Genomic DNA, 117,014 nt, shown 5'->3' on the forward strand with positions numbered 1-117,014 from the left:
TAGTTGATAATCACTCCTTCCGCTCTGTCATGTAATTTGGACATTTAAATCATGAGAAATGCTTTTTACAAGTATGTGATGGAAATACAGTCTCAGGCTCAGAAACAGAAACATCCTTCAATGCTTTAGTTGATAGATTAGACTAATACCCATCATTCAGAACAGTAATTTTAAATATTGAATGATGCTATACCGCTGATTGTATCAGCTAAGGAAACTTTTCAGAAACCTAAGGTAGTCAAGTATTTCAACCGCAGCATATAAACACTACTTACAATCACACACTGTTCCTTGTTACAGTTCATTGCAGCTTGTAAGAAGCCTCCCGTGTATTGCATCATTACAGAATACATGTCTCAGGGAACTCTTAGGATGTATCTCAACAAGAAAGAGCCATATTCACTTTCAACAGAAACTATTCTTAGATTAGCTCTTGACATATCACGAGGAATGGAGTACCTTCACTCACAAGGAGTGATCCATAGGGACCTTAAATCCAGCAATTTGCTCTTAAACGATGAGATGCGTGTCAAGGTAGCAGATTTTGGAACATCATGTCTGGAAACACAGTGTCGCGAAGCCAAAGGGAACATGGGAACTTATCGGTGGATGGCTCCGGAGATGATCAAGGAGAAACCTTACACACGAAAGGTGGATGTGTATAGTTTTGGAATTGTGCTATGGGAACTCACAACGGCTTTGCTTCCCTTTCAAGGGATGACTCCTGTCCAAGCTGCATTTGCTGTGGCTGAGAAGGTTAGATTTATCACAGATATAATGTTCTCCTTCATACTAATAACATTTTGCCATGTGATCATGCCTATCTTAGTCTTATGGTTATGCATGGCCTGCTGTCATTCCGTATAAATGAATAGTTTCCTTTCTGTGAGACTTAGATTACAGATTGAAGCAATTGATAATAATGGATCTATTTAGCCAGGCAATAGATAAGTGGTCCTAGACGGATCAAAATTAGAGAATGAAGCAATTGGCAACAATGAATCTATTTAGCCAGCCAATAGATAAGTGGTCCTAGACGGATCAGATCCTTAATTAAAAGTAGACTCGATCCCATCTTGCTTCAATCGAGCTAATTTAGCTATTATTGTTATCTTAACCCCTTGTTGTCTTGTTTGTACCTCCTCTCGTTACTGAGCATAAGGATCCCTTGGTATCCTCCCATCTTTTCTCCAGTTTTTGTTCTTAAATGTGCTAGCAAAATCAAGATATTTATATATTAAGACCAGGGCCTCGGTCTCCATTTTCGAATCACTTCTCAAAAGTTCAATCTACAACAATTTGGCCAGTCTAACAATCCATAGTGGTTTGGCAGCATAGCTAAGTGATTAGTGGTTTGCGTCCTTAAAACGATCTTGCTAGTGATTCATATCACATGAGACACTAATAAGTTAAGTATATAATCAGTGACTTTACGGTGCTATGTTATGGTAGGGAGCATCTGTATAAACCGTGACTCTATGTTCCTCCGTAAAGACAAAAGTCAACTTCCAATCAAATGATCTGGTAGGGATGTAAATCAAACGAGAGATTACATAAAATTGCATTGCCTGGATAATTTTTATATTTTCATAAAGTTGAGGTTACGGCTCCATGTCTAGCGCATCTAATTTCCAGGATACTGCATAAGAACTGATTTCTTGACAAAACAAGCTATATTGCACGTATCCCCGTTTATGCATTTACATTGCTTCGACTACTTATGAGTTTCAGTCCGAGATGAAAAAAAGCCTAATGGTGTTTTCTGTTCCTTGTTACAGAATGAAAGACCACCAATGCCAGCCAGTTGCCAGCCAGTATTGGCACACCTTATAAAGCGCTGCTGGGTGGCAAATCCCAATAAGCGGCCAGATTTCAGTGAGATTGTTTCAGCTCTCGAAAAGTATGATGAGTGTCTGAAGGACGGCCTTCCACTTACTCTTCATTCAGGGCTTGTGAGCAAAAATGCAATTCTTGATCGCTTGAAAGGATGTGTATCAATGAATTCATCCATACCTGTGCATGCCTAGCTAACTCCTTCCCATGTGCTGCCATTTTTATTCAGTCATTTAAATCACTTTTTCATAGATTTGTATATATTTAAATTCATAAATTATCTGATGTAACTGTATTGGCGAAACTTAAAGACTCCCGGATGGCTGCAGGTGGCATTTTAGATATCATTTTTACCAGGTTATTCTGCAGCAATTTGTTTAGGAGTTTTTAAGGGACAGGAATTAAAGGGAAAAAATGTAGAGATCCTCGTAATTTGGGTCCAGTGGAGTATTGGAAATGCTTCTGTAATTTTTTTTTTCTTTTTCTTCCTGATATGAGTAGGTGGCAACGATTCATATCAATTCTTGCTCTACTCTACTCGGTCTCCATTCTCGTCAACGTTGCAGTTAACTAACCTTTGAACTTATGGTTATGGAAAGAACCCTACTGATTGAAACCTGAGAACTTTCGTTACCATACATTTGGAATTTGGATGATCATTTCTTTTTCTTGAATTACAGTAGATGGTTTGTCATCCATGTAAAGTACCACATGTTAAGCAGGCGTTCCACAAAACATTCGATGGGACTTTGGGCCTAACTTACCTTGGGCATTAACTTTTCCATGATGTGCACTTGGGGAATCTGGGCTAAGCTGCTGGCAAGGTTATACCACCAACTATTCCATGGAATGTACATATTTGCTTGTAAGACTTATTCTACACATATGCGCGTGCCATCAAAATCTAGTTGCCCTGTTTTTGTTTTGCATTAGAAACCGAAAAAAATAAGTTAATGGTTGGTTGGTGGTTGAACATTGAAAACGAAGAAGACACAATGAGCCCTTTTCGCCAATGAATAGCTAGGGATAGATTCATATCCTTGGCGATGATAGTTAAGCAAGTCGTTAGTCTTAGAGGATTCTATATTTTTTTGTTTTTTTGGTTATTACGATAGCTTCCTATATTATGGGGAGGCCCGGGAGGGAAAGGGTTTGAAGAGGTTCTGAGGTAACTCGGAGGGGACTGAATGACCACCGGATCAGACGGATGCACTATGCATCCGCCTGAATTTTTTAAACAAGGTCACATTTAATTGTGATAAATTGGTGGAACCTTGCCTCCCTCCCATCCCACCAAGCCCTAATGCATTGGTGGTGACTACCAACTCAAAGGCCGGTGGTTTTGGAGGATTCTATACGTTAATCACTTGAATGAAAGAACCAGGTCAAAATATGCTCCCAATTAACATATTGTCACATATATGTTGAGTCACCATCGACATCCACAATTCATGAGAAGGCAACAGAAAGGCCCAAAACGTTAGTTGAACGGAGTCTTGAATAAGCTGCACTTGAATGTTGACTCGTTCCTACCATTCCTTCATGGTCACCGGTTCAGTATAAGTCCACCCCTCATCTTATCATATAGTAAATATTTAACCAAGTCAAACTCAACACTTCAAACTTTGAAATGCTTAATCAATGTGTTTGAAATTAAATGTGGGAGGAGGACAGATTTCTAATACTTCTATGCTAATTTGTTCAAATATTAAGCTGCCATATGTACTAATTATGTACCTCCCCCACTCCCTAGCATACATGTTTGGTCTATATGGCCTGATAGCAAGAGCACTTGACTTTAATTCGTGACATCTCCATCTATGCAGCAATTGATGAGTTACAAAGTTGACTGAGCTAGCGCCAATGTGTAACTTAAAAACCATTTTGTTGAATTCACTTCTAACCCTGTGTTATGTTATGCCTCCTGTAATCATTCTTAGATGCCTCTATCTTTGTTTAGTCTGGTTGGTTCTTCGCGCTCCATCATTTAAATGGAAGGAAAGCCCTCGATTAATCAAGAGACAATCAGCCTGCAGGAGTGTAGGCGGAACCTAGTAACCTTTAATTCGATATTCCACCTAGCATAGAAGGATGATGATGTTGCTCTAGTGGTGAATCTTCACAACCAAACCCTAAATTGGGTGTCTTTAAGTCTTCTCACTTGAAAGAATGTTTGCTCTAAGCATAATTTTGCTCATCTTTAACTGTAGTCCTCGACGACATTGGTCCGGCACTTTAGATGTGATGGTTCTTGGAACATGCTTAAAAAGGAATAATAAAAAACAAAAAAAACAGTGAGCTAACAGTCATTCAAGTGTCTGGTAGGCTAAAATTGAGATGAACCGGCGGCAGTTCGCAAATTTTAGCAGTCCAGCTGAGTAAAATTTCCCGAGGTTGTAACTGAATCAAATCGCTAGCTAGTGCTCGCGAGTCGACTAGATCAAAACTAAACTTGAACTTGGTCAACATTAAACTCAAACCGATAGAGTCGAGTTCTCGAACTAGAATCGAGTCGACTTGAACACACACACACATACACATATAATTTTAATAGTAAAATTACATATATGTTTCTAATATTTTTATTATTTATTAAGAAAAATGAATGATTTATTCATGTTTTTAAAACATAAAATAATTATCTTTTAACTTTATAAGGCTTGAATTTAAACTTTCTCGAATTCGAGAATAAATTTGAATTCAAATTTTACATTAAAAAATTTATTTGTTGAGTTCGGACTCGATAAAATTGAGCCAAACTAATTGAATCCTTTACAACCCTATGCACTACAGACAAGAATTCAATAAATTAAGGAAAGAATACGACGCCTTTTTGACCTTTTTTGGCGAATAATAAAAAGCAGGTTTTGGATTCGACTAATAGGTTTACGAGCCTATAATTTTAACCTAGCACTTTGCTTTAATCGGAGCCTTACTTTTGCCGACCTCGTCAGTCGTGACAACACAGGCTATATAATCTAGCACCATATAATCCTGTCTAAGGCAAAAAAAAAAAAAAAAAAAAATCCAGGAAATTATCTGTTCTTTTCTTTTTCTATCTTTTCTTCTCTATTCTATGAAAAATTGGTCCTAGGAGGACTATCAAACGCTAGAAACCCGAGGTTAGTGACGGAGGAGGCATGATAAGGCATGCCGCCTGTTTTGCCTGATTACAGCAAAAGTTGTGGATCCTCCACTCCCCAAACCAAAGGTAAAGTTGAGGACACGTTTATAAAAACGGATCGATTCCTCATAAAATTTAATTATTGATGTGAAGGGATAAGTCATAAAAATCACCATAAACAACATATCATTCTAACCAAATTCCAAACTTTTTATTGCATCAAAAAATGTAAAAAAAAAAAAAAAAAGAAGTTAAACTAAGGCTTTGTGTTTTAGTATTATTAATTAAGTAGCGGTGTACGTGTCATGTCATCATTGGTCAGTTTATATAATAGTCATTATGTTAAGAGTCGTGAGTTTAACTTCGGATGTATAAATCATAGGGTAATAGTCAAAAACCTCTGGTTTTCGTTTGTGTCAGCTGTGACGCCACAGTTTCTTCTATCAATGGAAGAAAAATTCCCCTTTGCCTCTATATTGATTTTTCTTTAGTTTTTTTTTTTTTTTTTTTTTTATGTTTGTGATTAATTTAGGTCCATTAGAGCACCACAGTGATGACGCGAACCAAATCCCAAACTTCCTATTATTCACAAAAAAAAAAAAAAAAATAAATAAATAAAGTCGAGGCCTGAGGAAAACCTAACTGAACCAAGGAAACTAGAAGAAAAGAATATACCACTTCTAGACCAAAAGAGATGCGCTCTCCCACGCTCCCTTTAAAATTTAAGGCAAATGCAGAGATTTAAACCCTCCTACGCACCTCCTAACTTAAAACCACGCCTATACTTTATGTTTCACTTCAACTCACCCAAGGGCTGGTTTTGGTTGTTACTGCAGCCATTTGATTAGTTTTTGCCTCTTGCAAGATGCCAGGTTCGACTGGTACTGAGGTTGCCTCTTTAGATTCTGACATTGTGCGATTGCTCGAGGGGATTAGTCGAGTCCCAAAAAGGCCCGGATGCCCCCTAGAGACCAAAAAAAAAAAAAAGATGCAAGGTTCGTGTTTTGCGATCCCACCCTTTGTTATATCATACAGTTTAATAAATAAAAATTATATAATAAAAATGATACTCTCTCCGTCCCACTTTGATAGTCTTATTTTCCTTTTTCGTCTGTCCCAAATTGTAATCCACTTTCCTATTAAGAAATGTAATAATATTTTAAATTGTCTAAAATATCCTTATTAAATATCTTGTTATTAATACATTGTTATTAAATACTAGCCCATTACGTTGAATACATTAAGCTTTTCCAATACTAACCCATTAGCTGTAACTGATATTAATTGACACTCTTCGTTATTAGCATAAGAACATTTTAGAAAATTATTAATCTAAATTTATGTTTCCAACCAAATTAATTACATTTTCTTAATCTGTATGAAAAAAAAATCAAGACTAACAAAATGGGACGGAGGGAGTAGTAAAAATACAAATAATAAAAAAAAATGTAAATAACATTATATATATATATATATATATATATATATATATATATATAACATAAGCTGATTAATGTTGGAGTCAAATTAGATGAAAAATTCGACGGCTTAACGTGAAATTCTAAAAATTTGAGAATCGAAAAGGCCTTGACCACTCGCAAATGCCACCAATGCATTGGGACGATTATTATTGAAGGAAACGGGAAACCAACAAATGAGACTTCAACCATCCCGGCTATATTTGTCCCGTTTGAGAAGACAATTTCCCAGAAGAATCGATAAAAGAAAAGGGATGCACATCTGGCACCAATATTCCAATTCAGAGATTCAGAGGAGACGCCATTTCTGAAAGAAACATGATAATAGTCCCCCATGATAAGAGAAAAGAGGGGGGGGGGGGGATCTTGACTAAATACCACGCGCGGGCCGTGCATGCAGGCTCTTCAAAAGACAGTAGTCTAGTAGTACTTCTTTTATCAAAAAATTATTTTCAACAGAGGAGGAGGAACAGGAGTTAGTTGCTTCCACCGGTGGCTATTCCCAGAATATAATAGGATTAATAACTAATAAAACCCTAATCTAATACTACTACTGCTTATTAACAGGATTTGATGCATACGAGATAAAAAATTAATTAAAAAAATATGTTTATTGAAAACATAAAAATGTTTCTTTCGAGGATAACAATCCAAAAAATGATAATAAAAAAATTTACTCGATTTTTACAAGGTAAAAATTGCTCGCTCCTTATCCTGCTACATTACACGTTCTCTCATCCTGGAACATGAACACCAAGCAAAAGAGAATGAATAATAAGCATGGCCTAAAAAAGGTGCAGAAAGTAAAACGCAGCTGTCGCTCCCAAGAAAATTGCATTGATGACCTTAACCGGCCAAGCAAGAAAGGAAGATAACCAAAAACATAAACCCTCTTCTTCTGCATATATATTTTACATGTGATTAAAAGGCGATGAAATTTACAAGCAAGTTGAGACAAACTAAACCTGAATATATATATATTTGTGTATATATATATATATATGTAAAGAAACAGCCCATCGGAAAAACAGACAGTTGGAAGTTTTGTAAACAGATGATTGATTGGAGGGGTAGTTGAAGTTGAACCAACCTTTTACATCCTCTCGTAGTTTTCGTCCCATCGTCGGAAACTAAATCTAAGTCCAACCACCCCAAATCTTTTCGCCGAGAAAACTCACAAATCTCCTCACAGAGCTCCTCTCCGTCTCCACCCCCTCCCTCTCCTCTCCACCATCATCAGCCTCCCCGCTACCCTTGGTATCAACAATCTCATCCTCCCGGGAATTATCCGATGACTCGGTAAGCTCCTTGCCACTCGGAGGGGTCGGCTCGGACCGTTTCAACTCAGCCGACCCTTTCCCACCCTTCCTTCTATCCTTCCTACTCTTCTCTTTCTTGCTTTGGGTGGATAACCCGTCTTCATAAGCGTCGATGATTTCATGTATAAGCTGGCGATTCGGCGACGAATCCCACCTCGCCCAGTAGCTCATGTAGCATCCAAAACAATAACAATCGAACGAAGGCGGATGGTCAGCACCGCAGCTGTTGTTACTGTAGTTATTAGAGCTGTTGGCCGTAGCACTGGAGGTATTTCTCCTCCGGTTATTGCCGGAAAAGTTGGAGGAGGAAGAGCAAGATATGAGATAGGCCAAGACCTCTCTATCTTGAGGGGATAAAGCCACCGTGAGAGTCAAGATGGTCGGGGGTAGAAACGATAAATGGTCTGGTTTCAGAGGCGGTGATGGATGAACTGATCCTCTTCTATACAGCTTCTTCATACTACTTGATTATGAGGGTGACCTAGGAAATGAAGATGGATGGTGGGATTGTTCTTTCTTTCTTTAGAACTAAATACTACTAGTATCAAATACTAAGAGGCGATGGGGAGGAGGGCTTTTAAATGGCTAAATATCAATATGTGGTGTTTCTTATGGGGGTGGGTTTGGGACGGGAGGAGTCTTGACTCTTGAAAATGCTGAATTTGAAGAGTTTGACCAAGTCTCATTTATTTTCTGGAGAGTGGGGGAGGGGAAAAGAAAGAAGCATGGAAGTTGGTGACGTATGTATTTTTGGGCCTTGGTAGTACCACTGCATTGGGTTGGGGCCTGCGGGGCGGTGAGCTTTTGATAGGGATGATCCTGGTTCCTGGATGGGACCGTAAGAGTGAGCCTGCTAGCGCATTTTGATTGGTTGATGAGATGGTAAGGTGGAGTTATTTGCAACCGTGGGTGATCGATCGACTGGGGGACCCACCATGGAATCAAGAGGTGATCTGGATCAAAATCCTGCTTTTCAGAATTGTGTCATTCATTTGCCCCTTTTATATAAATGTTAGGTCACAAGGTTGAGAGAACGTTCAGAGGCCTACAGTACTACAGCTTTGGGCCGTTGATACTCATTGGCCTTATGAGGACCCCTCCTAACGTTTGGGTGGCAGAAGGACTACGACGACTGGCCTCTTCATCCCCCTCGATTAATTCTTTTTTCTTTTTTCTAAACAACATTTATTAAGTTTGTTTGGATTGTAAGTTATTTGAAATATTTTTACTATAATACTTTTTGTAATGTGATGTATGTGAGATGAAAAGATAATTGAGAAGATAAAAAGGTATATTGAAAATTGTAACGATGATGTAAGTAAATATATTTGAAAAAATAATCAGCTGTCCAAACAAATTTTTTTGTTGACACTAGCAGCGTCTTCCTCCGTGAACCCAGAGCGAATATGACTGAAAATTTCGAATTTAAGACTTTTTACTTGCATAAATTTTTTTTTTTTTTTAAAAAAATTCAACTCTTTAATCTTTCGCATTTGATTTTGCTTTGATCATAAGAAGTCATGTCAGATGTTACGCCATCCATGACAATACAATAAAATAGATATCTTATTATTATTCCTATCATGCACTTGATCAAAAGACTCATCTCACTTTCAGTAAAAAATAAATAAAACTATCATGCGAAGTGCGATGATGTAGGCAGGTCACTCAAAAATATTTTTCCTTGGCATCAGAACCATTTAGCATGTAACTGAGCGAATCTCTGTCGTACGAATAATAAATACAAAAACTTGTGATTGATGATATGATCAATGAGTAAAAATCCCTAATGGATGGGCCCGACATGGTTCTCTGTCCCCGGAATCTGAGGCCACCAAACCAAATTTGTAAACAGCCTCTTGCGTCCATGCCACAAAAGCTCAGATACCAAATCTGAAACTACCCGTAGACAAATAAATACGGAGCGCGAGTACCCTTTTCACAGGGTGGCCTGAAGTACCTACCTGATCATCAACAACTGTTGTTTCGTTTCCCCTTTGGTTGATTCTCTCATGTGCTTATAATAAGGATGAGAGAATCTTCAGCCAACCTTGCCACTCTTTGAATATACCTGTTGAACGCACAATGAGAAATGAATAAAGCTCAACTCAACTGGATTTACCTTTTCGCTTATAGCAGCATAGAACAATTGCATTGGTAGATTACAGATGGCCAAAACTAGTACTACCCTTTTCATTTTTTGGAGCAAAACTAGAACACGGACGGGGGAGATGTTTTATAGTAGTCTGTTTATTTATACATAATCTGAGTAACAGGAGAAGCCATGCAGAGCAGGCGGCTCCTTTTTAGGTCAATGGCTTCTTGAAAATGTTTTTTCCTTCTCACTTATGTTTTATTACCTGATGCCTCGTAGCCATTAGGCATAATTACAATCACCTAACTCAGACACAGTACTCATGCGACTTTTGAAAAGTTGTATGATGATTGAGATACCAGAATTGTTGTTATAATATTAAAGCACCATTGCAGCAGCACTTGAGGGCCTATGATGATAATCACATGGTAAACTCAAAATTGTCAAACCTTCAGGAAGAGCTCTGTAGACGGCTTTTAATCCACAATTCCAGGCTACGCAGCTCCTCACCGCTTATTGAGTGACCAAGACCAGGATAAGCCTGAAAAATGTAATGCCATTTGTCTTTTCCGTTTCAGGACAAACGCATAGAGAAATCATGTGGATGTTTCGAGAAAGGGTGGCAAGCAAGCACCTTGAACTCACAGCTTACTCCAGCTTGCTCAACGAATGGAGGACCTGCTTGCCCTGCTTCAAAGAGTACTGTTCTGTCATCCATACCATGGGACCATAAAATTGGTGTCTGCATGTAATTCCCCATTTCAGATCCATAATTCAAGCAAGTAAAATTGACAATGAATAGATGATGTAGTAATAAATGCCAGTCAGCCAAAACTGGGCTCCTACCAATGGATCAAAGATTAAATTGCTTGCAAAACCAACTGCAAAAAGGTTTGAAACAATTATTGCAAATGGAGCTACCAAATGTGTTTTTCTTACAAGATTTCCTCCCACCTGCTTTCTTTTCACTGTCTTTTTCCTTCTTCAATCCAATGCCCATGACTGGTAATGCTATATACTTAATCACTGAATAAACAGACACTATTCCCACAACTACAAACTACCATCCAGGTGGTCTTCAACAATTCGGTCAAAGTTGGCTTCAACAATTCCAGTCTTTTACTGAACAAACTAAATCATTAAATACACTATTTTGACTCCAAACAAAAAGCAAGACAAGTAATCCAGGAAAAGGAGAAAGAACATGTAGTGCCAACTACCATTTCTACCCCCAAAAAAAAAAAAATCTCAGCTTTTTTTTTAAGGCACCTATCTCACTTAACAGCCAAACATGCATCTCCCACCAAAACTTAAAAGACCGAAAAAAGGGCACACAATTATTGAATACATCATAAATGAAAAGGTCAGCAAGAAAGCCATCTTTGATTCAATGGAGTTGGACATGCCTCTGATAAGAGAATTTTTATATCATCATGATATCAGATCATCAGCCTAAACCCCAGCTAAAGATAAGCACATTGTTCATTTGGAAAGGCAAGCCTTAAAGACTATATCTCAGGTGTGCTTCTAGTTAGATACGCTCTAGCTTGCCAAAAAACAAAGCTGAAACAATGAAAACAATCTGCAACACCATAGACGACCCACATTAAGTTTATGGGAGTACCTTCTTTGCAGGGGGCTTAATTTGATCAAGTATCGAAGAATTAAAAGGAACCCATCCACTGAATACAGCACCTCCTCCCAAAGTTTTTGGATATAGCAAAATACTAGCCAACGTCAAGGCACCTACAAAACTCACAAAGTTTCTCATCTAATTGGCAGGATAACATAAAGAATGCTTGGATCAGTGCATGCAATCTGAGAGAGAGAAAGGCATCACAGACACTCAGAGAAAGAGAGAGACCTCCTTGACTAAATCCACATATAAATACATTATCTGGATTTATTCCAGATGCAATCTCTTTGTCTATCATTGCATGAACATGCTGCACGGCTTTGAGAACACCACTTTCATCTTTAGGAGAATTCTGAAAAAAAAAAAGTGTACCTTAAAATTCGAAATGCATGTGATTGAGCTTGCCAGAAAGAAAGGCTGCAAGTATTGTATTAAATTTATCTTGACATCCGGTACTCAATGAAATTCATTATTCAAGAAGCAGACATGAGGAAGATATAGAAAGAGATATTGTTCCAACTGGAAAAGCAGTAAAGTTTGAAGTGCACATATCAACCTAACTAGCAAAGCGGATAAACAATATACATAAAATAATTTATTTTGAGGAAAATTCAAGTCCTTAGAAAACTTATATACTACTCTGTAGCTATTTTCAACAAAGTTCAGATCAGCTGCAAATGAGCCAAAGTAAGTTTGCATGGTGGTCAACACAACCAAAGCCTTCTCAACTTGTCTTTCGTCAAGCTTGAGCAGTTTGAATAGTTAGCCCAAGAACACTAGCATCAAGTAATGGTGAACCAAATTGAATTTACATCTGCTATAATATTCTATACTACTTATTACTAAAATGTGAATATGAACCACAATACTACCTCTGTCTATGTAATTCGGAAAGACTGGCAAGAGTACCTGGGATTGCAGCCACTATATGCATCCTAGGATTGGGTCAAGGTAACCATATGCATCTATTGTATTACATAAATAGCCCACTGAAAAGTTACAAGGAAAACAAAAACACGCATATGTTTGAATTGCTAGAGTCCTGGTGTATGAATTGCTAGAGTCCTAGTTACACCTAGCAATTCTCCATTTTTACAAGGTGTAATGCACCACTGATCTCCTTTTTGATCCCCTGGCCAGATCACTCTCTCTCAACATAGAAAGATCATTAGATTGTAGAGCCTGAGTTCCTTTTCTCTTTAGTATGATCACTGAAAACAGCAATGGTGTTGTTGCAAATCAACCAGAACCTTAACTGGGTGAACCTATGTTGATGGACACCTTCATTTACAGAACACTAGTATGTTTTCAATAAGGCTTGCCTCAAGATGAGTTCAAGCACAGATGAAAGAGCTGGACGAGCTCAAGCCTATTTCAAGAAATGGCAATACTGAGTCAAGTCAAGTTCTAATAACTCAAGCTCAACTTGGCCCAATTGCAACCCCCCTAATTCAGATCACTTCAATATCAAATTGCACACAAAATTTAACTTTCATGACATAGACTGTAAGCTGCAAGGTGAAGAAAAATTGAGACAAGGGAACTCACCGCTGTCACAGGTATCTCATGAATGTCAAACCATGAAGGCATCACAGCACCATCTATGCCAAAAGAAAATTCAGCAGATAGACACAGTAAATAGGCATTAATAAAAGATAAAATGCAGGGAAAATACATAATGAAACAAAAGAGGACCAGCACGAGTGGTAACAGAACATTTCCCCACTCAACTCAATTTGTTAACTATCACCAAAGACCTGAATACAAAGTACAACTTAAGCACATGGAAAGTAGTACCAAAGGGAACATTGGACATCAAAAAAAAAAATCCCCAAAATGTCTCCACAGATGAAACACAATTGTTGATCTTACTGTTGATTGCTTTTCCAGTATCTATCTAAATGTCAAGGACACAAGGAGCTGGTGGTTACTTCAGCATCTCATTTAGTGGAACAACAAGTACTAAAAATTGGTACGACTCCTAGAAGCCTTCCTGGACTTGTTGGTTGTCAAGAATTCAGTGAAACGGTAAAAAGAAATCATATTTTAGGAATAGTAGAATTGTGTGAATACCCAATTTCGATCAGATATCAACAAAATATGAGCATGGATAGTAAACCGCTAGAAGTGAAATGTTTACAACTCTTGGTAAGCTTATCCCTAATCCAAAGATACCAGCCAATAAATCTAAATATTTTTCAGTTACTGCTAACAGTGTTTAATTAGTCATTTGCAAAAGATTAATCGGCAAAAGCAATTTGAGCACTCAAAGCTTTCAAAAGTCTATTAATCCTTTATACCTTTGAAGAAATTAAACTTGTCCATTTACTAGAGAATTAGTCTCAAAATTGTAGCCTACAACAATGCATTCGGACAAGACAAGCAACACGATTATTTGCTGCACCAAAAGCCAAAAGGAAAAAAAAAAAAAAAATCTTTTCTCTTGATTTACGAACGAAACCACATTTATGCTTCGTAAGAACAATGAAGAATCAAAATTAACAAACATAGAACAAATAAAACAAAACGCATCACCATCTAAAATAACATGATGATCAAGCAATGCTGCTCAAAAACATAACAGAAATGATACTTAAATTGAAGTGGAAAATTAAAAATAAATAAAAAAGAAACTTACAATTACAAGTGACAGGATTTGATGGGGCAGAAGGGAAAGCCCAAGTGGTATTTTTGAAGTGAGGAGAAGTGAAGAAGGTTTTGATGGGTTCATTTGCCGGGCCCGAATCGCCCAACCCATGAAGCCAAAGAATGAAGCTCCGAGCCATAGGGGCGGAGACGGGGGCGGGTTTGATCAGATACGGGTATGGTCGAGAAGATAGCACAAAGAAAATGGTGATGCTGATGGTGACTGTGAACAAAACTATTGGCTTTGCTACTAAACTGGCGGTTGAGGAGGAGCTCATTCTAGGACTAGGCCTCCCGTGCCGTTCGCTGGATGGGTTTTGGGTGCGGAGAAATATGTTGATGACGCTTTCGGAACAAGGTGCGGTGTTTGGATTACGCTTTTAACGTTCTTGAAAGCCTTAAGCGCGGAAGCGACTCACGCTCTTTGGGTCAAGGGACAAGAATGGGTGGCATCAGTTTGGAGGGGTGTAAGACTTATTACACGCTTTTATCAGCTGAAAGCGCCCTGACTTGCACCTACTCCGGAAACGCTTTTAATCATCTTAAATTGGCAACTTTATGAGGAAAGAATCACGCCTTCCTTCCCAGTATTTTGCATTCAAGCGTTTCATCTCAAGTCAAGTCAAGTCCTCTTGCTTGCTAGTATTTTCCTTCTCTTTATCATCGACAGAGACTACAATTGTTTGATTAGGCCAATAAACATTTTAATTTTCGGGTACATAATCATTGAGATCAGTTGGGCAAGAAGAGCTTGTGGCAAAGCATCTCATGTCGCATGCCAAATTGTTTTGAAGCTCCTCAAATTTGGAGATCACTGTCCCAACGTATTTGTCCCCAGTCATGAGACTCATGACTGAGTTGAATTCATATATGACAGTATTAAGGAAAAAAAAAAAAGGAAAGAAAAAAAAGAAGATAGCAAGAAATTATGTGTGAAGAATAAAATAATTTGATGTAGCTTTGGAGAGAACAAAAAACAGCAAGTATTACTTGGAAAGAAAATCAAGGTCTGCCAATGCGTGAAACTCCAGGAATAAAAGAATGAAATAGTTTTAGAATGCGCAAGTGTTTCCAAGAAAATCAGTCGTCTTCAATTATTTCCATATACACTACGCTTAACTTGTAAACAAAACGGTAGAGGAATCTTCAAGGACTCCCAAAAATCTGGATTCCCTTTTTCCACTATAAATCAACTCTTCTTCATCCCAAGTTCCCAACTGCATTGCTTGTACCCATTGTTTTTTGTACCCTTTTTTTTTCCAAGGGTTAATATTACCACGTTTTGAGAATGGGCAGGTCGAGAGTTTTATGTTTTTGGATATTGCTGTGGTTGACATCTTCCTGCTTGCACAAGGTGGTGATGCTGCTGCGCCTACAACCTTAGCCAAAGCCACAGGAACAGGAAAAGATGGAAGAATTCTTGATGCTGCCGCTCCTCCTCCTTACAACAGAGGCTGTAATGCGATAACACGATGCAGGTGCTGCAGTGCTGCAATATCACGTACAAAGCACGTCATCAGGAAATTTCTTGTCTGAAGAATTGTTTAGCATATGAATTAGTACTAGATCTACAGCATTCTAGGTTGTCACCTAGAATGGTGAAAGAGTGAGTTGGTTCAGTTGCTCATTGTTCACGGACTTTACGTATCATAATCAATAAAAGAATGCCAAGTGATAACTTATAATTGTTCACCTCTTGTTTATCGATTCTTTCTTTCACTTTTTGTGCAATCGAGTTTATATCTCTTGCTTTAAGAACAGTTTCTGTCAGCCCTGTAATGCAGGGCTTGGCAGTATTTTTGCAATTTGAATTTTAATATGTTGTGTATACTTGTACAATTGTATGAAAGCAAAAGGCTTCAGAAGATATTAAGATCTCACCCCCAAAAAAGAAAAAGTGAAAAGAGAAATGTAGATAAGGAGATTATGAAAATCAACCATGTTGGCAGCAAACCATAAAAGATCAAACGAAGGCAAAAGCAAATGCTAATAAGTAGAGAAGACAGCAGTTTAGAGACTCCTTCTTTTTTCTACACGAATTCCTGAATGTGTAACTAAATTAGCACCAACCGAAAGATATCTTTACCCACATCAATTCTCATCCTAAGGACCGCGAGCCATAAGGTTGTATAAGCTGAATAGTGCAGATTGTACTCATCAGACTTCAGAGCACTTTTCAGTGCAGCTGCGCCAATAGTGCCACCATACCATCTAAAAGATGGCAGTAATTCATCTATCCTCTGCTTGTGGTAAAACAATCTCTAGAATTAATTTCTTGAATTGTGCAAAAGATTAAGACACTAGGGATTTATGGAATAAACAAGAAGAGCACACAGTGCCATGTGTAGCATGTAATAATCTAAGGCTAACCGCTTTTGCACAACAGATTCTGAAATTTCTTCATACCAACATCTGTGCACGCTCATGGTTAATCAAATGCCCTTGCCAGACCAACTAAATCCTATATCCCTGATCTCAGATATTAGGCATCCTCCAAAGCAGCCTATTTGTGAATGTTAGATCAGAGTTTCAAGCTGTGGTATGATACCCTTCAATTGTATGCTTCATCTCATCTAACTGTGCAATGACATGATCCAGTTTCTTGCAACAGATCTCATTAGATATTCTTGGAACGTAGTCACACTTCTCAAAAGGACGATACTCGCAGGCACTTTTGATTTCTTCTCGCAGTGTCACTTGGATGTCCTGTTTAGAAAGATGAGATGCAAAAATGCCATCTTCTTAGCTGACGATTGCAATTACTATGATAACGAAACAAGCCTACAAAATGCTTTTGAGCAGGAACAAGTAGGTAAAATGCCCAACTATCCAAGATAAAAATGAATCTACACATCTTAATAATAATATGCAGAAATAAAATCTTCTCTGTTACAGAACTTGTAAGAAGAACTTTACTCTTTCTTCAATATGTCCGAGTTATTATTTGTCAAACCCTACATCCTCTTGTTTGCGATTTTGTCTTTCCAAATGACAACATAAAATACAGAAGATATTAAGAAACAAAACAAAATCGCATGTTTCTTCTAGTTGCAGGCACATGCAGGGATTGTTAACAATCTCAGTGTCAAAAGAGAAAATATGCCAGAAAGTAAAATCCCAGAAAAAACAACAACAGCAGCTAATAATATGCCAAAAAGAACAATCTTCCTAGACAAGCAAAACCATGAGCAATTGACTCATTGCAGTGAATCAGATACCTTATAAAAGATCATCTCGAGCACTTTGACTTGCTCATTAACAAAGACAAAAAATTCCATTGTTCAACCCCATGGTTCCATCACTAAAGGAAAAGAAAACTCTAGATCACAAAAACGTCAAGATATATATCACCTCCAGAGTTTTATCCTTGAACCCATGATATAATTTACACGTAGTAGACTTGTCCCCATATGAACTATGAACTCATGGTTAAATAAATTTCAATTCTATGTTCATGTCTAATTCAAAGATTTCTTCTTTTATTTTCCAGCTTTTTTGACAGGAAAAGAAACTGATTCAATTTGGATCAAGTACGTCAACGGCTGCATAGACTGCATTCTGCGGCCTTAAATTGAGGCTATCACCAATACCAGTTCTAAGATGGGGTAGGTGTTTAAGAATTAAGACAAGCTAAGACCTTTAAAACAAAAGCCATAGCGTAACCCTATTCACTTTCTGACGTTACCAGCTCCAGGAAAACAACCATACAGCTGGTAATAACTAATTGCAATTACCACATTCCCTTGCCATTGTAACTTCTCAAAGCGGCATTTGACCATCTCTACAAAGACTTGGGGATAATACTTCACAATACTGACACAATAATAATACTGTAATCAGATTCACAAAGCAAGAAATTTTTATTCATTAAAAGGTACTTGTAAATTGTCAGACTACTCCATGGTTTTGTTTTTATGACAAACAGGACAAACTATAGAGATGAAAATATTTATGCACCCACAGACAACAAAAATTAGACGAAAAGTTTTCAGTTCACTCTTGATTGGAAATTTGGGGAAGTTCTGGTGGAAAAATTTGTTTTCAACCCATCCCCTTCTCACATATCATGTACACATACAATTCTAATTTGTAACAGCAATATGCCATATCGTATTAAAATTGATCAGGAAGAAGGACTGTGACCTTGATCAATTGCATAAATTCACTGCAGTGATTGTTCACCAGCTCCTTTCTTGGACCACTAGGGCTTGCCCATTCGTCCATTACACTGCTAGCTAACTCCAATACCCTAACTATTCTCTGTGAAGCCAAAATAGCCATAAAAACGTTAAAAGATCTGGTTTCCAAGGAAAAAATCGTCTAATTTATTGATTACCTTTTCAACATTTTGAAGCCTTTGCAATGAAGTGTTTTGGTTTTGAGGATCCATGGTGTACGTCGTCTGCATCAAGTCCACTCCACTAGTCGAAGTAGATGTGAATGTATTTAGAATTCAAGAAAAACATCATCGTTTTACAAAATGTAAAGCCCAAGCGCTCAGATTTCTTAAAGCTCATCAGATTATAATCGAGCAAGCCTTATACATGGATGACAATACAAGGACAAGGACATACGGTAAGTGATAATATCATTGGTTAAAAATAAAATGTAAATGGATCGATCTTATCTATATCTAACCAGGGCTAATAAATTTGGGTAGGATATGGATTTAATTTCTCAAACTCAAGCCCGACTCACACCCAAACCCTATATAAAAGTGTTATGAATCTAGGTGACGTCTGATTTTTTAATGATTCATATTCAATTTCAAATCCATACCAAATCCTATCTAAACTCATGTGTATATAATTAAATTATATATATTAATAAATTTATAAAATATTCTAATATTCTATAGTTATTAGATCGAATATAGAAAGACTTCATGATTGTTCTCTTTTTTTTAATCTAGTTGTCATTATAATTAGTACAAGCTTTTTAAGAAAAAAAGGAGAAAAAGTAAAGGCAAATAAATAAAGGATTTAACGTAGATATAGGTGAAGTTTTAAAAATAAATAGAAGCAATCAGTAGTAGTTATTTTTTTGAGTTCATAATATTGCATTCAACTTCTTTAATATTAATTTTATTGTTTGAAAATAAAAATTGGATGGCGTTCATAATTTTTTTTTTCAGATTTTTAATATATATTTTATTTTAGTGCTTTTACAAAAATACAATGAATGCCCTTGATACCCAGATCTAGAATGGTTTGGATATGGGTTTATTTTTTGAGATCCATAAGGATTTGGCTCTAGATCTAACTAAATTTAATGGGTCTGGATTAAAGGGATTCAATCCAGACCTTACTCCATTAACATGCGTGACCATTGGAATAATAATGTCATGCATTCTAATAGATTCCTACCAAAGATAATACGTGGGCATATATACGTGATTACATCTAGTTCTCCCTTGAAAAGCCAAATAAAATTACTTAACAATTCACTTTGTGATGGTGTCCCATAGAGTACCATCGGTTAACTCCTACTCCATCTATTCTTTTAATTGGGATTTACTTCGTGTTTTTGGATTAATATATAGATTTTTATTTTGACAAATTGCAACACCTATATTATTATGTTACTTAAACAAACATTAGGGGAGACCCACTTGGGACCTTAGGTAATACAAGAGGCTACAAAGGAGAAGGCAAATCTGAACTAAAGAAAGGAAAACTTACTTAAAATTAGAGGAATGCATTGACATATTTTTTTAAATTTTTTTTACGCATACAAGATGCGAGGTTACACCTAGAATTTGACCTTGTTTTTAATAAGTTAATCGGATTAATAGAATTTCACCTATTCACTAAAGTTTAAATTTATAGTAGAGTAACTTCTAAGTTGAAGCACTCCTTAAGTTCGTATGTTGAACCATAATTCATTCTTTAAATCATGGCGTTGATATATGCCAAAAAAACTAGACAACGGAGATGGAATTAGGCACTTGGTTCAACCAAAAAAAAAAAAAAAAAAAGCGAGAGACATGGACATAAAAGAGAAAAGCATATGAATTTTCAAGAGGTTCTACAATACTTTTTGGTACCATACCATACTCAAAAGTATCAATCTTTAAGGTTTTCGTTAATGATCTAATGAGAATTTATTGAATTGTTATAATTATGATGCCAAACGAATGGTGGAATTTTTGTGAATTTTCATTTTTATCGTCGCAGTGATGATACAGACAGCCGCAGTCACGTATCACTGTAACCAAATACAAAAGTCCACCTCCCGCTTGCTAAACTATAACTAATACATAAGTCCACCAAGACAACAGAGCCCATTTTCTCTGACCGGAGCGGTGGTAGTTCATCGTTATCGCGAACCCAAGATTCCATGGCGACCTCCAAGCTCCAGGCTTTGTGGAATCACCCCGCTGGCCCTAAAACAAGTCTGTTCTTTCATCTCTTCTCTCTTTATGCCATTTACCTATGTTGGCTTTCATGCGTTGGATTTGGATCTTCTTGATATTCTCTGCAGTCAATTTCCCAATTCTTTTGAATCTTCTTTGCATCTCGTTTTGATGCTTTTGTAGTTCCCTAACATCAATACTTGGCAGATGGGATGGATTATTTTGTGTAAATTAGTTTTGGGTTTTCTCCAGGTGGGAGAAAGATTCAATTTTTTAGGATGTTTTGGATTGGGGTTCGGGTTCTTAATAGCTATCTTATGTGGATTATTAGGTCGTTTCAGTGCTGTATGTTCGAATGGAGGCAATAAATCGACAAGCCGCCCCAATTCTAGTATCAGAGGAAGTTTGAGTTTTCTGACTAATAATGTAGCGAGTAGGTTCTCAAATTCAGGCGAGATAAGGTAGTCGATTTAATTTGAGATCTATCCAAAAGTTTTTAATTGCAAAGGCATGATCGTAAAGGCAAATGGTAGCAACTGCAATGAGTCGTCTGTCAGCAAAATCCAGCTAGAGGTAGTAGAACTTTACCTTGCAGTGGGGTTCTATTGTATTATTGTTATGTGGATGCTCTATCAAGCTGGAAAAATAGGAGTTTCACAGGAATAGCATATAGGCTAGAATGATAGAAGGTGGTTGGATGAATCTGTGATACTTCAAGATTGGAAACTCAGCACCTTAGAATGCAAATTGAGAAAAGAGGGGCATGTACCTGATCCTAGTCAGTACGATACTATGAGTAAAAACTCGTCTTAGATGTATGCTGAGTTGTATCAGTACTATCTTCTTTTTCTGTTTGTCTAGGGGGCTTTGATTTTCTTTTCTTTTTTCTATTACCTTTTTTCAAAACACTCCTTTGGAAATTTGGCGAGGAGGTTGTATTGTCACCACGTTTTTTGTTATAAATTCTGTGAACTATGTACAGAAACAAAGGAATGTGTCTCTTTTGCAACAGGTAGAGTTTCATTTAACATCAAAAAATAGAGAAGATGATGATTTGTGCTTGTTCATTTTGTGTGTTTTAGTTCATTTCTGGGCTCCAACTTTCAAGTGGGGAATTAGTATTGCCAACATTGCTGACTTCTCTAAACCACCTGAAAAGCTCTCATACCCTCAGCAGATTGGTACGTTCTATCTTCTTGTATCTCCATGTACTCTGTGTGCCTTGTGGATCTCCATTTATGAAATCCCCCCCCCCCCCAACAAAAACCCAAAAAATCCCTTGTAAATCCCATCGGCCCATTGAATAGCTTTTTAATTGTCATCTTTGTTTGCCTCAATTTAATGTGGCTAAATTCTGTGATGGAATTTTTCATTTCCTAGTATCCTTTCAGTTTTCTGTTTTTCTTTCATGTGGCATTTGTTATAAGTTTCTTGGCCAGCATCACAATTGTTGTCATACGTACAGCGGTAACAGCTACTGGACTTATCTGGTCGCGCTATAGTACTGTCATTACCCCGGTAAATTCTACTTCCAATACATGTCTAGATTTTCAATTTTTTAAGTACGGTTGTTTGTCTACAGTTTGATTGCTTCTAGATTTTCAATTTTTTAACTGAGAAATTTAATTTTGGAGCTGTGTCCAATTTGACTTATTTCAATTTGCCTCAGCCCTTACCTGCTTTATGGTTGAAATAAATTGTGTTCAATTTATCAGTCTTCCTAATGGAGGAATTTCTCATTCATGACATGTGCAGCTGTTGCAGTTTATATAAATAACTTCTTTCCTTTATCAAATCAATAAAAGGAAGTGTGTGGATTTTCCTCAACTTCAGGTGTCAAAGATTGAAACACGAGACTTGGATGAAATCCACTTTCAAATAATCAACCAACTTTGTTTCCTTGGTCCCTTCCAATGGTGAAAACCTTAAAATAGCATCCTCTTTCTGCTAGGTCCTGATTGCTATTGACCATCATCTTTTGCATTCTTAAAGTAGCATCCTCAAATAACTTTAAAGCTTACTAATTTTCACAATCTTGCACTATTTTCTTCTTTTTAACATCTTGCCTGATAGTGTGCCAGTTTAGTTCCTGTTTCTGTGTTAATTGGCTCAATACAACAATTTGCTTTTTCTTTTTTTTTTTAAATGAATATACTTGCAAATTATCTTGATGAGTTTCAGTCTGTCCCTTTTTGCATTACCCTCTGGTGGTAATATTTTCGTTTGTCAGTTACAGCAACCAAGCCAAAAACAACTTTTGGGATCAAAGCCAACTAGATTGGAACTCTTGTACATGGGATATTATTACACCTATAGAGTGTTCTGCTTTACCTTTTAGTTAGTATATCCTTATAAACAATGAGCAATGTTCTTGATTTCCTTGGAGAGCAGAGAGTTTATAAGTCTATTTAAGCATGTCCATTGAATTACTTGTAGTTAGCAATGTTTTCCTGCCATCTGTATCACGTACATCATTTAATGTCACGAGTAGTTGGTTATCGTAGTAATATTTGCGGTGTTCTTGTCTGTATGCTTGATTGTGGTTTGCAGAAGAACTGGAATCTATTCAGTGTAAATGTTGCAATGGCTTGCACTGGCCTATACCAGCTTTCACGGAAGATTAGGTCAGTTTTGTGTATTTCAACTAGCTATTTACTTGATCTGATACAAACGATACCATCGCTGCATTGGAGATACCTGAATTTTACATGCCACATAGGAAGTACTAAACCCCTCTCTAACCACCCCTCGTGGGAAGAGTAGGAAAAAGAAACAATCAAACAATGTAAAAGTAAACTGAACTGAGGAGGGAGTAAAAAGGAAAATGATGTCCCTTGTGTTATAAGTGATAGTTTGACATCTTTATTTCTGTGGATTGATGTGGCATTAGGGCACATCCTATGTTCGTTAAACTAATCATCTGTTTATGATCAGGCATGATTATTCTAACACGGAGCAAGCTGTTGTTGCTGAAGAATGATGACGAAAGTTCACATCTTTAATCCTTGGAATGATGGATCCAATTGGTTTCTACTTTGGAAGCTCCTGAATAGATTTTTCTGTGCCCCTTGAATTGGGTTCTGTAATTTGCTATTCTCATTAGATGTGAACGTGATGTTAATTATAGCCTCTGCTTTGGATTCATCTGTAGTCATCATCTTGTGATTTTAATCTTTTTTCCTTTTAACTTTTGACCATCAATAATATGAATGTTTTGATTTGAATGTCATGCCATGATGACAAGGGCGCTTCAGCCTCTGAGATTTTTAACCTTTTATTCCCCAAGGCAGTAGCTACCTACTAGAGCAGACCAAATATGGTGTACAAATGAACTTAAAAAAGAGTAATAGCATTTTCCAATTGCTATGAACTCGACAAATATAATTCAAAACTCCCTGACTACATTTGGTAAAGTCCAAAATGTCCAACTGCAGCTGTAGAATGCATTAGATTGGTGAAAAAATTGATTGTCTGTTGGTACACATAATCGATACAAATTGCCATGTTCTCAAATGAGGAAGCATCAATGTAAGTCTAATATTACAGGCATACATTTTTGTCGTAGTCTTGCTCTAACCGACACGATCAGTTAACAGAGAGCATCTTCAAGAGGTAAAAATGGGACTGCACTGCTAGGAATTTTTAATATCCTCTTCTGCTTCCCCTGTAGCTTAGCATCCATCTATTCCTTCCCTGACGCATTCTCATTCTTGCCAACTATCCATCTTTATTCTGCTCTACTTTGGCATCAGAATCATTTTCTCCATCATGAGCCTTCAAGCCCAAGCTTAAGTCCAATGTGCTTTCATTTAGATCTTGCCGTCCTACGGGATCATTGTCTGAAGCCTAAAATAGGAGTAGATTTAAAGAAGACCTAACAAGTTAGTAAACTGATGTCTTCCTCCAAATTCAAGAAGAAATGAAAAAAAGAAATCAATTACCAAGCAAGTTTGAAGCTGCAGGAAACAAAATTGAGTTCAACTCAAATTACCTGACATTCTTCTGCGGGAACATCATTGATATCAGGTTTCTCGTCAAAACCATCATTCTTAGAGGTTGGCTCCATACCATCTGTGTCTGTCTCCATAGGTTTAACTTCATCTTCAACCTGTTCTGACACCTCATTCTTTTGCTCTTCTAGGACAGCCACCTATTTCACCCATCCGAACACAAAGATAAGCTGACAATCAACTAAAAGTACTGCATAGATATTCACCAGACTAACTCGAGGAGTTACATAGATTTGTCCACATTTTATAATCAAGAATTGACCATATTGATGGTGAAAGCTATATCAACTTCCTTACTTCAAGAAGATGTCAAAATTTCAGTCACACGCCTAGCACATCTAAACTTGACTGGACCAGGCTCAAAAAAGAGAAAAAAAATTGAGAAGAGAAAAGCTATCAAACTGGCAAAAACAACTAACAATAAATTATTGCCACAGTGCTAAAACATAAATAATATTATTAAAAGGAGAGTCAGAAAGAAAAGGTGATCTGCAAATGTTAGACCGAGATGCCTTTCCATGTCAAATTTCTAATGTCTCAGCTGGATCGCAAGCATCTATAAAGATCTAATTGATATAGTAAATTTAACAATCTCAAAGACAACTGGTACATTCCAGTGGTAGCTTATCATGATACCAATGGAATCAGTAATTTGTATGTAAAGCACCAAAAAAAAAAAAAAACTTGATCAAGCATGAAGACTAGAAGCAATTAATGAAATTACCATGACAAAGCACTTTTTCCGTGCAGATATGAGATATGACTGTAATTTATCCATAACAATAATACTATTAAATCACATAGGCCTCAGTTTTCAAAATCTTCCACACACCATTGATGCCTTTAACAGATATAGACAATAGATTGCCAACTAGCTGAAGTCAACCAGCAACAGTAATCATCATAGTAGCATGCAGCATTATTCTTTAAACCAACAGATTTTTGCTACCAATAACTCCTATACCATTACGGAGCAAGTTCAAGGCCCTATCAATCTTCTAGGTACTTAAATTACGATTCCTCCTACTATTTTTTAAATTCATACTATGTTGACAGCTTACTTGTAAGTTAATCAGTGATCCTAATAAACAACCAGAGAGTTGCAAAGAACCCAAATTTAGCATCTATCTCAACAATAGTAACCAGAAACAAATATTACAAGGGATTAATTTGCACAGATTTTAGGAAAGTTTCCTTACCTGAAAAACAATTATAGAAACTATTTTGAACTTCTAGGGAGAGAGTCCAGAGATACCATCGCAAATTAAATATAGGCATCTCAAAAACATCTCTTAAGTGAACTTGAAAACACAGTCCCTGCAGGAAGCATGATTGCAAATATAATGGGAGCACAGAGGTTAAGGCATAATTCAGGGTAAAGCCTAGCTTAGGGCGCAACATTGTAGAGCACCTAACTCGTTTAACTACAGCTCATAACCAATTTCTTAGCATATTCTCATCCCTGCATATGTAACAACATGTCCATTGACAAAATCTCTCTCTGTTCTTTTCCACTTTTCCCCCATGACTACCATTGGTAAACACAGGCGCAGGCATTTAATGTCCTGCCATCCTTTTTCAATTGACTATAAAAGTGCTAAAACAGAGGCGCAAAGGGTGATGAAAAATTCAAGAGTGTTTTATGCAACTCCTGATACAGTAAGCAATTAGTCATTTAAGAGTAAAGTCAATCCATGAGCTTCTATGGATGGAAAGAAGTTCGATAAGCAGCCTTGTTCTCTACAAGCAGAAATGTTACTCCTGTTCCAACATTAATCAGTTGCCTCCTAGGTCAAAACAGTACAACCATAGCATCCCAAGGTCATTCCTGACAATTCACAACATTTACAGGAAAGAGAAAATTTGATAAACCCAGGTTTCATCAAATTAAAGAACAATACGCAAAACAGTGAGGCAAATGACAAGTTTCAGAACTGAATCAAATACGATAAATAAATATGACTATAGTTTTTGCTGATGCCGAATTCTAGATGAAGCTAATTAGTTAACTTGACCATAAGTTTCTTTGTACCTCAAATACATACAGTTAGATAACAAGTAAAACCACAGCTTCATTCTCATCTTAAGGAGCTCCAAAATGAAGAAAAAGATGCGGTAGAATTTCAGTACAATTAGATAGACAAAGCAGTTTTCTTTCAGCTTTTTCAAATACTTCTACTATAGAGCAGTTTTTTAAATATCCTTTTCAGGCTCTAAGTTTGAAGACCATCAGTTGAAACATTAGGCATAATGTCTCCAAATTATATTATATCTACAGGCAGACCTTTGGAGCTCCTTATTTCTTAGTGAAAACAATCTGCATTGGAAGCTTTCAGAGCTTGATAGTCTAGTCTAATTAAAAAACGATGAAGAAGTCGTTTCCAAACACGTACCGAATATTTAAGCGAAGAAGAAAGAAAATCGAACAAAGTGGAATACTTTCTCAAATTTCAAATTATGTGATAACTAACGCCCCAAAACTATCCAATACGTGTCCGCATTCCACAGCACGTTCAATTTCCCACTCAAGATCAGATCCTTACAAACAGCAAACCACAAAATTTCAATTCTTTAAAGATTCCCACCTCCCCAACCTGAATCTGAAAGCCTAAACCCTCTTTGTAGACTGAAAAAATCCAACAATCAGTACAATCAAATGAAATTAAATTCCTTCCAAAATCAGAACATCACTTCTCAATGCCGAGCAAACATACTCTATGGTCAAATTGAAAATTGAAAAACTGCAAAGTAGATTGACAGAGAAGTACCGGGATATACTTGAATTGACGCTTGGGGGGCTCGTCAACAGCTACGGCGTCGTCTTTATGCGAGCTCTTTGACTCCTCATTATTGTCACCGTTAGTCTTCCCATTCCCGTAACCATTGTTGCCGTTGAGGCTGGGAGTTATGGGCGTCCACTTGTACAGCAACAGGTGAGAGCCGTTATTTCCATTACCGGCACCGTTGGGCGCCGCCGTTTGGTGATGGTGGTGGTTGCTAGTATTGTTATTGTTTGGCGGCGTTAGGGGGATCCATTTTTTCTTCCACTTACGGACCGGACCGGTGAACACAGTAGCCGGGCCGTACCGCGTAGAGGACCGGCCGAGTCTTGCCCCTACTCCCTCCATTCACGGTGGCGGCGGCGACTGGTCGGCGATCCCTTTATTCCGCTTTGTCTAATTTGATTTACTTCGTAAACCAATAAAAATAGGAAATTGCAATTTTGTCACGGTATTTTTTATTTTCGCTCTGCAAATATATACTAGTATATATATGGAATGGAGTTAATCTTTAATCCACCTCCTTTCCTATGGCTATGGTAAGCAACTTTCCAAAAGTAACCCTGTTCCCAATCCCGCTCAAATAAAATAAAATAAAAACAAACCACTACTAACTAATTTTGCTACTGTATCAAAGCCATCCAAGGCCAGTTTCTTCCGAATAACAATTACTTGTAACTTATAAAAGTTCAATTATTGCAGTACAGTAATAAATATTCCTGGGATTTCGGAAGAATGTCTCAGGCATTATTATTTTGTTTCGGCTGTGATTTTTTTTCCGTCTTTTTTCGTAAATATATTTTTTGATCATCTTTTTTTTTATCTCATATATATCAAATTAAATCAAATCGTGATAATATATTTTTGAATTGGTATTTTGTACAGAGGATTCTGCTCCACAGTCCATGCCCATTGCCCTATCTCAGTAAGGCATGCTGAGAAGAGAAGGACGTTGGGTGAGACCAAAAAAATATATATACAAAAGGTCACTCTGCTTAGAAAAGATGAACGGCCAAGATTTAACCCCCATCGGCTTATAAGCTGAAGAAGCACACCCGAAACTTCTAGGGTTGGTGCGTAGTACTAAAGAGTTTACAGCACCATCACCGCCCCTCCCACTTTGCCCGCACTCCATCCGCCTTCACATAATCTCGTCCGTCCGTCCATTTATCCGCTAATTTTTTCACTTCTGCTAATCAATCCGGCTAAATTGCTGGAAGGGCTACATGTACAGCAGGCAAGGGTGAAAGTAGGATGAAGTGCCGTTTTGTACTCTCTGTTTATCCTTTTCTCTCTAGACTAGAAAACCTGCTGTAGTTGACTGCTGAGCTTTCGTCAGGAGGTTGGGGCAAGAGAAGGGGGTGAAGACGAAAATGGCAATTATTTGGATTTTGCCGTTTCAAACACCCTTCTCTGACATCAATGCTTGAATTTGCACCTTCCAGGCTTGCTGCTGTGATTCCTTCAGCAGCACGCGTCAATGGGTGCCTACAATAAATATATTTTCTTTCGGATTGATTTAAGTTGTACTCTGGCCCTGAAAGTTACTGCTCATAATTTTCAGTGCGATCTGAAATGGCGATTATTTGGATGCAATTGTGAGGGAAAGGATGGCAAGATTTAACTGTTGGGATGAAGTGAAAAACAACAGAAATAAATGATTAACTCTTATCTGCTCGCCCATAAATATGACAAATGGGATTTTGATGGCAAAAATCAAAGAAATCAAACTACTTAGGCACAAAGGAATCGAAGAAATCCCAAATTAAGCTGTTCTTTTTTTGTTTTTATTTCAACCTAAACTATATTAACATTAACAATAGTCATGAGTAAAAGTGTCTTATTTGACACAAAGAATGCCGCTCGGCTTTTGGAGTATGATCTGGGCTTAGGTTTGTTTAGTCAGCAAAAGTCAATTGACTTCTTGACCAAAAAGACGAAGCTCATTTCTCATTTCACTTGGGGGTTAGTACACTCTTAGCAGCAGGGTGGGTGAGTGAGTTCTAGTCCCACATCGAGAGGGGGGTTGGGGTTTGATGGGTAGATAAGTCTCTTGGATCTGCTCCAAGAGTTGCCGGCTTTTGGAGTATGATATGGGGTTTAGGTTTGTTTAGTCAGCAAAAGTCAATTGACTTCTTGACCAAAAAAAAAAAAAAAAACTTATTTGTTACTTGACAGAGGGTGCTGATGGGCAAATTGAACGTTTTCAATAGTTTGACAGAATGGGCTGATTGAATCTGTCCAATAGTTTAGTGGGCTGGTTGACGGAAAACAAAAAAAAAAAAAAAGTTTAATGGTTTCTGTGAGAATCTGGAAATTCATAACTATACAGAAAAGAAAACTACTTTTTTGGGCTTTTATTTTAAATTGAAGAAAAGCGGATTCTCTTTTAGTTATATGCCTCCAAAATCAATAATATTGGCCTTTTTATTTTTATTTTTCTCTTACATTGGTCTTTTTTTGAGAAGATGGAAAGCTAAAATTTTTTTTTTTTTTTTTTTTGTCGACGGAGTGGATGTTCGGATCAAGTCCGTAAAGACGGTCCGACTAATCCCACTTCGGCCCGATCTAGCGCCCCAACTAGACCTAGCACGTTAAATGCACGGAAAAGCCGATGTTGCTGTGAAGGTTCGACCCCAAGACCTGACGGTCCCCAGGAAGAGGCGCCAACCACCAGCCCACGGAGAAGATGGAAAGCTTAAATAAGTGTACCATTTCCAGTCCTCGACTGACTAGAAAATGGAAAGCTGAGACAAATGATACCATCCTTTGACTACAAAATCAGAAGTTGCCATCAGCGGTACCAATTTGTTTGTTCTTGACCGCTATTGAGTATAGAACCCCTAATCTTTGACCAATGGATTACAGCATAATGGCATTCATCAGTCGCTCTTGTACGACTACGCAAACTTTCTTGGTCCAACACAAGCGTTTGAAAACTACTACTGATTTTGGCTCAGCGGCCATCAAAACTTAATCCTTCTTAGATTAGTCCTTTTTGGGCTGTAATTTAGAAATTTAAACCTCATTTGCAGTGCAGTGAAAAAAATTCAAAAGCGATATCAATACAGCCTTTTAATTTAATTAAATTTAAATATCTCCTAATTCCTTGCTCAATTTCTTTTATGAATAAATTAAATTATACAAATTTTACCATCGTACAAAACAAGCGTTTGGATGACCCGGAGACGTACAAAAGTGGCTGCAGTTTTCCATAGCTGCAAGCCACATGGAAAAAGCACATAGCAGAGTGCAGACATGTACTGCAAGGGGGGAAAAACTTAACAAACAAGTCTATATATAGGCTTTCATTGCTCAGCAGCCAAATGAGGCGATCAAAAAACTAGTAGTAATATAATACAGGAGATTTATGGAGGAGTAGAGGGAATTTTGCTCCGGTAGCCCTCCAAAGCAGTCGAACTAATTCCAAGAAATCGAACCTTATCCTATGCCGGCCTAGACTATCGTCTGAAAAAAGCAGCAGCCATTGTTGGGCAAATTTTATTCACACAAATTGGCCAGCTTTGTGAATTGTTAACCACTTAACCTACGATAGTACGCTGTTGCCGTTCAACTCCGCAGCCAAGTTGCCTACTCTGAAACCACCAACACATTTAGTAGAGAAATCTTCTCTGCAGGGGAAAGAAATCGTTGGCACGGGCACAAAGCCAACTGATCTCTTCCTTCTTCTCAAGTCGTCCTCGTCAGAATCAAATGCTTTTTGAGCTGGAGAAAGTTCATTGGTTGTTCTTTTATAAGAGCCGAACCATTTTGCTTGCATGTAACCTAATCTCCTCCATGGTGGCAAATGAATGTCAACTTTCTTCATGGATTTCTTAATGGCACTGCACATTAATCTTGTCACCTGCTTGAGCTCATCTTCTTTGCCAACAAATATTTGAGGGAAAATGTTGAGTAAGGATGTATAGCGCCCGGTTGGCTTGGCTATCGCGAACTCTTTAGCTAGAGCAACCTCAACAAAGTACCTAGTTCCACCCACATAAACATCAATATATTCGTAATCCCCAGAAGGGCAGTGGCCAACTTTTTCCCACTTGGATTTGCAAAAGCCTGTAGAAAAAATCGAGTTCAAGAAATTAGACAACGAGTAAACAGTCCACGTGATGCAACTAGTGTGTTTTAGGCATTCGCCTTATATGGTCATAACAATGGCAGCAATGCGATGAACCAATAGCGTAAAGTATTAAAAACATTTGCCTAATTTTTACTACTGCAAAAATTAATATACCCACATCACGTCCCCTATCTTGCATACCCGATCAAGTTTATATTTGTTTCCCAAAGAAAAGAAAAAGGAATCCAAACAAGAACAAGACTTTCGTTCTCTATTTTCCCTCCATCAAAAAAAAAGGTTGATTAGTTATTCTTGCTTGCATCAAAAGAATTTTGCATGTATACCAGGAAAATAGAGAACAAAAGGCCTGTATATGCTCATGGATGCTGCATCTCATCAGCAAAACTGGGCTAAAATTTTGCATGTGGAGTCCTACTATAAAGACAAAGGAGGAGTTGATCACTTATTTACCAGCATCAAGACCTCTATCACGCAACCGGACCATAAGACGCCGTTTAAAATCAACCGTTGACGAACCATGGGCGCCAACAACTTCCCTTGAAGCTTTTTCCACCGCCGTATGAATCTGTCTCTTCACCTCATCGACTTGACAATTCAACAACCTCTTCAAACTGTCCTTAATGTCGGAATCAGAACAGTTCCTCTCCGATGATTCATCTGAATCTTCAGCCCCATCGTTCCTTTGATCAATCCCCCGAGGATCACCAAGTTCCTCCTCGTTTTCAAGAAAAGAATTAACTAAATGTGACAAATCGGTACATGTCTCTGCAGAGTGCTCGCTGCCACTGCTCTCATACAGCCTAGCCCGAGCTTCCTCATCAAAAGCTGCCGCGACCCTTTTGAATCTAACAGGTATCCTAGCCATCTCTACGGTCAATTTCTGTTTCTTTTCTTTTTAATTTTTTTTGGGGGGGGGGGGGGGTGTGGGGGTTGTACCTCTTTTGGACGACAATGACTCCGGCGGAAGAGAGGGTTATGCTTTTATAGAGGACGGAGAAAGATTTCTTTTCTTGTGCTTGTAGAGTTGGATTACATCAGAGTCATGTATGTTGCTATGATGTCCACATTTATTCTGGGATGGGAAGAAAGAAGAATAATGGAGCCTACAGGGGTCACGATGAAGACATTATGAAGATTGCGAGACGACATTACACGTAGATTATAGATACAGAGTTATATTATATAGCATATTTTTGACTACTGTCCTACTTCGGCTTAGTTGCGTATATTCTGCATATTTTGGCTACGGGGGTACGCGGCAATGTATGTGGATGGGTTATTTAACCAAATTCACAGCTTAATCCAATCCCGTTGTAACTTCTATTTAACCAAATTCCAGAACAAAATCTGTTCCAAAATTTATTTACCTTCAATTCTAATTTCTTAATTTATTCTAATTTGTTTGGATAGAGTATTATTCTAAATAATTACTGTAGTACTTTTTATAATATGATGTATGTAAGATAAAAATGTGACTAAAAGTATAAAAAAGTAAATTAGAAAATATTTTTATAGTACTAGTAAAAAATTGTTTTGAAAAATTTTGCTATCCAATTGTGATGGGCTTGCATGCATCTTGTACATGCTTTCTTTGAAAACCTTGGCATGAAGTGAATATAATACATGCTTGGAATTTTATGTAACGGGAGTGTTTGGATATCAAAATTATTTCAAATAATATTTCGCTTGCATCACAAACATATTTTCCAACCTACCTTTTTTATATTCCCAATCACCTTTTTATCTCACATACATCATCATATCACAAAAAGTGCTACATTAATTATTTCAAATAATACACTATCCAAACAAACCCAACGGTAAATAACACACACTACTAAAACTTTTAGAAGATCATTAATTAAAGTTGTATAAAATTAAAAGTTTTCATCTATCATATGTCGCAAATTAAGGCCAGAGCAGAGAAATTATGTTTGTGAAATCTCATACAACAAATGAGTATTGACTCTTTTCCTATTTGATTTAGATGTTAGGTGATGACTACGTTAAAACCATTTACTTGTAAGAGCCCGATTGAATTTGTAACTATTATGGAGGGCAAAAATCATAAATTTGCACCTAGGGTGGCTGCCGTTGCCATAATGCTATGAGTCGACCAATAGTGCCGCACGTGTGCAATTCATATATTATATTCTCCTTTTTCTTTTTTCTTTTTTCCTTCTGGGGGCACAAGTAGATTAGAATTAAAACAAAAAAAAAAAAAATCCTTTTTGTTGTCTTAAGTATTGAAGATGCGGAGAATTGAAGCCGTGTCAAGTGCAGCCAAATTCACTGAACTTAGAACGTGTCTAGGTTCATTGAATCTGCAAAGCTTCCTAGATTATCCCCAGCGCGATTTATTTATTTATGTATTTAATTTTTTTATTTCTATTAGACTAATTTGTGTAAAGCATTATTTCAAGGATACATAGCAAGATAGATAGCACGCAAAAATTAATCACGGAATCTGCTGGTGACTATCAGGCCATTACGAAACCAAGCTACAGAGTGATTTATTAGCGTATGCTGCTTGGATCAATTCAGGAGGTTCCAAACTGCAGGTGCCAAGTGTATTATGACTCTAAATAGGGTTAGATGCATTTTGGTGTACATTCTAAAATAGCTTTGGTTATTAATTAGTTCTTTTTGGAGTGGCGTAGAAGAGTCCGCCTTTGATTTTTTTTTTTTTTTTTTTAATCAGACAGACAGCATGTTGAGTTCTCTACCCTGCTGTGTGGTATTTTACCAGTTTTTAAAGATACATGACTCTGCATATTTAGTGAACAAGAAAATATAAATGGGATAGCTGTAATTAGCCATGCCAATATTATTGTTTTTGTAGGTCTATTTTCTGGCATACCGGTGCTAGAGATGAACCACGAAACTAGATTTAAAACCGTGCATTAATGCCCCCAGATCATATTCATATAATCTATACAATTTTTTTGAGTACTTGTTCAATAAATAGTTGCTTTATTGAATAAATAGTCACAGTAGTGTTTTTGCGCCTTTTTTTTATTTTTATAAATCTTGCTAAATTTGTATCACTTTTTTCATTTGGGAAAAGACTGTTTGGATTATAAATTATTTGAGATATTTTTACTGTAGCACTTTTTGTAATGTGATGTGATGTATGTGAGATAAAAAGTTAATTGAGAAGATAAACAGGTGTGTTGTAAATTGTAATAATGATGTAAGCAAATAAATTTTGACAAATAATTTACAATCCAAACATTCAAAAACGGGAAAATCCTTTCTTTTGTTTTCTATATATGTGTTGAGCATATAAATTTAAGGGTTAATCACTCTTTGTCCCCCGGATTTTGGGGTAGTTACATTTTAAGAACATGAGATAATATTAAACTTGTTATTTTCCAAACAAGATTTTCTATTATTTCACTGTAAACTGTTAGAATAGTACTATTGTTAGTTTTTTTTGATTGTCTAATTAGTCAAATATTAACAACTTAACCAAAATTGTTAAAAGGCCTTATATGCATCATGTTTTAGACTTAGAGTAGGAAAATGGAGATTAGATTAAATTTCACATTTTTTTCGTCAATAAAAGGGCAATAATAGTAAACCACAATTAATTTCGAAAATAAAAAGTCAATGTTGTCATAACATTAACTTTTTTTTGTATAGGGTTAAGGATTCCAAGATTAACTAGTAATTATGGGGTAAATTCTATATTTTTAAGGTTCCAAGTAAAAAAGTGTAACTATTTTAAAGTCCGGGGGGCAAAGTTTGATCAATCCAAAATTTAATTAATATGTTGTTGACAATTTGCTTTTTCAATAGCTGATCTTGTCATCCTCACCATCCTTATGGTCTAAAAGTATCTATTATGCAAATGATTCTTAGTTGTAAATTATTTGGAAAAAAATTGTGAGGCATAATTTGCATTATCATGACATTTTTTTAAAAAGGAAACTTTATTTGCACTCCTATTTTTGTTAAGCACACCTCCACTATCACTTTAATCTAATCATCTGGTGTTCATTTATTAGACTATATAATAAAACAAATGGTGGGAGTGCAAATAATAACAAATGAAGCACAAATAACATTTCTCTTTTTTTAATAGTAAGTTTGAGAATTTTTTTTTAAGTAATTGAATTGATATAATAAAATTAACAAAATTTTTTAAGCACTCAATACAACTCTTAATTCCATCCTGAATGTCCAAAAATATTGATTTTAGATGATACAAGTTTTATCACAAAAGTGAAAAAAAATTATAAAATTTTGTAGAGCAGGGAATGGGGAGTAAAGCATTTAATTGGTTAGTTACAACAAAACTGGGTGGCTAATATCAAACACGGAGGGGGCTTATAATGCCTTGAAGGTATAACGGAATTGAAAAATGATTGTATAGTAAAAGTTTACAGGTGATATAATTAATTTAAAATATGATGTAGCAAAAGTTGAAATGACTATCTAACGATCTTTCTACAATGCATGCACGATAAATTGATAAATTTCATATCACTAAGCTATTTGACTGAAAATTAAATCAAATTACAGCATAAGAAAACTGATCTTCATCATCATCCTGGCGGGGTCTCGACAATCGAAAAGGAGAAAGTCGAAGAAGAAGATCAGTTTTCGTTCTTGCAGTGGCATCATTCATCCCTCGTTTTCTTCAAGCTTTTCTCTTTTGGCCCTCCAACCAACCAGCCGCCCAACCGAGAAGCCCAAATTGTAGAGCTTTTCCAATTTTTTTTTGTAGTTTCAGGTAATCAGTTTTTCACTTGCATGCTCTCGTCTTTCTCATTTTTTCTAGCATTATTGGTATTACAGTATTACTGTTTGATTTGATCCATTTGGGATTCTTTAGAATGTAAAATTGGGAGAAAACAAAATGAATGCTTTGGTCGTAAATTCGTAATTATATATGGAATTGCAGTATATTCTTTTACACGTCCCTGCATGCTACGACGATCACATTCTACCATTGCATTAAAGTAACTCCTCATCATGCTCAATCATGAAATCTTGATTCAATCTAAGAAATGGAAATGTGGGTTGTGAATCCTTGTACCTAAAATTTTACTACTTCCGTTGATTCAGGAGGCTAGAATTGCTTAGCTTGCATCATGAATTTGTGCTGAGTCAACCTTTTGAATGAAATAGGGTCGGTTGTTGCGGTTTTTTTGGCGTTTTGGGTTGATTCTCATTCATCATCTGGGATTTGGTGGTGATTAATTTACGTGGCTTGTGCCTTTGTCAGATGTCAGCGCCATGTTTCAGGATCTTTCTTCTGACAACCTAGGAAACAACAGAGGTGGAGTATTTGGGCAGGACCCATAATTATGGAACAGGGTGGTTTATCTTATATGGCTTATGCTTAATTCGCTCGATTCACCTATACGAGTCTCTGATTTTTTGCAGTTTCCTTTTCACCTGCGTAGAGAATACTTCTACTGAAGCGTGAGTAGATGTTATTGAGAACCTCATTTTATTTAAGCAGAGGCTACTCCATCTGAAAACACGTTACAAAATATAGATGTTGGTGATAATGTCTCGAATTGTAGTCCTACATCTTCTTCTTCATCATTCAGAGGAAATTGAGATCGTGCATTTTCTTGCCGAATTAAGATTTTTAAGGTGAATTCCATCTAGTCAGCGCACTTCCTGATCATGTGGGATGGAGCCTTTAGAACCTATTTATATGGACATAAAGTGTCAAAGCCCTTTTTTATGCGTACTTGGCATGGACCTCCTATTGCACGGATGGAAGCATCCTATGGAAATTCAACCCCCGGAAATTAGTATTTTAGGTTTCTATAATGGTAGTTAAATGTTTTCCACACCACTTGGTGAAGACTTGTGTTGTTGTTCTTCACCGCGATAATTATGTCTTTCTAGACTTGCTAGGCTTTTTATGCAGTTCATTCACTTACCTAGGTCTTCAGGCCTTTGTCATTGACTAGAAGATATATATCCAGATTAGGATCTCCTATCATGAAAGGTTGTGTGTTTGATCTTTCAATTGTCTGGTACCTGGCACAATTTTGAGCTCTTTCATTTCATCTTCCAATTCGAGTTTCTTTTCTTTCCCTGAGATGTGAACTTTGACTGGTCTTCTGAATTCTGATTCTTGCAGCATTCTGGCGTGGGAGGACTGTAAAATTAGTTGTAAGTTGCTTACGTACCCATGCAAAGTAATGGCTGACGGATTATCAAGCTTTTGGGGTCCGGTCACATCCACCAATGAGTGGTGTGAGAAGAATTATGTATACTCTTCTTATATTGCTGAATTCTTCAACACCCTATCAAATATTCCATGCATACTTTTGGCTCTCATTGGCCTTGTGAATTCTTCAAGGCAACGGTTTGAGAAGAGATTCAGTGTTCTTCATTTATCAAACATGATACTAGCAATTTGGAACATTTTATACCATGCTACATTATATCGCGTGTAAGTTAAATCAGTGCAGACATTTAAAATATCTCCTTGTGCAATTCTCGCTAATATGCCATATTCTTGAGATTCTTTTTCCTCCTTATGCATCTTTATTAATTAGAAACCTACAGGTTATACTTCATGCTGTGAAGTGTAGGTGTTTTAAACTTGAATTTCAGTATGGTTTCCCTTCCACTTAGAGCTTAAGTTTATGATTTTACTTTTTCTTTTTCATCTTATTTGCAAGTAAACTTAATTAAAGCGAGCGTGCTGTTTTATGTTACCACATAAAGGCAACAAAAGATGTGTAGACTGATATGGATATGAATTAGGTGAGAAGGATTTTTGCTGCATATTTGGATGATGGCAGTAATACACGGATTTGCTTCTTATGTTTAGAACGCTTTCACCTGGTTAATCCATGTACTTGTATGCCAGGCTTTACTCGTCGCTCCTTCGGCTCTTCTTCCTCAGGATGTTGGGCTGGGTTTACGTGCTGCTTGATTTTTGATCAAGTTTTAATTTTGTATATCACTAAGTATTTCATCTCCGTTTGTTTCTCTTAAAAAGCTCTTTTGCAACTCCAGCAGAGCACTTAGGTCAACTAGAAAGACGCCTATCATGATCTAGATGTCATTTAGGTGAAATAGAAAGGCACATATCATGATCTAGATGTCAAGTATTGGAAGTATTTTAAATGCCAATCAATCTTTGTAAGTAGGATGGAAGTATTTTATACTGGTTGTCAACCGAGAAAGTGCTTCATGCATGCTTTTGTGGTTTTTCAATGTCATTGGTTTCATCTTAGGCTTGATGACATCTTGCTGCATTTGACTGTCACCGTAACTAAGCAGCATTTTTTCTTCTTTACCACTGCAAGTTTCTCATCTATGGTTCTTAATGCTTCAGGCTACAGCAAAGTGATGAAACTCCGGTGATATGGGAAACTCTCCTTTACATCTATGTCTTGTACTCACCAGACTGGCATTATCGCAGAACAATGCCAACCTTCCTAGTCGTCTATGGAGCTGCTTTCGCAATAGTCCATTCACATATGCAATTGGGTATTGGCTTCAAGGTGCATTTCCTGATGCTGTGCCTTCTGTGCATTCCTCGGATGTACAAATATTACTTGTACACAGACGATCTGCGTGCTAAACGGGTTGCAAAGGTATATGCAGTTACCCTAGTTGCTGGCACTCTGTGCTGGCTGTTTGACCGTGTTCTCTGCAGGGATAGCTGGCCTGTCAATCCACAGGGACATGCCATGTGGCACGTTTTCATGGGTATTAATTCTTACTTCGCCAACACATTTTTGATGTTTTGCCGTGCTCAACAGCGCGGTTGGGCCCCAAAAGTGGTGCACTACATGGGCATTCTTCCTTACGTGAAAATTCGAAAACCAAAAGTCCGATGATCTGAAGGGATGAAGAGGAGGGTCAAAGCGCATCCCTCCTCCAAGGAATTATGCCATACATGCTGTGCAGTTAAGATAACCAGATGATACTTGTTCTCTTTACCACGTCTTTTGATCGCTTTAGCAGGTAGCTCATCACCCATCGATTGGATTGGATGGGTCTCATCGAACCGTTTCAAGTCTGCCATACTCGCAAGAGTTTTTCCGGTATCCAGATTAGTTAACTTTGTTTAGGATAGTTCTATCGTTGGATTAAGGGACACGAGATGACTTAATGATTGTATGCTATTTCATACCGTGCTAGTTCAAACAGGCGTTGGGGTAGCTTCTCTACTTGCGTGGGATTTAAATTGATCTGAGAGAGTGATTAGAATTTTTCTTTTGGACTATATATTCTTTTTCATTTGAACTTGCTACCACCATTGCTTTTGCTTGATTGAAGTAACACCCTTGTCGATCAAGAACTCATCTTTGCTTATACCCTCTATGCCTAAGAAAGATGGGATGAGGACTCCTTAGGTTCGAGACTCTAGTGCTCTTACAGGTCTTAAGGCCCTCTAGTTCTGGTTGAAGCTCCTTTAAGTTCTTCTACTAACATTTATTTATTGGTCTCTTTAATTAGCAGAGAAGGCTTCCCTTCTGTCTGTAAATTCCTTTCTTAGTAGTGTTACACCTAAGATGAGGAAGATGGCCTTTAGTAGCTAAATTTACAAGTAATATTATTATATTGTTTCTTTGGGTAAGAGGTTAATAATTTTTCGAGTCAAGTTTTAGTTGGTTATGACTTCGCAAGGTTGTTGCCGCCTTGGAAATGTGCTTAACATCATTCAGAAAGCCCCAATTAGCTGTCAACAATAAAACAGACAAGACCATAAAGCAAATAAATTGGCTCCTGGTACTGCGGGATGCAGTCTCACTGTATATGTTTCCTTGTAAAGGATTTGTCGGCTTTGGCTTGCATGCTAGAGTTATAATAACACAGAAGCATGAAATAAACACAGAATTTCTCTTTCTTTTTTAAGTAAAACTATCTTTTTGTGAGGGGAAACCCAAAAAAAAAAGGTGTGTTCCAAATCCAGCTACTGAGCTCCTGCAGTGTAGAGGTTTCAAGATGGAATCGACCATTGAATCATCATGAAATCGATTGAGACACTACTGTTGCATGCAATAGTTCTGCGCTTGCTACTTATGTTGTTGTTGTTGGATGATGTTTGTTTTGGCCGCCAGTACTTGACAGAGAGTTTTCATAGGCAAGGAATCCGAAGCTCTAGGATGTTTCTTGTACAAGATAACGTCAATAGCTTCTGGATCAAGCTCTGAAATCTTTGCTCCCGCATAATGTTCAGCGGAGCAGCCTATTACGATCACTCCTGCGGAAGGCAAGAAGAGATCTCGAAGACTTCCAGCATAAAATTTGTTCCTATGCTTCGTTAAACGATAAAGCCATCGTTAGATTTTATCACCAGCTTTGTCCAAGACTAGGTTTCAGTGGCCAATGGTTTTCATCAGAGGCCAAGAGATGTTTGTCTTTTACCAACTAGCAAACGAATTGTCATAGATCGAATCAGAGAGCGAACGCATCTCTGAATTGTTCACCACTTCTGAACTCTGCTATATTCAGTTCAAAGGAAGGATGACAACAATCAGCGGTGTTCAAAAATTGTGGACAAGCAGATAAAAATAAAAAGTATTGGTAGAATAATGATATGAACAAGGCCGTCATAGGATCCAAAACCGTCTTCCTCCATCTAGCACACTCCGTCCTAAAAATTTGCCTTTATAAACACACTCCATTTCTCTACTGGAATATTCATCCTACTTCAGAATATGACAGTATTCATCTTAAGATACTAGTACTTCGTACTGAATATCCTATGGGGGGAATTTGCAGCTGTTTCAGCCGCCCAATTACAGACGAAGTGCAGCCGAAGAAGGCGGTTATTGGCCGCTATCAAAACACTCTTCTGGGATCACTACCGCCGGAGAAGAAGCAAACTAGGCACATGAATTCATCAGCTCAGAACAAATTTAGAAAGGTGGGGTATATGACTCTCGAGGATTGTCTGCTGGCCTCTCCCAGCTTAAATGCTCATCCACGCGTTGTAGGAGGTGAAATTCAAATCTTTAAGCATTTGCCTAATAGAGTTTATCCATCTTCGACTTCTCCTGATACTGGTCAGGAGTTTTTCACGCCAAGACCAAGTTTCTCAGGTGCAGACTGCAAATTAGGGAGGATTGATGAAGATTATGGACAAGATGCGGATCAAGACTCGTCGCGAGTGAGTTCGATTAGTAGAAGTGGAAGCGGGAAGGTAAAAAAGAAGGTGAGATTTAGGTTGCCCGAAGAAGCTGACATATACATATATTACACTCCGAAAGGAGAATTTGAAGAATGAATAATATACAGGGCTGGCATATCTTCTGCTCCTGCAAAGATTATCAGTGTGATCTTACGTTTTAAAGTTTAGATGAAAAAGCACATACTGCTCTTGAGAATATGCTTCAGAGGGTTTGAACTTTGAAGCATTCCAAAGTGAGGCTGAGAAGGGCAATAAGATCCCTATCATCTTCAACAGCCAACGTTCTGCAAATTCCGGCTGATTGTAGTCATTAATTTTGAAAATGACGTAGCTGCTGAAAATTCTTGAAGATGTTTTTCCTTTGCTGGAATTGAGGAAGATTTAATGGCTTTGAACTTGTTATTTTGATTGAGAGAATACTCAAAAAAGTTGTGGAATGAGGTAGATCAACTCTTGCGGTTTTGGTAAATTATATTTCTTTCATACTAAGAGCGAATAGTTAGTTAGCAAACGACGCTATCAGCAAGCAACCCAACCCAAGAAAATGGAGGATCTTTGAGTTTGAGGGTGAGGAACGGAGAGAGTTTGGTTACTCTTTTAGAAATTAGAATCGAAAACAAAAAGATTCCACGGGTAAGTTTTATGTTTAAAACTTTAGGTTCGCTTTAAAAAAAAAAATTGGAAAATGAATAATTGCGATTCACAAGTTAATCTGGATTGAACAGTTCGATCGATTTTTCTGATAAGTTGACGCTAGTAATGAATTGGACCGAAAATTTTATTACTTTGGATTGAACGATTCAACCGATTTTTGTGATAAGTCGACGCTAGAAATGAATTGGATCGAAAATTTTACACTTCTTAACTATTATACGATATTAATTTATATGACATTAACATTTATTGGTATAATAATAATATTTGAATAATTCTAATGGCCATCACCGTTACACATATCTCTATAGAATTATTCACCGATATGGCCATGCATCAGAATTTGAACACTAATCTAAACCAACCCTTAGTGATTAAGCAAACGCCCGTTCGCTATTTGAACACTAATCTAAGCCATTCCTTATTGGTTAAGCAAACCTCTGTTCGCTGTGTAACAAATTCAAACTTGCAACCCACCAAAATCAAAGTTCAAGTACGACCCGAAAGGGTAAAGACCCAACTACAAACGCACACCACAGCTACTGTACTGCAGCAATGTCGGAAACCAGCAGCAACACTACGTAGGCCCCTCCGTCATCATCAACAGCCCTGTTGGACCGCGACCACCAGCCCGTCCATCGGATAGGCTGAACCGACCAAGGTGTACGCTAGTATCTCAGAAACAACGACATGCATTTTTATTTCTTGTTTTTGGATGTTGGGTGGGAGGGAAATACCTATCCTCGTGCCACCGAAAAAGTTAGAAGAATCTGAATACGACCCCTTTGACAGTAGCCTCCTCGTTCGGTAAGGCCTCGTTTGGATCCTAACAAACACAGGTGAACAGGTTCGATTTTGCCAAAACGTGTTTATAAAAAGTGATTACATAAAACAATTATAATCACTAAAAGTTATTATTTGGTTCATTATAAATTTTAATTTTTTTTTACCCATTAGAAAATTTTACATTTGAATATTAAAGCAAATAAAAACATCACACAAACTGATTATTTAAAATCAGAATCTATAATCAATTAAAATAAATAATCGATCGATCGATCGATCGAAAACAAGCCCTACAACCAACATGTGGTATGATAGGCGGCAACAAAGATTTGTTATCTTTTACTTTACGATAGGTTTTTTTTTTTTTTTTTTTTGAGGTTTGAGAGTAGAAAAGGAAAGAAATGTCAAAATTCCAAGATATTCAACGTTATACCGCAAACTTTTGCCTGAGAACATTATTATAATGAGTTTGTTTGGATAAGAATTTATTTGGATGATTTATTTGATTCAGTTACTGTAGCATTTTTTGTGATGTGATGTATGTGAGATAAAAAGGTGATTGGAAATTGTGTGTGTGATGTAAGCAAAACAAAATCTGAAATAAATCTTGCAAACTTTCTTTGTCCAAACAAACTCAATGCTTCTTCTGAATATACATCTGATGCTTTCACTAACTTTTAAACTTTTTTATTTTTTTGGGAGGAAAAAACCTTTCCTTTCCCACAAAATTTTTTTTCCCCTTTCCCACAATTGAGGGACGAAAAATTGATAATCTTTTAAACCTTTTCCTTGCTTTTCTCCCGCCCTTTCCTCCCAGTCCCAAACAAAGCACAGAAAACGAGAGTCTCGTTTTCAATGCATTCGAGGACAAGGGTGAATTTAATGTTTCACGTCAATCCACGCTTGCCTGACACCACACCATAAAGTTTTGTTATCAAACGAACGGTCAAATAATGAGACGGGTGGTCCGTATGGACTATGGACCATACCCAACTTTCTTGTTAAAGGTACGTGATCAATTATGATCAGAAAAAAATTGTTGGGGCTTTTGGTTGGGCCTTCGACCTTAAGGCTTAAGTTGGTTCTACCTACCCGTAATAATTCGGTGGCTATGGGCATCATGCCCAAGCCGTACACTTGGACATGACAAACTGACTTGTTAAATACCGGTGGTAGATTGTATTCACGTGCATAGGGGATTAAAACATACTTATAATTTCCTTTGAGGATTAAGGGCTTCTTAGCTTGCAAATTCTGCAACACTCTGTGCTGCTCGACAATTTAGTGGCACGGAAGAACCAGACAGCCAGCTGAGGGTGGCAATCTTTTTCCCTACTAATCAATTTGAAACAAATTTGACAAAGTGATTAGAGTCATTGAATAGATTGGACCATTTGTTTGGAGTGAAACTTAATAATGACGATTAAATGTTTGTACTTTAATAATGACGATTGGCAAGTGACTGGCTATGATAATTGATACTACCTTCCTCTGTCCTATTATTATGATAGTTCTATAGTTTTTTTTTTCACACGATTTAAGAAAAAGTAATTAATTTTATTGAAAAAATAAATTTAGATTGCTATTTTTTTTAAAATACCCCTTACATTAAATATAGTATAATTTTATATTAATTATTCATGGAAACTTGAATTGATGGTTTATGGGAACTTGAATTGATATAAATAAGTTTAAAAGAATAAAAAATTGGCTTTGCATATATCAATATGTTTTAAAAAAATCTAAATGTATTAAATGGGGTAGGTTATATTCAATAACAATCTATATTAAATAAAATAGTTTATAGTAATAACAACTTACATTCAAAAAAAATATTTTAGAGAAATTAAAAGATCACTATATTTTTCAATTGAAAAGTGAACTATAATTTGAGACAGATGAAAAAATAAAACAGAACTATCAAAATAGGACGGAGGGAGTACATAAAATAACATGTTTGTACCTTCGATTTTTCATGATTTCGGGTTTCATTTCTATCCAAATTATGCTCTTGAAAATTTACCTTGTAGTTTCAACCCAAAAAAATTATTGAAAAAAAAAATCACCGGGGTAACCTACACCATATGAGTTTAACATTGAACTTTGAATTAAGGGTGCCTTCATATTGCACTGGCTAAGATTACAAATTCATTTTTTTTTATCTCTTTATGGAAAGGGTGGGAAGAAAAGATTGGGAAGTGAGAGAAGGAATGCAGACAACGGACAAGGACCCCTCATTGCTGAGGGATAATATCAAAACCCTCCCTGAAGTTTTTCTTAATATCACTTAGTATTTCTGAGATTTTAAAAATATCACTTATCTCCCCTAATAATTACAAAATAATTATATTAACCTTCCCTTGATATATGATTCACATATCAAACAAATGGAGCTCAAAATATTAAAGAAACATAAAAAAAAGTCACATTCTTCTTTCTTCCTCTCTTTCCTTTCTCAAACATTTTCCTTTACTCATTTTTTCAATGTCTATGGGATTTTTATTTCTAAATTATACTAAATTAAAATTTTTTATCTTTTCGTTTCTTTGGTAGAAGGAGAAAAGTTTTTTTTTTTTTTTAAATCATGTTTAAAAGTTACAAGGATTACCTAACTACCAAGTGACACCAGGTCTTTATGTAATCCTTGTGTGAAAAGAAAAACTCGGGAAGGTTTCTGAAATTATCCCTAAAGATTTTTCACACAAATCAAGACAAAACCCAAGTTTTTTTTTCCCTCTTGCAGGAAGCCGAATCATTGTGTTTGATTTGCACATTATTTATACACATTGACTTGCGTATATCATCTACACATTTTTTAATTATTTTTTTATTTCAGATATATCAAATAAAAAAATAATATAATATATTTTATAAAAAATTATTTCAAATAATCTCCGGACCAAACAAATTAGATACCACCAAGTGACACCAATATGTCCGTTGATTTTTTAAGTACATACAGGATTAAGTCCTTTTGTCCGCATGCATCTCTTATTAATGAGAAACTACCAAGAAATGGAGTTCCATTGGACGCTACGAAAAAAAAAAAAAAGCATTGGGAATATTGTCCTTGCTTTGCTTCGCTCTTCGCTTCTTTTTCCTTTTGGACTACATATCCATACAGACCATAGGCCACGAGAAGCGAACCACACTTGAACAAAAAGCTTTTGCTTTATTGCTTCTAGAGCAACTAAACTAAACTAAACTAAACTAGATGGCACAGATGATGAGTGCCGGAGGATCCAATTCGAAGGGGCTAATGACCCTGCTGCTGCTGTTTCTTCTCTTTCTGGGCATTGGAGGGAAAAGGGTTGCTGCTCAAGTGCACCATGTGGTCGGCGACGACAACGGTTGGACACCTTCCACAGATCTAGGTTCTTGGCTTACAGGCAGAGTCTTCAGGGTCGGTGACAAAATCTGTAAGCACACCACCCCTTTCTTGAGTTTTTTCTTGACAGACGCATCAGCCTATGTTTTGCCTCCTTCCTTGATCCTTCCACCTCCTTTTATGAGCTTAACATGGTCCTAGTCACTCATTCTTGTTCATTATTAGTATTATTACTATTTTTGGTTTGGTAAGATTCTTGTTGATTACTGATATAATTAGCTTTGCCATGCAAATTTTTTCCCCCTAGAGAAACCTGTCGATCCTCTTTCTCCATCGTCATTAGATTCTTTTCCTTTTTCAGTCAAATAATCCATCTTTTAAGCACGTGGTAGTTACAGCTTTTGATAATTCCAGGCACAAACTTTGGACTGCAGTACTTCGGTTTTCTTCATCTCCTCGTTATTTTGTTGCTCCTGAGTTAGGCACGAAGTTTTAGAAGGTCATTTTGTTGTTCAGCATGCTTGGATTACCCTAATTTTAGAAATAAAACAGGAAAACTTTTGATTTCGTGAAGTGTTTAATTTGTCTGGAATTCGTTGTGTAGCACATAATAGGTATCGATTCGTTGATGCATAAATGAGACGGAGACGGAAGTAGCATGCTATAATCGTCTTGGGAGTTTTTTAGTTGTCAAATGGCCACCTAAAACTCTCTTCTTTCTTGTAGTTTGACTGTTAGCTCCAGTAGAAATGCTTGATCTCGTTTTAATTAGTTCACTGCTCTGTCTATGTCTCATAGAATCTAGATATGATAATTCGTTAGTACTTGGATGCTTTAAAGAAAAAATTATGATAGTAACATATTGTGAGTCTGCAATAGATTAAGCGATGGATTTCTGACAATTGATGGCCATATAATAAAGATTTTGGCCTTTTATCTCTGTGTGGGGCTGGTGAGAGCTATACATGGGACATGCAAACATTCTGTCTATGTCTTTTAGAATATAGATATGATAATTCATTAGTAATTGGATGCTTTAAAGGGAAAAATTATGATAGCAACATATTGTGAGTCTGCAGTAGATTAAGCGATGAATTTCTGACAATTGATGGCCATATAATAAAGATTTTGGGCTTTTATCTCTGTGTGGGGCAAGTGAGAGCTATGCATGGGGCATGCATACATTCGATTCCCAGAAGAATAGAAGTCAGTGCATTGGCACCCACATAGGATAGAGTGCCTAACTTTCAACCAACCACAGATGTTACGCAACAAATCCTATTTCATTGAGTTGCGTGCGTGTATTATGAGTGCATTGTGGTTCATATAGGACATATTGTCCAACTTTCCATGACATAAATACAGTAAGGACCTCCCATTAATGTCAGTTTTCTGTAGGTCATTAGGGCTTGGATGCTAGATAGGATAAATAAATGACACTTAACTGCATGAGAAGAAGGGTAGAATTCAAGAAGCAACAATTATGATTATCTACTCTGAAGTACAAAGAAGTTTTCTTCCTTTTATCTTAGTCCCACGCTTGGGAGTATGTTAACTGCAGCAATTCATTGTGATGAACTGCACAGGGTTTGCCTACCCAGCAACTGAAGAGAGAATCCTGGAGCTCCAAACATCCGAAGAGTTCTTTACTTGTGATCTATCCAATCCCATCAGAATGTACACCAGCGGCCTGGATAAGATACCCCTCGAGAGTGAGGGCGTCAGATTCTTCACCAGTGGCAGCTCGGACAGCTGCAAAAATGGATTGAAGCTCCCAGTGAAGGTGCATCCTCAAGTGAAAAATGAGACCCTTGCTGATGGCCCCACATCACCAGCTGCTGCACCCCACTTCCCTGGCCTCTCTGTTGCACTATTTGTTGGATTGGCTCTCTTCTGCGTGGGCATGTAACGCACCCGCATCTTTCCTTCTGCTGCTGTCTCTTAGGACTGTTTATCTACCCGTTTATGTTGGTTGACCACCTGCTTTTCTTTTTAGTCGTAATTCCTAGGCAGCTTCCTGGAAACATCCTCATTTTACTTTCTGTATCTGTTGGCTTGTGAAGCATATAAAACTGTCGAGGATTCTGGTGTCTTGTGTAATGACTTTAATTTTTATGTAACCGTCGGATTTGATGCATAATGACTTAATTTTTATACAAATGTGCTAGGTGATGGTCCGATTATTTGTCGTATCAAATTCATGTCATAAGTCCGCTTGCAGAGATTAGTGATGTCTCCTTTTTTGGTTCTGTGCGCTATTGTCTTCGTGCTTGGATACGGTTATGGCCCACCTGAGAACTAAAGGACGATTCAGATTTGATATTTACATTAACATTATGGATGGAAAGAACATCAACTGGTGTGACTTGTCTGGATAAGGAAGAACGGAAGGAAAATAACTCTCTGAATCTGGCAAAGGTGAAAGGTGCACTTTTATCTCGGGAAATGAACATTACTGAAAATTGTTCACCGAAAACTGATTAAAAGCAACGACGCGCACTACTATTAAGAGTATTTTAACCACCATGAGAACGTTTTGCAATGAAACTAAACGCTAAGAAAGAACGTCTCCGACCACGCTAAACCAAACCACCAAGAGCACACATGTTCGACCTTTGGGGCAAAAAACACTACTACTATCTTCAAACATGCAAGACAAAATCTGATTATTATTATAGCTAAACGTAGCATTACAAACAAAAAATTCACATATCACAACATTCAAGCAATAACTTGTAACCAGCAAACGAAAAATCTCTGCCAAAATTAGGAACACGAGAAACAGAAGCTAAGATAGATACCCGGATTAACAAAGCTTGAAGTCCACTCAATCTCTACATTTGTCACTTGCTTGTTTTCAGACTCAATTGTCCGGTTGTTATTGTACACGAGGAAAAAGGGTAAATTTTCAAGAAATCACCTATCCCTCAGCACTACATAGTTTGACCCGCTTGTCTTCTGTATCTTGGAAATCCTCCTTAATATAGCTGCGAAGGCATCCTTGTCCTGCATCACAGGAAATTGTAAGCAGCAATATGACAAGAAAACGATTCAAATACTGACTGCAACATTAGGTGTTCTTGTTCCATAACATTCAGTTGCACATCTCCTACATAGTAATATGACATTTCCCAGCCCTCAGTCACCCCCAGATAAAATTCAAAGCTGCAACACTTGTTATCAGCTGTTGTCCATCTCAGCACCTGAACAGCTTTGCTATGTTTATAAGATATCCAATTTATACCCAACAAACCCTATCAGATTCTCCAAAACATCTGAAACATGCTTCTTTTCCTCCCAAAAAAAAAAAATAAAATTGCTTCTTCATTGATATTTTGTACACTGCATTGCAATTAGAAGGTTGGCCAATAAGCTGTATAGCACAATGGGCATACGAATATTTTTGTGAAACTGTTCTGGAAGCTTCAAGTGGAAAGGCCTATAAGCAGCATTTTACACAATATCCTAAAGAAGGTCTTACAGTAAACTAATTTAATTCCAAATGCCACTATTTATTCTATTCCACTCAGAAAGAAAACCTCCAAGTGCCACAAATCCTTGGGTAAAGTAAGCTTATTTATTCAAGAAATTTCCAGTTGCTAGTGACTTGCTTTCATTTTCTTCCCTAGGATCCAAGAGAACTTTAAAATTGTTCATGAAGATTAATTCCACACACTCAACTAATTGCTTGGAATCCTCACTGTAACTATCCTTCTTCCCATGCTGTAGTTTATCACCATCTTTACTTGAAGAACTCTTGACTTTATATATCTCATTTTGCATTTCATACTCCATCCATGTACACAAATACTGAGGAGAGGCTATAGTTGGGGCTTGATAGCAAAGTTGCAGACAAGACTGGAAAGATATTTACAAGAAAACAATATAAAGTACCTCTTTCGTTTTGAGTCTAGATTTAAATTTGGCAACAAGATCCTGAGTAGTCACTGGCCCCTTCTGCAATAAAACAGCCCTAATCTCATCTTCAGTGACTGGACCAGAAGGAGTTGACCCTGTTTTTGAAGATGGCTGTTGCGATACAGCTTTTGGAGTCACAGTATTCTTCGAGCCAGAAGTATTTTCACTTTTAACAGGCTTTGCTTCCTGAAAATACAAAATAAAAAATAAAAAGATGGTCATTGAAGTAAAAGTGAGTTAAAGATAGTTGAAAACCAACAGAGTAATATCTTCCACAGATTATTTTCATCTATTGGAATTAAATAAATACAACAAGGTAACTAAATGTATTACATTTTCGGATTTGACTTTTTTAAGAGGTGTCCCATTTGCCGCTTTCACTTCTTCACCATTACTTTTTCTTTTCCCCTTTGCCGACTTTGAAGTAGGAGGAGTTCCCCGAGAAGGTCCAGGAGCAGCTGATTTTAGTGGACTGATGTTCTCAGTTGGTTCTTCTTTAAGAGTTTCCTTTTGTTTTGGTGCTAACACAGGAGAAATATCATCTTCCATCTGGAGAATTGAAACAAAAGAACTTTATGATCATTAAGTTCATAAAGAAAAGAGGCCAAACAAAGAGCGGTTAACAATCCACTTGGTATAAGAGATTATTAACTACGAGAACATCAGAAAGGACTCCAAGGGTTCTTTCACAAGTCTTTTTAGCACCCTTCCCATCAATTTGTAGAACAAAAAGGATGAAATGGAAAATCTGTCGAACGATTTCCCATAACTAGAAAAAAACAGCTAGAACTAACGACAAACCAAAAAGTTACTTACATCGTCATCATCATCATCTTCGTCTTCTGCATCTGAGTCATTCAGCCCATTAGCTCGGCCAAGCAATTTCTTCAACTCCTTTCCAGATTTGCTTAGCCCTCCCCCCTCCTCTTCATCACCTTCTTCCTCATCCTCATCATCCTGCAACACAAAAGTAATCACACAACCATCAAGAAGACAAGCTAAAGAGTACAAAAAGATGTACAATACAAAAAATTTAGAAGTACAATGGAAAGCAAAGTACAAAACTATACAGGCAACACACAGGAGGGTACTCAAGATCAGCAACGATGCTTCCACCTAAGGAAACTCATATTTATAGATGCAGTTCCATGGTATAACGACGTCTACTGTAGCGTCACCACCACCAGTGCTTTGCAGTTAATTAAATCAATTAAACAAGTGTGTTTCTAGACTTTCTACCACCTAAAATAATTAATGAAGCCTGTCTTTCTGCAAGCGAGAAGAAGTGGTAATGTACAAGAAATCCGTCCACACAGACTGTAGGCATCACAAAGGATGCTTGTCTGAGAAGCAGAAGATAATCTTCAGCGTCACAACTAGACCATTCAAATTTCAAATGCAAATGCAATCATAATAAACCTGCTTAATTTCAGGAGGAGCAGGAATTTCAGGGGCCAATTCTTCACGTTCCTCTGTATAACAAGTTTCATCATCATCGGTAAAGATTTCTTCATGCTCCCAATCATCACCTACAGAAAAATGAGTAATGCAAATGCTTAGCTCAGGTTCAATTTTGTCCTTGGGAAGTTTAGAGCAAGCAGGCAGTGAGTCAGAGAAACCGGGTGAGGAACTTCTGAAATCCACAAAGGTAATAGCATTTCATGTCCATGTCATTAATTGCCAAATATTAGCAATATGGAAATATCAAGTCAACATACAATGCGTCAGCCAAATATTTCCAGTAGGTTATTTTCCATCACAAATTAATGCAGAAATTGTTAGGCATACAAAACTATAGACGTAGGAAAAGAGGCAAGCAAAGTGATAATATACACCAGGAGGCAAACAATAAACCAAATCTATTGTTACTAGCTGAATAGACCCATTATGACATCCTTGTAGATATAATGAGACAGAAAAAAAAAAAAAAAAAGAGAACTAAAGGTGCTCAGCAGTCAAAATGCAACACAATGCATGTTATCAGAGAATAAAAGCTCACCTTTTTCAATATCATCATCATCAAGATCAAGATCACCTCCTCTTGGACCTTCTTCATCATCATCACCACCTTTTTGATTGAGACCCAGCCTATTTTTTCTTGCAGCCTCTTCCTCTTCATCTTCCTCACCCCTATCTGATGCATTGGCCTCTTCATCATCACCCCCCGCTTTCTTGCGTCCCCTTCCACCGCCAGCTCCAGCTTCCTTGTCATCAATTTTTTCAACTTCACCAAATGCGGCTGGTCCATTATTTGCTGCTTTCATCATCCACCGCTGATACCCATCTGCAGTTTTCCTTCTATTTTTCATCTTCTCTTCTGCTTCTTCAAGAGTAAGTTGTTTATATTGTGCAACTTTGTTGAAATTGTACCTGACATCGAGGGCAGTATGCATGCATACAGTCAAAATGCAGCATTTAACAGATAGAACTAGATGCACGGTACCATGATAGCATATAAGATGCATAAGCCATAAAGACCATAATATGATGTCTGCAACATGCATACCATGAACCCGCAGGAATGGCAACAAATTCTCTTCCTTGAAGCATCAGGAGATAATAGGTGGCTGATTGTGCACCCTCAAGTTGACCGTGGTACTGAGTCCCCGTTTCATCTTCCAGCAGCCAAGGCTTATTCTTGTACTTCTCCTGTGCAACAAAACTATATTATGGTAAGCCAGGGCAACACTTCAACAAAAGAAAGCTCAACAGACAAGCCACATATATGTCAGGCTATCTGACGGTTAAAAGCACAAAAACTCATTCCAATATAGTCCTCATGGAAAAATGAAGAGCAATGGAAATTATCCTATCTATTTTCCAATGTAATCTCTTCTAAAGCTTCCTCAAAAATCACAGAAATAACATTTTGTAGCTGTCTACTCTTTAACCAGCATCTTAATATCTAAGCAACTTCCCTAATTTACTCCAAGAAAAAACAAACGGGATCATCCACAAAGGCTACTGCTATTGTGGCTGGTCATCGATCTTCCACTAGCAGCTGAAAATTGAATTCCAGCCATGCCTGACTCTAGAACTTCTAAGCATGCCGGACTTTTTAACTTCTAAGCATACCTAATCCTTAAACTTCCACGAATAGCTGCTAATAGGGCTGCTTCTAGGGACAATTACTAAGCAGCGTAAATGAACTCTACAGCTCACACAGTGAAACTAAAATTTCTCTTCTTCAATTGTTTTGATGGCTTTGCCGGCCTGCGAAGTTGAACCAAAAAGAGATTTTCCCAAAGAAAACGCATGGAATAGGCCAAAAAACAAAACCTAAATATTAGTGACTATTCTCCCTCCCAAAAAAGGGAAATGCTAAACATGCTCCCCCTCACAGGAACACAAAATAATTAGGCAATTTCACATAATATCTAAAACTAAGAATCTAAGCACTGAATCCAAAAACTAGCAGCAAGACCCCATGAAAATTTGCCCTCTTTGCTAAACATACTCCTCCTCACAGGAACACAAAATAATTAGGCAATTTCACATAATATCTAAAACTAAGAATCTAAGCACTGAATCCAAAAACTAGCAGCAAGACCCCATGAAAATTTGACGAATCAAGCACTTCTTTTCACAGTTTCACATACATATTAAAATCTTCACAAATTTCTGGCCCCATTGACCATCACCTATTCCAAATTCTACTTACATGGAACAGCATAAGCAAATCAGAAAAAGCAAAGAGGGCAAAGGTAGAGATAGAAGAAGGAAACTGCATTCATTCAGATAAAACCAATACCCGCAAGGTATCAGTAACTTGGCGCCCCATCAAGCCTTCTTTCTGCAAAGACCACTTATTCTCACTTTTCTTCTTGGAAAAGTTTGGTAAACCAGTAATGAATCTGCCGATGAAGTAGTTTTTGTCATTACTAGAACAAGCTCGTACGTTATATTCCTGAAGAAGAGAAATTGATATCCAGAAATTTAGCCTCAAATTTCTGAAGTAACAAATAAAAACATACAGCAAGAAGAAACTCCTTAACAATCAAAAGATCATTTCATGTACTTCCCCTGTATATACTCCGACATACAAAGTTCCTTTTCAGCATAATGTGGTCTACAAAAAGACAATCATTGTTCTCGCATAGTGGGCACAAACTGAAACACAACAGGCCCTGACATGATTTAATGGGCCATGAGTTCATGTAAAGTGAATCTTTTACTACCAACTTATTTCCTTTTACAAGGCTCATATCAGAAGTTGATTTTTTAAGGCAGTATGTATACAAAACACTTACGATGTGATACAACTCACTAAATGTGATACATAAACAGACCATATATATCAAATCTAGCGACTCTGGTTTTAAAAAATTAACAATTAGTTGCACCAGTAGTATGTTTTTGTCCATCCAATTTTGACTGCCTTAAGAAAACAGAAAGCTGCATTTCCAAACTCAAAGGCTAGTGCAACTCCAAGAACAAGTCGAAACATTCATTCAGGAAGTAGTAGTCTTGTCCTGCAAAAGCTTCTCCCAAATCCCTTCCCGTCACATATTGCAGTAAAACAGGGCCTATCACTATGTTTTTGTCTCTCACTGTCCATCCATCAATCTCCCGTCTCCATCCTTTTGATCCTATGCCTTTCCCGCAGCACCATCCTCTCGCTTTCTCATCGTTCTCCTACCAAAAAATAAACTCTCTCCTAATCCTCTGTCCCCTCCACCACCATTCCTCCTACTCCAGTCCTCCACAAAAGCGTCATTCCCAAATGCATTTGCAATATCCTTTTTTTTTTCTGGATATCTAGCATCGCTCTTCATTTGATCCTAAATGAAAGATATATTTCCCATTTCTCCTTCTGCCCAATATAGCTTAAAAGACACTAGCTATCAAGTAAAAGTACATTCTGTTGTTATCAATAATGAACACCCACTTAAACAGGACAATAAATTAGACGAAGATCAAAAGGCCCGTCAGAAAAGTGCTAACTAACAACTAGCAATACATAAACAGACTAATAAAGCGATCGCAAATGAACAGATATTATCCCGTGGCCAAAGTGGGAAGAAGACATACGCGGATCAAGCGAGTGATGGGGGTTCCGCACTCGTAGCACTTAGCGCGATTCTCAGCCATGGTCTTCCCACAGGTAACGCACAAGGTCAAGTGCTTGCACGTGCTGCCGTACAGCTCCGCCGTGGACCCGCAGCCGCTGCACGACGGCTTCAGTATCAAATCTATCGACATCTTCAAATATCAAAATCCTACACTAAATTTTTGTAAAAATTTACAATTATCGATTTAGTATCCTTCGAGTGCGTGTTTGAAATATTCAGATCAATTGTTGCAGAAATACTAATAAATCGTCGAATTGCGAGGGCTGGGGGGGGGAAGAAGAATTAGGGTTTTCAAATGCAAAGGATGGGGTGGGAAATTTGAAAGGTGGTTTTAAATTTTTAGCCGTTGTTAGTTTAGTTGGGATCAGTATCTGGATGGATCGTCGACATTTTTTCTTTAATTTTTTTACTTTCTGATGGAAGAGCTATTCTGTGGAACTCTGGATTGAAGAAGAACAAAGCTAGCGAATGGGAGCCGGGAGGCTGTCAGTCGGGGATTATATAGACTCTGGGACAACGGTGCGGTTTATTGGTACACAAATGGATCCGATCCGTCAATTAGTGTCGATTGGGTCTACTCCAGCCCAAGTGAGAGCCCATTCCACCCACTGTGAGTGGTTGGGCCTGCTTGGCCGTATAAAAATCAGCCTCACAGCGTCCTGGCGAGAAAATTTGTCACAGTCTGAGCAAACTGCTACTAGTTAATAAGCTTGGGCTTTGACGAATAAAAAATGCTCCATTAAAATTATTGGGAACCAGTAATATAAGTCAAATAAAATTGTAGGACCATTAAATGTCATAGGTCCGTAATGAAATAAAATTTCTCCGAGCTGAGCTTACTGAAAGAGTGACAGGTACACCTAGGGATGGCAACGGGGCGGGGTTGGGGCGGGGGACCCCTCCCCCGTCCCCCGCCCCGTCCCCCGCCTCCCGCCCCTGCCCCGCGGGTGCCCGCGGGGTTAATAAAATTTTATTATACAATTAAATTTTAATAAATAATCAAGTACTAAAATATCAACACATCACCAAATTATTATTCATTGTAATTTTACAATTGAAACTCATAAAAATAATCAAACAGAAGTTATTTGAATACAATCCAATATGATGAAATAAATATAACTAAAATAGTCAAATTTTCACTTTTTGTACAAATGCAATCACTAATTCATCATTGTGTTTGTGCTTTTTTTTTTTGAGAAAAAAGTGTTATTCTATTAAGTGTAATTAGAAATTTAGTATAAATGTATTAGTAAATTTAGTATAACTATTTAATAAATTCTATTAGTAGACATGTATAATTATTCATATAATTGATAATATCAATTATATTACATAAACTAATATACATTATATAATACATCTAACTAATAATATCATTATCATAAGTTTATAACTAATTAAGTTACATATAATATATAGTCATTTATATATATATATATTTATATATATATATATATATTTTTTGCGAGTGGCGGGGCGGGGGTATACTCCCCCGCCCCCCGCCCCGTTTCTAAGCGGGGGGAAAAAAATTCTCCCCCGCCCCCGCCCCACCCCCCGCCCCGTGAGCTCCCCGCGCGGGCACGCGCCCCCATTGCCATCCCTAGGTACACCAAGCTTGCTGCTTGTAGAGACGGATGAAACTCGTGACGCGACGTGATAGCGTGTAGCCACATCTATCAGATTCGGGAGCAATCGTTCGGAAGGTGTAAGCATACAGTGTAACATCATCTGTACAAGATGTAACAATAGAATAACAGCGAGTAATACTAGAACAACATTTTTGTGGATTCCACAAAGCATGAAAATCAAGTTACAAGAAGTGATCTGAGTTGCATAAATTTTTTTAGCATAATCATGGCCGTGAACCTTCCGAAACAGAAACAGTTGTCTCTGACAACCGTTCCAGCCCCTCTTCCACATCTAACATAAGTTGATTCAAATGTATTAGAGCGGACGATTATCTCATAAAAAATTGTGTGTTCAAATTCCTAATATATGAGACTGTATTGATGGTTAATATATAAGAATCCTATAAGTGATTTATAATTTCGAGGCAATATTTTGCCTCATAGTGATAATCAATTAAACTCACTCAAGCTTTTTCTTATCAAAGATATATGATTTCAGGGTATGGCCTTTCGTGGTGGTGATCAAAAACTTTTTCTACCAAAGACATATATTGAGGCAAACCTTTGTCTATAGTAATGATCAATGCCTAGTCTTTTTCTTACAAAATACCTGTAGTTCTGAAAACATATCCTAATTCGTGTTGATGACCAAAGTCAAATTCAGCCAAACTCATTCCTACAGAAAAAAGATGAGCAAGTAGCCAAAAGGAAGTCGCTCACATAGTAAGTAGCCAAAGAGAAGTTGTTAACAAAGACCATCCTGAAGGAGTCAGAATGATTGCTACGGATCTTCATCATCCTTATTCTTAATTAGATCACCTCTTAATGTCATCTGCCTATAGAATTCTACCAGTGAATCATATCAAAATTAAGACAGCGACCTAAAATGATTCCCTAACAACTCAGTCAATGAAAGACTAAAAAAGTTACCTGCTCTAAACAGGGCTGAGACCTGCTAGTTGGTCATGAGAGCCTAGAACTTGTCGTTGCGTTGCTTACCATTTGCAGTATCTTATTCTGGAAACAGATTCTCATGAGAGCTATTTTTCTTTTTTTTTTTTTTTATTTGAGATATTTTTGTCCAAGCCTCGTCCGGCGAGAGGTGCAAAAGGGATGCTTCTGCTTAACTGTAGGGCTTTGATGGAAGCATTACACCATGTCTTTTTTGTTGTTATGCTTTAGAGAATGTAGTAATTAACACGAGAATTTTCCTACAAAAGCTCCCACGACTTAGTTGTCCTGTACGTGGGCCAGCAGCAAGAAAACTAGTTACCAATACAAAAGGATTTCAGGATTTTATCTCACAATATTTCGTCACTAATTACTGGTTTCTCAATAAAGAAGAAGAAAAAAAAAATTATATATATATATATATATATATATATATATATATATCGACAAAGTATACTCCAATTACCAGCCTTCCTCTGTAAAGGTTGGCTGGCTACAAATAGGAGGGTACTAGCAACATCTATCCATCTTCAGAGTTCCCTTGCTTCAGAGTTCCCTTGCACTTTCTTTCCACTCCTCTTCAGTCTATAGTCTCTACAAGCTTGGCCGGTGCAATTCTACTAAGCTACACAAGACGACGTCGCTCAGATTTTCTAATGGGGTTGAAGTCATTCGTGGAAGTCCCAGCGGATTCTCACTTCCCACTGGAGAACCTTCCTTATGGCGTTTTCAAGCCTGAACCCCATTCCCCGCCCCGACCGGCCGTTGCTGTTGGCAACCACGTCTTAGACCTTTCCGTGATCGCTTCTGCCGGCCTTTTTGACGGACCCATTCTCAAAAACTCCGATTGCTTCAACCAGGTCCAACTTTTATTTTCTACTTTTTTGCTCAAATCCCACGACTAAACTCTGATGATTCTTTTTTCTCTTTTATTACTGTTGGCTAAAAAAAATGTAATCTTGGATAAAGATGACTGTAATAAAAATATATTATTGGGATGTTGTCGTTGAAATTTATATTTTGCTTGCGAATTATACTTCTGGGAAGAAAGATTGCTTGAATTTTAGCGACCTTTTTTTTGGCGAAGTAATTGGTCACGCATCACATGGGGAGTGGGCCATTTGGAACTCATAAGCTTTTGATCACTTGTGATTCTGTTGCATTCATATAGATGAAGTGATACAATGGTTGCTTGAGTGTGTACAATGACCGTGTAAGTGATGGTCCGGGGTTGCAATTGTGACTGGTGATTGTAGGGGCCGAGAAAGTACTTTTGATTATCATGCGCTTAAGTTGCGTTCTAAGTAATGTTGTGCCAAGTGTAATTGAGGTTTCTCATATTCTCTTGGGAATGTGATCTTGTTCATAGCTAGCTACTAGAAGGGTGATATTCGATTCTCTTTGTCTAACAGCCTAATCTGAATAAATTTCTGGAGTTGGGGCGACCTGCATGGAAAGAAGCTCGTGCTACGCTCCAGAAGCTATTGTCAGGTGTACCTCTTTTTTCATTTTTAGTTTTTTAAGTTGATGTTTTATTTTTGTCGCTATTGATTTGTTGGGGCAAATATGCCAAGCACTTTTGGCGTTCAGTAGAGTTATTTGTTTGTAATGAGATTTTAAGAATCAGTTGTTTCTTATTGCAGCTACTAAACCGACCTTGCGTGACAGTGCTAGTCTGAGGTCGAAGGCTCTGGTACCAATGGTAGGATATGCATCCACTTCTGAATGGCTAAACAGGGTTCACTTCACTGTTGCTATAATTGATATTTTGCTTGTTGATGCTGCAGGACAAGGCACAGATGCTTCTTCCCATTGTAATTGGAGACTATTCAGACTTTTTCTCGTCCATGCATCATGCTAAAAATTGTGGGACTATATTTAGGGGCCCAGAGAACGCAATCAATCCCAACTGGTATAATGAAATTTGAAGTTTGTTGTGGTTTTTACTAAAAAGCTTGAGCCAAAAACAAAAAAGATAAACAAAATGCAGAAGAGAAAGGAATTGGACTATTATTCTTCTTGAAATATTGCTTACAGTTTTATTTATCATTTTTCGTGGTCTCCAGGTTCCAACTTCCAATTGCATATCATGGCAGAGCATCTTCCATCGTCATCTCCGGCACAGATATTATTAGGCCAAGGTAACGATATGATTGATCCTTCTTTGCCCCTTAAAGTAATTAAGTTCACGAAATCTGGATTGCCTTGTGATATATTTTATAATCTCAGAGTATGCGCTGCACAGACAAATTTCTTGTTGATTAGAATCAATTAGATCTGAGTATTGTCCTTGTCTTGATCTGCCAATTTGTGAAGTATAATTTGTTTCATATTCTTCTCTGCATTGATGTGCACATTGAGCCATGTAATTCTGAAATAACTACTTTCAAACATGTGAACATTATTACATGGAAATTGTTTCGTCTTTCTTTTGAGTTTAAACTTATCTCTATGCTCTTGTATGATGATTCATATTGCATTCAGAGGACAAGCTCATCCTACTGGCAATTCACCACCGTATTTTGGACCCTCGCGAAAGTTGGACTTTGAGCTGGAAATGGTAAGCTTTTGTGGGACATACTTTTGGACAGGATATGGCTTTTCTCTTTCATTTGCATCAATTTTAGGTTGCGTACTAGAAGCTACTTCCTCTTATGTGGATGTGCATCTAATATTTATGACGGAAGATCGTAAAACAGTTTGCTTGTTTTAACTCTTCCATAATCTCAATTTTTCTTGCCTCCTTGTGGGATACCAATATAACTGATTTCTCTTACCTTGTTCTTGTTCTTTGTATGATAAAGGCTGCTGTAGTTGGCCCCGGGAATGAATTAGGAAAACCTATCGATGTTAATGATGCTGCTGATCATATCTTTGGACTTGTTTTGATGAATGATTGGAGTGGTATGGTGAATGCTTAGCTTCATTTAAGGCTAAACTTCTTTAATTGTTTGTTTATACCCAATTAACACAAGCTATATCAACAGCAAGAGATATTCAGGCATGGGAATATGTTCCTCTTGGTCCTTTTCTTGGAAAAAGCTTTGGTGAGCTACCTTCTTTATTTTGTTTTTATCACTTAAAACTCTGCTTAGACATGCTAGAACTTTTTTAAAATTGAAATTCTGCTTCTTTATGATTGCATCATTTCTCCTGTCCCATGGAACATTGCACATTGCTTAATGCTTGATGGTTTTCTTTTGGCCGTGTACGTTTTCTAGGTACGACAGTATCCCCTTGGATTGTGACCTTGGATGCTCTAGAACCCTTTTCTTGTGATGCTCCAATACAGGTACTTTACATTCTCTGTCAGTTTGGAGCACTAGGCATTCATCAATGTATAAGCACTAATACGGCTTTCTTTGCAGAATCCTCCTCCTCTGCCATATCTTGCTGAGAAGACCTCCAAAAATTATGACATTTCTTTGGAGGTATATTTGTTTTAAAAGAGACATCTTTTCGATATTGGGTTTTTTTTTGGGGGGGGGGGGGGTGGGAGCGGATATAATTCTGGATCTCCTATATATGCTCCTGCATGAAAGAAACACAAAGAAAAGGAAAAACTCGAGAACAGAGTTACAGAAGAGGATATAAGAGTTGCTTCATCTGCTAAATTGATGCTTTTCATTCTTGTCACAATGCAAGGTACTCATTAAACCTGCTGGACAAGAAGATTCCTTTGTCATCACAAGAAGTAATTTCAAGCACTTGTAAGTAGTCTTATATTCTATAAATTATTTAGTTGCTCATCAGTCAAATCATTCACTATGAATGCTGCTGTGGATGAACTTCTCATTGAATATCATTCAGATGCTTTTTCGAGCGTTATGTTGGAATTTGTTGATTATCTTAACTTTAAATAGAAAGAAGTCCCAATTCCGACACAAAACTGGAAAAGAGAATTGACTTTTCCTGCCAATGAGAGATGCATGTTCATAATTATAAGCATGGTGGTTAGCTGTGAAATCTTGTCTTTATTTCGATAAAGGTATATTGATTTTGAAAGTCCTAATGACTGTTGAAAATCTATTTGCACACAGATACTGGACAATTACCCAACAACTTGCACACCATACTATAAATGGTTGCAATCTAAGGTCTGGTGATCTCCTTGGAACTGGCACAATTAGCGGACCTGTAAGATTTAGAGCTCTGCAGTTTGAACTTGTTCTTTTAATCTTGGGGAAAAGCTGCTAGTACCTTTCGCCTAAACTGCATTCATATGAGCATTTATTTCTCTACAGGAACCAGAATCTTTTGGATGCTTGCTGGAATTAACCTGGAATGGGCAAAATCCAGTGTCTTTAGGCGCAACAACCCGTAGATTTCTAGAAGATGGAGATGAAGTGGTTTTTACTGGTTTTTGCAAGGTTCATTCATAATGTCGATTTTTCCACTCCTATGTTTAATACTTTCCCAGCATTCTCTAAATGATTCCATCCTTGAGGCCGACAATAGTCGTTCTTAAGAGCATCTTAGCTCAGTATATTGAGTAATCACCACCTTGTCTGCCCTTTCATCAACTCATACATCATCTGCATGCTGCTACCCGCACGCACATACGACAGTATGTTTTGACCGCGGATGGTTCATGGTCCAGTTATTGAAGCATTTAATCATATCGCCATCAACTTTGACCTCGTAAACTGTGATGATGAAATTCATAGAACTTGGACATGTGAGATTTTGACTTTTTGCAGGGTGACGGATATAATGTTGGTTTCGGGACGTGCTCTGGAAAGATTCTTCCGGCATCGACTTGACCGCATCCCACATCCATACTTTGCACAGATTTAAAGAACTCTCGGCATTCTTTGACCCCCCTGCTTTTGCATGCTTCGTGGGAGGATGGATGAGGCGGTCGTTTAGCTGTAAAATTATTCACTCTTAATTTTATGTGCCGCGGACAAACCTAATTTTATGTGATTGTTTGCTTTTGGTTCGTTTAAGGAAATTGGTCCATGTACTAAAAACTGCATTGCCGGTTAAAAAGTCTTAAAGAGGATTCTTAAAGTCTGAGCAGTTGTAAAAATGCAGAAGGTTTTTTTTCCTTTTTCTTTTTTTTTTTTTTATTTTTGTAGAGGGTCAAACAAAATTTTCATTCAGTCAGATCATACATTACAGTTTTTAAAAAATGTATATTAAAAAATAAAAAATATAAATTGTGTCGGAGGACATCATAAGTTAGACAAAAGGTTCTAGTAACTCTTGCGAATGACCGGGAACTGGATATGCTACTGTAGTGTACATGAAATTGGCCAGTCCAACCATCCAGGTGTCCATGATGCGGAGCAAACAAACTCATCAAGTCACAAATTTGGTTTGTATCAATTGGAGTTGTAGCTGATGAGCCTAGACAGTTAGTAACTATTTAATACTATAATCTAGTCGGATTTGAATTTATTCATTTTGTGAGCCATACTCCAAGAAGCTCTTAAAGCCTTAAACGATCAACTTTTTTTTTTTTTTTTCAAACTAAGGGGATCACTCGAGTGCATTGCATAAAGCTATTCAATTACTGAACTGTTAAGTATTAAATATTTGAATATATTTTGTATTAATTGATAAGTGAATCGTTTATCATTTATTTTTTGGAGTAAGTTTTTTGTTGAGACACTTAATTAATTAAAATATTTTATTTTTTTATTATCAAACATATTAAATACATTACATTTTAAATCTATTAAATTTAAAGATTGAATTGAATTACCAAACAACTTAAACATTCATCAGGGTATAAAATTGTTTTGGGCTTTTTCCCATTACTAATAGACCTTTTTTTTTTTGTTTTTTTAGTGTAAGCAGGAGGACTCGAATCCGAGACCTCTTACTTACACTCCCTTCCTCTTATTACTCAACTCAACCCTCCCCCAGTCACTAATAGACCTAATTATACAGAGTGCACTAACAATAAATAATACTAATTCAGAATTTAAAAGAAAGTAATGCCAAAAGTAGTGATTGTTATCATCACAAGCGCTGGGGCCTAGCAATTAACGGGCCGAAGTCTTTACGACAGGACGGAAGCCTATCGCGCGATACGCGCCACCATTATTCAAGAACCCGACGTCCCTTTCGTTTTAGTCGGACTTCCGTCTTCTCTTTCCTCTTCTCCTCGCTCTCACCCTACTCTTCACCCTTCTTTCGACGTCTCCCCATCACCATTAGCACACTTTTTTTTTTCCATACCAGTATGAAGTCGTCGTCATCTAGAAGAAGCAGAGGCGGGTTCTTTTCTTCTTCAATTTCCACTAGTAGCGCTAGCACAATCACGTATACTACTAGTACTTTCCAGGATGAACATCCCACCCCACACCTACAATTCAAAACTTCTGAATTCCCCAACTCTGGTGAACAAGAACAACCCTCTACTACACCTGTTCCAATTTCAGTTCATCACCAAGAATCCTCTCCTGCTGCAAATGCTGCTGCTCTTAAGATACAATCAGCTTACCGGGCTTACTTGGTCCGCAGTCTTGTCAAGAAATTGTCTGCAGTTAATTCAGAAGCTAATTACTGGGAAAGACATATCCAATGCCAGGTATCTATTGGCTAATTTGTTAAGATGGTTCATTTCTTTTTCAATTACGGTAGTTCTTTTCAAGATTTCTGGTCTCTTATATTTCTTTAATTAAGTACTCCAACTATTTGATTTGGAATTCTATTGTGATCCGTTTGCTGTTGGACGAACTCTTTTATTGGTTGCTGGGTGCCACGGTGTGGATTCTCAATTTAGGACATGTTTTAACTGAATTTTTTTGGCCTGCGTGATCTTGAAGTTTGAGACTTCAGTGTGTTTTTCCTTGATCTTGCTACGTTGGGATAACTTCTACATTGGACTATGTTGAAATTAATTATGAAAAACTCATGAGCTGTCTTTCCCTGAGCGGAAGATGTCAATAATCCCACACAAAGCCTTTCCAAGAATAGGCAAGTGTTGCTTGCCGCATTGGGACATTTTGGGCTTCAACTAAATAAAATGCAGAGCAAGAGAGTTTTGCTGTGAAAGTGAAGAAATAACTAGAGTTGATCTTGCGGTTCTGCTCTTGAAGTTCTTCTTCCTCATGTCTCTTGAGACGTTGAGGAGTATGGCAAAAGGTTATGCTATCACTTGATAATCCACTTTCCATACACCTGACCTGATGCCATGATTTAGCCTTCTCCTTTCCTGGTTTACATTACCTTTTAAACTTTCTCTTGTTTATGGTTATATGCTGTGACCATGATATTCCAATTTCTTTCTGGCTTCCATCTTCTCATATTCTCCTTTTATCTGTCTGTCCAATGGCAGGAAACTGTTGATGCTGTAAGGACCAGCGAGCGTGAAAGGATTAAGATCAATGAAGCACTAATGGGGCTGTTGTTGAGGCTGGACTCGGTGCCTGGGACTGAACCAAATGTGAGGGCGCTTAGGAGGCACTTGAGCCGTAGGATTGTGGGTTTGCAAGAGATTCTGGATGCTGTTTGTGACACTAGAGTTGAGAATTGGGATGTCTTTCTAAGGGACTGGGATGATGTAATTTCTAGGATAGAAAAAGAGGCTTGCCGAGAGAGAGGTGGCGGGCATGAGATGGAGAGGTTTTGTGCCGAGTATCTGGGGTTTAATTGCCTACAGAGATTTCTTCGTGATCAATGACCTTTGCTCATATAGAAGTTTTCTACCCTTTTTCTTCAACTGGAATCTCACTCTCTAGGTGCTTCTTATTATATGTAAACCAAAATTTGTAAATCATTATCTCAACACCACAATCTTATGATCGATCACATATATACCATTGTACATAGCCACAGAAGTGAACTACTGACTAAGAGCATCATTTAGGAACTATAATCTCCATGGATTCCAATGAGAGACTGCAGAACCTTACCTGCTTGACGGGTTTGTAAGTACTTGGACAACTAATTGTTCGCTTTATGTTTTCACTGGTTTTGATAGTTCGTAGAATCATGATAGTCCTGCAAAATCCTGTATTTTTTATATTTTATTTTGTTGGTACTTCGTATTTGCTTTGTCATATTCACCATAATCATTTTGCTACGTTTGTTGATTGGTGCAAGCTTGCAAGGCATTGTATATTAGCTGAAACATGAGACAGGAAGATTTTGACTACAATAAATGTGTTTTCATCCATTGAATAATACCACACTGTTGTCTGTGTCCTCTAGCATGATGTATTCCAAAGATTATTTTGACATACAAGAGCATTCTTGTACAGATTTGTGGTAGGATTATTAAGCTCCCAAGGCTCTTATAGCAACCACTTGGTAATGGAAAAAAATTCTGGAAGCTAGCTGTTGCTCATAGGAATAGCACAATATGATGGCCACGTTGTTTACAATTCTTTCACCATCGTACTTTGGAAGCATTTTGTCACAGTAAAAGATTAAGCTGCATCTCTACCCAGGAGTAGTTCCTTCCATTGTTCCTTTTCTCTTTTATTTCTTGCATTACTCATAGTACCGTTCTGCAATTGGTAAAGCAAGTAATGTAAATTGCAACAAAACTAAGGATACCTTACAAAGCCTATGATCACACGAGGAATACATCCACACAACAACTGTTGCGAGAATCCACACAAATTTAACAGCAGAAATACATCAAATTCAAATTGAACACAGGTGTGCTCCTGAAACATGGCTAACGTACACATCTAGGCAGAGCAGCTGCACTTGCACCGGGATAAGCATTTTTTGCAGTCAGCGAGCTTTGGGTAGTCAGTATTGCAATCACATTTCTTCATGCATTTGGTACGAGAACTGCCACCCCACAAACACTTGGCCATGCAACGCATGATTGGCACACACCCGGGGCAGTTGAACTTCATGCCATTAGCGATGCACTGACTACAATTGCTTGTATCAGAAGAGCAGGCTAGTGACGGCCAGGCCAACTCCGAGAGTATGATCAGCAGTAGCATCAGCGTGCACGAATTTGTTCCGATTCTGGACAGCCTCATCCTCCCTTTCATGACTTCCGTCTGCTATAGTAGGAGTAACAAATTTGGCTTGCTTTGCTGCTTGAGCCTTTTGTACTGCTTCTGCTTCTGCTTCTGCTTCTGCTTCTGCAGAGAATGTGAACACATTAATGAAGCGATAGCACTGCATGCAGCATTACTAATTTACTGCAGAATTTATTGACCTCGGAACTAACCTTTTTCTTGGATTGCTCAACATCTCATCTCCTCGTTTAGGCCGACAAATGTCACACTCGATGGCATTTACTTTCCCAGTCCCTGTCTGTCCTGCCGTGCATGCAAGTCTCCTCTCTTCTTTTCCACCTCCACATGGATTGTAAACTAAGGGTGCCACCGCCACCGCATAAAGAACGCCATATAGTTGGTGACAACTGACAACCAACATAGCCGAGCCGATCTTCTATGGACGCGACCATCTTGATTGGGTAGTCGGTACCTGACCCAAAATGGGAAGATGACCAATTGGTGTTGTGTTCTTATATGCTTATGGCAAGCTTTCTCTAGAAGTGGCCGCTGGCCAGTATCAATTTACATTTCCAACGATGGTGTTTAGAGGACCGTCCTTGTTCAGAGCATCTGTGGCAATTGTTTTGAACAATAAATTAGTGTGTGACCAAACAACAAGATGTGCATTTCGTCAAAAAAAAAAAAAAAAGGTTTTTTCTAAAAGTGAATCTAGAACCAACTCTAAGACTGCCCGAGTCTTATAGTGAATTTCCAATTATCATCATTTTGAAAGAGGAAAATAGGGGCATCAGAACTCCAAATGCAATCTAAGTACTTTGTATTTTTGGATTTTTTTTCCCCCTATTTGAAGGAGACTCTGAATATTACAGCAAGAGGAGAAAAAAGAGAGACTTAACTCTCGGAGTCAAATCAGGGCATTAGTGTTTGGGTAGAGTGTTAGCTAAATATATTATTATTTGCGTCAACAATTGTCGTAGAAAATCAGGCCAGACATCAAAAATGTTACCAAGACTGCTTGGAAGTGCAGCCCATTTTCCTCCTGCCACCCTTGTGCAAAAGGGGCTGACATGTTGAAAAGTAGATTATTAAAACAAAACATGTTTTTAAGATAACTAACCATAAACATGTCTTTAGGCAAGTTAAAATAAAAGTAGTTTCTATAAGGATAAAAAAAAATTAAAGATCAAAGAGTCACAAATTGAAACTTCGAGTAATGCATAATCTTTCATACTCAGCAATCCTTGTCAAAATTCTAGTCCAGAGACGGGTGGTCCAAAAATTCTAAGGGCCTGACGAGAAAACTGTGTGTTTGGATGGTAAGTTATTTGAGATATTTTTACTGTAACACTTTTTATGATGTGATGTATATGAGATAAAAAGGTAATTAAAAAAAATTTATTGAAAATTGTAATAGTGATGTAAGCAAATATATTTGGATAAATAACTTACAATCCAAACACACTCGAATTTCTCTCTCCAGGGCTTGTGTACGTAGCCCCATCCATCGCAGTCTACTCTTGGCTCCACTTTTCACGTATAGCTGGACTGATGTGCTTGAATCGTTCACATACCTTGCAATCATTATTAGTAGATGTGGGAAGAGAGGTCAAGAATTCTGACCTTGCCTTTCATTATTTTGTCATCCCAAGTAGTTTCTCTTACTTCATATTTAGAGCTGTTAAACGAACCGAGTCGAGCTCGAGCATAGGACAATCGAGCTTGACTCGAACCCCTAATCGAGTTAGCTCGAGCTCGCTCGATTACTAATTCGAGCTTCACAAGGCACTCGAGCTCGACTCGATGTGGTGGTAAAAAATTCGAGCTCGGGCTCGAACTCGAGTTTGAAATCGAGCCGAGCTCGAGCTCGCGAAAAACTCAAGCCAAGTTTTTTGAGCTCGAGCTCGTTTACGGGAGACACCATATCAGACCCTAGCACACTCGTATTCAACAAGTCCAAACCATCAAATTCAACAATACAAGCTCGAGCCAAATGACAATACAAGCCAAAAACCATAAAATGGAGAAACAAAATGTCCAAACTCGGATTACAATGTCCAAACCACATCAGATTACAACATATCAGTGACCAAAATGTCCAAAACAGATTAGATAACAACATTTCCAAACCAAAATGTCCAAACTCGGATTACAATGTCCAAATCACATCAGATTACAACATATCAGTGACCAAAATGTCCAAAACAGATTAAATAACAACATTTCCAAACCAAAATGTCCAAACCAGATCAGATTACAACATGTCCAACACAAAATGTCCAAACCAGATCAGATTACAACATGAAAAAGTACATAAACGGCCACCATCAGGTATAACTCAAGTGTTATTTGACTATAAATATGTAGCATTTCCTTCATATGATCACGGGGGACTACCAAGAGCAATTCAATGAGTTTTCAGAAGCCACCATCTTCACTGCAAAATGCAAAACATGCAGCCCAGCCACGCTCTGCCATCAGTTGGAAAGGAATCAGGAAAAGAACAAATCATTCTTTTTCTTATTTTGTTTCTGTTTTGAAATTATACAGCCAAAAAATTGTATTGAAAATATAACTGCAGAGGGCTGCCCATGCACCCTAAGCATAGTTAGTGAGCAATGTATTGAAACGAAAATCGAGCGAGGAAAAGAAAGGAACAAGTTTGGGCATAGAAAGATAACCTAGATTCATAACTAAACTATCAAGAACTTTAGATTCAAATTCTAAAGTTTGGGCACAAAATGGGATCAGTTTGCAAGAAATAGATAGACTCCAAGATTACCAATATCAATAATTTGTTTTTCATTTTGTAACAAAACATACTTATTCATCCCAAGTAATTCATCTTCAGTCCGCAAAGATTGAATCTTGAGCTGCATTTGACGTATAATCAGTAATTGAATTTTGATATTTTAAGCAGCATAAATCAAGTAAAATGTTAGGAGTTTTCCTCCCCTGTCACGGGAAAATAATTTCCCAGCCCTCCCAAGTTTAATTAAAAAAAAAGGGAATCACATTACACCATATCAATTTTGACTGCTGCTGTCCAGTAGCACAATCACTGAAGAAGTTTAGCTAAAAATTAAGGCTTAAAGCTAATTTCAGCTAAAAAAAAAGGAAAAAGAAAAGGAAGAAGAATGAGAAAACAAAAGTACAAAGTCATCGTCTATTTTCAGGCTGGCATTAATCTTCCTGTGTCTGAGATCTCTTTAATTGCATTTGAAAGGGAAAAAGGCCAAAACAATAAATCCAAAAAAAAAAAACTGAACTGTTGGATTAATTTCTAGACCAGGAAAACCAATTAATTATTAGATCTGCAATCTATGAACAGGAAATTGCAAAATTTGGAGAAGAAATGGTTACTACTTACCAGAATGTAGTGAATCGGGGTATGGTAGAGGTCCCTGGCTCTACCGAGGTGGCTCCGTACTGCGCTGCTCATGAATTCAGGAGCAGTGACGGTGGCGAGAATGGAGGGTGCTCCGTATGGTGAGTCAGTGACGGTGGGTGCGGCTGCGGCTGTGGAACGGAAAAAGAGTTGACAGAAATCAGAGGAGGCGCCTAGCCGTTGTTGCTGCGGCTGAGACTGCGGCTGTGGATGGCGCCTGGCGGTGAGAATGGCGGTTGCGGGGTGTGGCGTGAGAATGGAAGCTGCGGGGATTGGGGAGTGGCTGCGGGGTGACGGCTATGGAACGGGAAAACGAAGGACCAAAAGAGAAAAGGAAGAATTAGGGCTACACGAGACTTAGTTAAAGTACCACATACATATTGAAATGACGAAAATATCCCTATCTTTCGAGCCTACCGAGCATTTACGAACACGAGCCTTGCTCGGCTCGTGTTTTAAACGAGTATTGATTAGAACTCGAGCTCGGCTCGTTTCTCTCTGTAAACGAGTCGAGCTGAGCCCTTATCGAGCCGGGTCGAGCTCGGCTCGCGAGTTGCCCGGTTCGATTAACAGCTTTATTCATATTCATCTAATTTGATGATAGTTTAATTTTCGTCGATTTTTTTTTCTATGTTGTAAATGCATGAATCTCGTGTTAATTTCTTGTGGAACAAATGATTCTTGCGTTTTGTCTGGGCATCCACAGTCACGTTGGCCAGACAAAATATATACCCACCCAACAAACCAATTCACAAATACGCGATATTTTCAGTACCATTTTTTCAATGATAATTCAGTACCACTTTCATATTTATACCAAGTGTCATGTTTACTTAATTTGTTATGTGCTGTTTATTTAAATTTTTTCTACCATCATGTGATAAGTGAAATCAGCATTAGATTTGACACCAAATAGTGGCATAGAAAATCCCAACTGATTCACAAATATCATAAAAACCAAATAGTAATAGGTTTAGACCATAACGATAAAAACCAAATAGTAATAGGTTTAGACCATAACGATCCAATTAGCTGAAACAAATGGAGAGGTGGGGAAAATACTTTGAGGGTGACCTTGTTTGAATTGCTGTTTTCCGTCAAAAAATTACGTCAATTTTCGTGATCACATTTCTCTATTATCTTTTTCCCTCACATACATTAAATCGCTACAGTAATTTTTTCATAAAAAATTATAAAAAATATAATCCAAACACAATTTTAACCACCATCCTTCCATTCTCAATCTAAATTATTAATATTGAAAACTGTGCAAAGTGCTACTTTTTAAGATGGAGATGTATGAAGTATGAACCCTTCAACATGATTAAGGTCAGCTCCTTGCCAATTTTATAACTGCAGTCTATTTCATTAAGATTTAAGAAGGAGAATAAAATAAAAAGTGACACCGGCTGATAGATCCCTGAATTAATCGGCCCAGTTCTAGAATCCGTTAATTAGCTGCTGCCATTTCCTTGGAGGAACGGACAGGTAAGGTCGTTGGGGCTAATTAGCCGCTGATGCTTTACAAACTCAATGAAGGCGAGTGACTCCGTACATCCTTTCCAATCTGCCCTGCCCCTTAAAAATGGTGGTAAGAAGAGCCAAAAACTGGTGTAGATAACGAAGGCTAGCGTTAATGGCCCTGATATAATTCCAGGGATCCAAATCTTTCCCTTTAATGCCCTTTTAGCAGCAATCTCTACAACCAAAGACACCCCATGAAGCAGAAAGAAGCACGTAACTTCACCTGTGGGCTTCAGTCTTCCGATGTTATAGAAAACCAGCTCGTGCATTATTCCGGATACCAAAAACGTTGCCACCACCGCCGGAAGAGCCCTCCATTTCTTCCCGATCAAGCTTGAAGAAATCGAGCGAACCGGTTCATAAACTGTGGGACGGAGAATATTAGACACCATCAGATTCCACCTCCTCCCCCAAAAATCTTGAAGCGAAGTAGCCAAGTACGGCTCGTCAAAGTGCGGTTCCAGTTCGACTCCAATCAGTCCTCTAGCGAGCCCCGCTACCATGGCAAGTACGAGTTCTAGCGTGAAATATATGTGAAGGCAATAAAAGAACCATATGATGTTTTGTTGGATGGAGTCTTTGTACGAATATACTCGAATGCACAAAACCAAGAGCACGATCTTGATGACATAATTTAGGGGCGATCTTTGGCCTTTCTTGGTGGATTCTTGGGGAGAAGGAGCTTGTTGAAACTTGATCGGTAAACAAGCCAAGGGAATGAAACGAGATAAGGGGATGGATTCGGAGGAGGACAAAGGGCCTTTGTTGAAGGCAAATAACAGGAGCTTGAAGCTACCTAGCCATGCTATGAAGAAAGAGGAGGTACCCCCAAGATGGATGGTGGTTAGATTGAGAGGGAGAAAGATGAAGAGACATGCTACTGGAATTATAGCAAGCAGTCTCAGGATCCCTTTTGGGAAGATTTTGTCTACGGTGTAACAGTAGCATAGAGATGACAATATAGTTGCTGATACAAAAACGAAGTTGCTGATCTCCCCTTCCATTGATCTTCGATGGCTTTCAGGTACTTCCCCCAGATCTACAGCCAGGGCGTAGAAGGTTCAAGAATGGATAAAAAGGGGTGGTTGGACTGTGTACTGGTAGTACTTACTACTATTTATGAGATCAATATGTCTGGATGGCGGGCGTGTTACTTAATCAACGTGATAATAACAATAATAATAATAATTTGTATACATGATTCTACAAGAAATGCTATAAGCATTAACTAAACTTGCTTATAATCACGATTGCACGAAACTCTATGCATAATTGTTGTGGTTAGCTAGAGAGGTGGGGTTCGCTAGCTTTTTGTTGGTTTTTTTTTTTTTTTTTGGGTTTTTGGTGGGGTTGGGGGGAGGTGTTGAGATGCAATTCGTTAAAAAAAGAAACAAAAAAAAGAAAAAAGAAAAGAAAAGGAATAAAGGTTACTAGCTAGTATTAGTCACTAGCTGAAGAAAATTATGGGATAGCTGTTTTCTTTTGAGCAAGTCAACATTTGACTTGAAATGTGGGAGTAAAATACCCAATCAGTCTTGGTCCAGGTGGTCCTGTTGGACTGGGTGTACCAGATTGTTTAGGCATCCCAGCTGCTCCAATGGTCGTGTACATTCCTTAAAGGTCTTTATTTTTTGTACATTCATTTCTTTATTTGGTATTCATAATATTCTTATATTCGTGGTCGACGGTCTCATTTGGAGACCTAGAGGAACTGGTATTTGCTGCTTTAGACCATGTCTCCTGAGTTTAAAAACTAAAAAAGCTGCGCACTAAAATAATTAAATAAACTGCAGGTTGAGAACTCCTTGCCCGGGAACAGTGTAGTGTAGTTTATCAATACTTTCTTCTCGAGTACTGCACAAGATTATAAAGGAATGCGTGCTTATAAAATACTACGAGATAATGCAACTAATTGGCAGCTGCTGTTACTAATCAATAGTGGTGAAGAGATGATGAACAAAAAATGGAAAAGATAATGAACAGTGTATTTGCCATCAGATTGCACTTTGTACGTCCTTTTTCATATCATGTGTAGAGTTTGCAACATTTTATTCTAAAGTTGTACGTTATTGAAAGTGAGTTACACCGTGTGAATATAAAGTTACATTTTATGCATTTTGTACAAACTGATCCGAACGATTTTCCTAACAAGCGTTCAGCGCAGTCTCAATTCCAACGTTTAGGGTTTAATGGAATCGTACTGTATTATGTTGCATCCGTAAGTTGCGGTATTGACTTCAGCTTTGATGTACTGTGTTGATTTAGTTTTGAGTTTGACGAGTAATAGCAATACCCTACCTCGGAAGAAAAAAACACCTGCGTTGCTTCCCAGCATGATCGAAACCATTCTGGGTCAGTAGTAACATTGCAATGTAATTTGAGAAATAGCGAAAAAAATAATCAAGAATATATGAACAAAAGAGGGGTGTATCATCATTTCTGTATAAAAATAAGCGAAAAAAAAAGCAGCCTTGGAGGCCTCAATTAACTATTTACCGCAGGAAAATCGGATGTGACGTTAATGAAACACTTTCCACTCTATTTATTTGTTCGTACGAGTGAGTAATGACTTCAGCAGCTGGAGTTTGGGTGCTACATCCAATTCTACGGATTTTCACCCGTCCCTGCAAGGGCCAAGATTTGTCCTCAAAATTTTATGCGGTTGAGATTATATCATGTAACTCGATTTTCACATCAAGTGTGGGTTTCATCATTATCAGTTGTGAAAATGCATCCTGTGAAAAAAAAGTTACACGATGTACAAAGAAAATTACGCGCAATTGATAATGACCAAAATTATCAGGGACCGTCTCTGCCCCGAGTCCCAATTCTACATATCTGCTTTTCGGGTTGGAAAGCTACAGTTCACAGTTAACGGTCGTTTATGGTCGTCGGAATAAACAGGGAAGGGGAAAATAAAATAATCTGCGCTGTCGGCTGGAAAGAATAGCAGCATTAGTTGTTGGATGTTGCTGCTCTAAGATAGTCTGACTTTTACTTATTTTAAACTTTATTTAGGCCGCCGGGGGGGCCTAGGTGATATCCGACAGATCTCAACAAAGTAGTTTTATGCTAATACAAATTTGAACAAGACTACACTGACTATCTTTATTACTTGTATAGCAAAATGACGTACTCACGAAATCTCATTCCAAAATCACCATTCCCATACCTCTAAAGCAAACGACAAGTATGGATGTCAGTCCAAATCGTGACTCACAAACCCTCTTATCAAACGGCCCCAAGATTGGATTTGTTTGAATTGCTAATTTTAGAAAATATATTGATTCGATTTAATGTATGTGAGGAGGTGATTTTTGGTTGGTAACTAGACCGACCTGGATCAGTCCTCCCTGAGATGAAGTGAGGTGAACTCCTGTGTCCGAAGTGAACCTCCTCGTCCGAAGTGAGTGGCGGGGCTTCTCCCCTGGTATCACTCCGACGATCAAGTTAGTATGAGAACGAGAATAATGAGAATAAGTTAATGAACAGTGTCCGCTTACTTGGTGGGAGTGTGAGGGAGGTATTTATAGAAGAGTAGAGGCGAGACTCTGGACTTATGTTAGTGGGACCCACTCTGACATTACGGCTCTGTCTCCTGTCGGGGAGTCTGACTCTGACACTGTAGCCGCCTGGGAGTGATGACGGAGGATATGGTGCAGGTGCCATCAAGTGCCTCCCGTGCTTTTCAGATAAAGTGCTGGTCCTGGAAGATGTCAGGCAGGTTGACATCATCAGCGTGCGGCCGAGGTGGATGTGCCGAGATCACCTACACGGTGGACTAGGGATGAAGCCGGGCTCTGGGTTGTGCTCAAAACAGGGATGGGCTCCGATGAGGGACGAGGTGACTTCACCTCGGACACGCGGGGTGGCCGAGGTGAGCACCCTCAATAAGCCCCCAAAGCCTCGGGGCTTCGGGCCAGGGAGGTACCGAGGCTTCTTTGTGCCGAAGTCGTGAAGAGTCGGGGTCCCAAAACTACTCCGGGAGATGCGGGGACGTGACACGTGGGCGAATCAGTTGATAGGACGTGGTCACTGATAACCGTCGCGTCGTGAAGTAGTGGGACGTTTCGTGCAGAAGGTGTCAGTCGAAAGGACGGGGCATTAATGAGGAGAGAGAGAGGCGTGGCGTTTCGAATTCGATCGTGGTCGTCTTTTCGTATTCTTGCCGCCTCTTCGGATTCTGGCCATCCCCTATAAATAGGTGGTCCCTTTCACCGCATGGCCCATCACTTTCTTTCTTCGCTTGTGACTTGCAAAATTTGCGAGTGTTGCCGAGGTCAGTTTTTCCAGCCGAGATCATAGCCGAAGTCATCCACTTCGTCCAGTTCCGTAAACGATAGTAAGTATCCCTTTTCTTTCTTATCTCGTCTTTCACTCATGGCCAAGACGGCTAAAACCCATAAAGAAACCGTGACCCCGAGCTACCAGACCGAGGTGAGGGCGGATCCTGAGGAAGAAGCAACGACGTCCAACTCGGAGGGGTCGGCACAGAGTTCTGAGGAAGGATCGACCGAGGTGAGAGCCGGAGAGATAGCCTCGGAACTGGAATCGTCCGAGATCAGCGAGGGCGGCTCCGAGGTGGAGTATAATACCGAGCTCGGGACCGAGATACCCCATGACGAGGGTGTACCGGAGCCAGTTGCTCCAGTGGACGTAGCCGACATCGACTTCGGCCAGATGCCGAAGTTTAGGAGTCGCGTAGGAAGAGATAGGGCCATGAGGGTGGTAGACAAGTACCCATTCCGGCCGTGGTACGAAATATTGCCGCCCGAGGCGGATGACACAGCCGCGGAGCCCCCCTTTGGCATGGTGGCCGTCTACGTTCAACAGCTGGAGGCCGGGCTGAGGATGCCGACGTCGAGGTTCCTCCGAGATTTACTTCGTCACTTCCGGGTGAGAATCACCCAACTCACCCCGAATGCGATCCGCATCATTGTGGGGTTCGAGATGCTGTGCCGACATCAGGAGGTGACTCCTTCCGTCGATCTCTTCCGCCGATGCTACACCCTCAAGGCGCACGCGTCGGACAAGGGATGGTTTTATGTTGGCAACAGGAACAATGCCATCCCGAAGTTGGTGATCGGTGCTCCCAGCTCGATCAAGAACTGGAAGCGCGACTACTTCTTCGTGTCCGGAGTGGACTTCCCGAGGGACTTTTGGTGGAGGCCAATTAAGGCGAAAGCCGACCCCTCTGCCGGGGATGCCGAAGAGGAGTCCTTCCAGAAGTTGATGAAGTCGGGACTTCGGCTGTTCAGCCATGACTACCCCGAGGCCGTGCTCGTAGATGGGGGGATAAGTCGAGCCGTGATCAACACTACCAAGACTCCCTTCTTTTCCATTAAACTTGAGAAACCTTGTAATTTTCTTTCATGGCTTTTCTTTTCATTTCGGCTAAGGCATATGATAATATTTATTCCTTGTGCAGTGACTAAACTGTCTGACCTCGTCGTCTCCGGCTCGTCCGAAGTGGCCAAGAGGCAGAAGAGGAAAAGTTCGGACGAGACGTCGGCCCCTCCGCCGAAGAAGAAGAAGTCACCAGGATTGGCTATCCAGACTTCGGCAGCCAAAAGTAATCCCACCCCGGCAGGCCAGAGCAGCTCAGCAGCCGCGGCTACTGGGTCCACCTCGTCTGTGCCAGAGGGGGTGCCCTTTGGAGCCGTCGCGGCACTTCCGCCTCCTCGTGGCCGAGACAAGCAGTTGAAGGCTCCGGTCAATCCGGTTTCGGGGACCTCGCTATGGAATCGTTTCCACAGCCCCCCAGTGTTTCCCGGAGACGAGAAGACGCACTCCGGCAATCATTGGTGTCCGAACTGGAAGATTTCGGTCAACGACAGGTGCCAACATCCTCGGGTCGCTCAAGAGCTAGTAATGCACTCCACTCTGCCAAGGGATTTGGAGTTCATGAAGAAGCTGAGCCCGGCCGAGTTGGTTCAAAGTCTGATGGTGACCACGGCTTCCACCTCAGCCTTCGCGGCCGAGATGGCACACCGATATTGTGCTCTGGTCGATGAGCAGGACACCGGCAAGCTACAGAACCAGATCTCCAAGTTGGAGAAACAACTGGCGGTGTCCGAGTCTGAGAAGGCCGAGCTTGAAAGGCGGCTTAAGGAGGCCGAGGTGAAGGATGAGGAGGCCGTGGCTACTGTCAACAGTCTCAGATCGGCTCTCGAAGAAGAGCAGAAGAGGGGGGACGAGGCGAAGAAGTCCCACCAGCAAGCCCTTGACAGTGCTGGAGCCTCGGCAGTGGACGAATTCCGGAGGTCTGGGGCCTTCACCAGGGATCTCGGTCAACTGCTCACGCCGAACTTCATGTTTGGCTTCACATCGGCCATAGATGAGGCTGCAGCTCATCTCTCTCCCGAAGCCTTGGAGTCTCTGAAAAATCATACCAGTTACAACGAGGACTCCAAGGAGTTGTGCGACCGGATGGCTGAGGGCCTCCAGGCTGGAAGGAACCTGGCCGAGGTCCAGGCCGAGTTCAACAAATGGCTGTCCGAAATCGACGAAGTGTTAGAGGGGGTTGAAGAGGAAGAAACTGGAGAGGATGCCGGGGGAGACGAAGCCGGAGGGGACGTCGGCAAAGAGTCTGGAGATGAAGTTAACCCCGGCGGAAAGGAGGCCGAAGAGATGGATGCCCAGGAGGGAGCCAAGACCGGGGATGCAGCCGATACGGGGATTTAGGCTTGTAGGCTTCAAGGGGGTGGTCGAGGTGAAGTGTTTAGTAGCGTTCCGACCTCGGCCTTGTAATTTTTGTAATACTTCTGTTGAATGAAAGTCTGTTTCTTCTCATCTCAGCGTTTTTTGTTTCTTGCTTTGATTTCATCCCTTGTTTGTCCCCCTTATTTTTTAATAAAATATGCTGGGCATCATATCGTTGAAAAATAACTAAATAGATGAAGTCATAACTTGACAAGATAATTGGATGAAACAACTGAATGAAGTCACAACTTCAAGTATAATACAACCTAAGGTTCTCGGCGTGCCAAGACCTCGGCACTAATGAGCCATCTCGGTAACTCAGTTTACAATACCCCTTAGGGTCAGATTCCACAACTCGGTAGGGGCCTTCCCATTTTGGGCACAGTTTTCCTTGAGGCTCAGCTCGGCTGACTGAGTTTTTTCTGAGAACCAAGTCTCCAGGGCGGAATCTACGATGTCTGACCCGGGCATTGTAATAGTGTGCCAGTGTGTTCTTGTAAGAAGCTATCCGGGCGGAGGCGAGGTCCCTTCGTTCTTCGACGAGGTCGAGGTCCAGCAGCCTCTCTTCGTCATTCACCTCGGCGGCATAAGCTGCCAGCCGAGGGTTGGGGGTAAGGATCTCAGCCGGGATGACAGCCTCGGCTCCGTAGGTCAGGGAAAATGGGGTCTCTTGAGTCGCTGACCTCGGCGTGGTCCGATATGACCACAAGACACTGGGGAGTTCCTCCACCCAAGATGACCCAACTCGGTGTAGTCGGGTCTTGAGGCCATGCAGGAGAGTCCGGTTGAAGTTTTCTGCTTGACCATTGGCCTGGGGGTGGCCTACCGAAGTGAAGTGTTGTTTGATGCCGAGGTTCTCGCACCAGGTCTTGAATGGGTTCTCGGCAAATTGTCTCCCATTGTCCGAGATGATGATCTGAGGTATGCCGAAGCGGCAGACAATGCATTTCCAAAAGAATTTCTGAATGGCCAGCCCCGAGATGGTGCGAAGTGGCTCGGCCTCGACCCACTTAGTGAAGTAGTCCACAGCCGTCACCAGGAAGGTATAGCCCCCGACCGCTTTAGGGAAAGGACCTATGATATCTGTCCCCCATTGCTCGAATGGCCAAGGTGAAGTGATGGGGACCATGAAATTTGAGGGCTGGTGATGCTCGGGTGCGTGGACTTGGCAGGAAGGACAGCTGAGAACGAGGTCCTGGCGTCTTGCCGAAGTGATGGCCAGAAGTATCCAAGGAGCATAGTCTTCTTGGCTAACATCCTGTGGCCGACATGAGCTCCGCACAGGCCTTCGTGGATCTCGTGGAGGATATGACGTCCGGCCTCGGGAGTGACACACCTCAGCCAGGGGCCGAGGTAAGAGCGTTTGTACAATTCTCCATCGCGGAGGGCGTGTCGAGCAGCCTTGCGTTGTATCTTCCTCGCCTCGGCTCGGTCTTCGGGAAGGGTTCCCTGACTCAGGAAGAGGATGATCGGGGTCATCCAATTATCTTCGGAGTGGACGGGGCAGGCCACCTCTTCCACATATCCTGGTTCATTCAGAACTTCCACTAAGACCGTCTTGTTGAGGTCCGAGAATGAAGTGGAGGCCAGCCGGGATAGGGCGTCGGCTCGCTTATTCTGGGACCGGGGGATTCTTTGGATTTCGAATGACTTGAAGTATGCGGTGAGTTGGTGAACTTTGGAGAGGTACCTTTGCATGGTCTCATCCTTAGCCTCGTATTCACCAAGAACTTGGCGCACAACAAGTTGGGAGTCACTGCGGACGTGGACTTGTTGGGCGCCGAGCCTTCGGGCCAACTGGAGTCCAGCAATTAAGGCCTCGTACTCGGCTTCATTATTGGTGGCTGGGAAGCCAAAGCGGAGGGCGTAGGAGCACACCTCTCCCTGAGGTCCTTCCAGGAGAAGTCCGGCTCCGCTGCCTTCTCCGTTGGAGGATCCATCGACATACAATGTCCACTGGGGTGAGGAGGACACCTCGGCTAAGGCTGAGGTGGACTCCGGACCTTCCGTGAAGGTGAGCTCGGCAAGGAAGTCAGCCAAAGCTTGAGCTTTTATGGCGGTGCGTGGCTCGTAGGACAAGTCATATTCTCCCAATTCGACAGCCCACTTGGTGAGGCGACCAGAAGCTTCGGGTCGCACCAATATTTGCCGAATGGGCTGGTCAGTCCTGACCGAGATAGGATGGGCTAAGAAATAGGGTTTCAACCGCCGAGCGGCATGGACTAGTCCCAGCACCAGTTTCTCCACCTGAGTGTATCGAGTCTCCGGCCCGCGAAGAGCGCGGCTGACGTAGTAGACCGGCACTTGGGTGCCCTCATCTCGGATTAGCACAGCGCTGACAGCCTCGTCGGCTGCAGAGAGGTAGAGGTAGAGTTTCTCTTCGGGCCGAGGTGAAGCGAGAGTGGGCAGGTGGTGCAAGTACTGCTTCAGCTGGTCGAAGGCAGACTGACACTCCTCAGTCCAGGCGAACTGATCAGACTTCTTCAGCACTTTAAAGAAGGGCAGGGCCTTCTCAGCAGATTGAGACAAAAAGCGGTTCAGTGCGGCCAGGCGTCCATTCAGTCTTTGGACTTCTCGGAGGTTCCGAGGTGGGGACATATCTTGAATGGCCTTGACTTTGTCGGGGTTGGCCTCGATCCCCCGATGGGAAACCAGATACCCCAAGAATTTTCCCGAGGTGACGCCGAAGACGCACTTCTTGGGATTCAGCTTCATCCTCGAGTCTCGCAGGACCCCGAAGACTTCCCTCAAGTCTAACAGGAAGGATGAAGTGGCGAGACTTTTGACGAGGATGTCATCCACGTAAGCCTCCACATTACGGCCGATCTGATTCTTGAAGAGCCGGTTGATCAGCCTTTGGTAGGTCGCCCCGGCGTTCTTCAGCCCAAACGGCATGGTGGTGTAGCAATAAACACCTCGATCGGTGTAGAACGCCGTCTTCTCTTGGTCCTCTTCACTCATTCCTATTTGATGATACCCTTTGAAGGCATCTAGGAAGCACAGGATCTCGTACCCCATCGCCGAGTCGACGAGGGTGTCTATCCTCGGGAGGGGATAGCAGCATTTGGGACAGGCCTTGTTGAGGTCGGTGTAGTCTACACACATTCTCCATCCGCCGGTGTCCTTTCTGACCATGACTGGGTTGGACAATCAGGTCGGATATTGGACTTCGTGGATCATCTTGGCCGGCAAGAGCTTGTCGACCTCGTCCGATATGGCCTTGCTGCGTTCGGGGCCGAAGTGTCTTCGCTTCTGCCGCACAGGTCGGGCCTGTGGGTTAACGTTAAGTTGGTGAGTCATAAGCTCGGGTGGCACTCCGACCACTTCATCTGCGGACCACGCAAAGATGTCTCGGTGGTCCTTGATCAGGGAGATCACTTTTTCTTTCAGGGGTGAAGGGAGTCCGGCCCCTACTTGGACCACTCGGTCAGGCTTGGCTTCATCCAAGACCACTTGTTCCACTTCATCCCCTGGCTCAAGCCTGCTGGGCTCTCCTGCCTTATGAGGGTCGATGCAGTCTATGGAGAGGACAGCCGGCCTCTTTTCTTCTGACCTCGGCTGGGGCTGAGGTCCGACTGCGGCTTGGATGGTGGCGAGATAGCATTCTCGGGCGGCGCCCACGTCGCTGCTCACCTCGGCCACACCCTCTGGCGTTGGAAACTTGAAACTCAGGTGGTAGGTAGAATATACGGCTCTCAAGGCATTGAGCGTCGGCCGGCCTATCAGCATGTTGTAAGGAGAGTCCGCTTTGACCACCGCAAAACTGACAGGCACGGTTCGGCAACGGGGATGACGCCCGATAGTCACCATTAAATTCACCATGCCTTCCGGGTGGACGACGTGTCCCCCGAAGCCAACAAGGGGAGTTCTGACCGGGGTGAGTTGTTCCCGACTTAGCTTCAAGCTCTCGAAGGTTCGGTAGTACAGGACGTCTACCGAGCTTCCGGGGTCAACGTAGACCTTTTTGACTATATAATTGTTTGTGAGGACCTCAATCACGAGGGCCTCGTGAGTGCTGGAGGCAGCGGGGACAGGGTCGCGGGGACCATAGGTTATCTCCTCGGACAGCCTCGAGCTCCATGCTCGGCCACATCCATGCCGGCCTGGCGGTAGGTCCGCTTTCGGGAGCTCTGGCTGTCTCCTCCCGTGGGGCCACCTGAGATGGTGTTGATCACCCCGGCAATGTTTGGGCCGTATCCTGGTGATCCGTCGCGTGGAGGCCTTTGGTCCCCCTTATGGTCCTCAGGACCTCGGCAGTTGAGCTTGGTGTCCCGCCTGTCTTCTCGGCGAGGACCTCGGCTCTCCCGGTGGGAGGCACTTCGTCCGAAGCTTCCATCTTTGCGGACAAATTGTTTCAAGTGTCCTTGCCGGATTAGGTTTTCGATCTCTCGTTTCAGATCGTTGCAGTCTTCGGTCTCGTGCCCAACATCTCGATGGTAGGCACAATAGAGGCTGGAGTTTCTCCTATCTCTTCTTCCAGGGATCTCAGGAGGTGTTCGGCCGAGGTGGTTCTGCCTCATTACAGCCAAGACATGAGATCGGCTGGAATTGAGCGGTGTTAGCTCAGCGTCCGAGGTGGATGATCTTCCTTTCACGATCCGGTCGAAAACACTCCGGCGGTCCAGGGGTTGGTTTGAAGTGCCACTTGGGCCGGGCTCACCTCGGCCGATGTCTTTCCTTCTCCGGGTATCTTGTCCCGTACGAGAGGCTTGGGCTTCTCGCTTCATGCGATTCACATCTTCACTTCGGATTCCCTGGTCCACTCTTTCCCAGAGTTCGTGAAGTGTACGAGGGTAATCCCGATGGATTTCGGTGTTGAAGAGTCCGGCCACCAACCCGTTGGTAAAGGCCGCGAGAGTTACCTGCTCATTCTGATCAGGTATTTGCACATTCTCCTCGTTGAACCTTTGAGCATACGAGCGAAGAGACTCGCCCTGACCCTGTTGAAGGTTCAAGAGATAAGCTGAAGTCTTCGTGATTGGTCGAGACGACACGAAGCGGTGGATGAACCGGTCTATCAGCTCATCCAGGGAGGAGATGCTCCCCGGTTCCAAACTCCAGAACCACATCCGGGCAGTCCCATGTAGGAAAATGGGAAAAGCCCGACAAATCACAGCGTCGGGGACGCAGTAGAGTCGGAATGCGGAGATGAAGGCGCGGAGGTGATCCTCGGGGTCACCTCGGCCGTCGTAGGTGTGCAAGTTTGGAAGCTTGAAGTTCGGGGGCACCCTTTCCCCATTGATGTCATCCGTAAAGGGCGGGGCCCTCATGTAGTCCGAAACTAGGCCCCCGGGGCGCCGAGGTGGGTCCTCGGCCCGTTTCCCTAGGAGTCCTCGAGAAAACGCTCGGGAGATGGAGGCAATTTTAGAGGTCGCCTTGGAGGAGGCACGCCTGGAGGTACTCCGAGAGAGACGCCCCTCATCGGAGTCTTCATCTGAAGGTGCCTCAGGGGACTTCGTCGGCCTCCTCTTGGAAGATTCGGCCTTTTCTTTCCCCTGTCTTTTGAGGTACCTTCCTAGCTCCTCAAAAATGGTAGGGTTGTGTGATACGAATTCGGCCATCTTGGCGATGGCATCATCGTTGTTTGGCTGGGTCCTTTGGGACCCTGGTTCTTCAGAGATGCGGTCTTGCTGGGCTCCGGAGGTCTGCCCAGCCCCGTTTGAGGGAACTCTTCCGCTTCTGGAACGCGTGGATCTCATTTTAGCAAGTCTCGTTCCCACAGACGGCGCCAATTGAGGAGGTGATTTTTGGTTGGTAACTAGACCGACCTGGATCAGTCCTCCCTGAGATGAAGTGAGGTGAACTCCTGTGTCCGAAGTGAACCTCCTCGTCCGAAGTGAGTGGCGGGGCTTCTCCCCTGGTATCACTCCGACGATCAAGTTAGTATGAGAACGAGAATAATGAGAATAAGTTAATGAACAGTGTCCGCTTACTTGGTGGGAGTGTGAGGGAGGTATTTATAGAAGAGTAGAGGCGAGACTCTGGACTTATGTTAGTGGGACCCACTCTGACATTACGGCTCTGTCTCCTGTCGGGGAGTCTGACTCTGACACTGTAGCCGCCTGGGAGTGATGACGGAGGATATGGTGCAGGTGCCATCAAGTGCCTCCCGTGCTTTTCAGATAAAGTGCTGGTCCTGGAAGATGTCAGGCAGGTTGACATCATCAGCGTGCGGCCGAGGTGGATGTGGCGAGGTCACCTACACGGTGGACTAGGGATGAAGCCGGGCTCTGGGGTTGTGCTCAAGACAGGGATGGGCTCCGATGAGAGACGAGGTGACTTCACCTCGGACACGCGGGGTGGCCGAGGTGAGCACCCTCAGTATGTGAGGTAATAAATTGATTAAAAATTATATTTACGAAAGGCGTAAAAATATTTTCTGGGTAAAATCACAGCCCAAACAAAGAAAGACATTGGCTAGGTAATTCTTTGTTTCCTTCATTCACAATCTTGTTTCCTTCATTGTTGTGCTCCGGATATTTTGGAAGCAAGGGGTGACAACTTCCATTCCAGAGAGGGTGAGATGCTTGAGAAATTGGCCCAAGGCAGCGTACTCACCAAGGGCTCCGGCGTCCCGCGTCCACTCCATACTGTACTACCTCGGGTAATACTAGCCACGTGAATGTGCGGATTACAAATCCAAAGATCAACGGCCCAGTTATCACCTGTGACATCAACCGCCAAGTTTTGCAGTAGTAGTAGCAGCTCTTTGGAGGTGAATGGATCTCCTCCTTAATCGGGCTTGCATTCGAATGCTGGCTTTTGGATTATGGTTCACCGGGTTTTTTGTCTTCTTCTCGAACTTTAATCGGGAAACAAGCGATACAAACGAACCGGCACAGAGAAAGTGAGGGTTGAGACAATGGGCCGTTGCCGAAAGCGAGTAGGAGCAATTTGAAGCTGGCAAGCCAGCTGATGAAGAAAACTGTGGGACATCCCAAATGGACAGAACCAAGTGAGAGAGAAAGGGAGAACCAAGAAAAGGCAGACGACAGGGGCCAACATGATCAGTCTAAGAAAGCCTTTTCCAACGATTCTAGCGATGGCGTAGCTGTAGGATACAGATGCAATAGTTGAAGCCCATGCCCTCATGAAATTCCCAATTTCACCTTCCATATTTTGTCCGAGTCTCTTAATTGCTAGCAGCAGCTTTCGCTCTCTAGTGGGGCTTCCCTGTCCCTCAAAAATTAATATACTATCAGGCTGCTGTTTGGTAACATGTTGAAGAGTTGTTTCTCTTCCATCTGTTTTGCTGTATAACTTAAAAATACCAGTAGTGGCTTTTCCCTCCTGGAAAACATGCAGAGCCGTTAGTTTCATCTTGCTTGGGTGAAACCATTCATGGATATGACATTTTTTCTGGCTATGAGCATTTATTTCAGCTTATTAGAGGGAAAGACTTGGCGTGACTCTGAGCTTTAATTTCTCTCTAACTTATTAGTTTGGCTCGACAGAGAAGCCACATGTTTCATGCAGAAACAGAAAGTTGAGTACCTGCTGCAGATATTAGGGAGTATGCTATCAAATCAATAAGGGAATGCTTAAGTCACTTTGTTTCAGGACTGCGTTCGGATTCTGAAAATGATGATCCCACAACCAGAACGCATACTCGTGATTTCACGAAAAGACAGGCTGACCCTCTGTAGTTCCATCAATGTCCACAAAAAACCACAATATGGTTTAGGGATAATTTCAGAAACCTCCCTGAGGTTTCTGACATTTACACTTACCTCCCCTGTAGTTTGAACAATTACACTGACCTCCCCTGAAGTTAGTAATCCTTTACAAATTCAGTTCAAATGATTAAAATATTATTTTAGAGAGTGAAATTAGAATTTTGTACCTGATTTGTCATTTGTGCCACATGTCCAATGAATGACAAAGTATTACAAATTAATTAACAATTAATAAACTTTAACGAGCGTAGTTTATAGGCAAATACGTATTACCTATTTAAAGTACCAGTTCTTTACATGAATTTTATTTTCAAACATTTACTTTATCACAAATATTTATTCTCAAATACAGATTTGTATTTACTCTCAAATATTTAATTTTTATTAAATACAAAACCTACTAGTTTTTCTTTCGTAGAAATATTAATATAACACTTTTTAAATTTTAGTTATAAATATTTATGTATTTAACATAAATTAAATGATTCAGGATAAAATATCCATAAAAAACCAATACTTTACTTATATAATGGATGAAAGTCATAAAAAATTAATAGTTTATGAGGCCATTTATTTTTTAAAAAATATTTAATTTATATTAAATAGATAACCTACTGATTTTTTTTTGCAAGAATATTACTTTAACACTTTTAAATTTTTAATTACAAATGTTAATATATTTATCATAAATTAAATATTTGAAAATAAAATACCTGTGAAGAGCCGATACAGGTATTTTATTTTTAAATATTTAATTTACAATAAATATATCAATATTTGTAATTAAAAATTAAAAGGTTACAATAATATTCTTGTAAAAATAAAATCGATAGGTTATCTATTTAATATAAATTAAAATTAAAAAAAAAAAAAGAAGAAATGGCCTATAAAATGCTAATTTTTTATGACTTTCATCCATTACATGAGTAAAGTATTAGCTCTTTATGAGTATTTTATTCTGAATCATTTAATTTATGTTAAATACATAAATATTTGTAATTGAAATTGAAAAAATGTTATATTAATATTTCTACAGAAGAAAAACTGGTAGGTTTTGTATTTAACAAAAATTAAATATTTGAAAGTAAATACAAATCTGTATTTGAGAATAAATATTTGTGATAAAATAAATGTTTGAAAATAAAATTCATGTAAAGAGTTGGTACTTTAAATAGGCAATACGTATTTGTCTATAAACTACGCTCGTTAAAGTTTATTAATTGTTAATTAATTTGTAATACTTTGTCATTCATTGGACATGTGGTACAAAGGACAAATCAGGTACAAAATTCTAATTTCACTCTCTAAAATAATATTTTAATCATTTGGACTGAATTTGTAAAGAATTAGTAACCTCATGGAAGGTCAGTGTAATTGTTTAAACTACAGGGGAGGTAAGTGTAAAAGTCAGAAACCTCTGGGGAGGTTTCTGAAATTATCCCTATGGTTTAAACAGAAGTGGAAAATGGTCCTTATATGCGTTCACTTTTGTCGTGTCAATTCTGCTCTCTCTACAGCAAAGCACGTACGATGGCACCAGAAAGGAGCGTTCACTTGTCATATCAGAGTTGAGCGCATCAATCCTACTTTTTCTGAAGCATAATGCAGCCATTGGCCAAACAACCCTTTCTTGCTTCTTATGATTAGCATGCTTGTATCAGGGAAGGGAAGCTGACTCTTTTTGCATGCCAATTTTGAAGGGAAATTTGCTTTCAAGCTCTACGGGTGGGTGTGTATGTGTCGCTAGTTAACTAGTTTCTTCTATTATGGGCTAATTTCTTCTATTATTGCCCCAAAAATAAAAAAACTGAAATAATATGATGTGATGTGATGTGAAATATTTTTGAAATATTGAAATATTTTGAAATATTTGAAATATTTGAAATATTTGAAATATTTGAAATATTTTTACCGTAGCACTTTTTGTGATGTGATGTATGTGAGATAAAAAGGTAATTGGGAAAATAAAAAGGTGTATTGGAAATTGTAATGATGATGTCAGCAAATATATTTGATCAAATAATTGGCTGTCCAAACACACTCATTGTTTTGACATGAGTATGATATAAAACTAATATTCATTGGACTTAGTCAACCCGACAAAAAAGAAAAAATTTGGTGGGCTTCTAGGTTTAGTCAACCAATAACAAAGAAAATTTTTCTTTAAAAACATACTGGACTCGTTTGACTAAGCACGGCGACCAAGCTGGAAAATTTTTTTTTTTCGTCAAAATGTGATGGCCTTTGTGCGCATCTTTGATTCTTTGTTTGCCAATAATTAGCCTTCTTTTTCCTTGTTTGCCCGTAAACAAGAAAATGATCGTAAGAAAGAAATTGAACAAATTGACCGGTGCAGGAACTGCAAACTGTGTAAATGCTTGGGACCCTATACCATTATTTAACTTTTCTGAGGCTGCCACAAGCCAGTGCTAATAAGTTGTCGAGGGTTCACTTTTTATTTCTCATTGAAATAAAAGTGGAGCACATAATCAATCGCTTTTACCTGGTGTCAAGTAGTTTATTTAATAGCTAGCTCTTGTCCAGCCTCGCAATGATGTCTTGGCCAAATTTCGTTTGCTCTTCTCACCATGCATATGCACAGATGAGTCAACTTTCCATCATAGACGGAACCACCAAACCCCTAGTTTTTTTTTTTTTTTTTTGTTCTGCCAAAGTCAGCCGACAGCGGCTGCAAGGGGACAAAAGTGTCAGGCAGCCGTGCACAGTCAGCATGGTTGTGACTGACCCCTCTGACCCTTGCTGAATTTTATGTTGTCAGACTGCGGCGGAAAAATTTAGTTTTGCTGCCGTGTTGAGTCAGAGCTTCATTTGGTAAATGTTTTTTTTTATATGAATATTCTAAGAAATTAGCCCAACCAATTGCCCACGTTCGATCCTATTTCTCTTCTTTTGTTTTTCCAAATTTTCTATTTCTTTCTTTAGTTTTGGAAAGAATACCACTACTACTGTTGTTTATGTCGTGTGTTGTTTTCATCGTCTTCCTCTCATCTTTTGAGAAATTTGCATTTACTCTACACTTTCTTGAATTGGACAAAATTCACTGTCCTAACTTAAGGTGCAAACGAATCAAGCCGCTCGCGATCGGCTAGATTCAATTTGATCGAGTTCGAATCGAATTCAAGCTGGTCGAGTCAAAATCAAGTTCAAAATATTAAGTTTATTAACTCACGAAAATAGCTCACAAGCTTGAGTATATATATTTTTTTATTTTAATAATAAAATTACATAAATATTCTTAATATTTTTTAAGGACAAAAAATATTATTTTATTTATTTTTTAAAAATAAAATAATTATTTTTATTTTTTCGAGCTCGAATTCAAGTTCGAATTTCAAAATTGTCAGTTCGTAGAGTTCTAGTTCGATAAAATTAAATGAAGATTCGATTCGATTATCTCAAAATTCAATTCGAGTCGATTCATTTGCAACCCTATCTCAACCCCGGACACCAATAAGCCCCACATTTTTGTCGGCTCTTGGGCAGCAGAAGTATTGCATTGCAAAAAAAGAATCCCACAATCTTCCTTAGCCTAAGGAGGCTGTTGTAGGGACTAGTGGATATATAGATCAAACTAGACCAAGAGAGTATTATGGTACAACTCTTAGATTTTTTTCGCTGCTGATGAGATTTGAACCCTCATCAACAGCCCAAGAAGGGACTTAAGTCCCTCCCTGATGGTCACTTAGCCATTGGCCGGTGGTTCACTTGGTTTGGTTTCAATAGTTCTTTTTCTTCTTCATCGTCTGCAGGACCCGGGAATTTTGAAAATGGAAAAGTGAATTTCCTCGAAACTGCCCACAAAGGCCATCATATTTTTTTAAAAAAATATTTCCAACTTGGCTGTCAGCTAACTAAGCCCAGCATTTTTTTCGAAAAATTCTTTCTTGTCGAGCTGATTAAATCCTGCAAGCATTATTGTTTCGTATCATACTCGTATCAGAAAAATATTATTGTTTCGATTTTTTATTTTTTGGACAATAATCGAATGAATTAGCTGCAGCCTGGAGGCTAATTCCTTAAAATATACGTATAAAAAAAATTATCCGTCAAATGCACGTCTGACTGAGGGACTTTCTTATTTTATACAGGCCGTGCTGACTCAGCACGGCCGGATCACAAAAAAATCTACCCGGTCAACATCCAATTTGGGCTGAGCATTTGTGTCAGCGGACGTGCTGACTGGGCACGTCCGCATCTGACACAAACCTGTCAGCACGTCCCTCAATCTCTCGCTTTCTCTGTCTCATGTATATCATAGCAGCTCCTCCTCTGCTTGCATTCGTTCCTTCAGTTTGGCTTCGGATTCATACAGGTTAGTAATTTAAATTATTATTACAGCATTTATTAATTACATTATTTATATTATGTTAATTAAACATGTTAAGTAATTATGTTAGTTATTTATATTATGTTAATTAAACATGTTAAATAATTATGTTAATTATTTATATTATGTTAATTATTTATGTATTTACATGTTATATTATACTGTCATCAAATGACATTAATTAAACTTGTTTTCTGCATTGTGTGTTGTTGTTATAGTTTATTAATTAATAGTTAATGTAAAGTGTGATAATTTATTTATAATTTTACAATATTGAAGTGTTAAAAAAGAGTTAACTAGTGTATATAGTGATATAGTGTTGTCGACTACGACTTATTGTTTAATCGTATAATTTTTGGCGAATTACTATGTAATATAATTCATATAGAAATACTATAAATAACTAATTAAAATTATTGCTTTTTACATGCATAAAATATATTAATTAACTAAACATAAGAAATTTTTGGATTGCATAAAAAAATGAAGTAATCTGCAAATATTAATAAAAAAATTTTTGGATTGATATTGATGTAGATGAATAATTCATGTACGTAGTAGGACTTTTGTAAGATATCATATATGTTGCGTGCAAGGTAAAAATATAGTTAAAATAATTATCCAAAATATAGTTAAAAATGTAGTTAAAATATAATAAAAATATAGATGCAAAAACGTTGTCTCGAAAAAATAATTATCCGAATTGGTTGTATTATTATGTATGCCAATCACAATCACAAAGTGATTATAATAATTAATTCCTGTTTATTAGAATACATGAATCGTTCGTTAATTAACAACTATTATGCATTTAATAATGATTTAATAATAATACATGTGGAAAAGGCATCTAGGGACATGAATCATGAGGTTAGGTTAATGTATTTATTTTAAATATTAATGAAATAAAGTATATTTAGGATTACGATTAAAATTTAGTTTAATTAGGTTAATTTGAAAATTAAAGTACCAAATTTTAAAGTACCAAATTAAAGTACCCTAACTCTAAAAATCCTAAAGCCTAAAACTTATTTTTTTTAAATGTTACCTAAGAGACCTTTGTGTCAGAGGACGTGCTGACTGGGCACGTCCGCACCTGACACAAGGACGTGCCCAGTCAGCACGTCCGCTGACACAAATGCTCAGCCCGAACTAGATGTTGACCGGATAGATTTTTTTTGTGATTCGGCCGTGCTGACTCAACACGGCCCGTATAGAATAAGAAAGCCCCTCTGTCAGACGTGCATTTGACGAATAATTTTTTTTTATACGTATATTTTAAGGAATTAGCCCAGCCTGGACTTATATATGCCACACCAATTGTTTTTTGTCGTCATACGGAAAAGATAGAAAGGGAAACATTCAACTGACCAGTGGTCTTTTTGCGATGTCCAGTCAACATTCGGCGCCCATATGTCTAAATTTACTGTACCGATTAGCCTCAAAAAATCTATAGATTTGACCTTTGTATTTTACTCTATCACTTATTCCACATTCACGTGTTGTCTACAAACTTTATTTTAATAAAAAAAAAAAATTCTAACGCATACAAGTTTTGCTGGAAAGGTCTAATTTAGAACAAATACGGAGTTAACGAAAAAATCAGCCGAAAGCAATCTAACTGAAATTATGGTTGAAACTGAAATATATATATATATATATATATATAGTTATATATAGTTATTACTCGCACTAAAAAATTCACGGAAAAGTATAGCATAGTACAGCGTTCAACAACAAATCGAAGCAGCAAGTGACGGAGGAGGTACTCCTTTCAATTAGAGATGGGATTTCAGTCCATTAGATGCAAAGGTTTACAAGTTTGAGCAGTAACTTGGCACATTTAATAATCCAAAGACCACAAGTATACAAACTTTTAATAGTTTGTGTTAGGGGTGTTTACTGGCCGATAATAGGTAATTCGATAAAAAAAAAATCAATTTTTTGATTTTCTTTCATCAAGTTCAACATCCAATTAGCGCCCAAACTTTTATTTGATAATTGGATATTGATAATTAGATTTCGATTGAATAATCGATATTTCAATAAAATACCCAAAAGTTTTTAATTTATAGATCAGTTAAGCATATTTAATATATAATTAATAATATGAAAGTTATTAATACGTTAAGCATAAATTACAACTTATAATATACTATTAACTAATGCATTGATATGTAATACAATCTAATTCATAGGGATGAAATATATACAATATTTATTTTTAATATAAAATTTGATAATTCGATTATTTTCGGGAATCAAATTTAAATAGATTTCCCAAACTGTTTTACCAAATTTTTAGATCAAATCTTAATCGATTTTTCCAAATTTCATTAGATCGACCTGTTATTCAATTTTTTTCCAAAGTGTCAACACCCTAGTTCGAGTTTTTTTTTTTCCTCTTTAATGGTTTATTTTAGTTTACAAAAATTAAAAAAAAAAACGAATGTAATAAAAGTAACCTGAAATTGTATGATTGAACGGTCACAAATAACCTAATCTTCTATGAATCTATGCACTGGTTGCATTGCCTGATGGTACAAAAGCCAAAGCTCTGCCAACATCCCTCACAAACGCACCGATGGCAGCATACTCCTTCAAAGCTCTTACATCAGCGTTATTCCTCAGCATCTCCGGCAGGAACAGCCAAAGTCCGGTGACCATGACAAATACAACCACCAAGGCCGTCGAAAGAAACCTTGGCAACCGCCACCTACTCTTGAGAGCCTTCTTAGCAGCAACCTCCACAACCATACAAACCCCATGCAACAAAAAGAACCCAGTCAGCTTCCCTGTAGGCCTCGCACGGCCCATATAGTAAAAGATCAGCTCGTGCATCAGGGCAGAAACAACGAAAGTTCCTAACACCGCGGGAACTGAGGCCAACTCCCGGCCGAGTAACTTCTCTGCCAGTTTGTGGACAGGTTCGTATACGGACGGGCGGAGAATACGGGTAACCATGAGGTTCCATCTGCGACCCCAGAAATCTTGCAGCGACGACGAGAACAGGGGCTCGTTAAACGTTGGTTCCAATTCTGCCCCTAGTGACACCCGTGCCATGGTGGCCACAATTGCTAGTATAATTTCCAGTGCAAAGTACATATGGAAACAGTACAAAATCCAGATTATGAGCGGATTGATTTGGTCACTGTAGTCGTACAATTTAATCATGGATGCCAAGAGGACCCCTTTCGTAGCATAACTGACTACAGATCGATGGCTCTTCTTCTTTGGCCACTCTTTTTGAGGTGGGGTATTTTCAGGATGGCCATTTTGTGGAGTTTCCTCCGGGGGTGGTTTTTGTCGAATTCTGATGGGGAGGCATGCCAAGGCTATAAAGCGAGGAAAAGAGAGTGAAGGGTCGGAGAGAGGGCCTCTGTGGAAAGCAAACATGAGGAGTTTGAAGTTGGAAAGCCATGCTACGAAGAAGGCAGTGGTGACCCCAAGATGTAAGGTGTGGAGTTTGAGAGGGAGATATATGAAGAGACAGATTATGGGAAGAAATGCCAGGAACCTTGGCATGCCCTTTTGGACGATCTTTCCAGCCAAGTAGCAGTAGCACAAAGAGACGTACACAGATAACCATACCTCGACGAAATTGCTAATCTCACCCTCCACCCAATACTTGATCACATCCTTGATCTCGCCTTCCATTTCCCCCCAGTAAAGTGTAAACTCTCTTCTCTCCTCTCTGTTTCCCTCCTGTTTTTTAGTAGAGTTCTTGCCTTTTTGGTTGGTACCCTGTTGATTGGTTTTTACTTTTTATCAGCGCTGGTGGGCGATCAAAAAAGATAGATGCCCGCTTGGGACCTCAAGGTCTACGGACACTATTATTATTGTTTCCAACGCGTACCAAGTACTACATGCGAACAACGAGTGGAATCCGAGCAGCCGAGTGAGCGAGTCCAAATTAAGTTTTGTGGCTTTCTTCTGGGAAATGGGGCAGGAGACTGACAACCGTTCCTGAAGGTTCGCGGTCACGATGTAATTTAAAAAATTTATACGATTCAGATTATAGTATGTAATTTGATTTTTATGTTATGTGTGAGGCCTACAAAAAGGTGTTATAAAATTACGTCGTGTGCAAAGTAAATTACATATTGTGTGCAATAGAAGTTAGGCGCAGTGAAAAATGAATAACAGGTTGTGCCCCTTGTGCCTTTCTTCTGTAATCTGTGCCATTTTTTTGTTTGTCAGAACTTCTGTAATCTGTACTTGATAGAGAAAATTTAAACGGAAAAATAACTTTACGTGGAGGAAATTTGCTCTTAACTGTTCTAGAATCTAGAATGGGAAATTATCTGGGTGCTGATATTTTTCTAAACCAACCAGAAAAAATAATAAAAAGGAAAAAAGAGACAGAAGAGGGGCCATCATCTAGAAAGGTTTTGTGCTTTTTTTCTTCTCCTTCTTTCTTTCCTTCCCCCGAGTAATGAACCTTGTAGACAGTGGAGTTTCAAGTCGCTCGTCCAATGAATGGACGTCGGTATGCGGTAGATGATTGATTGGATGACCTCCTCCAATTATTTTTTTTTATTATAATTATAGAATTTTTATAACCCGATTTAGAAGGTGGGAACTCAACGTGAACAGAGATTACATCCAAAATGATCAATATGCGGTAATTTTTTGGCGGGCCCAAGGCCCAGTGGCTGGATGACCTCCTGCAATGGACCATAGGCTAATGCGGCGGTGGTTGGTGTGGAACACCAGTCTTCAGCTGATACCGAAGGAATTGACCATCATAATTCATAAGGACTGACTTGATTAATCAGGCAACCAGTGACAAAAGAGATTAGCCTGTGGAACTGCGGACCGTGTCTCTACTCTGTGGCCTAGGCTGCCGCAATTCTTTTCACACTGCCCTAGACCACCAACCAATACGGCAACAAGTTTTTAGAAAGAAAAGAAGAAGAAGGAAATCGGCATGATGAGGTCATCCAGGTTTCTATTGTTGCTCCTGTTTTTGTAGGCAACCTTTGGGCTTCGGCAGCTGGACTCGTTTAATTAGGTGATGACCAATTAGAGGTGGCAAAATGAGCGGATGAGCGGAATTTACTTAGGTTTGAAATGAAATCAAATCATATGGATTTGAGTCCAACCTTATCCATATATATTTTGGGATTAATTTGGACGGGATCACTTTGTGATGGGTTTAGATTGATCCCGTTCAATACCCAAATCTATTTTCTACATATTTTTTTCCTTTAATTCATTTTTTATTTTTTATATAACTTTAATATTTTTGATTTATTAAATTTCTTTTAATTTTATTAAATAAATATGCACGTGCTTTATACTCAGGATTCCCACCAAAAAATTGGATTAACAAAAAAAGAAAAAGATAGATATACAGTCATATTCCAACATATATCAAGATGGTCAAGGCACTTAGGATGTTGAATATTTATCCTCATCATTGTCTAAGAATGACAGGTCTAAACTGACTGAAATACTGGAAATTCTTTTGAATAATGACTAGGAAGACTGTTAGATTATATTCTCTGGAATGACTATAAAAATTGTTAAAGATAATTTTTGAATCTAAAACTCCGTTTGGATTGGCTATTTTTTCAAAAAAACAAGTTTTTCAAATACAATATTACAGTAATATACAATAACTCAAAAAACATCCCATCCACATTAGTATATCAAATATTTCAAAAAAAAAATTTAGGAAACGCGGGCATGACTCATGATTGGACTTAGCTCACCCAAGATATGTCGTCAATTGACTGGTCAGTGGAGTAAATTCTCGATACCAACTTTATGTCCACTCGATGTCTCACAAGTGGAAAGCTAACAAACAACGGAACATATCAAAATCGTAATCAAATTATCAAGGGAGCCCAATGCTTTTCCTTTGTTTGTTTACTGTTTACCAGAGGTGGCAAAATGAATGGTTATGCTTAAATGGATAATGGATAAAAATTAATCTAATCTAATTACAATCATCATTTAATAAATGAACCTAAATGGATAGGATAGGGTTTAAATGGATGATGCAATATCATGATCCAACCATTTATTCTCCTGAGTGCTATAATTATTCATCCTACTCTAGCTAGTCAAAGTGATCAAAGTGTGGAGTATTAGAATAAGCACTCTCCATTTGCAGCCTCTCTTCTCTTCTGAGCCTTGGATCCAGTTATTCAAATACTCATATGTACTACTAATTGAAAGCATTTTTCAAACCGCTGTCCCGATTCAAAGTCAAAGGCAGCCTCAACCCACACTTATCAATACATCATCTTATCATCATCAAGAAGAAAGCTTGTATAATATTTAGGTTGACCCAAAAGCTTGCACCCAGTTAATTCTTAGAATGGAGTTAAAAACAATCAATTTGAACTCAGAATCCAAATCTGTGTGCTCAATAAATTCACTCAAAACACTCTCCGATGACAGCCGCTGCCAGGGCCGTTCCCCAAGAGAGGAACCAAAATTCTATTTTGATACAAACTTTTTGAGTTTTCCAGCGGGTCAAGAGCTCTATATAGAGTCGGTTAGTGCATGTTTGAATGTGTGAGGTGAATGTGTAAGCTGCTCTAGTATGTTGTGGGACCCTATTTTTCTTTTAAGTTTTGATAATTGGATTTACATGGATAATATGGGCTATCCATTTAAATCCACCAGCTTGTGTGGGTTTAAATGGTCATCCATGCAAGTCTATCAAAAATTTTTTAGTCATCCAAATTCATTCAGGTTAGGATAATTTGGATGCATAAATGGATATGGATCCAAATTGTCACTTCTGCCGCTTACGACACTTCATTCGCGATTTAGCAGTATCTTGCGAATCAAAAGTTGCAGAATAATTTAAAGTCATCCAAATCCATTCAATATAGGTTTCCGTGGATGGGTAAATGAATATGGATCCAAATTGCCACTTCTACTTCTCCTGTGTACCATACTATCTTCAATCTCACTTCAATCCCGTCGTTTCGGGCACGCTCTGGCTATGTAGCACTTGTTTGGGAACTCCAGCTAACAAATATAGCTTTTGCGCTTGCCACTTCTGATTAGTCGATTTCTGATATAGCTATTCAAAAGTATCAGACGGAACATGTAAAGCCTCAACCTACCATGCTGAGATGCTAGAATCTTTAGCCTTGTACTAGCAGCATTTAATACGGGAGTGGGTTTGCAGGGACTGCCCTAAACTTGCCCAGATTTGGGCTGTCAAATTTGGGAAAAAGAAATCCAGGCAACCGGCCCAATCCAGGCCACAAACTTTACCAGCAGAAGCCCCCTGATCCCTTATTACATAGCCTTTCGAAACTAAATCTAGATCAACCGAATCTGACCTAAGAAACAAGTACACAACTGATTGACCCATCTAACTTGCTGCATTTTTGTTAAATGTTTGTATGAAGACGACATCAACAGTCACTTGGCAAGGCAAGTAGCACTTGTCGACCTGCTCACGAGTTACTGGGTAACGGTCACACCAATGAAATCAAGCTTCTTTGCTGAGAGCCCACAGATCATTGTTGTCAAGCTTCTTTAAAACTGCTGCTGCTGCTGCTGCTCGTATATCTGCATATATGCTTCCGACAGTGCTACCATCTGGGGGAGAGTTTCTGTAACATGCAGATCTTGCATCTCATACCTGCAAATACAGAACAAACAGGATTGGAAGCCTATTAGTGGCATAATCTTCATGCAACTTAAAAAAACTTTGAGAAGTAAGCAAAGATTACCATAATTCTTCAGACTTCCGCTGTACAAAAACCCGGTATGATCCTTCACCTGGTTTACCATCATGAACTATGTTGGCAATCAAATCGTACTTGGAGCGCAGTCTTTCATTCTGTTTGGGTGCAGGAAGTGGAATATAGTCCTTGAGCTCCAGGTTCTTCACGGGAAAATTAACTGAGGGAAAAAAATTTAGAAAAATGAACTTAAAAGAAAAATGGGACATACAATTTAGTCACAGCATATATCAAATTAATATTATTTTCATAATCCAGCGGTAACACCTCAACAACTTTGTAAGACACAAATTAGAAGCAGCATCTCCACTAACAGGTGAAAACATGGCTCTTGCAAACACGTGGAATGGGATATGTGAAAAAAAATCAAAGAATACTAGGCACTGGTAAGATCTTACTGTCGCACATCACTTCACAAGATTATCAAAATGCCAAGACAGATACAGAACTAATATTGGTACCATATAGAATAGAAAAGAAACATTAGACTAAAGGAACATGAGACACCAAAAAATGAAGCCCAAAATGTCACACATCACAGCAAAATTTTTGCATGGTATTGTGTGAGAACAAGAAAACATGTATGACTTAAATCTCCATCTTGACAGTGAAAGCAACAAACAAGATTATTTGTGCTAGATTCCAAGCCATTCATGTAATCAAACTGGCCAGACAAAAATTTCCCCCAAACTTCCCACATCACTTCCCTTCGAGGAAAGCAATCTAAAAAGTATCTGGAGAAGCAATGTGCTAATGTGAACGGAAACAGTTCCAAATGAGACAGCAGTCGCCTCATTATGTCTAGCATACATAGTTGTTGACTAAATAGCAAATAATCTCCACCTGAAAAATCATCAGGCAGAATAAAGCTATATATCAATACGTCAAGAACATACAGTCTTATAGGCAGAAAAACAGAGTAATCTTTCAATTTATCCTGCACTGTGAACTCAAACAACAGCAACTCCTCCTAGAATCACATAAATAAACAGACTCAAAAAACTACTGCAATCGGTTTCTTACTACCCCCCTCCAAACACCTCAAGAAACAAAAAGGAGAAGCAAATAGTCTGTCAAACATTACAAATACTTACCAAGGGTAGGATTTTTCTCCACAAAGAAATTATTCTTCGTAAAACGTCGCATGTGGAGAATTAAGTAAGGTGGCAATTTTGTAACACGATATTTCATCCTTGCCATCCTAGGTCGCACAACTTCTGTCACAGTCTCACCATCAAACTTTTTCAGAATGTTGAAAAGTGGAACCTGGGAGCATTTGTCACATTGAGAAAAGTGCTTTTAGCACAAAACATTTGTGCCGAAGCTAAGCCATTGTCTTAGTTGAAAAAACATTTTGATTAGCAATATTCTGTTAGCGCCAAAAAATATAAAACAACATAATACAGATTCAATATAAATCCGTAATAAAGCAGGATTTTTTCCTTTTTTTTTGGAAGGGAGGGGAAAGATGGTGAGATACAGATTCAACAAATATGAATGATACAAGGCAGACATCACAAGCATAAAAGCACTAAATATCCTGTCCTGGCAAGGTATATTGCCTGTCCATGAATAACCAAGTCATCATATTTGATGCCCTTAAATAAAGCTAAGTCCAGATGCCCCAAGATAGCATTAAAGCACCAAGTATGAGATCACAGATAAAGGTGGTAACCTGAACACTTAAAACCTTATAAAGCCTTTGAGGTGCTATATGTTTTGTAAGGCATGTCATATATCAACATCTATATGATTTTTCCCACATAAAGGCAACCCAAAGGTGAAGATCTCCTTCCTCCTACCAAATTGTACTGGACTATGATCAACAACTCTGATATAGCACCTAATGTGACTAACACCACTTCACCCAGTATTCCCCAGTGATCCCCAGACCCTGCAATGACCAAAGTGGCAGCACCTCATAGCTAGTTGCCTCAGAAAATTCTTTAACCAATCTATTGTCCCCACCATAGAACAAACAGGACAGTGTCTCGCAGGGAAATTAGTTCAAATGCACAAAATTACAGTTTTGAGCATGAAACTAATGACCAACGTGTTTTGCGCATTCTGATTATCAATTCTTAGAACAAGATATGAACAAGTGACAACCACAACACCAGAATTAAAAGAATGTGAAGTAACCTGGGGGATGATGTTTTTCTCCATAACATCTTTGAAGAGTGGCGGGGGTGGCAAATCTAGACCAAGCATTAAGAACGGCATTCTGGTACTTTCTGTAAAAGAACTATGCACCTCGGACCCAGTATCTACACCATTACCATTAATTACTGCATCTCCATCTACCTTTTTCTCAACAATGGGTTTGCTATGGCTTTCTTTCACTACCTCCAGTTCTCCCTAATGAAATGATAAAGGACAATTTTTTTTGCTCAAAACAAGCAACAAAAATTCATCTAGTACAACAAAAACATGCAGGAAAGCAAAGAAAACGGTTTCATTAGAATAGTACCTGAAAGCATTGGTGGATAATGTTGCCACTTTTCTTTGAACCTTTGAGATCTGCATGCAGTGTATTAAGAAGCCATGACATAAACTCAACAGGGTCAGACTGCGCACCAATTCGAAACCGTTTCTTACTGGCTTTCATAACTGCTTGTAAGAACTCATGTGGACTAACCTGCAAAATTCACAGAAGTACAGAATGAAACTTGTGAACAAGAAACAATTCCATGGACGTTCAGTACCAGTCCGAACCTGTCCCTTAAAGTTCCTTGCATGCCAAATTTTTCGAGTGAGCTCTCCAAATCGATGAACTAGTGGAGATTTGCTGTGCTGATAGTTTTCAGGGATAAGAAAAAAGTTCCTCAGAGGAGTAACACGCATTAAGGACTGAATAGTGACATTAACAAAATCTGTTTCCTTTATGTTGTTCAGCCCCACCTACAAATCAGTTCCCGTGCAAAAAACTCAATATAGGCACTAACAAGGATATAGATGACATTTCAAGTATTAAACGATGATAACGAGAACAAACCATTCCAGGTAGATAATCTGATCCATCAAGTGCCCTAGACCATTGCTTATTCTTGTCAAGGTGCAAAACTTGTTCCCTGGTGAACCTGTTACACAGTGCCAAAACAAAGTCGGCAGCCAGCAAAGACAACAAACAGGAGACAAGGGCCAAATCTAGCATGAAAAGATAAAAAAATCCAGCATTATACATTGTAGGAAGCATTAAGCACTTTTATGAAGTCATTTTGTGGAAACTAGGAAAACTCTATAATCAGAAAAAGAATGCTTGACTTCCAAGCAAAACCTCCTTTCTTTACCTCTTCATGTCATCTACACTTCCCTCTGCGGCCAAAACCCAGCCACACCGAAAAATAAAAGAAAGGGATGGGGAAAGGGAAACATGAGACATGCATGAGATTTGTTACTGAAACACATCTTATCCAATCAACACATCATATAATTGACACTGGAAATGTGAACCATAGATAAAAGGCAATCAAGAGGAAAATAAATATGTCAGCATTGACATAAAATTTTCAGACACCTTGGGTTAAGAACATGTCGAATGTCATCCAATGATGGGTCAACAATCTCATATCCATCAGGGAGGCAATAAACTTTCTCTGTCCGAAGATTGATGTAGACATGGTGTCCAGCTTCAAGACTGTGAGTATATGCATGAGATTTTTGGCCTCTTCCCTGGTAGTACTTTCCACAAACTAAACATGCGTAAACGTTCAAATTGGAAAGGGAAACTGAGCAAAACCTCTCAAAGTCAAAATCCAAAACCTGAACACAACAAAGTAGAGAATATCATAACCAGAAGCAACAACATAAAACAGTTTCTTAAAACTACAAAGAGATTGCATTACATAAAAACAAATTGTTCTAAAGCATCAAAAGGACGATCATAATTTTAAGCACCCAAAAAATTGGAAGCTACTAAAACCCAAGGTTCGTCTGAAATACTGCAAAGAGATTTACTTAATGATAATCGACAGTATCTTACACCAGCCACTCAGGCAAACAGCCATAATTTCCAGTGAGAGGCATGTTATCTATTCCTAGATAGAAGCAATTTCAGGAAAAACAAACATGAAAAGTATTAAAAACAAGAACAAATCAACAACTAATAAAAAAAAAACATCATTGTGCTATATTTAATGACTCAGTAAAGCAAAAGCATTAATTAAAATACCTGTCGATTAACAGTATCAAGATAAGGACAGTCCCTTCTCACTTCAACAGCTCGACTGCGCTTTCCACGAGTTCCCACCATAAGAGTATCATCGTCATCTTCTTCTTCATCATATTCTTCCTTGTGAGTATTGCCATTCGGCTCTGATCCTCTGCCCCCGCTCAAAACCCTATTGAGGTTCCCTCCTCTCTTGTCATCCTCCTCGTCATCGTCGTCCTCATACGAAGCGAGAGGAAGTAAAGGATTCTCAAATGCGACCGTAGACGGCGGAGGAGAAGCTGACGCCGAACCAGAGGATTGCTCCACTATCTTCTGCCTTTTGGAACTGGAATTCTCTACCATCGTAAAAACTAAGAAATGTATTATCAAAAAGAGAAAGAAAAGAAACCCTAAATTAGCCAGCTATAAGAGATAACCTCGGAATGAAGAAAGAATACAAAACATGGAGAAGAAAAACCTCCAATAATTTCACTTAATCAATAGCGTTCGAGCTCAAGCTGAAACTATCTCAATAGTTACAGAAACAAAATGGGGGAAATTTCATAGAATTTCACGTTAATGCTTGAGATACATAAAACTCTATCGAATTGCTAGTATCCGTACAACTTACCGGTGAAGAACGGCGAAAGAGAGAAACGATGAAGATTGTAGGGTTTGGATCCAATTCCAGGGTTTCGACTGATTTCTTTTTCGTTGGATGAATTGACCGGAGAAAAATGTGTAGAACATAAAACAGAAAAAGAACAAGGAGTGGAGGAAGAGCCTGGGCTGGCTGTCAGCCGACTTTCGAGAGGATGAAATGCTATCCGGACCTTTTTGGGCTTACTGTTTTCTCCACATGACAAGGCCCAATTCTCTGCAGCAACTTTACTAGTATAATTGTCCAGATTATTTTCTTGGAAGTGGAAAAATAACTCGGTCATTCTTGAGTTTTAGTTTGGGAATTGTCCGCGCTCTCATTTTAGTACACGGCAGTCCAATTGGCTTAATAAATAGCTAGACTACACAGTTTATAGCGGTTACGAAAAAATTTAATACTTATTTAGTATAAAGTGTTTAAAACTTTTAATAATTTGAAAATACATAGAACTATTACATAGAATTAAAATGAGGAGAAGAGAAGAATATATTCATAATATTGTGTTATATTCTAATTTAAACAAGGAAAAGTAGAGAAATACGAATTGGGTAAAAATTCAATTTGGGAACAATATTTCAATATGTGTATGTGTGTGCGCGCGCGCGCGCGCGCGTATTTGGAGTTAAAGTTTAAGTCCTATTTGATAATTCAATTCAGTAATAAAACTTAATGATTCAAATTTTAACATATTTAGACGCGTTTGATGACAAAAAATAGAAGACTTAAGTTAATTAAGTGGCATTAAATTTTCTAAACAAAATTTGCTCCACAAAATAAGTAATAAACTATTCATTTATCACTTAATATGATATAGTCTCGAATATATCACATTTAATACTTAACAATTTAATAAATCAATGGATTTAAACTTTAGATTTTAGATTTTAAAATTCAATTATCATATTTCAGTTTTAGCAAATGCACTCTTAGTTCTTGCTTTCTCTGAAAATTAAGTGAGTATATAGGTTGGGAGAAGAATGGGTTAGGTGATATAGAGGGCGGAGATCACAGGTTTGAAATCTTGCATTTAAACTGAAAAAAATGAGTATGTAGGCTAACAAATTTTTTTTTTGGGGTAAAAAATATAGGCTAGCATTTGGATTTCCCAAAATTTATTTTATGCTACACTGTAATTGTATCCATCAGATGTTATACCGAACGAGGAAGAATTATCACCGCATAATTTTCTCAAGAACGGCAAACCAAGCATATCCAGATTGGAAGGTATAAATAAATAACAAATACAGGACCACTTTTTTCACTTATTGAAAATTGGGTCCAAAAATCCAGTCGCGAACACCCAAATTTCACTACATTCATCTCTCACCACAATTTGTTGTTTGCAATATGGACAATAATTGCAGAGAACCTGGATCCGCATGCGAGCGAGTACCGGTAGGTTATTGCAGTTTCTAACTCCAATTGTTACTTGCTCTTCCCCAGAAAAATAGGTCAATGAAATGTCAGGCTGGGCTACCAAGGAGAAGTCATTCCTCTTTTTAAGATTGTAACAGGCCAAGCTTAAGTTTATTGTGAACAACACTTCAAAAAGGGAAAAAAAAAAAACGAAAACAAAACAATGACCTTACTTGTACCAAGAGAATGATGAACAACAATCTAGAAGCTAAACACTTCGAGCATCAATCAATCAATCATTGACAGATTTTCTTTCTTCCTCTCTTTTTCTTCTCCATTCCATTTTTTTTTTTTTTTTTTGTCGATTGCTGTCTGTTCTCTCCTCCTTCCTCGAGAAAGTTTGAAGAAAGATTGGCATAACTAAGCTACAACCCAAACAGAGCTACATTCTGCGGCAAGGAAACTAGATTTCCAGCAAAAAGCATCAATTATTGGTTGCCTGCCACTCTCTCTTGATTTCAAATGTGTAGTTGATCTCCAAGTAGCACTTATTATCATCATCAAGAAACTGTACCAAAAAAGAAACAGAGAAAAAGACAGGAAGCAGGTTAGGATAGCAAAAGGATTAATATTATTATTCCTCAAAATGGCCTCATTGAACCCAAAGAAAAGATGCATGAGTTTCAAATAAAGCCAAATTTTCAAAATCTCATTATCTGGAACTTCATCTTTACATATGCTCAGCTCAGTTGTTGTCAGCATCAATTGTCGTCAAATAAAGATCTTGGATTTAGCATCAAGAGAACATTTTGAAGTAAGCTGTCCTTAAGACCTTACTTAAATGCTTAGAGCATTAAATGCAAAAGACAGGGAAAAGGCAAAAGACAGAAGATGGTCCCCCAGTATTCAGTTTAGTTATCCCACCATGTGCAAAAGTGATCAAACTGACATTGATCCATCAATCCACCATCAACAATATACCAGAGGTGGCTGCCACCTTAATAATTCCCACAACCAATTGAAAACAACCAGTCAAATGGTGATTATGTTTAACGACAAAGAGGGAATTCTCATTGCAGCAGAAGCTATTCAATGTATAGTAGCAGGACTCTGGGGAAATACTTTCTCCGCCCCTTCAGAGTTCAGGCAGTTACAAATGAGTAATTTGAGCTTGCAGAGGCAAAATGGAAAAAAGTCCAAAACTCACCTTTGTTCGAGCTGAGTATGATCCTCTTGCAAACATGCCAGAAGGGGTTGTCTCTTCTGGCATTTTATGTGTGTAAGGTTCTGCCTGCGGACTGAAGGTTCCTATCATTTGTTTTGTACTGTCCACTGAAAAAAGAGTCATAAAAGCATCAAGATTCATATGAGAGCATCAACAGCCTTGACATTTTGCGCTACAGTATTCAGAAAGGGTAAGGAGAGCGTACCTTTAATACCAGTTTTCCAAACTGCATTTGTGTATTTGAGGCCTGATACTATGTTATTGTTGACCTGGAAAGTGAATTCGAGGCTGTAACGGCTGCCTTCTTTCAATGCAAACCATGGCCCTTCTGGCTTTCCATCCTCAGGAATCGGAAGAAAAATATCAGATCTTCCAGGAGACTTGATTGCAAGACTTAAGATCCTCACTTCAGGATCCAGAGTCTCTATAATATCAAGGCCGTGAGAAAAGAAGAAATTGTAAGAAATGCATTCAAGCAGCAGATTCTTATTAAACAAAAACAGCATTCATGCTGCTCATGAAAAGCACATTCAAAATTTGCATTTGTCCCATGTGCTGCCGAAGTTATTTATGTTGCAAAATAAGAAATGATGCGGAGCATACGGACCGGACGAAGAAAATCTATCATAAACATTTTAAAATTTTGAAACCTGTTTTAATGGCCTTTTTTCTCATTACAGACATTTGAAGCATAGCAGCAGAACTTTAAGCCTTTTTTTTTTTTGAAAAAAAAAAAGAAGTGGACGTGATATCACTTTGGTTCGTATGTTCAAAATCGAATCTCAAGCAAATAGTGAATGAGAAGCACAGGTGCTTTAACTTTATATGACGCGTACATTACTTAAAATGATTGCGATGGACAGGCTTTACCCTGCAATGACCATCTGAAATTACCCGTCTTTGTTTGATTAAAAATTTAATCTTGATACAGTCAGAAAACAGCACCAGTTTAACACAGATCGGCCATCTACTTATAAGTTTCTGAAACAAACGTGGCATCCATTAGTCAGGGAACTTCAGCCATCAGACAGAACAGGGACTCCTTTTTATCCCCCAGTGTTCAAAATTGTAGCGTTAACTCAAAATTCGAATCTTCTTGTCTGAAGGGGGAAAAAGTTCGCTCATATCCTGTAACTTTATCTTTCTATAGTTCCTTCCTTAAGGGACAAAGCTACTATTTACGAATTACAGAAATCAAAATCAGGCTTTATAGGTTTACAGTTTATTGTATTGTGGATACAAATTTGTTGGTCGTGACAAACTACTGAAAGCCAGAAATTTGGCAAAATTATGTTAGCAGATTTGAATTCTGTGATAAATATCTCTAGCATGTATCTTCATTTTCACCGGAAAATGGGGTTGCAAATGGAACTTAGAAGATGACAAATTGAACTGTCTTTTCGAGTCAAATGCATCTGAATCCTCATGTATGGAAAAATTCGTTCAGCAAAGATAAAAGCAAGAACACATTTACCTCCAACAGAATTGATATCAACACTCCCGAGGAGTTGCTCCTTCCACCTTCTCAAACTCTCATCATCCTACACTTTTTGCAATACAAATTATCAGACATGAGACAGAAATGCCGATTAATCAGGGAAGACAAGATGAAAATAATTCGAGCAAGGACAGACCTTATCCTTCTCTTGAAGTTCTTTGAGGGTAAATTGAGGGCCTAATTGTATATTGGCATCAGAATCTTCATCCTCCTCGTCTTCCGTGGTATAAATAGAGCTCTCACTCATCTGCCTGTTGATTTTTTCAACAGATTCTTGCTCAATCTCAGGGTCAACTGGCCCCGTTTTACCAGCATTAGTTCCTGGAGCAGGACTTGTTCCCCCATTCTTCTCATCCCCATTGTTCTTATCATCAAACCCCATGCTACTACTCTTGGAACTTGAAACAACTCCAACAGCCAAAGACATTAACAACAACAAACCATTCAACAAACAACTAATACAAGCAGAACCTCCTCCCCCTGTCAAAGGAAAAAAAAAAGAAAGAAAAGAAAAGGAAAAGAAGGCCACCCCTTCACTCCCTGAATTCAAATCACAACAACCAGAAGAGGATAAGAAGAGGGGGACAAAACAGGAAGAATCTCCTTCCCTCAATGGAAACAACAAATTGAAAATGTCACGCCACGGATAGAGAAGGGTGGGGTGTGTGGAGGGGCGTGGTGGGGGGGGGGGGGGGAAGGTTATTCTTTAAGCTAAGAAGTCAAAAGAATCCAAAGAAATGGTGAGGAAAGGAAGGAAACAAACTGGGGTGGCAAAAGAGATTTTTAAGAGCAGAAGGCTTGTTGCTGATATATGTGAAAGTGAGAAAGAGCGGGGGCTGTTTGAGGAAATGGAAGCAGGGAACGAAATGGTCATGTGGTGATCCGGGCTTGCGAATAAATGAAAAAAGTAATGAATGCGAGAGAGAAAGAGAGAGGTGGTGAGATCGTGAAGGTCACTTAGTGGCAGTAGGTTTCAGGAAGGCCACGATTCGAGGGGGCTTCTACACATATGATATGAGGACAGCCTCGGATTGGGTGGACGATGTTTAGTTTGTTTGACCCCTTCTTGTTGGACGACTCCTAAGTCCTAACTCCCCTCTTCCTCAGTCTTAGGCAGCCTTCTTAATGCTTATACACTTGTACTCACTCACTCCCGAAGAAACTCAACTCAAAACAGAACAGATTACTGCAATAAACACCTTTTCATCACATAACTCATCTGCTTTTTGTCAAAGTTTAGGTGCACTGTAATTCATTCCAATCCAAGTCGTAATCTCTTACTAATGGTGTAATAATCATCATCTTTTACTAAGTATTATTTTTTTTGGGGGGGGGGGGGGGGGGGGTGGGTGGGGGGTGAGTACAAACTGCATAATGATCTGGCCGCTGTTGGCCATTGATATCGCCACACATTCATACCATCAAAGATTTTTGGTTGATATCATATACGGCCGTACCCTTTTTAACACTACCGGATTTTTAACACCGGCTCATTCAACGGAGCGACTAATGCTGTCCACTCAATGCTGTTGGCAAGTACACAAGGACAGAAAGACCCCAAACAAAAAATGAAAATGCCTTTTGTTCGATGCGTGTACCATATACAGTACATCTCTAGATTTTAATAATACCTTGCTTTGACAAGAAAGAACCAAACTTTTTTAACAATTGGAAGTTGGCACTACTACTGCTTCCTTCTTTCTCCTTTAATTAATCTCAGGCGAGAATTTCTGCTACAGTGAAAACTTAGCAGTCCAATGGGAGAATGGATACCATTTTTTGCTTTCTGTGTTAAGCTGCTCTAAGATTATCCTATTATCCGTCGATCGCATTTTTACCTCTCAGAAACTCTTCAAAAAATGCAGCCTCTGCCAAAGTTTAATTGTGTCAATTATGCATTATAAGTAGTACATAATTTTATCTTCATATTAATAGTATTGTCAAGCACAGCAGATGAGCAGACTTCCCCAGAAATAAATGACAAAAAAATTATTTGTTGGGCATTACCAAGTACAGACACCAAAGTACACCAAAACTGCATTGGACATCGAACTGTGGAAAACATATTACTGCTAGTTCATTTTTTCAAGTAAGGTTAGTTGGGTCGGTAATCTATCCGCCGCTATTTTCAACTGCAATGATCAAACCGACTCATCTGCAATGATCAGTAACCCGAGAACGGCAAATTCTTTTGCAGCTCCATTTGGTAAGATTCGGGACATTATATGTCTCTGGAGGGTTAAATACTAATAATAATAATAATAATAATAATGACTTCTCGGATAGAGGTCATTTGTACAAAGTTGCCTCGACTCGAATCACTGGATGCCCAGCCCCAGCAGACGATGATGATGATGATGATATAAACAGATGCAAGAAAAGGAGATCTGCAAGTTTGCGAGGCGATAATTGACATAATTAACTGGCCCCATATGATTCAAATTGATGTACCATAACTGTTAGGTTGACTAATAATTTGCCCGGTTAAACGCTTACGCTTGATGAAGCTTTATTAGTTCGGGCGCATGATTGATGTTGAAACTTTACATTCGTCAAATCCGCAGCATAATCAGGAAATGTAATCAATTTCGCCCCAGGAACAAACTTCAGGGTCAAGCGTATTCATGAAGGTTGGATGATTTTGTGTTTGTGTGGTTTACAACAGCTTCCCCTTCAATTCACTCCTCTGCTACTGGATGGAATAGAGAAATATTATTGAGACGGGGTGAGGTGGACAGCTTACCGAATAGCTCTTTATGCATTTACTGTAGAAAACGTTTCCAAATTTGAAATGTGTGGAGATAACACAACAACACAGACACCATCATCAGCGGCACTGGGAATTTGAACATTAATTTGCCTGGTTCGGCATCCCATATATCTCATGTTTGCACGTACACATTAATTTGCTCGGTGAAGTATCATGTATTTTTCATGTCGCCAATCCATAAATGCATGAGCCGATTTTCTTTTGAATTGGTACAAAATTTTAGGATTAGAGAGGCAAATTCCACTAATAACTTAAAATAACGACAATGAAAAGCCATTTGCGTTCAGCTTGATTGGGAAGATAAGACTTCACCATTACAAGAGACGGAACTGACCCTATGAGCCTTCTGTCAGAGGACCAGGGGCACCTAGCAGGGAAATCCTATTTGCATAGTGGTGCTATATCTTCAGAAAAAAAAGTGACAAGTATCTTAAAAAGACCAATATAATTAAAGGAAGGACTCTTAGAGAACCAAAATTGCTGTTGCAGGCGGACCAAGCAATCAACTACTTCCCCATTTCTTCATTACATTCTCTCTAGCAGAAACGGGGGCAGAAATTTGCCTCTGTTGAACTGTACTAACACTAGGATTTGTAACTGAATTTAACTTTTCCCTGACTAGAGTTGTTAAGAAGGTAAGCCCATTCCTTGTTCCGCGCAGAAGAAACAACAAAGGATTGAGAACAACGGCAATCATCAGATCACCCTTTGCAATAATCAGACACTGCAGGCATGTATAATAGGGAATTAGAGATATGATATGTAGATAAAGAAAAAACTTTGTAAAAATAGGAACAGTGGACAAGGAACTAAATCAAATCCTTACCATAGCAATAATACCTAAAATTGTGAGACTAGTCTGCTGCGCCTCTTCCCAGAAATGGTCATCGTCAGACCCACCAAACCATCTAAACCAACCTCCTCTCCCAGAATTACCTCCTCCACCTGCCTGTTCTCTTCGCTTAAGTTCTTTGTCCCATTTCTCAAACTCAGTCTTTTTCCCTCTGAGGGCACTTTCTAAAGCTTTTCTAGCCTCCTCCTGCAGAAGAAAAGGATGATACAAGGCAATCAGATAGGATAAGACCCAAAAAAAATAAAAGGCTGAGAAAACGAAGAAAGAACCAATGAACACAAAAGAGGTCATTCAGGTAGTTTTTAAGGATCACTGCAACCAAAAACCTCTATTCCAATTTATCAGACTTAGAAAGCAGGTCATCATTTTGACAGAGCATTCCTCGAATTTTGTTTGCATAAAAATATACAATTTGCAAGACAATGAGGTTCATGATTCATCCCTTCACTGCTCCAAGTAGACAAACAAGAGAAGAAGGTGTTCGATCCAAATTTATCCAGTAAAAATGGAAGATTTGTCACATACATTTTTGCCAACATTTAAGGGCCTACTTTGTGGATTTCTTAACACTGAATTTGATGCTGATCACAATAGAAAGATGGAAGAATGGCATCCTCCAAGTGTTTTAACTGATCTAGAAGGGAATGGAGAAAAAAATCATAATTAAACAAACCAATTGTTACATCATTCAAAACTCCTCACCCTGAAACCAAAAAGTTCAGTACCATCCACAACACAAGTCTAATCAGAGACAAAATTAACTATCGATCATTGAGCAACATGAAAGAGTACTTCCCTGCAGATGCACTTGCAATTTGATCTATAACATCTAAGTGATTAGCAGCAGAGTACAGAAGCAAAATAGAACAACTTGACCAAATACCACTAAAATTAACAGAATAGGAGTCCAAAGAAAAAAAGAATGCCAGGACTGAAGCAGATCTGTCAATTACCTTATAATGCCAGAACCTCACCAATCATCATAAATGACTTGTAAATTTACAATACAACCAAGATTTTCTGCTATAAGGTAGCTCAAAAATCAGCAGTCCGGATTACTATAAAAGCTATTAATTATCTGAAACCAGAATTTCCAATAGTGGCTAATCATTTTCTTTTCATGCTTTCACTTTCAGATACGCAACTTTGGAAGAATCACCAAAAGGCACAATGCATCATGGCAATAACTTCATTTACTTCCAGTGTGTAAGCAGGACTAATTGTTAAACTAATGATACCTCACATATGATAAATATTACTGTGAACAAATATTCACACCACTCATGGTTTGGACTTTGATTCGAAATCTGGTCCACTTTTGCACTTGCCACCCTCCCCCAGTCTCCATCTGTCAGAAGCAGTCCAATAAGCCAGCAAGAACAGAAACATTAAATGGCTCGCATCAAGTCTAACAAACCATACGCAGGTCGTATTGCTTGATCACCAACCATTCACCTCCAATATTCACATTATATTCCAAAAGGCTTCTTTTTTTTTTTTCAATCGTCTTCTTCTGAACCTACCAAAACTTGTATCAAATGCACAAAGCAATAAGGTCAAGTTTACCAATGAGATTTAGCTACGTGGTACTAGAGTCGTCTCCAGAGCTGTGATATCTTGAGTAGGAGCCCTAGCTGGAGCCCAATTTTCCAACCCAAAATGAAAGACAGCTCTCAGGTTGGTTTTATACATGTCACTCTGTGTGTAATTGATAGGAGGTCAAGTTTACTACTTTTGAGGTGTTCGCCATATTCTAGGTTAAATGCTTCATCAATTAGTTCAATGTCATTGCTATATTAGTTAGTCCTAAAGCTGAAATCTTCATATTAAAAACATCCTCAAATTTCAAGAAACCCTAATTAAAAGAAACATTAACGCGTAAAAAATATCCCTTTCCAACGTTTCAAGACTTCTATTTTAATGTTTCACTGTTAACCCAAAAACCAGATTAGTAACAAAATCCACCCAGAGCGTTTAACTCCAATAACACACTTGAAAGGGAGGAAAAGACAACAACGGAAAAAATTTAATGAATAGCTGAACTTAGACAATTAGTCCTGAAATATCTTTATTTGAACTAGTATGAATTACACAGAACTATTTCCATGACTTCTCTTGCAAATAGTTTGCAAAATTTAGTTTGATAAATTCTACTGACAGGGTAACACAAACTATTCATTCAATAATTTATTCTCAAACAACAAAAGGGAAAATAGTGGAAGGTCTGAGAGGGGATGGGATACCTGTTTGCGATTGTTGGAAAATAGGCAAGAAAATCTGCCGTTGCATTGGAGGCTGTGCTGAAGAGATGCCCAGGTGGGGTTGACTCGTGCTGAGTTGTTGCAGCTGGTTAGTTGATTGCGAGCTGAGTTTTTGCGGGGCGGTGATGATTTCCGGTAGTGCACGGTCGGCAACGGAGGCCGCGGGCTCAGAACCTGCGCCATTGTTTTTCTTCCCGGTACTTTGCGTTGATCCCTTGTACAGATGCTCGCATGATAACTTAAGGTCCTATACGCCGTCGTACTTGAACGATATTTTCTTTTGTTCTTTCTTTGTTAGATTAATAGTAGTGTAATACTACTCACTATTGTTACCGAAAAAATAATGCTACTAATAAACAAAGATTTATAGTAGTACCACCCTTCTAGGATGCATCGGTAGCACTTTTTTTTTTTTTTCTTGATTCCCCCATAATTTTGAAAAAATGGAAAAATTTGCCCGAACCAATTTGGCTCATGTATCGAGTCTCAATAAGTTGGAATTAGGTAAAATCAAGATACATTTAATCGCTAATATTGGTAAAGCAATTTACTAATGCATATTAAAGTAAGATTATCTAATACCAACCAAATCTCCAAAATTACTTATAACAATATTATATATCCCGTGCATATATATATATATAGGCACGCACACACATATACATATGTGCATGTATGTGTGCATAAAACTACTAATAAGTTATCATTAATGAACACCAACAAACTATAATATATTGATTATTGACTAATTTGCTAATCTAATATATGGAATTAGAACCACTAGGGCTGGTCTAGCGATCAATAATAAGCTCTTAAAGTTCATTCTAGTGTTAGATTCAATTTTGAATCTTAGGTCTAATAGCTAATGATGGGAAGGGTAGTCTGATTAACTTCTATTATCTCAACTTCTCTCTTGGGCTAAATATTGTATCTAAAATTTGAGACACTAAATATTGTATACGAAAGGTCTATAATCTTCACACTTTCCTCTTGGACGAATTTGGATGCCTGTTTATACTTTAGCTTTCTTGTTTAAAAAAAAAAATTTCTCCTGCCCCTTCCCACTTTCTCACCCCCACCTTTCGAATTCTAAATTTGGCAACATTGCAGCGGGGAAAAATCTAAAAGCCCTTCCCTAATCATTGAGAAATTTGGCTTGAGTATGCATTTTGCTGAAAAAAATGGAAATTTTATTCATTCCCAAAACTCGTTTGTAATACTTTGAATGACAATACTTTAGTAACGATAGTTATGGTAACGAAACAGTTTTTACCTAAAATAACAAGTTGTTGCACTTTTAGCAACTATTTGATTACTTGTTGGACCCATCCACCTAAATAAGATAATACCTAAAAATATAGAAGTAAGTTTCTCATCTAAAATAGTAAGTTAACCTTAATAAATTAGTAATTTTTATACCTCAAAAAGTAAATTGGAATAAAGATTAAACTTGCTTTTGAAATAAATAAATTATTACTTTATATCCCAAACTTACTTTTTAGAGAATAAGTTTAGTTCAAGTAACAGTAAATTTTCATACATAAATAGTAATTCTTACTAATAACATGGTAAATTTGATTAATGATCAAAACTTACTGATTTTTGGAATACATGTACAATTTTACATTAAAAAATTATCTCAAACTAGTATTAGGAAGTTTATTTGAAATAATGATAAGATGTTTATAAAACTTAGTACCTTAGTTAGTAAGTATAATAAATGATTATAGGTATAATTTAAAATTTTTTTGTATTCATATATTTTAAAATACTATGAAAAGTAGTTTCACTTTTCAGATAACCTTGTAAAATATGTAATAAAATTTTGTCATATTATAAGTTTTTAATCATTTTCAATTTTTGAAAAGTTTGAAAGTTTGGATAACAATAACAACAAATCTTCCCAGTTATATAAAGAATATCACTTGTTTATATATCACAATTTTTATAATTTAACACCTATGAATATATAAGATGATAAAGTTTTAATAAATTTACATCTGGGACACAAGAATTAATAAGAGTTAAAGCCCAAACAAAATGAGAAATAGTATAACAATAAAAATGACAAAATTAGTATAACAGTTAATATAAGAAAATCAGTATGATTTGGACTTTTTTCTTTGGGAGATTGTTCATAAAAATGAGATCCAACAATTAAATGAAAATCACTTACACATGTAATCTATTGTATAACTTAAATTAAATTCAGTTCAAGCATAAAACGGTCCAAAAATAAATAGTACACTATGATACAATGTTATTTTAACAACAAATTTTTTTTTACTGAAAGTCTCAAATATTCATGATATACATATGAGAGATATTTTACCGTATTTGTATCTAACTGTAAGTACAAATTTCATTGCCGAGAATAAAAGACATGAAAACTTGCACAAATATCAAATTTATTAAATCAAATAATAAGAGAGTTACAATCTCTAAAAATTCTTGTTTCTTTTGATAATTACAATCTCTAAAAATTCTTGAATCAAAGAAATTAATCTCCTAATCCTTCTTCAAAAGCACTCCTAATTAAAGCATAATAAAATCAAGTTTTTTTTTTAACTTTTTAATGTAGTAGTTATGTTTACTAAAAAAATTAGTAAACCATTCCTACAATGCATTGCTTCTCCTAAAAGTACAATATTTTGTAAATAAATTGAAATAATTTTGTAAAAGATTTTATGCATTTTCACTAATATAATCAAGAGAATTTTGCACCTTTAAAATATAAATAGAAAGAAAGGAAAATGGTATGAGTATAAAGGTGACCAAATGGAATATATATCACATCATGTGTTTAGATATGATTTGTTAAGTAATTAGTAATTTAGTCTTGGTCAATATATGATGCATATTGATTTCTTATAAATAAAAATATAATTTAGCAATTATGCACTAACAGAATTCATAGTTTGAATGCAATCAATTGAGCACCTATTTTCTTTTTAAGTAGCTATTATTTGTTTTATTAATTAGGTTATATATTTACATGTAAAATAACAACAATAGCATGCTAATCCTCAGACCAACAGAACTTCAATTATTGTTAACTAAACTAATTTTACATTGATAAAAATTAGTGTAGAAAATGAAATGTTAATGGCAACAATTGGTAAAAAATAGCAATCTTTTAATTTTGGGAAAATAAAAAATAAGTTGCCAAAATATTTCACTTTTATTTTAAAAAAAATCTCAACTTGTTAATTAATTTCAAAATGATTTTATTATAAAAAATATTCTTCCTCAAATTAACATCAATGATTAGACATGAGATACAAATATGGAAAAAACAGAGATAAAAATATGGTAAAATATCTCTTATACATATATCATGGATATTGGAGACTTTTGGCAAAAAAACTTTTTGTTGTTAAAATAATGTGGTATTGTAGTGTGCTAATTATTTAGGATCATTTTGTACATGAACTAAATTTAATTTAAATTATACAATAGATTATATGTGCATGTGATTTTTGTTTAGTAGTTGGATCTTATATTCATAAACAATCTCAAGAGAAAAAAAGTTCCAGATTATACTAATTTTGTTATACTAATTCTGTTATTTTTATTGTTGTATTAATTGTTACACTATTTCTCTCATTTTGTTAGGTCTATATTAATACAAGTTTAATTCTTATTATTTCTTGTGTCCCAGACAATAAATATATCAAAACTTTATCCTCTTATTATATTAATAGGTTTTAAATTATAGAAATTACATAGATAAGTGATATTCCATAAATAACTACGAAGATGTGTTGTTATTATTATCCAAACTTTTAAACATTTCAAAAATTATTCAAAATTATAATATGACAAAATTTTATTATTTTATAAGGTTATGTGGAAGGTTAAAATATTTTTCATAGTATTTTAAAATATATAAATACAAAAATTTTTTAAATTATACATATAATCATGTATTATACAAGTATATTTCGAGTACTTACTAACTAAGATACTAAGTTTTAATCATTAATAAAAACATTTTATTGTTATTTAAAATAAACTTCCTAGTATTGGTTTGGTATAAGTTTTTTAAGCAAAATAGTACATTTGTGCCCTAAATTACTATTTATGTATAAAAAACTTACTATTACT

At 38.5% G+C, this 117,014-nt stretch overlaps 17 protein-coding genes across 21 annotated transcripts in view; 6 read left to right on the forward strand and 11 right to left on the reverse strand.

Moving 5' to 3' along the window:
• Nucleotides 1-2,275, forward strand: part of LOC113708080 (serine/threonine/tyrosine-protein kinase HT1) — a 4,127-nt gene extending 1,852 nt beyond the window's left edge. Inside the window, exons 2-3 of the mRNA XM_027230543.2 lie at nucleotides 301-756; nucleotides 1,779-2,275. Coding sequence (XP_027086344.2) covers nucleotides 301-756; nucleotides 1,779-2,027 — 705 coding nt within the window. The 3' untranslated portion in view covers nucleotides 2,028-2,275. The remainder of the gene's footprint in view (nucleotides 1-300; nucleotides 757-1,778) is intronic.
• A 5,296-nt stretch (nucleotides 2,276-7,571) lies between these two features.
• LOC113707653 (uncharacterized) lies at nucleotides 7,572-8,213 on the reverse strand. Its single transcript, XM_027229929.2, has one exon. It carries the CDS (start codon nucleotides 8,211-8,213, stop codon nucleotides 7,572-7,574), a length of 642 nt encoding a protein of 213 aa, XP_027085730.1.
• Nucleotides 8,214-9,410: 1,197 nt separating this feature from the next.
• Nucleotides 9,411-14,469, reverse strand: LOC113707652 (probable carboxylesterase SOBER1-like). 2 transcript variants are annotated; one of them, XR_003452310.2, is made up of 8 exons: nucleotides 14,124-14,469; nucleotides 13,034-13,086; nucleotides 11,714-11,837; nucleotides 11,474-11,595; nucleotides 10,484-10,591; nucleotides 10,299-10,390; nucleotides 9,719-9,825; nucleotides 9,411-9,647 (listed from the first exon to the last, which is right to left on the reverse strand). XR_003452310.2 is itself a non-coding variant. In XM_027229928.2 (7 exons), exons 1-6 carry the CDS (start codon nucleotides 14,407-14,409, stop codon nucleotides 10,301-10,303), a joined length of 783 nt encoding a protein of 260 aa, XP_027085729.1. In that variant the 5' UTR covers nucleotides 14,410-14,469; the 3' UTR covers nucleotides 9,411-9,825; nucleotides 10,299-10,300. The 2 variants fall into 2 exon arrangements, 1 of the variants encoding a protein (XP_027085729.1); XM_027229928.2 differs by having other exon boundaries at nucleotides 9,411-9,825.
• Nucleotides 14,470-16,101: 1,632 nt separating this feature from the next.
• LOC113707620 (mediator of RNA polymerase II transcription subunit 11) lies at nucleotides 16,102-18,869 on the reverse strand. The gene is made up of 3 exons (XM_027229882.2): nucleotides 18,468-18,869; nucleotides 18,275-18,391; nucleotides 16,102-16,837 (listed from the first exon to the last, which is right to left on the reverse strand). Exons 1-3 carry the CDS (start codon nucleotides 18,537-18,539, stop codon nucleotides 16,661-16,663), a joined length of 366 nt encoding a protein of 121 aa, XP_027085683.1. The 5' UTR covers nucleotides 18,540-18,869; the 3' UTR covers nucleotides 16,102-16,660.
• A 1,471-nt stretch (nucleotides 18,870-20,340) lies between these two features.
• LOC113708053 (mitochondrial pyruvate carrier 4) lies at nucleotides 20,341-23,710 on the forward strand. Its single transcript, XM_027230500.2, has 5 exons — nucleotides 20,341-20,525; nucleotides 21,569-21,667; nucleotides 21,952-22,004; nucleotides 23,037-23,110; nucleotides 23,421-23,710. Exons 1-5 carry the CDS (start codon nucleotides 20,471-20,473, stop codon nucleotides 23,464-23,466), a joined length of 327 nt encoding a protein of 108 aa, XP_027086301.1. The 5' UTR covers nucleotides 20,341-20,470; the 3' UTR covers nucleotides 23,467-23,710.
• A 197-nt stretch (nucleotides 23,711-23,907) lies between these two features.
• LOC113708052 (uncharacterized) lies at nucleotides 23,908-27,776 on the reverse strand. Its single transcript, XM_027230499.2, has 3 exons — nucleotides 27,265-27,776; nucleotides 24,478-24,636; nucleotides 23,908-24,332 (listed from the first exon to the last, which is right to left on the reverse strand). Exons 1-3 carry the CDS (start codon nucleotides 27,622-27,624, stop codon nucleotides 24,204-24,206), a joined length of 648 nt encoding a protein of 215 aa, XP_027086300.1. The 5' UTR covers nucleotides 27,625-27,776; the 3' UTR covers nucleotides 23,908-24,203.
• Nucleotides 27,777-30,557: 2,781 nt separating this feature from the next.
• LOC113708832 (uncharacterized) lies at nucleotides 30,558-32,345 on the reverse strand. Its single transcript, XM_027231447.2, has 2 exons — nucleotides 31,823-32,345; nucleotides 30,558-31,347 (listed from the first exon to the last, which is right to left on the reverse strand). The coding sequence occupies exons 1-2, from the start codon at nucleotides 32,235-32,237 to the stop codon at nucleotides 30,824-30,826; spliced, it is 939 nt and encodes a 312-aa protein (XP_027087248.2). The 5' UTR covers nucleotides 32,238-32,345; the 3' UTR covers nucleotides 30,558-30,823.
• A 5,142-nt stretch (nucleotides 32,346-37,487) lies between these two features.
• LOC113708833 (alkaline ceramidase-like) lies at nucleotides 37,488-39,535 on the forward strand. Its single transcript, XM_027231449.2, has 2 exons — nucleotides 37,488-37,796; nucleotides 38,691-39,535. The coding sequence occupies exons 1-2, from the start codon at nucleotides 37,543-37,545 to the stop codon at nucleotides 39,196-39,198; spliced, it is 762 nt and encodes a 253-aa protein (XP_027087250.1). The 5' UTR covers nucleotides 37,488-37,542; the 3' UTR covers nucleotides 39,199-39,535.
• Nucleotides 39,536-45,963: 6,428 nt separating this feature from the next.
• On the forward strand, nucleotides 45,964-48,426 carry LOC113708834 (mavicyanin-like). The gene is made up of 2 exons (XM_027231450.2): nucleotides 45,964-46,357; nucleotides 47,853-48,426. The coding sequence occupies exons 1-2, from the start codon at nucleotides 46,153-46,155 to the stop codon at nucleotides 48,173-48,175; spliced, it is 528 nt and encodes a 175-aa protein (XP_027087251.1). The 5' UTR covers nucleotides 45,964-46,152; the 3' UTR covers nucleotides 48,176-48,426.
• A 489-nt stretch (nucleotides 48,427-48,915) lies between these two features.
• LOC113708646 (transcription initiation factor IIF subunit alpha-like) lies at nucleotides 48,916-55,671 on the reverse strand. Of its 2 annotated transcripts, XM_027231192.2 has the most exons (9): nucleotides 55,216-55,671; nucleotides 53,936-54,091; nucleotides 52,691-52,833; nucleotides 52,184-52,554; nucleotides 51,604-51,713; nucleotides 51,001-51,141; nucleotides 50,518-50,733; nucleotides 50,161-50,370; nucleotides 48,916-49,272 (listed from the first exon to the last, which is right to left on the reverse strand). In XM_027231192.2, exons 1-9 carry the CDS (start codon nucleotides 55,384-55,386, stop codon nucleotides 49,183-49,185), a joined length of 1,608 nt encoding a protein of 535 aa, XP_027086993.1. In that variant the 5' UTR covers nucleotides 55,387-55,671; the 3' UTR covers nucleotides 48,916-49,182. The 2 variants fall into 2 exon arrangements, with proteins under 2 accessions (XP_027086993.1, XP_071921240.1); XM_072065139.1 differs by lacking the exon at nucleotides 53,936-54,091 and having other exon boundaries at nucleotides 49,033-49,272; nucleotides 55,216-55,522.
• A 2,627-nt stretch (nucleotides 55,672-58,298) lies between these two features.
• On the forward strand, nucleotides 58,299-62,854 carry LOC113708937 (fumarylacetoacetase-like). Its single transcript, XM_027231668.2, has 14 exons — nucleotides 58,299-58,698; nucleotides 59,251-59,329; nucleotides 59,482-59,540; nucleotides 59,626-59,750; nucleotides 59,905-59,979; nucleotides 60,323-60,398; nucleotides 60,643-60,742; nucleotides 60,826-60,885; nucleotides 61,060-61,130; nucleotides 61,207-61,269; nucleotides 61,484-61,548; nucleotides 61,879-61,975; nucleotides 62,083-62,208; nucleotides 62,539-62,854. The coding sequence occupies exons 1-14, from the start codon at nucleotides 58,495-58,497 to the stop codon at nucleotides 62,599-62,601; spliced, it is 1,263 nt and encodes a 420-aa protein (XP_027087469.1). The 5' UTR covers nucleotides 58,299-58,494; the 3' UTR covers nucleotides 62,602-62,854.
• Nucleotides 62,855-63,897: 1,043 nt separating this feature from the next.
• On the forward strand, nucleotides 63,898-65,977 carry LOC113707871 (BAG family molecular chaperone regulator 5, mitochondrial-like). The gene is made up of 2 exons (XM_027230251.2): nucleotides 63,898-64,379; nucleotides 65,130-65,977. Exons 1-2 carry the CDS (start codon nucleotides 64,032-64,034, stop codon nucleotides 65,472-65,474), a joined length of 693 nt encoding a protein of 230 aa, XP_027086052.1. The 5' UTR covers nucleotides 63,898-64,031; the 3' UTR covers nucleotides 65,475-65,977.
• Nucleotides 65,978-71,396: 5,419 nt separating this feature from the next.
• LOC113707828 (acyl-CoA--sterol O-acyltransferase 1-like) lies at nucleotides 71,397-72,896 on the reverse strand. The gene has a single exon (XM_027230159.2). It carries the CDS (start codon nucleotides 72,691-72,693, stop codon nucleotides 71,620-71,622), a length of 1,074 nt encoding a protein of 357 aa, XP_027085960.1. The 5' UTR covers nucleotides 72,694-72,896; the 3' UTR covers nucleotides 71,397-71,619.
• Nucleotides 72,897-92,867: 19,971 nt separating this feature from the next.
• On the reverse strand, nucleotides 92,868-94,208 carry LOC113709005 (acyl-CoA--sterol O-acyltransferase 1). Its single transcript, XM_027231757.2, has one exon. It carries the CDS (start codon nucleotides 94,070-94,072, stop codon nucleotides 92,930-92,932), a length of 1,143 nt encoding a protein of 380 aa, XP_027087558.1. The 5' UTR covers nucleotides 94,073-94,208; the 3' UTR covers nucleotides 92,868-92,929.
• Nucleotides 94,209-97,513: 3,305 nt separating this feature from the next.
• On the reverse strand, nucleotides 97,514-103,261 carry LOC113708699 (uncharacterized). Of its 2 annotated transcripts, none has more exons than XM_072065101.1 (10): nucleotides 102,915-103,261; nucleotides 102,305-102,639; nucleotides 101,651-101,895; nucleotides 101,129-101,213; nucleotides 100,849-101,034; nucleotides 100,604-100,771; nucleotides 100,276-100,491; nucleotides 99,228-99,399; nucleotides 98,122-98,293; nucleotides 97,514-98,030 (listed from the first exon to the last, which is right to left on the reverse strand). In XM_072065101.1, the coding sequence occupies exons 1-10, from the start codon at nucleotides 103,225-103,227 to the stop codon at nucleotides 97,925-97,927; spliced, it is 1,998 nt and encodes a 665-aa protein (XP_071921202.1). In that variant the 5' UTR covers nucleotides 103,228-103,261; the 3' UTR covers nucleotides 97,514-97,924. The 2 variants fall into 2 exon arrangements, with proteins under 2 accessions (XP_071921202.1, XP_027087079.2); XM_027231278.2 differs by having other exon boundaries at nucleotides 102,305-102,654.
• Nucleotides 103,262-104,550: 1,289 nt separating this feature from the next.
• On the reverse strand, nucleotides 104,551-107,707 carry LOC113707626 (rho GDP-dissociation inhibitor 1). Its single transcript, XM_027229889.2, has 5 exons — nucleotides 107,160-107,707; nucleotides 107,000-107,066; nucleotides 105,731-105,949; nucleotides 105,508-105,632; nucleotides 104,551-104,868 (listed from the first exon to the last, which is right to left on the reverse strand). Exons 1-5 carry the CDS (start codon nucleotides 107,448-107,450, stop codon nucleotides 104,785-104,787), a joined length of 786 nt encoding a protein of 261 aa, XP_027085690.2. The 5' UTR covers nucleotides 107,451-107,707; the 3' UTR covers nucleotides 104,551-104,784.
• A 2,311-nt stretch (nucleotides 107,708-110,018) lies between these two features.
• LOC113707916 (uncharacterized) lies at nucleotides 110,019-113,261 on the reverse strand. Of its 2 annotated transcripts, none has more exons than XM_027230312.2 (3): nucleotides 112,890-113,261; nucleotides 110,620-110,832; nucleotides 110,019-110,517 (listed from the first exon to the last, which is right to left on the reverse strand). In XM_027230312.2, the coding sequence occupies exons 1-3, from the start codon at nucleotides 113,088-113,090 to the stop codon at nucleotides 110,296-110,298; spliced, it is 636 nt and encodes a 211-aa protein (XP_027086113.2). In that variant the 5' UTR covers nucleotides 113,091-113,261; the 3' UTR covers nucleotides 110,019-110,295. The 2 variants fall into 2 exon arrangements, with proteins under 2 accessions (XP_027086113.2, XP_027086114.2); XM_027230313.2 differs by having other exon boundaries at nucleotides 110,634-110,832; nucleotides 112,890-113,228.
• Nucleotides 113,262-117,014: the final 3,753 nt, after the last annotated feature.

Source organism: Coffea arabica, chromosome 9c (genome assembly GCF_036785885.1).
Source record: "Coffea arabica cultivar ET-39 chromosome 9c, Coffea Arabica ET-39 HiFi, whole genome shotgun sequence".
NCBI lineage: Eukaryota > Viridiplantae > Streptophyta > Magnoliopsida > Gentianales > Rubiaceae > Coffea > Coffea arabica.

Bases quoted from the DNA above. Each gene is read 5' to 3' on its own strand.
- LOC113709005 (XM_027231757.2), bottom strand. From the start codon at position 94,072: ATGGAAGGCGAGATCAAGGATGTGATCAAGTATTGGGTGGAGGGTGAG.
- LOC113708699 (XM_027231278.2), bottom strand. From the start codon at position 103,227: ATGACCGAGTTATTTTTCCACTTCCAAGAAAATAATCTGGACAATTAT. The intron at 101,214-101,650 runs GTGTCTGAAAAT...ACTGTGTAACAG, and splicing joins CGACATGTTCTTAACCCAAG to GTTCACCAGGGAACAAGTTT. The intron at 98,294-99,227 runs GTAAGTATTTGT...TTTTTCCCTCAG, and splicing joins GGAGAAAAATCCTACCCTTG to TTAATTTTCCCGTGAAGAAC.
- LOC113707871 (XM_027230251.2), top strand. From the start codon at position 64,032: ATGAAGTCGTCGTCATCTAGAAGAAGCAGAGGCGGGTTCTTTTCTTCT. The intron at 64,380-65,129 runs GTATCTATTGGC...GTCCAATGGCAG, and splicing joins AAAGACATATCCAATGCCAG to GAAACTGTTGATGCTGTAAG.
- LOC113708646 (XM_027231192.2), bottom strand. From the start codon at position 55,386: ATGTCGATAGATTTGATACTGAAGCCGTCGTGCAGCGGCTGCGGGTCC. The intron at 54,092-55,215 runs GTATGTCTTCTT...TCTCTTCTTCAG, and splicing joins CCATCACTCGCTTGATCCGC to GAATATAACGTACGAGCTTG. The intron at 52,555-52,690 runs GTATGCATGTTG...CCTCGATGTCAG, and splicing joins GCCATTCCTGCGGGTTCATG to GTACAATTTCAACAAAGTTG.
- LOC113708052 (XM_027230499.2), bottom strand. From the start codon at position 27,624: ATGGAGGGAGTAGGGGCAAGACTCGGCCGGTCCTCTACGCGGTACGGC. The intron at 24,637-27,264 runs GTACTTCTCTGT...TGGGTGAAATAG, and splicing joins GTCAATTCAAGTATATCCCG to GTGGCTGTCCTAGAAGAGCA. The intron at 24,333-24,477 runs GTAATTTGAGTT...CTCCTATTTTAG, and splicing joins TTCCCGCAGAAGAATGTCAG to GCTTCAGACAATGATCCCGT.
- LOC113708053 (XM_027230500.2), top strand. From the start codon at position 20,471: ATGGCGACCTCCAAGCTCCAGGCTTTGTGGAATCACCCCGCTGGCCCT. The intron at 20,526-21,568 runs GTCTGTTCTTTC...TGTGTGTTTTAG, and splicing joins CCCCGCTGGCCCTAAAACAA to TTCATTTCTGGGCTCCAACT. The intron at 23,111-23,420 runs GTCAGTTTTGTG...GTTTATGATCAG, and splicing joins CAGCTTTCACGGAAGATTAG to GCATGATTATTCTAACACGG.
- LOC113707626 (XM_027229889.2), bottom strand. From the start codon at position 107,450: ATGTCTTTGGCTGTTGGAGTTGTTTCAAGTTCCAAGAGTAGTAGCATG. The intron at 107,067-107,159 runs GTCTGTCCTTGC...CAAAAAGTGTAG, and splicing joins AACTTCAAGAGAAGGATAAG to GATGATGAGAGTTTGAGAAG. The intron at 104,869-105,507 runs GTGAGTTTTGGA...TTTTTGGTACAG, and splicing joins CATACTCAGCTCGAACAAAG to TTTCTTGATGATGATAATAA.
- LOC113708833 (XM_027231449.2), top strand. From the start codon at position 37,543: ATGGCTGACGGATTATCAAGCTTTTGGGGTCCGGTCACATCCACCAAT. The intron at 37,797-38,690 runs GTAAGTTAAATC...TTAATGCTTCAG, and splicing joins CATGCTACATTATATCGCGT to GCTACAGCAAAGTGATGAAA.
- LOC113707652 (XM_027229928.2), bottom strand. From the start codon at position 14,409: ATGAGCTCCTCCTCAACCGCCAGTTTAGTAGCAAAGCCAATAGTTTTG. The intron at 13,087-14,123 runs GTAAGTTTCTTT...CTTTTGGCATAG, and splicing joins AAATCCTGTCACTTGTAATT to ATGGTGCTGTGATGCCTTCA. The intron at 11,838-13,033 runs GTGAGTTCCCTT...TTTTTTTTTCAG, and splicing joins ATGAGATACCTGTGACAGCG to AATTCTCCTAAAGATGAAAG.
- LOC113708834 (XM_027231450.2), top strand. From the start codon at position 46,153: ATGGCACAGATGATGAGTGCCGGAGGATCCAATTCGAAGGGGCTAATG. The intron at 46,358-47,852 runs GTAAGCACACCA...TGAACTGCACAG, and splicing joins CAGGGTCGGTGACAAAATCT to GGTTTGCCTACCCAGCAACT.
- LOC113707916 (XM_027230312.2), bottom strand. From the start codon at position 113,090: ATGGCGCAGGTTCTGAGCCCGCGGCCTCCGTTGCCGACCGTGCACTAC. The intron at 110,833-112,889 runs GTATCCCATCCC...TTTCTTCTGCAG, and splicing joins TTTCCAACAATCGCAAACAG to GAGGAGGCTAGAAAAGCTTT. The intron at 110,518-110,619 runs GTAAGGATTTGA...ACATGCCTGCAG, and splicing joins TTTTAGGTATTATTGCTATG to TGTCTGATTATTGCAAAGGG.
- LOC113708937 (XM_027231668.2), top strand. From the start codon at position 58,495: ATGGGGTTGAAGTCATTCGTGGAAGTCCCAGCGGATTCTCACTTCCCA. The intron at 61,270-61,483 runs GTATATTTGTTT...TCACAATGCAAG, and splicing joins ATTATGACATTTCTTTGGAG to GTACTCATTAAACCTGCTGG. The intron at 62,209-62,538 runs GTTCATTCATAA...GACTTTTTGCAG, and splicing joins TTTTTACTGGTTTTTGCAAG to GGTGACGGATATAATGTTGG.
- LOC113707828 (XM_027230159.2), bottom strand. From the start codon at position 72,693: ATGGAAGGGGAGATCAGCAACTTCGTTTTTGTATCAGCAACTATATTG.
- LOC113707620 (XM_027229882.2), bottom strand. From the start codon at position 18,539: ATGCAGACGACGTACACCATGGATCCTCAAAACCAAAACACTTCATTG. The intron at 18,392-18,467 runs GTAATCAATAAA...TTGGCTTCACAG, and splicing joins GGCTTCAAAATGTTGAAAAG to AGAATAGTTAGGGTATTGGA. The intron at 16,838-18,274 runs GTCACAGTCCTT...CTTTCTAAACAG, and splicing joins AATTTATGCAATTGATCAAG to GACATCCAAGTGACACTGCG.
- LOC113708832 (XM_027231447.2), bottom strand. From the start codon at position 32,237: ATGGCTAGGATACCTGTTAGATTCAAAAGGGTCGCGGCAGCTTTTGAT. The intron at 31,348-31,822 runs GTAAATAAGTGA...TTTTTTCTACAG, and splicing joins TGATAGAGGTCTTGATGCTG to GCTTTTGCAAATCCAAGTGG.
- LOC113707653 (XM_027229929.2), bottom strand. From the start codon at position 8,213: ATGAAGAAGCTGTATAGAAGAGGATCAGTTCATCCATCACCGCCTCTG.